This window comes from Anas acuta, unplaced genomic scaffold, assembly GCF_963932015.1.
Source record: "Anas acuta unplaced genomic scaffold, bAnaAcu1.1 SCAFFOLD_143, whole genome shotgun sequence".
In the NCBI taxonomy this organism is placed as follows: Eukaryota; Metazoa; Chordata; class Aves; order Anseriformes; family Anatidae; genus Anas; species Anas acuta.
The window spans coordinates 30,544-168,967 of record NW_027076160.1 but is presented as its reverse complement, the minus strand read 5'-3'; positions in this window follow the sequence as shown (position 1 = coordinate 168,967).

Sequence of the window (138,424 nt, the reverse complement as noted above, 5' to 3'; positions counted from 1 at the left end):
GAGGGTCCAGTTGCATGTGGGGCTGCGTTAAGGCTCCCCTGGGGAGTCCAGTTGTACCCAAAGCCTTCCTTTGGGAGCACTTTTGGATGGTCCAAGGGGAATCGCAATGCGTTTTCTGAGGCCCGCTTTTTCAGTCTTCTCCCATTGCGCCGAGGGCTATATTTAGGCTTGCGGTGAAAGAGTGAACCCGGAGGGTCCAGTTGCATGTGGGGCTGCATAAAGGCTCCCCTGGGGAGTTCAGTTGTACCCAAAGCCTTCCTTTGGGGGCACTTTTGGATGGGCGAATTAGGCTTTTAACGCTTTTTCTGGGGCCCGAGTTTTCAGTCTTCTGCCATGCTGGCTAGGGGTATATTTAGGGTTGCTGTGAAAGAGCGAACACGGAGGGTCCAGTTGCGTGTGGGGCTGCATAAAGGCTCCCCTGCGGAGTTCAGATGTACCCAAAGCCTTCCTCTGGAGGCACTTTTGGATGGGCGAAAGGGGCTCGTAACACATTTTCTGTGGCTCGAACTTTCAGTGGACTGCCAGGCGTGCTAGGGTTATATTTAGGGTTGCTGTGAAAGAGTGAACCCGGAGGGTCCAGTTGCATGTGGGGCTGCATAAAGGCTCCCTGGGGAGTTCACTTGTACCCAAAGCCTTCCTTTGGGGGCACTTCTGGATGGGCGAAAGGGGCTTGAAACGCTTTTTCTGTGGCCCGAGTTTTCAGTCTTCTGCCATGCTGGCTAGGGTTATATTTAGGGTTGCTGTAAAGAGCGAACACGGAGGGTCCAGTTGCATGTGGGGCTGCGTAAAGGCTCCCCTGGGGAGTTCAGATGTACCCAAAGCCTTCCTCTGGGGGCACTTTTGGATGGGCAAAAGGGCTCGTAACACATTTTCTGTGGCTCGAACTTTCAGTCGACTGCCAGGCGTGCTAGGGATATATTTAGGCTTGCGGTGAAAGAGTGAACCTGGAGGGTCCAGTTGCATGTGGGGCTGCATAAAGGCTCCCCTGGGGAGTTCAGTTGTACCCAAAGACTTCCTTTGGGGGCACTTTTGGATGGGCGAATTAGGCTTTTAATGCATTTTCTGTGGCCGGAGTTTTCAGTCGACTGCCAGGCGGGCCAGGGCTATATTTAGGGTTGCTGTGAAAGAGTGAACCCGGAGGGTCCAGTTGCATGTGGGGCTGCATAAAGGCTCCCCTGGGGAGTTCACTTGTACCCAAAGCCTTCCTTTGGGGGCACTTCCGGATGGGTGAATGGGGCTTGAAACGCATTTTCTGTGTCCCGAGTTTTCAGTCTTCTGCCATGGTGGCTAGGGGTATATTTAGGGTTGCTCGTAAACAGTGAACAAGGAGGGTGCAGTTGCATGTGGGGCTGCATAAAGGCTCCCCTGGGGAGTTCAGTTGTACCCAAAGCCTTCCTCTGGGGGCACTTTTGGATGGGCGAATTAGGCTTTTCATGCATTTTCTGGGGCCCGAATTTTCAGTCGACTGCCAGGCGGGCCAGGGCTATATTTAGGGATGCTGTGAAAGAGCGAACCCGGAGGGTCCAGTTGCATGTGGGGCTTCATAAAGGCTCCCCTGGGGAGTTCACTTGTACCCAAAGCCTTCCTTTGGGGGCACTTTTGGATGGGCGAAAGGGGCTTAAAACGCTTTTTCTGTGGCCCGAGTTTTCAGTCTTCTGCCATGCTGGCTAGGGGTATATTTAGGGTTGCTGTGAGAGAGCGAATACGGAGGGTCCAGTTGCATGTGGGGCTGCATAAAGGCTCCCCTGGGGAGTTCACTTGTACCCAAAGCCTTCCTTTGGGGGCACTTCTGGATGGGCGAAAGGGGCTTGAAACGCTTTTTCTGTGGCCCGAGTTTTCAGTCTTCTGCCATGGTGGCTAGGGGTATATTTAGGGTTGCTCGTAAACAGTGAACAAGGAGGGTCCAGTTGCATGTGGGGCTGCATAAAGGCTCCCCTGGGGAGTTCAGTTGTACCCAAAGCCTTCCTCTGGGGGCACTTTTGGATGGGCGAATTAGGCTTTTCATGCATTTTCTGGGGCCCGAGTTTTCAGTCGACTGCCAGGCGGGCCAGGGCTATATTTAGGGTTGCTGTGAAAGAGCGAATACGGAGGGTCCAGTTGCATGTGGGGCTGCGTTAAGGCTCCCCTGGGGAGTCCAGTTGTACCCAAAGCCTTCCTTTGGGAGCACTTTTGGATGGTCCAAGGGGAATCGCAATGCGTTTTATGAGGCCCGCTTTTTCAGTCTTCTCCCATTGCGCCGAGGGATATATTTAGGCTTGCGGTGAAAGAGTGAACCCGGAGGGTCCAGTTGCATGTGGGGCTGCATAAAGGCTCCCCTGGGGAGTTCAGTTGTACCCAAAGCCTTCCTTTGGGGGCACTTTTGGATGGGCGAATTAGGCTTTTAACTCTTTTTCTGGGGCCCGAGTTTTCAGTCTTCTGCCATGCTGGCTAGGGGTATATTTAGGGTTGCTGTGAAAGAGCGAACACGGAGGGTCCAGTTGCGTGTGGGGCTGCATAAAGGCTCCCCTGCGGAGTTCAGATGTACCCAAAGCCTTCCTCTGGGGGCACTTTTGGATGGGCGAAAGGGGCTCGTAACACATTTTCTGTGGCTCGAACTTTCAGTGGACTGCCAGGCGTGCTAGGGTTATATTTAGAGTTGCTGTGAAAGAGTGAACCCGGAGGGTCCAGTTGCATGTGGGGCTGCATAAAGGCTCCCCTGGGGAGTTCACTTGTACCCAAAGCCTTCCTTTGGGGGCACTTCTGGATGGGCGAAAGGGGCTTGAAACGCTTTTTCTGTGGCCCGAGTTTTCAGTCTTCTGCCATGCTGGCTAGGGTTATATTTAGGGTTGCTGTAAAGAGCGAACACGGAGGGTCCAGTTGCATGTGGGGCTGCGTAAAGGCTCCCCTGGGGAGTTCAGATGTACCCAAAGCCTTCCTCTGGGGGCACTTTTGGATGGGCAAAAGGGCTCGTAACACATTTTCTGTGGCTCGAACTTTCAGTCGACTGCCAGGCGTGCTAGGGATATATTTAGGCTTGCGGTGAAAGAGTGAACCTGGAGGGTCCAGTTGCATGTGGGGCTGCATAAAGGCTCCCCTGGGGAGTTCAGTTGTACCCAAAGACTTCCTTTGGGGGCACTTTTGGATGGGCGAATTAGGCTTTTAATGCATTTTCTGTGGCCGGAGTTTTCAGTCGACTGCCAGGCGGGCCAGGGCTATATTTAGGGTTGCTGTGAAAGAGTGAACCCGGAGGGTCCAGTTGCATGTGGGGCTGCATAAAGGCTCCCCTGGGGAGTTCACTTGTACCCAAAGCCTTCCTTTGGGGGCACTTCCGGATGGGTGAATGGGGCTTGAAACGCATTTTCTGTGTCCCGAGTTTTCAGTCTTCTGCCATGGTGGCTAGGGGTATATTTAGGGTTGCTCGTAAACAGTGAACAAGGAGGGTGCAGTTGCATGTGGGGCTGCATAAAGTCTCCCCTGGGGAGTTCACTTGTACCCAAAGCCTTCCTCTGGGGGCACTTTTGGATGGGCGAATTAGGCTTTTCATGCATTTTCTGGGGCCCGAATTTTCAGTCGACTGCCAGGCGGGCCAGGGCTATATTTAGGGTTGCTGTGAAAGAGCGAATACGGAGGGTCCAGTTGCATGTGGGGCTGCGTTAAGGCTCCCCTGGGGAGTTCAGTTGTACCCAAAGCCTTCCTTTGGGGGCACTTTTGGATGGTCCAAGGGGAATCGCAATGCGTTTTATGAGGCCCGCTTTTTCAGTCTTCTCCCATTGCGCCGAGGGATATATTTAGGCTTGCGGTGAAAGAGTGAACCCGGAGGGTCCAGTTGCATGTGGGGCTGCATAAAGGCTCCCCTGGGGAGTTCAGTTGTACCCAAAGCCTTCCTTTGGGGGCACTTCTGGATGGGCGAAAGGGGCTTGAAACGCATTTTCTGGAGCCCGAGTTTTCAGTCTTCTGCCATGCTGGCTAGGGGTATATTTAGGGTTGCTGTGAAAGAGCGAACACGGAGGGTCCAGTTGCGTGTGGGGCTGCATAAAGGCTCCCCTGCGGAGTTCAGATGTACCCAAAGCCTTCCTCTGGAGGCACTTTTGGATGGGCGAAAGGGGCTCGTAACACATTTTCTGTGGCTCGAACTTTCAGTGGACTGCCAGGCGTGCTAGGGTTATATTTAGGGTTGCTGTGAAAGAGTGAACCCGGAGGGTCCAGTTGCATGTGGGGCTGCATAAAGGCTCCCCTGGGGAGTTCACTTGTACCCAAAGCCTTCCTTTGGGGGCACTTCTGGATGGGCGAAAGGGGCTTGAAACGCTTTTTCTGTGGCCCGAGTTTTCAGTCTTCTGCCATGCTGGCTAGGGTTATATTTAGGGTTGCTGTAAAGAGCGAACACGGAGGGTCCAGTTGCATGTGGGGCTGCGTAAAGGCTCCCCTGGGGAGTTCAGATGTACCCAAAGCCTTCCTCTGGGGGCACTTTTGGATGGGCAAAAGGGCTCGTAACACATTTTCTGTGGCTCGAACTTTCAGTCGACTGCCAGGCGTGCTAGGGTTATATTTTGGCTTGCGGTGAAAGAGTGAACCCGGAGGGTCCAGTTGCATGTGGGGCTGCATAAAGGCTCCCCTGGGGAGTTCACTTGTACCCAAAGCCTTCCTTTGGGGGCACTTCTGGATGGGTGAATGGGGCTTGAAACGCATTTTCTAGAGCCCGAATTTTCAGTCTTCTGCCATGGTAGCTAGGGGTATATTTAAGGTTGCTCGTAAACAGTGAACAAGGAGGGTCCAGTTGCATGTGGGGCTGCGTAAAGGCTCCCCTGGGGAGTTCAGTTGTACCCAAAGACTTCCTTTGGGGGCACTTTTGGATGGGCGAATTAGGCTTTTAATGCATTTTCTGTGGCCGGAGTTTTCAGTCGACTGCCAGGCGGGCTAGGGCTATATTTAGGGTTGCTGTGAAAGAGTGAACCCGGAGGGTCCAGTTGCATGTGGGGCTGCATAAAGGCTCCCCTGGGGAGTTCAGTTGTACCCAAAGCCTTCCTTTGGGGGCACTTCTGGATGGGTGAATGGGGCTTGAAACGCATTTTCTGTGGCCCGAGTTTTCAGTCTTCTGCCATGGTGGCTAGGGTTATATTTAGGGTTGCTCGTAAACAGTGAACAAGGAGGGTCCAGTTGCATGTGGGGCTGCATAAAGGCTCCCCTGGGGAGTTCAGTTGTACCCAAAGCCTTCCTCTGGGGGCACTTTTGGATGGGCGAATTAGGCTTTTCATGCATTTTCTGGGGCCCGAATTTTCAGTCGACTGCCAGGCGGGCCAGGGCTATATTTAGGGTTGCTGTGAAAGAGCGAATACGGAGGGTCCAGTTGCATGTGGGGCTGCATAAAGGCTCCCCTGGGGAGTTCACTTGTACCCAAAGCCTTCCTTTGGGGGCACTTTTGGATGGTCCAAGGGGAATCGCAATGCGTTTTCTGAGGCCCGCTTTTTCAGTCTTCTCCCTTTGCGCCGAGGGATATATTTAGGCTTGCGGTGAAAGAGTGAACCCGGAGGGTCCAGTTGCATGTGGGGCTGCATAAAGGCTCCCCTGGGGAGTTCAGTTGTACCCAAAGCCTTCCTTTGGGGGCACTTTTGGGTGGGCGAATGGGGCTTGTAGCACGTTTTCTGGAGCCCGATTTTTCAGTCGTGTGCCATGCGGGCCAGGGGTATATTTAGGGTTGCTGTGAAAGAGCGAATACGGAGGGTCCAGTTGCATGTGGGGCTGCATAAAGGCTCCCCTGGGGAGTTCACTTGTACCCAAAGCCTTCCTTTGGGGGCACTTCTGGGTGGGCGAAAGGGGCTTGAAACGCTTTTTCTGTGGCCCGAGTTTTCAGTCTTCTGCCATGCTGGCTAGGGTTATATTTAGGGTTGCTGTAAAGAGCGAACACGGAGGGTCCAGTTGCATGTGGGGCTGCGTAAAGGCTCCCCTGGGGAGTTCACTTGTACCCAAAGCCTTCCTCTGGGGGCACTTTTGGATGGGCGAATTAGGCTTTTAATGCATTTTCTGGGGCCCGAGTTTTCAGTGGACTGCCAGGCGGGCCATGACTATATTTAGGGTTGCTGTGAAAGAGCGAATACGGAGGGTCCAGTTGCATGTGGGGCTGCGTTAAGGCTCCCCTGGGGAGTTCACATGTACCCAAAGCCTTCCTTTGGGGGCACTTTTGGATGGGCAAAAGGGCTCGTAACACATTTTCTGTGGCTCGAACTTTCAGTGGACTGCCAGGCGTGCTAGGGCTATATTTAGGCTTGCGGTGAAAGAGTGAACCTGGAGGGTCCAGTTGCATGTGGGGCTGCATAAAGGCTCCCCTGGGGAGTTCACTTGTACCCAAAGCCTTCCTTTCGGGGCACTTCTGGATGGGTGAATGGGGCTTGAAACGCATTTTCTGGAGCCGGAGTTTTCAGTCTTCTGCAATGATGGCTAGGGGAATATTTAGGGTTGCTCGTAAACAGTGAACAAGGAGGGTCCAGTTGCATGTGGGGCTGCGTAAAGGCTCCCCTGGGGAGTTCACTTGTACCCAAAGCCTTCCTCTGGGGGCACTTTTGGATGGGCAAATGGGGCTTGAAACTCTTTTTCTGTGGCCCGATCTTTCAGTCGACTGCCAGGCGTGCTAGGGCTATATTTAGGCTTGCGGTGAAAGAGTGAACCCGGAGGGTCCAGTTGCATGTGGGGCTGCGTAAAGGCTCCCCTGGGGAGTTCAGTTGTACCCAAAGCCTTCCTTTGGGGGCACTTCTGCATGGGTGAATGGGGCTTGAAACGCATTTTCTGGAGCCCGAGTTTTCAGTCTTCTGCCATGGTGGCTAGGGGTATATTTAGGGTTGCTCGTAAACAGTGAACAAGGAGGGTCCAGTTGCATGTGGGGCTGCGTAAAGGCTCCCCTGGGGAGTTCACTTGTACCCAAAGCCTTCCTCTGGGGGCACCTTTGGATGGGCGAATTAGGCTTTTAACGCATTTTCTGGGGCCCGAGTTTTCAGTCGACTGCCAAGCGGGCCAGGGCTATATTTAGGGTTGCTGTGAAAGAGCGAATACGGAGGGTCCAGTTGCATGTGGGGCTGCGTAAAGGCTCCCCTGGGGAGTTCAGTTGTACCCAAAGCCTTCCTTTGGGGGCACTTTTGGATGGGCGAAAGGGGCTTGAAACTCTGTTTCTGTGGCCCGAGTTTTCAGTCTTCTGCCATGGTGGCTAGGGGTATATTTAGGGTTGCTCGTAAACAGTGAACAAGGAGGGTCCAGTTGCATGTGGGGCTGCGTAAAGGCTCCCCTGGGGAGTTCAGCTGTACCCAAAGCCTTCCTCTGGGGGCACTTTTGGTTGGGCGAATTAGGCTTTTAACGCATTTTCTGGGGCCCGAGTTTTCAGTCGACTGCCAGGCGGGCCAGGGCTATATTTAGGGTTGCTGTGAAAGAGCGAATACGGAGGGTCCAGTTGCATGTGGGGCTGCGTTAAGGCTCCCCTGGGGAGTCCAGTTGTACCCAAAGCCTTCCTTTGGGAGCACTTTTGGATGGTCCAAGGGGAATCGAAATGCGTTTTCTGAGGCCCGCTTTTTCAGTCTTCTCCCATTGCGCCGAGGGCTATATTTAGGCTTGCGGTGAAAGAGCGAATACGGAGGGTCCAGTTGCATGTGGGGCTGCATAAAGGCTCCCCTGGGGAGTTCACTTGTACCCAAAGCCTTCCTCTGGAGGCACTTTTGGATGGGCGAATGGGGCTCGTAACACATTTTCTGTGGCCCGATCTTTCAGTCGACTGCCAGGCGTGCTAGGGCTATATTTAGGCTTGCGGTTAAAGAGTGAACCCGGAGGGTCCAGTTGCATGTGGGGCTGCATAAAGGCTCCCCTGGGGAGTTCAGTTGTACCCAAAGCCTTCCTTTGGGGGCACTTCTGGATGGGCGAAAGGGGCTTGAAACGCTTTTTCTGTGGCCCGAGTTTTCAGTCTTCTGCCATGGTGGCTAGGGGTATATTTAGGGTTGCTCGTAAACAGTGAACAAGGAGGGTCCAGTTGCATGTGGGGCTGCGTAAAGGCTCCCCTGGGGAGTTCAGTTGTACCCAAAGCCTTCCTCTGGGGGCACTTTTGGATGGGCGAATTAGGCTTTTAACGCATTTTCTGGGGCCCGAGTTTTCAGTCGACTGCCAGGCGGGCCAGGGATATATTTAGGGTTGCTGTGAAAGAGTGAACCCGGAGGGTTCAGTTGCATGTGGGGCTTCATAAAGGCTCCCCTGGGGAGTTCAGTTGTACCCAAAGCCTTCCTTTGGGGGCACTTTTGGATGGGCGAAAGGGGCTTGAAACTCTATTTCTGTGGCCCGAGTTTTCAGTCTTCTGCCATGGTGGCTAGGGGTATATTTAGGGTTGCTCGTAAACAGTGAACAAGGAGGGTCCAGTTGCATGTGGGGCTGCGTAAAGGCTCCCCTGGGGAATTCAGTTGTACCCAAAGCCTTCCTTTGGGGGCACTTTTGGATGGGCGAATTAGGCTTTTAACGCATTTTCTGGGGCCCGAGTTTTCAGTCGTCTGCCATGCTGGCCAGGGTTATATTTAGGGATGCTGTGAAAGAGCGAATACAAAGTGTCCAGTTTCATGTGGGGCTGCATAAAGGCTCCCCTGGGGAGTTCACTTGTACCCAAAGCCTTCCTTTGGGGGCACTTTTGGATGGGCGAATTAGGCTTTTAATGCATTTTCTGGGGCCCGAGTTTTCAGTCGACTGCCATGCGGGCCAGGGCTATATTTAGGGTTCCTGTGAAAGAGCGAATACGGAGGGTCCAGTTGCATGTGGGGCTGCATAAAGGCTCCCCTGGGGAGTTCACTTGTACCCAAAGCCTTTTTTTTTGGGGGCATTCTGGATGGGCGAAAGGGGCTTGAAACGCTTTTTCTGTGGCCCGAGTTTTCAGTCTTCTGCCATGGTGGCTAGGGGTATATTTAGGGTTGCTCGTAAACAGTGAACAAGGAGGGTCCAGTTGCATGTGGGGCTGCGTAAAGGCTCCCCTGGGGAGTGCAGCTGTACCCAAAGCCTTCCTCTGGGGGCACTTTTGGATGGGCGAATTAGGCTTTTAACGCATTTTCTGGGGCCCGAGTTTTCAGTCGACTGCCAGGCGGGCCAGGGCTATATTTAGGGTTGCTGTGAAAGAGCGAATACGGAGGGTCCAGTTGCATGTGGGGCTGCGTTAAGGCTCCCCTGGGGAGTCCAGTTGTACCCAAAGCCTTCCTTTGGGAGCACTTTTGGATGGTCCAAGGGGAATCGCAATGCGTTTTCTGAGGCCCGCTTTTTCAGTCTTCTCCCAATGCGCCGAGGGATACATTTAGGCTTGCGGTGAAAGAGTGAACCCGGAGGGTCCAGTTGCATGTGGGGCTGCGTAAAGGCTCCCCTGGGGAGTTCAGTTGTACCCAAAGCCTTCCTTTGGGGGCACTTCTGGATGGGCGAAAGGGGCTTGAAACGCTTTTTCTGTGGCCCGAGTTTTCAGTCTTCTGCAATGGTGGCTAGGGGAATATTTAGGGTTGCTCGTAAACAGTGAACAAGGAGGGTCCAGTTGCATGTGGGGCTGCGTTAAGGCTCCCCTGGGGAGTCCAGTTGTACCCAAAGCCTTCCTCTGGGGGCACTTTTGGATGGGCGAATGGGGCTCGTAACACATTTTCTGTGTCTCGAACTTTCAGTCGACTGCCATGCGTGCTAGGGATATATTTAGGCTTGCGGTGAAAGAGTGAACCCGGAGGGTCCAGTTGCATGTGGGGCTGCATAAAGGCTCCCCTGGGAAGTTCAGTTGTACCCAAAGCCTTCCTTTGGGGGCACTTTTGGATGGGCGAATGGGGCTTGTAGCACGTTTTCTGGGGCCCGATTTTTCAGTCGTGTGCCATGCGGGCCAGGGTTATATTTAGGGTTGCTGTGAAAGAGCGAATACGGAGGGTCCAGTTGCATGTGGGGCTGCATAAAGGCTCCCCTGGGGAGTTCACTTGTACCCAAAGCCTTCCTTTGGGGGCACTTCTGGATGGGCGAAAGGGGCTTGAAACGCATTTTCTGTGGCCCGAGTTTTCAGTCTTCTGCCATGCTGGCTAGGGTTATATTTAGGGTTGCTGTAAAGAGCGAACACGGAGGGTCCAGTTGCATGTGGGGCTGCGTAAAGGCTCCCCTGGGGAGTTCACTTGTACCCAAAGCCTTCCTCTGGGGGCACTTTTGGATGGGCGAATTAGGCTTTTCATGCATTTTCTGGGGCCCGAGTTTTCAGTCGACTGCCAGGCCGGCCATGGCTATATTTAGCGTTGCTGTGAAAGAGCGAATACGGAGGGTCCAGTTGCATGTGGGGCTGCGTTAAGGCTCCCCTGGGGAGTTCACATGTACCCAAAGCCTTCCTCTGGGGGCACTTTTGGATGGGCAAAAGGGCTCGTAACACATTTTCTGTGGCTCGAACTTTCAGTCGACTGCCAGGCGTGCTAGGGCTATATTTAGGCTTGCGGTGAAAGAGTGAACCCGGAGGGTCCAGTTGCATATGGGGCTGCATAAAGGCTCCCCTGGGGAGTTCACTTGTACCCAAAGCCTTCCTCTGGGGGCACTTTTGGATGGTCCAAGGGGAATCGCAATGCGTTTTCTGAGGCCCGCTTTTTCAGTCTTCTCCCATTGCGCCCAGGGCTATATTTAGGCTTGCGGTGAAAGAGTGAACCCGGAGGGTCCAGTTGCATGTGGGGCTGCGTAAAGGCTCCCCTGGGGAGTTCAGTTGTACCCAAAGCCTTCCTCTGGGGGCACTTTTGGATGGGCGAAAGGGGCTTGAAACGCTTTTTCTGTGGCCTGAGTTTTCAGTCTTCTGCAATGGTGGCTAGGGGAATATTTAGGGTTGCTCGTAAACAGTGAACAAGGAGGGTCCAGTTGCATGTGGGGCTGCGTTAAGGCTCCCCTGGGGAGTCCAGTTGTACCCAAAGCCTTCCTCTGGGGGCACTTTTGGATGGTCCAACGGGAATCGCAATGCGTTTTCTGAGGCCCGCTTTTTCAGTCTTCTCCCATTGCGCCGAGGGCTATATTTAGGCTTGCGGTGAAAGAGTGAACCCGGAGGGTCCAGTTGCATGTGGGGCTTCCTAAAGGCTCCCCTGGGGAGTTCAGTTGTACCCAAAGCCTTCCTTTGGGGGCACTTTTGGATGGGCGAATGGGGCTTGTAGCACGTTTTCTGGGGCCCGAGTTTTCAGTCTTCTGCCATGCTGGCTAGGGGTATATTTAGGGTTGCTCGTAAACAGTGAACAAGGAGGGCCCAGTTGCATGTGGGGCTGCGTAAAGGCTCCCCTGGGGAATTCAGTTGTACCCAAAGCCTTCCTTTGGGGGCACTTTTGGATGGGCGAATTAGGCTTTTAACGCATTTTCTGGGGCCCGAGTTTTCAGTCGTCTGCCATGCTGGCCAGGGTTATATTTAGGGATGCTGTGAAAGAGCGAATACAAAGTGTCCAGTTGCATGTGGGGCTGCGTAAAGGCTCCCCTGGGGAGTTCACTTGTACCCAAAGCCTTCCTCTGGGGGCACTTTTGGATGGGCGAATTAGGCTTTTCATGCATTTTCTGGGGCCCGAGTTTTCAGTCGACTGCCAGGCCGGCCATGGCTATATTTAGCGTTGCTGTGAAAGAGCGAATACGGAGGGTCCAGTTGCATGTGGGGCTGCGTTAAGGCTCCCCTGGGGAGTTCACATGTACCCAAAGCCTTCCTCTGGGGGCACTTTTGGATGGGCAAAAGGGCTCGTAACACATTTTCTGTGGCTCGAACTTTCAGTCGACTGCCAGGCGTGCTAGGGCTATATTTAGGCTTGCGGTGAAAGAGTGAACCCGGAGGGTCCAGTTGCATATGGGGCTGCATAAAGGCTCCCCTGGGGAGTTCACTTGTACCCAAAGCCTTCCTCTGGGGGCACTTTTGGATGGTCCAAGGGGAATCGCAATGCGTTTTCTGAGGCCCGCTTTTTCAGTCTTCTCCCATTGCGCCCAGGGCTATATTTAGGCTTGCGGTGAAAGAGTGAACCCGGACGGTCCAGTTGCATGTGGGGCTGCATAAAGGCTCCCCTGGGGAGTTCAGTTGTACCCAAAGCCTTCCTCTGGGGGCACTTTTGGATGGGCGAATGAGGCTTTTAACGCATTTTCTGGGGCCCGAGTTTTCAGTCTTCTGCCATGCTGGCTAGGGGTATATTTAGGGTTGCTCGTAAACAGTGAACAAGGAGGGTCCAGTTGCATGTGGGGCTGCATAAAGGCTCCCCTGGGGAGTTCACTTGTACCCAAAGCCTTCCTCTGGAGGCACTTTTGGATGGGCGAATTGGGCTCGTAACACATTTTCTGTGGCCCGATCTTTCAGTCGACTGCCAGGCGTGCTAGGGCTATATTTAGGCTTGCGGTTAAAGAGTGAACCCGGAGGGTCCAGTTGCATGTGGGGCTGCATAAAGGCTCCCCTGGGGAGTTCACTTGTACCCAAAGCCTTCCTTTGGGGGCACTTCTGAATGGGCGAAAGGGGCTTGAAACGCTTTTTCTGTGGCCCGAGTTTTCAGTCTTCTGCCATGGTGGCTAGGGGTATATTTAGGGTTGCTCGTAAACAGTGAACAAGGAGGGTCCAGTTGCATGTGGGGCTGCGTAAAGGCTCCCCTGGGGAGTTCAGTTGTACCCAAAGCCTTCCTCTGGGGGCACTTTTGGATGGGCGAATTAGGCTTTTAACGCATTTTCTGGGGCCCGAGTTTTCAGTCGACTGCCAGGCGGGCCAGGGATATATTTAGGGTTGCTGTGAAAGAGTGAACCCGGAGGGTTCAGTTGCATGTGGGGCTTCATAAAGGCTCCCCTGGGGAGTTCAGTTGTACCCAAAGCCTTCCTTTGGGGGCACTTTTGGATGGGCGAAAGGGGCTTGAAACTCTGTTTCTGTGGCCCGAGTTTTCAGTCTTCTGCCATGGTGGCTAGGGGTATATTTAGGGTTGCTCGTAAACAGTGAACAAGGAGGGTCCAGTTGCATGTGGGGCTGCGTAAAGGCTCCCCTGGGGAATTCAGTTGTACCCAAAGCCTTCCTCTGGGGGCACTTCTGGATGGGCGAATTAGGCTTTTAACGCATTTTCTGGGGCCCGAGTTTTCAGTCGACTGCCAGGCGGGCCAGGGCTATATTTAGGGTTGCTGTGAAAGAGCGAATACGGAAGGTCCAGTTGCATGTGGGGCTGCGTTAAGGCTCCCCTGGGGAGTCCAGTTGTACCCAAAGCCTTACTTTGGGAGCACTTTTGGATGGTCCAAGGGGAATCGCAATGCGTTTTCTTAGGCCCGCTTTTTCAGTCTTCTCCCAATGCGCCGAGGGATACGGTTAGGCTTGCGGTGAAAGAGTGAACCCGGAGGGTCCAGTTGCATGTGGGGCTGCGTAAAGGCTCCCCTGGGGAGTTCAGTTGTACCCAAAGCCTTCCTCTGGGGGCACTTTTGGATGGGCGAAAGGGGCTTGAAACGCTTTTTCTGTGGCCTGAGTTTTCAGTCTTCTGCAATGGTGGCTAGGGGAATATTTAGGGTTGCTCGTAAACAGTGAACAAGGAGGGTCCAGTTGCATGTGGGGCTGCGTTAAGGCTCCCCTGGGGAGTCCAGTTGTACCCAAAGCCTTCCTCTGGGGGCACTTTTGGATGGTCCAACGGGAATCGCAATGCGTTTTCTGAGGCCCGCTTTTTCAGTCTTCTCCCATTGCGCCGAGGGCTATATTTAGGCTTACGGTGAAAGAGTGAACCCGGAGGGTCCAGTTGCATGTGGGGCTTCATAAAGGCTCCCCTGGGGAGTTCAGTTGTACCCAAAGCCTTCCTTTGGGGGCACTTTTGGATGGGCGAATGGGGCTTGTAGCACGTTTTCTGGGGCCCGAGTTTTCAGTCTTCTGCCATGCTGGCTAGGGGTATATTTAGGGTTGCTCGTAAACAGTGAACAAGGAGGGCCCAGTTGCATGTGGGGCTGCGTAAAGGCTCCCCTGGGGAATTCAGTTGTACCCAAAGCCTTCCTTTGGGGGCACTTTTGGATGGGCGAATTAGGCTTTTAACGCATTTTCTGGGGCCCGAGTTTTCAGTCGTCTGCCATGCTGGCCAGGGTTATATTTAGGGATGCTGTGAAAGAGCGAATACAAAGTGTCCAGTTTCATGTGGGGCTGCATAAAGGCTCCCCTGGGGAGTTCACTTGTACCCAAAGCCTTCCTTTGGGGGCACTTTTGGATGGGCGAATTAGGCTTTTAATGCATTTTCTGGGGCCCGAGTTTTCAGTCGACTGCCATGCGGGCCAGGGCTATATTTAGGGTTCCTGTGAAAGAGCGAATACGGAGGGTCCAGTTGCATGTGGGGCTGCATAAAGGCTCCCCTGGGGAGTTCACTTGTACCCAAAGCCTTTTTTTTTGGGGGCATTCTGGATGGGCGAAAGGGGCTTGAAACGCTTTTTCTGTGGCCCGAGTTTTCAGTCTTCTGCCATGGTGGCTAGGGGTATATTTAGGGTTGCTCGTAAACAGTGAACAAGGAGGGTCCAGTTGCATGTGGGGCTGCGTAAAGGCTCCCCTGGGGAGTGCAGCTGTACCCAAAGCCTTCCTCTGGGGGCACTTTTGGATGGGCGAATTAGGCTTTTAACGCATTTTCTGGGGCCCGAGTTTTCAGTCGACTGCCAGGCGGGCCAGGGCTATATTTAGGGTTGCTGTGAAAGAGCGAATACGGAGGGTCCAGTTGCATGTGGGGCTGCGTTAAGGCTCCCCTGGGGAGTCCAGTTGTACCCAAAGCCTTCCTTTGGGAGCACTTTTGGATGGTCCAAGGGGAATCGCAATGCGTTTTCTGAGGCCCGCTTTTTCAGTCTTCTCCCAATGCGCCGAGGGATACATTTAGGCTTGCGGTGAAAGAGTGAACCCGGAGGGTCCAGTTGCATGTGGGGCTGCGTAAAGGCTCCCCTGGGGAGTTCAGTTGTACCCAAAGCCTTCCTTTGGGGGCACTTCTGGATGGGCGAAAGGGGCTTGAAACGCTTTTTCTGTGGCCCGAGTTTTCAGTCTTCTGCAATGGTGGCTAGGGGAATATTTAGGGTTGCTCGTAAACAGTGAACAAGGAGGGTCCAGTTGCATGTGGGGCTGCGTTAAGGCTCCCCTGGGGAGTCCAGTTGTACCCAAAGCCTTCCTCTGGGGGCACTTTTGGATGGGCGAATGGGGCTCGTAACACATTTTCTGTGTCTCGAACTTTCAGTCGACTGCCATGCGTGCTAGGGATATATTTAGGCTTGCGGTGAAAGAGTGAACCCGGAGGGTCCAGTTGCATGTGGGGCTGCATAAAGGCTCCCCTGGGAAGTTCAGTTGTACCCAAAGCCTTCCTTTGGGGGCACTTTTGGATGGGCGAATGGGGCTTGTAGCACGTTTTCTGGGGCCCGATTTTTCAGTCGTGTGCCATGCGGGCCAGGGTTATATTTAGGGTTGCTGTGAAAGAGCGAATACGGAGGGTCCAGTTGCATGTGGGGCTGCATAAAGGCTCCCCTGGGGAGTTCACTTGTACCCAAAGCCTTCCTTTGGGGGCACTTCTGGATGGGCGAAAGGGGCTTGAAACGCATTTTCTGTGGCCCGAGTTTTCAGTCTTCTGCCATGCTGGCTAGGGTTATATTTAGGGTTGCTGTAAAGAGCGAACACGGAGGGTCCAGTTGCATGTGGGGCTGCGTAAAGGCTCCCCTGGGGAGTTCACTTGTACCCAAAGCCTTCCTCTGGGGGCACTTTTGGATGGGCGAATTAGGCTTTTCATGCATTTTCTGGGGCCCGAGTTTTCAGTCGACTGCCAGGCCGGCCATGGCTATATTTAGCGTTGCTGTGAAAGAGCGAATACGGAGGGTCCAGTTGCATGTGGGGCTGCGTTAAGGCTCCCCTGGGGAGTTCACATGTACCCAAAGCCTTCCTCTGGGGGCACTTTTGGATGGGCAAAAGGGCTCGTAACACATTTTCTGTGGCTCGAACTTTCAGTCGACTGCCAGGCGTGCTAGGGCTATATTTAGGCTTGCGGTGAAAGAGTGAACCCGGAGGGTCCAGTTGCATATGGGGCTGCATAAAGGCTCCCCTGGGGAGTTCACTTGTACCCAAAGCCTTCCTCTGGGGGCACTTTTGGATGGTCCAAGGGGAATCGCAATGCGTTTTCTGAGGCCCGCTTTTTCAGTCTTCTCCCATTGCGCCCAGGGCTATATTTAGGCTTGCGGTGAAAGAGTGAACCCGGACGGTCCAGTTGCATGTGGGGCTGCATAAAGGCTCCCCTGGGGAGTTCAGTTGTACCCAAAGCCTTCCTCTGGGGGCACTTTTGGATGGGCGAATGAGGCTTTTAACGCATTTTCTGGGGCCCGAGTTTTCAGTCTTCTGCCATGGTGGCTAGGGGTATATTTAGGGTTGCTCGTAAACAGTGAACAAGGAGGGTCCAGTTGCATGTGGGGCTGCATAAAGGCTCCCCTGGGGAGTTCACTTGTACCCAAAGCCTTCCTCTGGAGGCACTTTTGGATGGGCGAATTGGGCTCGTAACACATTTTCTGTGGCCCGATCTTTCAGTCGACTGCCAGGCGTGCTAGGGCTATATTTAGGCTTGCGGTTAAAGAGTGAACCCGGAGGGTCCAGTTGCATGTGGGGCTGCATAAAGGCTCCCCTGGGGAGTTCAGTTGTACCCAAAGCCTTCCTTTGGGGGCACTTCTGGATGGGCGAAAGGGGCTTGAAACGCTTTTTCTGTGGCCCGAGTTTTCAGTCTTCTGCCATGGTGGCTAGGGGTATATTTAGGGTTGCTCGTAAACAGTGAACAAGGAGGGTCCAGTTGCATGTGGGGCTGCGTAAAGGCTCCCCTGGGGAGTTCAGTTGTACCCAAAGCCTTCCTCTGGGGGCACTTTTGGATGGGCGAATTAGGCTTTTAACGCATTTTCTGGGGCCCGAGTTTTCAGTCGACTGCCAGGCGGGCCAGGGATATATTTAGGGTTGCTGTGAAAGAGTGAACCCGGAGGGTTCAGTTGCATGTGGGGCTTCATAAAGGCTCCCCTGGGGAGTTCAGTTGTACCCAAAGCCTTCCTTTGGGGGCACTTTTGGATGGGCGAAAGGGGCTTGAAACTCTGTTTCTGTGGCCCGAGTTTTCAGTCTTCTGCCATGGTGGCTAGGGGTATATTTAGGGTTGCTCGTAAACAGTGAACAAGGAGGGTCCAGTTGCATGTGGGGCTGCGTAAAGGCTCCCCTGGGGAATTCAGTTGTACCCAAAGCCTTCCTCTGGGGGCACTTCTGGATGGGCGAATTAGGCTTTTAACGCATTTTCTGGGGCCCGAGTTTTCAGTCGACTGCCAGGCGGGCCAGGGCTATATTTAGGGTTGCTGTGAAAGAGCGAATACGGAGGGTCCAGTTGCATGTGGGGCTGCGTTAAGGCTCCCCTGGGGAGTCCAGTTGTACCCAAAGCCTTACTTTGGGAGCACTTTTGGATGGTCCAAGGGGAATCGCAATGCGTTTTCTTAGGCCCGCTTTTTCAGTCTTCTCCCAATGCGCCGAGGGATACGGTTAGGCTTGCGGTGAAAGAGTGAACCCGGAGGGTCCAGTTGCATGTGGGGCTGCGTAAAGGCTCCCCTGGGGAGTTCAGTTGTACCCAAAGCCTTCCTCTGGGGGCACTTTTGGATGGGCGAAAGGGGCTTGAAACGCTTTTTCTGTGGCCTGAGTTTTCAGTCTTCTGCAATGGTGGCTAGGGGAATATTTAGGGTTGCTCGTAAACAGTGAACAAGGAGGGTCCAGTTGCATGTGGGGCTGCGTTAAGGCTCCCCTGGGGAGTCCAGTTGTACCCAAAGCCTTCCTCTGGGGGCACTTTTGGATGGTCCAACGGGAATCGCAATGCGTTTTCTGAGGCCCGCTTTTTCAGTCTTCTCCCATTGCGCCGAGGGCTATATTTAGGCTTACGGTGAAAGAGTGAACCCGGAGGGTCCAGTTGCATGTGGGGCTTCATAAAGGCTCCCCTGGGGAGTTCAGTTGTACCCAAAGCCTTCCTTTGGGGGCACTTTTGGATGGGCGAATGGGGCTTGTAGCACGTTTTCTGGGGCCCGAGTTTTCAGTCTTCTGCCATGCTGGCTAGGGGTATATTTAGGGTTGCTCGTAAACAGTGAACAAGGAGGGCCCAGTTGCATGTGGGGCTGCGTAAAGGCTCCCCTGGGGAATTCAGTTGTACCCAAAGCCTTCCTTTGGGGGCACTTTTGGATGGGCGAATTAGGCTTTTAACGCATTTTCTGGGGCCCGAGTTTTCAGTCGTCTGCCATGCTGGCCAGGGTTATATTTAGGGATGCTGTGAAAGAGCGAATACAAAGTGTCCAGTTTCATGTGGGGCTGCATAAAGGCTCCCCTGGGGAGTTCACTTGTACCCAAAGCCTTCCTTTGGGGGCACTTTTGGATGGGCGAATTAGGCTTTTAATGCATTTTCTGGGGCCCGAGTTTTCAGTCGACTGCCAGGCGGGCCAGGGCTATATTTAGGGTTCCTGTGAAAGAGCGAATACGGAGGGTCCAGTTGCATGTGGGGCTGCATAAAGGCTCCCCTGGGGAGTTCACTTGTACCCAAAGCCTTTTTTTTTGGGGGCATTCTGGATGGGCGAAAGGGGCTTGAAACGCTTTTTCTGTGGCCCGAGTTTTCAGTCTTCTGCCATGGTGGCTAGGGGTATATTTAGGGTTGCTCGTAAACAGTGAACAAGGAGGGTCCAGTTGCATGTGGGGCTGCGTAAAGGCTCCCCTGGGGAGTGCAGCTGTACCCAAAGCCTTCCTCTGGGGGCACTTTTGGATGGGCGAATTAGGCTTTTAACGCATTTTCTGGGGCCCGAGTTTTCAGTCGACTGCCAGGCGGGCCAGGGCTATATTTAGGGTTGCTGTGAAAGAGCGAATACGGAGGGTCCAGTTGCATGTGGGGCTGCGTTAAGGCTCCCCTGGGGAGTCCAGTTGTACCCAAAGCCTTCCTTTGGGAGCACTTTTGGATGGTCCAAGGGGAATCGCAATGCGTTTTCTGAGGCCCGCTTTTTCAGTCTTCTCCCAATGCGCCGAGGGATACATTTAGGCTTGCGGTGAAAGAGTGAACCCGGAGGGTCCAGTTGCATGTGGGGCTGCGTAAAGGCTCCCCTGGGGAGTTCAGTTGTACCCAAAGCCTTCCTTTGGGGGCACTTCTGGATGGGCGAAAGGGGCTTGAAACGCTTTTTCTGTGGCCCGAGTTTTCAGTCTTCTGCAATGGTGGCTAGGGGAATATTTAGGGTTGCTCGTAAACAGTGAACAAGGAGGGTCCAGTTGCATGTGGGGCTGCGTTAAGGCTCCCCTGGGGAGTCCAGTTGTACCCAAAGCCTTCCTCTGGGGGCACTTTTGGATGGGCGAATGGGGCTCGTAACACATTTTCTGTGTCTCGAACTTTCAGTCGACTGCCATGCGTGCTAGGGATATATTTAGGCTTGCGGTGAAAGAGTGAACCCGGAGGGTCCAGTTGCATGTGGGGCTGCATAAAGGCTCCCCTGGGAAGTTCAGTTGTACCCAAAGCCTTCCTTTGGGGGCACTTTTGGATGGGCGAATGGGGCTTGTAGCACGTTTTCTGGGGCCCGATTTTTCAGTCGTGTGCCATGCGGGCCAGGGTTATATTTAGGGTTGCTGTGAAAGAGCGAATACGGAGGGTCCAGTTGCATGTGGGGCTGCATAAAGGCTCCCCTGGGGAGTTCACTTGTACCCAAAGCCTTCCTTTGGGGGCACTTCTGGATGGGCGAAAGGGGCTTGAAACGCATTTTCTGTGGCCCGAGTTTTCAGTCTTCTGCCATGCTGGCTAGGGTTATATTTAGGGTTGCTGTAAAGAGCGAACACGGAGGGTCCAGTTGCATGTGGGGCTGCGTAAAGGCTCCCCTGGGGAGTTCACTTGTACCCAAAGCCTTCCTCTGGGGGCACTTTTGGATGGGCGAATTAGGCTTTTCATGCATTTTCTGGGGCCCGAGTTTTCAGTCGACTGCCAGGCCGGCCATGGCTATATTTAGCGTTGCTGTGAAAGAGCGAATACGGAGGGTCCAGTTGCATGTGGGGCTGCGTTAAGGCTCCCCTGGGGAGTTCACATGTACCCAAAGCCTTCCTCTGGGGGCACTTTTGGATGGGCAAAAGGGCTCGTAACACATTTTCTGTGGCTCGAACTTTCAGTCGACTGCCAGGCGTGCTAGGGCTATATTTAGGCTTGCGGTGAAAGAGTGAACCCGGAGGGTCCAGTTGCATATGGGGCTGCATAAAGGCTCCCCTGGGGAGTTCACTTGTACCCAAAGCCTTCCTCTGGGGGCACTTTTGGATGGTCCAAGGGGAATCGCAATGCGTTTTCTGAGGCCCGCTTTTTCAGTCTTCTCCCATTGCGCCCAGGGCTATATTTAGGCTTGCGGTGAAAGAGTGAACCCGGAAGGTCCAGTTGCATGTGGGGCTGCATAAAGGCTCCCCTGGGGAGTTCAGTTGTACCCAAAGCCTTCCTCTGGGGGCACTTTTGGATGGGCGAATTAGGCTTTTAACGCATTTTCTGGGGCCCGAGTTTTCAGTCTTCTGCCATGGTGGCTAGGGGTATATTTAGGGTTGCTCGTAAACAGTGAACAAGGAGGGTCCAGTTGCATGTGGGGCTGCGTAAAGGCTCCCCTGGGGAGTTCAGCTGTACCCAAAGCCTTCCTCTGCGGGCACTTTTGGATGGGCGAATTAGGCTTTTAACGCATTTTCTGGGGCCCGAGTTTTCAGTCGACTGCCAGGCGGGCCAGGGCTATATTTAGGGTTGCTGTGAAAGAGCGAATACGGAGGGTCCAGTTGCATGTGGGGCTGCGTTAAGGCTCCCCTGGGGAGTTCAGTTGTACCCAAAGCCTTCCTTTGGAAGCACTTTTGGATGGTCCAAGGGGAATCGCAATGCGTTTTCTTAGGCCCGCTTTTTCAGTCTTCTCCCAGTGCGCCCAGGGATACATTTAGGCTTGCGGTGAAAGAGTGAACCCGGAGGGTCCAGTTGCATGTGGGGCTGCGTAAAGGCTCCCCTGGGGAGTTCACTTGTACCCAAAGCCTTCCTTTGGGGGCACTTCTGGATGGGCGAAAGGGGCTTGAAACGCTTTTTCTGTGGCCCGAGTTTTCAGTCTTCTGCAATGGTGGCTAGGGGAATATTTAGGGTTGCTCGTAAACAGTGAACAAGGAGGGTCCAGTTGCATGTGGGGCTGCGTTAAGGCTCCCCTGGGGAGTCCAGTTGTACCCAAAGCCTACCTTTGGGGGCACTTTTGGATGGTCCAACGGGAATCGCAATGCGTTTTCTGAGGCCCGCTTTTTCAGTCTTCTCCCATTGCGCCGAGGGCTATATTTAGGCTTGCGGTGAAAGAGTGAACCCGGACGGTCCAGTTGCATGTGGGGCTGCATAAAGGCTCCCCTGGAGAGTTCACTTGTACCCAAAGCCTTCCTTTGGGGGCACTTCTGGATGGGCGAAAGGGGCTTGAAACGCTTTTTCTGTGGCCCGAGTTTTCAGTCTTCTGCCATGCTGGCTAGGGTTATATTTAGGCTTGCTGTAAAGAATGAACACGGAGGGTCCAGTTGCATGTGGGGCTGCGTAAAGGCTCCCCTGGGGAGTTCAGATGTACCCAAAGCCTTCCTTTGGGGGCACTTTTGGATGGGCGAATGGGGCTCGTAACACATTTTCTGTGGCCCGAGCTTTCAGTTGACTGCCAGGCGTGCTAGGGCTATATTTAGGCTTGCGGTGAAAGAGTGAACCCGGAGGGTCCAGTTGCATGTGGGGCTGCGTTAAGGCTCCCCTGGGGAGTTCACTTGTACCCAAAGCCTTCCTTTGGGGGCACTTCTGGATGGGCGAAAGGGGCTTGAAACTCTTTTTCTGTGGCCCGAGGTTTCAGTCTTCTGCCATGGTGGCTAGGGGTATATTTAGGGTTGCTCGTAAACAGTGAACAAGGAGGGTCCAGTTGCATGTGGGGCTGCGTAAAGGCTCCCCTGGGGAATTCAGTTGTACCCAAAGCCTTCCTCTGGGGGCACTTTTGGATGGGCGAATTAGGCTTTTAACGCATTTTCTGGGGCCCGAGTTTTCAGTCGTCTGCCATGCGGGCCAGGGTTATATTTAGGGATGCTGTGAAAGAGCGAATACGGAGGGTCCAGTTGCATGTGGGGCTGCGTAAAGGCTCCCCTGGGGAGTTCAGATGTACCCAAAGCCTTCCTCTGGGGGCACTTTTGGATGGGCGAATTAGGCTTTTAATGCATTTTCTGGGACCCGAGTTTTCAGTCGACTGCCAGGCGGGCCATGGCTATATTTAGGGTTGCTGTGAAAGAGTGAACCCGGAGGGTCCAGTTGCATGTGGGGCTGCGTTAAGGCTCCCCTGGGGAGTTCAGATGTACCCAAAGCCTTTCTTTGGGGGCACTTTTGGATGGGCAAAAGGGCTCGTAACACATTTTCTGTGGCTCGAACTTTCAGTCGACTGCCAGGCGTGCTAGGGCTATATTTAGGCTTGCGGTGAAAGAGTGAACCCGGAGGGTCCAGTTGCATGTGGGGCTGCGTTAAGGCTCCCCTGGGGAGTTCACTTGTACCCAAAGCCTTCCTTTGGGGGCACTTCTGGATGGGTGAATGGGGCTTGAAACGCATTTTTTGGAGCCGGAGTTTTCAGTCTTCTGCAATGGTGGCTAGGGGAATATTTAGGGTTGCTCGTAAACAGTCAACAAGGAGGGTCCAGTTGCATGTGGCGCTGTGTTAAGGCTCCCCTGGGGAGTCCAGTTGTACCCAAAGCCTTCCTTTGGGGGCACTTTTGGATGGTCCAAGGGGAATCGAAATGCATTTTCTGAGGCCCGCTTTTTCAGTCTTCTCCCATTGCGCCCAGGGCTATATTTAGCCTTGCGGTGAAAGAGCGAATACGGAGGGTCCAGTTGCATGTGGGGCTGCATAAAGGCTCCCCTGGGGAGTTCACTTGTACCCAAAGCCTTCCTTTGGGGGCACTTCTGGATGGGTGAATGGGGCATGAAACGCATTTTCTGGAGCCCGAGTTTTCAGTCTTCTGCCATGGTGGCTAGGGGTATATTTAGGGTTGCTCGTAAACAGTGAACAAGGAGGGTCCAGTTGCATGTGGGGCTGCGTAAAGGCTCCCCTGGGGAGTTCAGATGTACCCAAAGCCTTCCTCTGGGGGCACTTTTGGATGGGCGAATTAGGCTTTTAATGCATTTTCTGGGGCCCGAGTTTTCAGTCGACTGCCAGGCGGGCCATGGCTATATTTAGGGTTGCTGTGAAAGAGTGAACCCGGAGGGTCCAGTTGCATGTGGGGCTGCGTTAAGGCTCCCCTGGGGAGTTCAGATGTACCCAAAGCCTTTCTTTGGGGGCACTTTTGGATGGGCAAAAGGGCTCGTAACACATTTTCTGTGGCTCGAACTTTCAGTCGACTGCCAGGCGTGCTAGGGCTATATTTAGGCTTGCGGTGAAAGAGTGAACCCGGAGGGTCCAGTTGCATGTGGGGCTGCGTTAAGGCTCCCCTGGGGAGTTCACTTGTACCCAAAGCCTTCCTTTGGGGGCACTTCTGGATGGGTGAATGGGGCATGAAACGCATTTTCTGGAGCCCGAGTTTTCAGTCTTCTGCCATGGTGGCTAGGGGTATATTTAGGGTTGCTCGTAAACAGTGAACAAGGAGGGTCCAGTTGCATGTGGGGCTGCGTTAAGGCTCCCCTGGGGAGTCCAGTTGTACCCAAAGCCTTCCTCTGGGAGCACTTTTGGATGGTCCAAGGGGAATCGCAATGCGTTTTCTGAGGCCCGCTTTTTCAGTCTTCTCCCATTGCGCCCAGGGCTATATTTAGGCTTGCGGTGAAAGAGTGAACCCGGAAGGTCCAGTTGCATGTGGGGCTGCATAAAGGCTCCCCTGGGGAGTTCAGTTGTACCCAAAGCCTTCCTCTGGGGGCACTTTTGGATGGGCGAATTAGGCTTTTAACGCATTTTCTGGGGCCCGAGTTTTCAGTCTTCTGCCATGGTGGCTAGGGGTATATTTAGGGTTGCTCGTAAACAGTGAACAAGGAGGGTCCAGTTGCATGTGGGGCTGCGTAAAGGCTCCCCTGGGGAGTTCAGCTGTACCCAAAGCCTTCCTCTGCGGGCACTTTTGGATGGGCGAATTAGGCTTTTAACGCATTTTCTGGGGCCCGAGTTTTCAGTCGACTGCCAGGCGGGCCAGGGCTATATTTAGGGTTGCTGTGAAAGAGCGAATACGGAGGGTCCAGTTGCATGTGGGGCTGCGTTAAGGCTCCCCTGGGGAGTTCAGTTGTACCCAAAGCCTTCCTTTGGAAGCACTTTTGGATGGTCCAAGGGGAATCGCAATGCGTTTTCTTAGGCCCGCTTTTTCAGTCTTCTCCCAGTGCGCCCAGGGATACATTTAGGCTTGCGGTGAAAGAGTGAACCCGGAGGGTCCAGTTGCATGTGGGGCTGCGTAAAGGCTCCCCTGGGGAGTTCACTTGTACCCAAAGCCTTCCTTTGGGGGCACTTCTGGATGGGCGAAAGGGGCTTGAAACGCTTTTTCTGTGGCCCGAGTTTTCAGTCTTCTGCAATGGTGGCTAGGGGAATATTTAGGGTTGCTCGTAAACAGTGAACAAGGAGGGTCCAGTTGCATGTGGGGCTGCGTTAAGGCTCCCCTGGGGAGTCCAGTTGTACCCAAAGCCTACCTTTGGGGGCACTTTTGGATGGTCCAACGGGAATCGCAATGCGTTTTCTGAGGCCCGCTTTTTCAGTCTTCTCCCATTGCGCCGAGGGCTATATTTAGGCTTGCGGTGAAAGAGTGAACCCGGACGGTCCAGTTGCATGTGGGGCTGCATAAAGGCTCCCCTGGAGAGTTCACTTGTACCCAAAGCCTTCCTTTGGGGGCACTTCTGGATGGGCGAAAGGGGCTTGAAACGCTTTTTCTGTGGCCCGAGTTTTCAGTCTTCTGCCATGCTGGCTAGGGTTATATTTAGGCTTGCTGTAAAGAATGAACACGGAGGGTCCAGTTGCATGTGGGGCTGCGTAAAGGCTCCCCTGGGGAGTTCAGATGTACCCAAAGCCTTCCTTTGGGGGCACTTTTGGATGGGCGAATGGGGCTCGTAACACATTTTCTGTGGCCCGAGCTTTCAGTTGACTGCCAGGCGTGCTAGGGCTATATTTAGGCTTGCGGTGAAAGAGTGAACCCGGAGGGTCCAGTTGCATGTGGGGCTGCGTTAAGGCTCCCCTGGGGAGTTCACTTGTACCCAAAGCCTTCCTTTGGGGGCACTTCTGGATGGGCGAAAGGGGCTTGAAACTCTTTTTCTGTGGCCCGAGGTTTCAGTCTTCTGCCATGGTGGCTAGGGGTATATTTAGGGTTGCTCGTAAACAGTGAACAAGGAGGGTCCAGTTGCATGTGGGGCTGCGTAAAGGCTCCCCTGGGGAATTCAGTTGTACCCAAAGCCTTCCTCTGGGGGCACTTTTGGATGGGCGAATTAGGCTTTTAACGCATTTTCTGGGGCCCGAGTTTTCAGTCGTCTGCCATGCGGGCCAGGGTTATATTTAGGGATGCTGTGAAAGAGCGAATACGGAGGGTCCAGTTGCATGTGGGGCTGCGTAAAGGCTCCCCTGGGGAGTTCAGATGTACCCAAAGCCTTCCTCTGGGGGCACTTTTGGATGGGCGAATTAGGCTTTTAATGCATTTTCTGGGGCCCGAGTTTTCAGTCGACTGCCAGGCGGGCCATGGCTATATTTAGGGTTGCTGTGAAAGAGTGAACCCGGAGGGTCCAGTTGCATGTGGGGCTGCGTTAAGGCTCCCCTGGGGAGTTCAGATGTACCCAAAGCCTTTCTTTGGGGGCACTTTTGGATGGGCAAAAGGGCTCGTAACACATTTTCTGTGGCTCGAACTTTCAGTCGACTGCCAGGCGTGCTAGGGCTATATTTAGGCTTGCGGTGAAAGAGTGAACCCGGAGGGTCCAGTTGCATGTGGGGCTGCGTTAAGGCTCCCCTGGGGAGTTCACTTGTACCCAAAGCCTTCCTTTGGGGGCACTTCTGGATGGGTGAATGGGGCTTGAAACGCATTTTTTGGAGCCGGAGTTTTCAGTCTTCTGCAATGGTGGCTAGGGGAATATTTAGGGTTGCTCGTAAACAGTCAACAAGGAGGGTCCAGTTGCATGTGGCGCTGTGTTAAGGCTCCCCTGGGGAGTCCAGTTGTACCCAAAGCCTTCCTTTGGGGGCACTTTTGGATGGTCCAAGGGGAATCGAAATGCATTTTCTGAGGCCCGCTTTTTCAGTCTTCTCCCATTGCGCCCAGGGCTATATTTAGCCTTGCGGTGAAAGAGCGAATACGGAGGGTCCAGTTGCATGTGGGGCTGCATAAAGGCTCCCCTGGGGAGTTCACTTGTACCCAAAGCCTTCCTTTGGGGGCACTTCTGGATGGGTGAATGGGGCATGAAACGCATTTTCTGGAGCCCGAGTTTTCAGTCTTCTGCCATGGTGGCTAGGGGTATATTTAGGGTTGCTCGTAAACAGTGAACAAGGAGGGTCCAGTTGCATGTGGGGCTGCGTAAAGGCTCCCCTGGGGAGTTCAGATGTACCCAAAGCCTTCCTCTGGGGGCACTTTTGGATGGGCGAATTAGGCTTTTAATGCATTTTCTGGGGCCCGAGTTTTCAGTCGACTGCCAGGCGGGCCATGGCTATATTTAGGGTTGCTGTGAAAGAGTGAACCCGGAGGGTCCAGTTGCATGTGGGGCTGCGTTAAGGCTCCCCTGGGGAGTTCAGATGTACCCAAAGCCTTTCTTTGGGGGCACTTTTGGATGGGCAAAAGGGCTCGTAACACATTTTCTGTGGCTCGAACTTTCAGTCGACTGCCAGGCGTGCTAGGGCTATATTTAGGCTTGCGGTGAAAGAGTGAACCCGGAGGGTCCAGTTGCATGTGGGGCTGCGTTAAGGCTCCCCTGGGGAGTTCACTTGTACCCAAAGCCTTCCTTTGGGGGCACTTCTGGATGGGCGAAAGGGGCTTGAAACGCTTTTTCTGTGGCCCGAGTTTTCAGTCTTCTGCAATGGTGGCTAGGGGAATATTTAGGGTTGCTCGTAAACAGTGAACAAGGAGGGTCCAGTTGCATGTGGGGCTGCGTTAAGGCTCCCCTGGGGAGTCCAGTTGTACCCAAAGCCTACCTTTGGGGGCACTTTTGGATGGTCCAACGGGAATCGCAATGCGTTTTCTGAGGCCCGCTTTTTCAGTCTTCTCCCATTTCGCCGAGAGATATATTTAGGCTTGCGGTGAAAGAGTGAACCCGGACGGTCCAGTTGCATGTGGGGCTGCATAAAGGCTCCCCTGGGGAGTTCAGTTGTACCCAAAGCCTTCCTCTGGGGGCACTTTTGGATGGGCGAATTAGGCTTTTAACGCATTTTCTGGGGCCCGAGTTTTCAGTCGTCTGCCATGCTGGCCAGGGTTATATTTAGGGATGCTGTGAAAGAGCGAATACGGAGTGTCCAGTTGCATGTGGGGCTGCGTAAAGGCTCCCCTGGGGAGTTCACTTGTACCCAAAGCCTTCCTTTGGGGGCACTTTTGGATGGGCGAATTAGGCTTTTAATGCATTTTCTGGGGCCCGAGTTTTCAGTCGACTGCCAAGCGGGCAAGGGCAATATTTAGGGTTGCTGTGAAAGAGCGAATACGGAGTGTCCAGTTTCATTTGGGGCTGCATAAAGGCTCCCCTGGGGAGTTCACTTGTACCCAAAGCCTTCCTTTGGGGGCACTTCTGGATGGGCGAAAGGGGCTTGAAACGCTTTTTCTGTGGCCCGAGTTTTCAGTCTTCTGCCATGCTGGCTAGGGGTATATTTAGGGTTGCTCGTAAACAGAGAACAAGGAGGGTCCAGTTGCATGTGGGGCTGCATAAAGGCTCCCCTGGGGAGTTCACTTGTACCCAAAGACTTCCTTTCGGGGCACTTTTGGATGGGCGAATTACGCTTTTAACGCATTTTCTGGGGCCCGAGTTTTCAGTCGACTGCCAGGCGGGCCAGGGCTATATTTAGGGTTGCTGTGAAAGAGCGAATACGGAGGGTCCAGTTGCATGTGGGGCTGCGTTAAGGCTCCCCTGGGGAGTCCAGTTGTACCCAAAGCATTCCTTTGGGAGCACTTTTGGATGGTCCAAGGGGAATCGCATTGCGTTTTCTGAGGCCCGCTTTTTCAGTCTTCTCCCATTGCGCCGAGGGATATATTTAGGCTTGCGGTGAAAGAGTGAACCCGGAGGGTCCAGTTGCATGTGGGGCTGCATAAAGGCTCCCCTGGGGAGTTCACTTGTACCCAAAGCCTTCCTTTGGGGGCACTTCTGGATGGGCGAAAGGGGCTTGAAACGCTTTTTCTGTGGCCCGAGTTTTCAGTCTTCTGCCATGCTGCCTAGGGGTATATATAGGGTTGCTGTGAAAGAGAGAACACGGAGGGTCCAGTTGCGTGTGGGGCTGCATAAAGGCTCCCCTGCGGAGTTCAGATGTACCCAAATCCTTCCTCTGGGGGCACTTTTGGATGGGCGAAAGGGGCTCGTAACACATTTTCTGTGGCTCGAACTTTCAGTCGACTGCCAGGCGTGCTAGGGCTATATTTAGTGTTGCTGTGAAAGAGTGAACCCGGAGGGTCCAGTTGCATGTGGGGCTGCATAAAGGCTCCCCTGGGGAGTTCAGTTGTACCCAAAGCCTTCCTTTGGGGGCACTTCTGGATGGGCGAAAGGGGCTTGAAACGCTTTTTCTGTGGCCCGAGTTTTCAGTCTTCTGCAATGGTGGCTAGGGGAATATTTAGGGTTGCTCGTAAACAGTGAACAAGGAGGGTCCAGTTGCATGTGGGGCTGCGTTAAGGCTCCCCTGGGGAGTCCAGTTGTACCCAAAGCCTTCCTCTGGGGGCACTTTTGGATGGGCGAATGGGGCTCGTAACACATTTTCTGTGTCTCGAACTTTCAGTCGACTGCCATGCGTGCTAGGGATATATTTAGGCTTGCGGTGAAAGAGTGAACCCGGAGGGTCCAGTTGCATGTGGGGCTGCATAAAGGCTCCCCTGGGAAGTTCAGTTGTACCCAAAGCCTTCCTTTGGGGGCACTTTTGGATGGGCGAATGGGGCTTGTAGCACGTTTTCTGGGGCCCGATTTTTCAGTCGTGTGCCATGCGGGCCAGGGTTATATTTAGGGTTGCTGTGAAAGAGCGAATACGGAGGGTCCAGTTGCATGTGGGGCTGCATAAAGGCTCCCCTGGGGAGTTCACTTGTACCCAAAGCCTTCCTTTGGGGGCACTTCTGGATGGGCGAAAGGGGCTTGAAACGCATTTTCTGTGGCCCGAGTTTTCAGTCTTCTGCCATGCTGGCTAGGGTTATATTTAGGGTTGCTGTAAAGAGCGAACACGGAGGGTCCAGTTGCATGTGGGGCTGCGTAAAGGCTCCCCTGGGGAGTTCACTTGTACCCAAAGCCTTCCTCTGGGGGCACTTTTGGATGGGCGAATTAGGCTTTTCATGCATTTTCTGGGGCCCGAGTTTTCAGTCGACTGCCAGGCCGGCCATGGCTATATTTAGCGTTGCTGTGAAAGAGCGAATACGGAGGGTCCAGTTGCATGTGGGGCTGCGTTAAGGCTCCCCTGGGGAGTTCACATGTACCCAAAGCCTTCCTCTGGGGGCACTTTTGGATGGGCAAAAGGGCTCGTAACACATTTTCTGTGGCTCGAACTTTCAGTCGACTGCCAGGCGTGCTAGGGCTATATTTAGGCTTGCGGTGAAAGAGTGAACCCGGAGGGTCCAGTTGCATATGGGGCTGCATAAAGGCTCCCCTGGGGAGTTCACTTGTACCCAAAGCCTTCCTCTGGGGGCACTTTTGGATGGTCCAAGGGGAATCGCAATGCGTTTTCTGAGGCCCGCTTTTTCAGTCTTCTCCCATTGCGCCCAGGGCTATATTTAGGCTTGCGGTGAAAGAGTGAACCCGGACGGTCCAGTTGCATGTGGGGCTGCATAAAGGCTCCCCTGGGGAGTTCAGTTGTACCCAAAGCCTTCCTCTGGGGGCACTTTTGGATGGGCGAATGAGGCTTTTAACGCATTTTCTGGGGCCCGAGTTTTCAGTCTTCTGCCATGGTGGCTAGGGGTATATTTAGGGTTGCTCGTAAACAGTGAACAAGGAGGGTCCAGTTGCATGTGGGGCTGCATAAAGGCTCCCCTGGGGAGTTCACTTGTACCCAAAGCCTTCCTCTGGAGGCACTTTTGGATGGGCGAATTGGGCTCGTAACACATTTTCTGTGGCCCGATCTTTCAGTCGACTGCCAGGCGTGCTAGGGCTATATTTAGGCTTGCGGTTAAAGAGTGAACCCGGAGGGTCCAGTTGCATGTGGGGCTGCATAAAGGCTCCCCTGGGGAGTTCAGTTGTACCCAAAGCCTTCCTTTGGGGGCACTTCTGAATGGGCGAAAGGGGCTTGAAACGCTTTTTCTGTGGCCCGAGTTTTCAGTCTTCTGCCATGGTGGCTAGGGGTATATTTAGGGTTGCTCGTAAACAGTGAACAAGGAGGGTCCAGTTGCATGTGGGGCTGCGTAAAGGCTCCCCTGGGGAGTTCAGTTGTACCCAAAGCCTTCCTCTGGGGGCACTTTTGGATGGGCGAATTAGGCTTTTAACGCATTTTCTGGGGCCCGAGTTTTCAGTCGACTGCCAGGCGGGCCAGGGATATATTTAGGGTTGCTGTGAAAGAGTGAACCCGGAGGGTTCAGTTGCATGTGGGGCTTCATAAAGGCTCCCCTGGGGAGTTCAGTTGTACCCAAAGCCTTCCTTTGGGGGCACTTTTGGATGGGCGAAAGGGGCTTGAAACTCTGTTTCTGTGGCCCGAGTTTTCAGTCTTCTGCCATGGTGGCTAGGGGTATATTTAGGGTTGCTCGTAAACAGTGAACAAGGAGGGTCCAGTTGCATGTGGGGCTGCGTAAAGGCTCCCCTGGGGAATTCAGTTGTACCCAAAGCCTTCCTCTGGGGGCACTTCTGGATGGGCGAATTAGGCTTTTAACGCATTTTCTGGGGCCCGAGTTTTCAGTCGACTGCCAGGCGGGCCAGGGCTATATTTAGGGTTGCTGTGAAAGAGCGAATACGGAAGGTCCAGTTGCATGTGGGGCTGCGTTAAGGCTCCCCTGGGGAGTCCAGTTGTACCCAAAGCCTTACTTTGGGAGCACTTTTGGATGGTCCAAGGGGAATCGCAATGCGTTTTCTTAGGCCCGCTTTTTCAGTCTTCTCCCAATGCGCCGAGGGATACGGTTAGGCTTGCGGTGAAAGAGTGAACCCGGAGGGTCCAGTTGCATGTGGGGCTGCGTAAAGGCTCCCCTGGGGAGTTCAGTTGTACCCAAAGCCTTCCTCTGGGGGCACTTTTGGATGGGCGAAAGGGGCTTGAAACGCTTTTTCTGTGGCCTGAGTTTTCAGTCTTCTGCAATGGTGGCTAGGGGAATATTTAGGGTTGCTCGTAAACAGTGAACAAGGAGGGTCCAGTTGCATGTGGGGCTGCGTTAAGGCTCCCCTGGGGAGTCCAGTTGTACCCAAAGCCTTCCTCTGGGGGCACTTTTGGATGGTCCAACGGGAATCGCAATGCGTTTTCTGAGGCCCGCTTTTTCAGTCTTCTCCCATTGCGCCGAGGGCTATATTTAGGCTTACGGTGAAAGAGTGAACCCGGAGGGTCCAGTTGCATGTGGGGCTTCATAAAGGCTCCCCTGGGGAGTTCAGTTGTACCCAAAGCCTTCCTTTGGGGGCACTTTTGGATGGGCGAATGGGGCTTGTAGCACGTTTTCTGGGGCCCGAGTTTTCAGTCTTCTGCCATGCTGGCTAGGGGTATATTTAGGGTTGCTCGTAAACAGTGAACAAGGAGGGCCCAGTTGCATGTGGGGCTGCGTAAAGGCTCCCCTGGGGAATTCAGTTGTACCCAAAGCCTTCCTTTGGGGGCACTTTTGGATGGGCGAATTAGGCTTTTAACGCATTTTCTGGGGCCCGAGTTTTCAGTCGTCTGCCATGCTGGCCAGGGTTATATTTAGGGATGCTGTGAAAGAGCGAATACAAAGTGTCCAGTTTCATGTGGGGCTGCATAAAGGCTCCCCTGGGGAGTTCACTTGTACCCAAAGCCTTCCTTTGGGGGCACTTTTGGATGGGCGAATTAGGCTTTTAATGCATTTTCTGGGGCCCGAGTTTTCAGTCGACTGCCATGCGGGCCAGGGCTATATTTAGGGTTCCTGTGAAAGAGCGAATACGGAGGGTCCAGTTGCATGTGGGGCTGCATAAAGGCTCCCCTGGGGAGTTCACTTGTACCCAAAGCCTTTTTTTTTGGGGGCATTCTGGATGGGCGAAAGGGGCTTGAAACGCTTTTTCTGTGGCCCGAGTTTTCAGTCTTCTGCCATGGTGGCTAGGGGTATATTTAGGGTTGCTCGTAAACAGTGAACAAGGAGGGTCCAGTTGCATGTGGGGCTGCGTAAAGGCTCCCCTGGGGAGTGCAGCTGTACCCAAAGCCTTCCTCTGGGGGCACTTTTGGATGGGCGAATTAGGCTTTTAACGCATTTTCTGGGGCCCGAGTTTTCAGTCGACTGCCAGGCGGGCCAGGGCTATATTTAGGGTTGCTGTGAAAGAGCGAATACGGAGGGTCCAGTTGCATGTGGGGCTGCGTTAAGGCTCCCCTGGGGAGTCCAGTTGTACCCAAAGCCTTCCTTTGGGAGCACTTTTGGATGGTCCAAGGGGAATCGCAATGCGTTTTCTGAGGCCCGCTTTTTCAGTCTTCTCCCAATGCGCCGAGGGATACATTTAGGCTTGCGGTGAAAGAGTGAACCCGGAGGGTCCAGTTGCATGTGGGGCTGCGTAAAGGCTCCCCTGGGGAGTTCAGTTGTACCCAAAGCCTTCCTTTGGGGGCACTTCTGGATGGGCGAAAGGGGCTTGAAACGCTTTTTCTGTGGCCCGAGTTTTCAGTCTTCTGCAATGGTGGCTAGGGGAATATTTAGGGTTGCTCGTAAACAGTGAACAAGGAGGGTCCAGTTGCATGTGGGGCTGCGTTAAGGCTCCCCTGGGGAGTCCAGTTGTACCCAAAGCCTTCCTCTGGGGGCACTTTTGGATGGGCGAATGGGGCTCGTAACACATTTTCTGTGTCTCGAACTTTCAGTCGACTGCCATGCGTGCTAGGGATATATTTAGGCTTGCGGTGAAAGACTGAACCCGGAGGGTCCAGTTGCATGTGGGGCTGCATAAAGGCTCCCCTGGGAAGTTCAGTTGTACCCAAAGCCTTCCTTTGGGGGCACTTTTGGATGGGCGAATGGGGCTTGTAGCACGTTTTCTGGGGCCCGATTTTTCAGTCGTGTGCCATGCGGGCCAGGGTTATATTTAGGGTTGCTGTGAAAGAGCGAATACGGAGGGTCCAGTTGCATGTGGGGCTGCATAAAGGCTCCCCTGGGGAGTTCACTTGTACCCAAAGCCTTCCTTTGGGGGCACTTCTGGATGGGCGAAAGGGGCTTGAAACGCATTTTCTGTGGCCCGAGTTTTCAGTCTTCTGCCATGCTGGCTAGGGTTATATTTAGGGTTGCTGTAAAGAGCGAACACGGAGGGTCCAGTTGCATGTGGGGCTGCGTAAAGGCTCCCCTGGGGAGTTCACTTGTACCCAAAGCCTTCCTCTGGGGGCACTTTTGGATGGGCGAATTAGGCTTTTCATGCATTTTCTGGGGCCCGAGTTTTCAGTCGACTGCCAGGCCGGCCATGGCTATATTTAGCGTTGCTGTGAAAGAGCGAATACGGAGGGTCCAGTTGCATGTGGGGCTGCGTTAAGGCTCCCCTGGGGAGTTCACATGTACCCAAAGCCTTCCTCTGGGGGCACTTTTGGATGGGCAAAAGGGCTCGTAACACATTTTCTGTGGCTCGAACTTTCAGTCGACTGCCAGGCGTGCTAGGGCTATATTTAGGCTTGCGGTGAAAGAGTGAACCCGGAGGGTCCAGTTGCATATGGGGCTGCATAAAGGCTCCCCTGGGGAGTTCACTTGTACCCAAAGCCTTCCTCTGGGGGCACTTTTGGATGGTCCAAGGGGAATCGCAATGCGTTTTCTGAGGCCCGCTTTTTCAGTCTTCTCCCATTGCGCCCAGGGCTATATTTAGGCTTGCGGTGAAAGAGTGAACCCGGACGGTCCAGTTGCATGTGGGGCTGCATAAAGGCTCCCCTGGGGAGTTCAGTTGTACCCAAAGCCTTCCTCTGGGGGCACTTTTGGATGGGCGAATGAGGCTTTTAACGCATTTTCTGGGGCCCGAGTTTTCAGTCTTCTGCCATGGTGGCTAGGGGTATATTTAGGGTTGCTCGTAAACAGTGAACAAGGAGGGTCCAGTTGCATGTGGGGCTGCATAAAGGCTCCCCTGGGGAGTTCACTTGTACCCAAAGCCTTCCTCTGGAGGCACTTTTGGATGGGCGAATTGGGCTCGTAACACATTTTCTGTGGCCCGATCTTTCAGTCGACTGCCAGGCGTGCTAGGGCTATATTTAGGCTTGCGGTTAAAGAGTGAACCCGGAGGGTCCAGTTGCATGTGGGGCTGCATAAAGGCTCCCCTGGGGAGTTCAGTTGTACCCAAAGCCTTCCTTTGGGGGCACTTCTGGATGGGCGAAAGGGGCTTGAAACGCTTTTTCTGTGGCCCGAGTTTTCAGTCTTCTGCCATGGTGGCTAGGGGTATATTTAGGGTTGCTCGTAAACAGTGAACAAGGAGGGTCCAGTTGCATGTGGGGCTGCGTAAAGGCTCCCCTGGGGAGTTCAGTTGTACCCAAAGCCTTCCTCTGGGGGCACTTTTGGATGGGCGAATTAGGCTTTTAACGCATTTTCTGGGGCCCGAGTTTTCAGTCGACTGCCAGGCGGGCCAGGGATATATTTAGGGTTGCTGTGAAAGAGTGAACCCGGAGGGTTCAGTTGCATGTGGGGCTTCATAAAGGCTCCCCTGGGGAGTTCAGTTGTACCCAAAGCCTTCCTTTGGGGGCACTTTTGGATGGGCGAAAGGGGCTTGAAACTCTGTTTCTGTGGCCCGAGTTTTCAGTCTTCTGCCATGGTGGCTAGGGGTATATTTAGGGTTGCTCGTAAACAGTGAACAAGGAGGGTCCAGTTGCATGTGGGGCTGCGTAAAGGCTCCCCTGGGGAATTCAGTTGTACCCAAAGCCTTCCTCTGGGGGCACTTCTGGATGGGCGAATTAGGCTTTTAACGCATTTTCTGGGGCCCGAGTTTTCAGTCGACTGCCAGGCGGGCCAGGGCTATATTTAGGGTTGCTGTGAAAGAGCGAATACGGAGGGTCCAGTTGCATGTGGGGCTGCGTTAAGGCTCCCCTGGGGAGTCCAGTTGTACCCAAAGCCTTACTTTGGGAGCACTTTTGGATGGTCCAAGGGGAATCGCAATGCGTTTTCTTAGGCCCGCTTTTTCAGTCTTCTCCCAATGCGCCGAGGGATACGGTTAGGCTTGCGGTGAAAGAGTGAACCCGGAGGGTCCAGTTGCATGTGGGGCTGCGTAAAGGCTCCCCTGGGGAGTTCAGTTGTACCCAAAGCCTTCCTCTGGGGGCACTTTTGGATGGGCGAAAGGGGCTTGAAACGCTTTTTCTGTGGCCTGAGTTTTCAGTCTTCTGCAATGGTGGCTAGGGGAATATTTAGGGTTGCTCGTAAACAGTGAACAAGGAGGGTCCAGTTGCATGTGGGGCTGCGTTAAGGCTCCCCTGGGGAGTCCAGTTGTACCCAAAGCCTTCCTCTGGGGGCACTTTTGGATGGTCCAACGGGAATCGCAATGCGTTTTCTGAGGCCCGCTTTTTCAGTCTTCTCCCATTGCGCCAAGGGCTATATTTAGGCTTACGGTGAAAGAGTGAACCCGGAGGGTCCAGTTGCATGTGGGGCTTCATAAAGGCTCCCCTGGGGAGTTCAGTTGTACCCAAAGCCTTCCTTTGGGGGCACTTTTGGATGGGCGAATGGGGCTTGTAGCACGTTTTCTGGGGCCCGAGTTTTCAGTCTTCTGCCATGCTGGCTAGGGGTATATTTAGGGTTGCTCGTAAACAGTGAACAAGGAGGGCCCAGTTGCATGTGGGGCTGCGTAAAGGCTCCCCTGGGGAATTCAGTTGTACCCAAAGCCTTCCTTTGGGGGCACTTTTGGATGGGCGAATTAGGCTTTTAACGCATTTTCTGGGGCCCGAGTTTTCAGTCGTCTGCCATGCTGGCCAGGGTTATATTTAGGGATGCTGTGAAAGAGCGAATACAAAGTGTCCAGTTTCATGTGGGGCTGCATAAAGGCTCCCCTGGGGAGTTCACTTGTACCCAAAGCCTTCCTTTGGGGGCACTTTTGGATGGGCGAATTAGGCTTTTAATGCATTTTCTGGGGCCCGAGTTTTCAGTCGACTGCCATGCGGGCCAGGGCTATATTTAGGGTTCCTGTGAAAGAGCGAATACGGAGGGTCCAGTTGCATGTGGGGCTGCATAAAGGCTCCCCTGGGGAGTTCACTTGTACCCAAAGCCTTTTTTTTTGGGGGCATTCTGGATGGGCGAAAGGGGCTTGAAACGCTTTTTCTGTGGCCCGAGTTTTCAGTCTTCTGCCATGGTGGCTAGGGGTATATTTAGGGTTGCTCGTAAACAGTGAACAAGGAGGGTCCAGTTGCATGTGGGGCTGCGTAAAGGCTCCCCTGGGGAGTGCAGCTGTACCCAAAGCCTTCCTCTGGGGGCACTTTTGGATGGGCGAATTAGGCTTTTAACGCATTTTCTGGGGCCCGAGTTTTCAGTCGACTGCCAGGCGGGCCAGGGCTATATTTAGGGTTGCTGTGAAAGAGCGAATACGGAGGGTCCAGTTGCATGTGGGGCTGCGTTAAGGCTCCCCTGGGGAGTCCAGTTGTACCCAAAGCCTTCCTTTGGGAGCACTTTTGGATGGTCCAAGGGGAATCGCAATGCGTTTTCTGAGGCCCGCTTTTTCAGTCTTCTCCCAATGCGCCGAGGGATACATTTAGGCTTGCGGTGAAAGAGTGAACCCGGAGGGTCCAGTTGCATGTGGGGCTGCGTAAAGGCTCCCCTGGGGAGTTCAGTTGTACCCAAAGCCTTCCTTTGGGGGCACTTCTGGATGGGCGAAAGGGGCTTGAAACGCTTTTTCTGTGGCCCGAGTTTTCAGTCTTCTGCAATGGTGGCTAGGGGAATATTTAGGGTTGCTCGTAAACAGTGAACAAGGAGGGTCCAGTTGCATGTGGGGCTGCGTTAAGGCTCCCCTGGGGAGTCCAGTTGTACCCAAAGCCTTCCTCTGGGGGCACTTTTGGATGGGCGAATGGGGCTCGTAACACATTTTCTGTGTCTCGAACTTTCAGTCGACTGCCATGCGTGCTAGGGATATATTTAGGCTTGCGGTGAAAGACTGAACCCGGAGGGTCCAGTTGCATGTGGGGCTGCATAAAGGCTCCCCTGGGAAGTTCAGTTGTACCCAAAGCCTTCCTTTGGGGGCACTTTTGGATGGGCGAATGGGGCTTGTAGCACGTTTTCTGGGGCCCGATTTTTCAGTCGTGTGCCATGCGGGCCAGGGTTATATTTAGGGTTGCTGTGAAAGAGCGAATACGGAGGGTCCAGTTGCATGTGGGGCTGCATAAAGGCTCCCCTGGGGAGTTCACTTGTACCCAAAGCCTTCCTTTGGGGGCACTTCTGGATGGGCGAAAGGGGCTTGAAACGCATTTTCTGTGGCCCGAGTTTTCAGTCTTCTGCCATGCTGGCTAGGGTTATATTTAGGGTTGCTGTAAAGAGCGAACACGGAGGGTCCAGTTGCATGTGGGGCTGCGTAAAGGCTCCCCTGGGGAGTTCACTTGTACCCAAAGCCTTCCTCTGGGGGCACTTTTGGATGGGCGAATTAGGCTTTTCATGCATTTTCTGGGGCCCGAGTTTTCAGTCGACTGCCAGGCCGGCCATGGCTATATTTAGCGTTGCTGTGAAAGAGCGAATACGGAGGGTCCAGTTGCATGTGGGGCTGCGTTAAGGCTCCCCTGGGGAGTTCACATGTACCCAAAGCCTTCCTCTGGGGGCACTTTTGGATGGGCAAAAGGGCTCGTAACACATTTTCTGTGGCTCGAACTTTCAGTCGACTGCCAGGCGTGCTAGGGCTATATTTAGGCTTGCGGTGAAAGAGTGAACCCGGAGGGTCCAGTTGCATATGGGGCTGCATAAAGGCTCCCCTGGGGAGTTCACTTGTACCCAAAGCCTTCCTCTGGGGGCACTTTTGGATGGTCCAAGGGGAATCGCAATGCGTTTTCTGAGGCCCGCTTTTTCAGTCTTCTCCCATTGCGCCCAGGGCTATATTTAGGCTTGCGGTGAAAGAGTGAACCCGGAAGGTCCAGTTGCATGTGGGGCTGCATAAAGGCTCCCCTGGGGAGTTCAGTTGTACCCAAAGCCTTCCTCTGGGGGCACTTTTGGATGGGCGAATTAGGCTTTTAACGCATTTTCTGGGGCCCGAGTTTTCAGTCTTCTGCCATGGTGGCTAGGGGTATATTTAGGGTTGCTCGTAAACAGTGAACAAGGAGGGTCCAGTTGCATGTGGGGCTGCGTAAAGGCTCCCCTGGGGAGTTCAGCTGTACCCAAAGCCTTCCTCTGCGGGCACTTTTGGATGGGCGAATTAGGCTTTTAACGCATTTTCTGGGGCCCGAGTTTTCAGTCGACTGCCAGGCGGGCCAGGGCTATATTTAGGGTTGCTGTGAAAGAGCGAATACGGAGGGTCCAGTTGCATGTGGGGCTGCGTTAAGGCTCCCCTGGGGAGTTCAGTTGTACCCAAAGCCTTCCTTTGGAAGCACTTTTGGATGGTCCAAGGGGAATCGCAATGCGTTTTCTTAGGCCCGCTTTTTCAGTCTTCTCCCAGTGCGCCCAGGGATACATTTAGGCTTGCGGTGAAAGAGTGAACCCGGAGGGTCCAGTTGCATGTGGGGCTGCGTAAAGGCTCCCCTGGGGAGTTCACTTGTACCCAAAGCCTTCCTTTGGGGGCACTTCTGGATGGGCGAAAGGGGCTTGAAACGCTTTTTCTGTGGCCCGAGTTTTCAGTCTTCTGCAATGGTGGCTAGGGGAATATTTAGGGTTGCTCGTAAACAGTGAACAAGGAGGGTCCAGTTGCATGTGGGGCTGCGTTAAGGCTCCCCTGGGGAGTCCAGTTGTACCCAAAGCCTACCTTTGGGGGCACTTTTGGATGGTCCAACGGGAATCGCAATGCGTTTTCTGAGGCCCGCTTTTTCAGTCTTCTCCCATTGCGCCGAGGGCTATATTTAGGCTTGCGGTGAAAGAGTGAACCCGGACGGTCCAGTTGCATGTGGGGCTGCATAAAGGCTCCCCTGGAGAGTTCACTTGTACCCAAAGCCTTCCTTTGGGGGCACTTCTGGATGGGCGAAAGGGGCTTGAAACGCTTTTTCTGTGGCCCGAGTTTTCAGTCTTCTGCCATGCTGGCTAGGGTTATATTTAGGCTTGCTGTAAAGAATGAACACGGAGGGTCCAGTTGCATGTGGGGCTGCGTAAAGGCTCCCCTGGGGAGTTCAGATGTACCCAAAGCCTTCCTTTGGGGGCACTTTTGGATGGGCGAATGGGGCTCGTAACACATTTTCTGTGGCCCGAGCTTTCAGTTGACTGCCAGGCGTGCTAGGGCTATATTTAGGCTTGCGGTGAAAGAGTGAACCCGGAGGGTCCAGTTGCATGTGGGGCTGCGTTAAGGCTCCCCTGGGGAGTTCACTTGTACCCAAAGCCTTCCTTTGGGGGCACTTCTGGATGGGCGAAAGGGGCTTGAAACTCTTTTTCTGTGGCCCGAGGTTTCAGTCTTCTGCCATGGTGGCTAGGGGTATATTTAGGGTTGCTCGTAAACAGTGAACAAGGAGGGTCCAGTTGCATGTGGGGCTGCGTAAAGGCTCCCCTGGGGAATTCAGTTGTACCCAAAGCCTTCCTCTGGGGGCACTTTTGGATGGGCGAATTAGGCTTTTAACGCATTTTCTGGGGCCCGAGTTTTCAGTCGTCTGCCATGCGGGCCAGGGTTATATTTAGGGATGCTGTGAAAGAGCGAATACGGAGGGTCCAGTTGCATGTGGGGCTGCGTAAAGGCTCCCCTGGGGAGTTCAGATGTACCCAAAGCCTTCCTCTGGGGGCACTTTTGGATGGGCGAATTAGGCTTTTAATGCATTTTCTGGGGCCCGAGTTTTCAGTCGACTGCCAGGCGGGCCATGGCTATATTTAGGGTTGCTGTGAAAGAGTGAACCCGGAGGGTCCAGTTGCATGTGGGGCTGCGTTAAGGCTCCCCTGGGGAGTTCAGATGTACCCAAAGCCTTTCTTTGGGGGCACTTTTGGATGGGCAAAAGGGCTCGTAACACATTTTCTGTGGCTCGAACTTTCAGTCGACTGCCAGGCGTGCTAGGGCTATATTTAGGCTTGCGGTGAAAGAGTGAACCCGGAGGGTCCAGTTGCATGTGGGGCTGCGTTAAGGCTCCCCTGGGGAGTTCACTTGTACCCAAAGCCTTCCTTTGGGGGCACTTCTGGATGGGTGAATGGGGCTTGAAACGCATTTTTTGGAGCCGGAGTTTTCAGTCTTCTGCAATGGTGGCTAGGGGAATATTTAGGGTTGCTCGTAAACAGTCAACAAGGAGGGTCCAGTTGCATGTGGCGCTGTGTTAAGGCTCCCCTGGGGAGTCCAGTTGTACCCAAAGCCTTCCTTTGGGGGCACTTTTGGATGGTCCAAGGGGAATCGAAATGCATTTTCTGAGGCCCGCTTTTTCAGTCTTCTCCCATTGCGCCCAGGGCTATATTTAGCCTTGCGGTGAAAGAGCGAATACGGAGGGTCCAGTTGCATGTGGGGCTGCATAAAGGCTCCCCTGGGGAGTTCACTTGTACCCAAAGCCTTCCTTTGGGGGCACTTCTGGATGGGCGAAAGGGGCTTGAAACGCTTTTTCTGTGGCCCGAGTTTTCAGTCTTCTGCAATGGTGGCTAGGGGAATATTTAGGGTTGCTCGTAAACAGTGAACAAGGAGGGTCCAGTTGCATGTGGGGCTGCGTTAAGGCTCCCCTGGGGAGTCCAGTTGTACCCAAAGCCTACCTTTGGGGGCACTTTTGGATGGTCCAACGGGAATCGCAATGCGTTTTCTGAGGCCCGCTTTTTCAGTCTTCTCCCATTTCGCCGAGAGATATATTTAGGCTTGCGGTGAAAGAGTGAACCCGGACGGTCCAGTTGCATGTGGGGCTGCATAAAGGCTCCCCTGGGGAGTTCAGTTGTACCCAAAGCCTTCCTCTGGGGGCACTTTTGGATGGGCGAATTAGGCTTTTAACGCATTTTCTGGGGCCCGAGTTTTCAGTCGTCTGCCATGCTGGCCAGGGTTATATTTAGGGATGCTGTGAAAGAGCGAATACGGAGTGTCCAGTTGCATGTGGGGCTGCGTAAAGGCTCCCCTGGGGAGTTCACTTGTACCCAAAGCCTTCCTTTGGGGGCACTTTTGGATGGGCGAATTAGGCTTTTAATGCATTTTCTGGGGCCCGAGTTTTCAGTCGACTGCCAAGCGGGCAAGGGCAATATTTAGGGTTGCTGTGAAAGAGCGAATACGGAGTGTCCAGTTTCATTTGGGGCTGCATAAAGGCTCCCCTGGGGAGTTCACTTGTACCCAAAGCCTTCCTTTGGGGGCACTTCTGGATGGGCGAAAGGGGCTTGAAACGCTTTTTCTGTGGCCCGAGTTTTCAGTCTTCTGCCATGCTGGCTAGGGGTATATTTAGGGTTGCTCGTAAACAGAGAACAAGGAGGGTCCAGTTGCATGTGGGGCTGCATAAAGGCTCCCCTGGGGAGTTCACTTGTACCCAAAGACTTCCTTTCGGGGCACTTTTGGATGGGCGAATTACGCTTTTAACGCATTTTCTGGGGCCCGAGTTTTCAGTCGACTGCCAGGCGGGCCAGGGCTATATTTAGGGTTGCTGTGAAAGAGCGAATACGGAGGGTCCAGTTGCATGTGGGGCTGCGTTAAGGCTCCCCTGGGGAGTCCAGTTGTACCCAAAGCCTTCCTTTGGGAGCACTTTTGGATGGTCCAAGGGGAATCGCATTGCGTTTTCTGAGGCCCGCTTTTTCAGTCTTCTCCCATTGCGCCGAGGGATATATTTAGGCTTGCGGTGAAAGAGTGAACCCGGAGGGTCCAGTTGCATGTGGGGCTGCATAAAGGCTCCCCTGGGGAGTTCACTTGTACCCAAAGCCTTCCTTTGGGGGCACTTCTGGATGGGCGAAAGGGGCTTGAAACGCTTTTTCTGTGGCCCGAGTTTTCAGTCTTCTGCCATGCTGCCTAGGGGTATATATAGGGTTGCTGTGAAAGAGAGAACACGGAGGGTCCAGTTGCGTGTGGGGCTGCATAAAGGCTCCCCTGCGGAGTTCAGATGTACCCAAATCCTTCCTCTGGGGGCACTTTTGGATGGGCGAAAGGGGCTCGTAACACATTTTCTGTGGCTCGAACTTTCAGTCGACTGCCAGGCGTGCTAGGGCTATATTTAGTGTTGCTGTGAAAGAGTGAACCCGGAGGGTCCAGTTGCATGTGGGGCTGCATAAAGGCTCCCCTGGGGAGTTCACTTGTACCCAAAGCCTTCCTTTGGGGGCACTTCTGGATGGGCGAAAGGGGCTTGAAACGCTTTTTCTGTGGCCCGAGTTTTCAGTCTTCTGCCATGCTGGCTAGGGTTATATTTAGGGTTGCTGTAAAGAGCGAACACGGAGGGTCCAGTTGCATGTGGGGCTGCGTAAAGGCTCCCCTGGGGAGTTCAGATGTACCCAAAGCCTTCCTCTGGGGGCACTTTTGGATGGGCGAATTAGGCTTTTAATGCATTTTCTGTGGCCGGAGTTTTCAGTCGACTGCCAGGCGGGCCAGGGCTATATTTAGGGTTGCTGTGAAAGAGTGAACCCGGAGGGTCCAGTTGCATGTGGGGCTGCATAAAGGCTCCCCTGGGGAGTTCACTTGTACCCAAAGCCTTCCTTTGGGGGCACTTTTGGATGGTCCAAGGGGAATCGCAATGCGTTTTCTGAGGCCCGCTTTTTCAGTCTTCTCCCTTTGCGCCGAGGGCTATATTTAGGCTTGCGGTGAAAGAGTGAACCCGGAGGGTCCAGTTGCATGTGGGGCTGCATAAAGGCTCCCCTGGGGAGTTCAGTTGTACCCAAAGCCATCCTTTGGGGGCACTTTTGGATGGGCGAATGGGGCTTGTAGCACGTTTTCTGGGGCCCGATTTTTCAGTCGTGTGCCATGCGGGCCAGGGTTATATTTAGGGTTGCTGTGAAAGAGCGAATACGGAGGGTCCAGTTGCATGTGGGGCTGCATAAAGGCTCCCCTGGGGAGTTCACTTGTACCCAAAGCCTTCCTTTGGGGGCACTTCTGGATGGGCGAAAGGGGCTTGAAACGCTTTTTCTGTGGCCCGAGTTTTCAGTCTTCTGCCATGGTGGCTAGGGTTATATTTAGGGTTGCTGTAAAGAGCGAACACGGAGGGTCCAGTTGCATGTGGGGCTGCGTAAAGGCTCCCCTGGGGAGTTCAGTTGTACCCAAAGCCTTCCTCTGGGGGCACTTTTGGATGGGCGAATTAGGCTTTTAATGCATTTTCTGGGGCCCGAGTTTTCAGTCGACTGCCAGGCGGTCCAGGGCTATATCTAGGGTTGCTGTGAAAGAGCGAATACGGAGGGTCCAGTTGCATGTGGGGCTGCGTTAAGGCTCCCCTGGGGAGTTCAGATGTACCCAAAGCCTTCCTTTGGGGGCACTTCTGGATGGGCAAAAGGGCTCGTAACACATTTTCTGTGGCTCGAACTATCAGTCGACTGCCAGGCGTGCTAGGGCTATATTTAGGCTTGCGGTGAAAGAGTGAACCCGGAGGGTCCAGTTGCATGTGGGGCTGCGTTAAGGCTCCCCTGGGGAGTTCAGATGTACCCAAAGCCTTCCTTTCGGGGCACTTCTGGATGGGTGAATGGGGCTTGAAACGCATTTTCTGGAGCCGGACTTTTCAGTCTTCTGCAATGGTGGCTAGGGGAATATTTAGGGTTGCTCGTAAACAGTGAACAAGGAGGGTCCAGTTGCATGTGGGGCTGCGTTAAGGCTCCCCTGGGGAGTCCAGTTGTACCCAAATCCTTCCTTTGGGGGTACTTTTGGATGGTCCAAGGGGAATCGCAATGTGTTTTCTGAGGCCCGCTTTTTCAGTCTTCTCCCATTGCGCCCAGGGCTATATTTAGGCTTGCGGTGAAAGAGTGAACCCGGACGGTCCAGTTGCATGTGGGGCTGCATAAAGGCTCCCCTGGGGAGTTCACTTGTACCCAAAGCCTTCCTTTGGGGGCACTTCTGGATGGGCGAAAGGGGCTTGAAACGCTTTTTCTGTGGCCCGAGTTTTCAGTCTTCTGCCATTGTGGCTTGGGTTATATTTAGGGTTGCTCGTAAACATTGAACAAGGAGGGTTCAGTTGCATGTGGGGCTGCGTAAAGGCTCCCCTGGGGAATTCAGTTGTACCCAAAGCCTTCCTCTGGGGGCACTTCTGGATGGGTGAATGGGGCTTGAAACGCTTTTTCTGTGGCCCGAGTTTTCAGTCTTCTGCCATGCTGGCTAGGGTTATATTTAGGGTTGCTGTAAAGAGTGAAAACGGAGGGTCCACTTGCATGTGGGGCTGCGTAAAGGCTCCCCTGGGGAGTTCAGATGTACCCAAAGCCTTCCTTTGGGGGCACTTTTGGATGGGCGAATGGGGCTTGTAGCACGTTTTCTGGGGCCCGATTTTTCAGTCGTGTGCCATGCGGGCCAGGGTTATATTTAGGGTTGCTGTGAAAGAGCGAATACGGAGGGTCCAGTTGCATGTGGGGCTGCATAAAGGCTCCCCTGGGGAGTTCACTTGTACCCAAAGCCTTCCTTTGGGGGCACTTCTGGATGGGCGAAAGGGGCTTGAAACGCTTTTTCTGGAGCCCGAGTTTTCAGTCTTCTGCCATGCTGGCTAGGGTTATATTTAGGGTTGCTATAAAGAGCGAACACGGAGAGTCCAGTTGCATGTGGGGCTGCGTAAAGGCTCCCCTGGGGAGTTCACTTGTACCCAAAGCCTTCCTCTGGGGGCACTTTTGGATGGGCGAATTAGGCTTTTAATGCATTTTCTGGGGCCCGAGTTTTCAGTCGACTGCCAGGCGGGCCAGGGTTATATTTAGGGTTGCTGTGAAAGAGCGAACACGGAGAGTCCAGTTGCATGTGGGGCTGCGTTAAGGCTCCCCTGGGGAGTTCACTTGTACCCAAAGCCTTCCTTTGGGAGCACTTCTGGATGGGCGAAAGGGGCTTGAAACGCTTTTTCTGTGGCCCGAGTTTTCAGTCTTCTGCCATGGTGGCTAGGGGTATATTTAGGGTTGCTGTGAAAGAGCGAACACGGAGGGTCCAGTTGCATGTGGGGCTGCGTAGAGGCTCCCCTGGGGAGTTCACTTGTACCCAAAGCCTTCCTTTGGGGGCACTTCTGGATGGGCGAAAGGGGCTTGAAACGCTTTTTCTGTGGTCCGAGTTTTCAGTCTTCTGCCATGCTGGCTAGGGGTATATTTAGGGTTACTGTAAAGAGCGAACACGGAGGGTCCAGTTGCATGTGGGCCTGCGTAAAGGCTCCTCTGGGGAGTTCAGTTGTACCCAAAGCCTTCCTTTGGGGGCACTTCTGGATGAGTGAATGGGGCTTGAAACGCATTTTCTGGAGCCCGAGTTTTCAGTCTTCTGCCATGGTGGCTAGGGGAATATTTGGGGTTGCTCGTAAACAGTGAACAAGGAGGGTCCAGTTGCATGTGGGGCTGCGTTAAGGCTCCCCTGGGGAGTCGAGTTGTACCCAAAGCCTTCCTTTGGGGGCACTTTTGGATGGTCCAACTGGAATCGCAATGCGTTTTCTGAGGCCCGCTTTTTCAGTCTTCTCCCAGTGCGCCGAGGGCTATATTTAGGCTTGCGGTGAAAGAGTGAACCCGGAGGGTCCAGTTGCATGTGGGGCTGCATAAAGGCTCCCCTGGGGAGTTCACTTGTACCCAAAGCCTTCCTTTGGGGGCACTTTTGGATGGGCGAAAGTGGCTTGAAACGCTTTTTCTGTGGCCCGAGTTTTCAGTATTCTGCCATGCTGGCTTGGGTTATATTTAGGGTTGCTCGTAAACAGTGAACAAGGAGGGTTCATTTGCATGTGGGGCTGCGTAAAGGCTCCCCTGGGGAATTCAGTTGTACCCAAAGCCTTCCTCTGGGGGCACTTTTGGATGGGCGAATTAGGCTTTTAACGCATTTTCTGGGGCCCGAGTTTTCAGTCGGCTGCCAGGCGGGCCAGGGCTATATTTAGGGTTGCGGTGAAAGAGTGAACCCGGAGGGTCCAGTTGCATGTGGGGCTGCATAAATGCTCCCCTGGGGAGTTCACTTGTACCCAAAGCCTTCCTTTGGGGGCACTTCTGGATGGGTGAATGGGGCTTGAAACGCATTTTCTGGAGCCCGAGTTTTCAGTCTTCTGCCATGCTGGCTAGGGTTATATTTAGGGTTGCTGTAAAGAGTGACAACGGAGGGTCCAGTTGCATGTGGGGCTGCATAAAGGCTCCACTGGGGAGTTCACTTGTACCCAAAGCCTTCCTCTGGGGGCACTTTTGGATGGGCGAATTAGGCTTTTAATGCATTTTCTGGGGCCCGAGTTTTCAGTCGACTGCCAGGCGGGCCAGGGCTATATTTAGGGTTGCTGTGAAAGAGCGAATACGGAGGGTCCAGTTGCATGTGGGGCTGCATAAAGGCTCCCCTGGGGAGTTCACTTGTACCCAAAGCCTTCCTTTGGGGGCACTTCTGGATGGGCGAAAGGGGCTTGAAACGCTTTTTCTGTGGCCCGAGTTTTCAGTCTTCTGCCATGCTGGCTAGGGGTATATTTAGGGTTGCTCGTAAACTGTGAACAAGGAGGGTCCAGTTGCATGTGGGGCTGCGTAAAGGCTCCCCTGGGGAGTTCACTTGTACCCAAAGCCTTCCTCTGGGGGTACTTTTGGATGGGCGAATTAGGCTTTTAACGCATTTTCTGTTGCCAGAGTTTTCAGTCGACTGCCAGGCGGGCCAGGGCTATATTTAAGGTTGCTGTGAAAGAGTGAACCCGGAGGGTCCAGTTGCATGTGGGGCTGCGTAAAGGCTCCCCTGGGGAGTTCACTTGTACCCAAAGCCTTCCTCTAGGGGCACTTTTGGATGGGCGAATTAGGCTTTTAATGCATTTTCTGGGGCCCGAGTTTTCAGTCGACTGCCAGGCGGGCCAGGGCTATATTTAGGGTTGCTGTGAAAGAGCGAATACGGAGGGTCCAGTTGCATGTGGGGCTGCGTTAAGGCTCCCCTGAGGAGTCCAGTTGTACCCAAGGCCTTCCTTTGGGGGCACTTTTGGATGGTCCAAGGGGAATCGCAATGGGTTTTCTGAGGCCCGCTTTTTCAGTCTTCTCCCATTGCGCCGAGGGCTATATTTAGGCTTGCGGTGAAAGAGTGAACCCGGAGGGTCCAGTTGCATGTGGGGCTGCATAAAGGCTCCCCTGGGGAGTTCACTTGTACCCAAAGCCTTCCTTTGGGGGCACTTCTGGATGGGCGAAAGGGGCTTGAAACGCTTTTTCTATGGCTCGAGTTTTCAGTCTTCTGCCATGCTGGCTAGGGTTATATTTAGGGTTGCTGTAAAGAGCGAACATGGAGGGTCCAGTTGCATGTGGGGCTGCATAAAGGCTCCCCTGGGGAGTTCACTTGTACCCAAAGCCTTCCTCTGGGGGCACTTTTGGATGGGCGAATTAGGATTTAATGCATTTTCTGAGGCCCGAGTTTTCAGTCGACTGCCAGGCGGGCCAGGGCTATATTTAGGGTTGCTGTGAAAGAGCGAATACGGAGGGTCCAGTTGCATGTGGGGCTGCGTTAAGGCTCCCCTGGGGAGTTCAGATGTACCCAAAGCCTTCCTTTGGGGGCACTTCTGGATGGGCAAAAGGGCTCGTAACACATTTTCTGTGGCTCGAACTTTCAGTCGACAGCCAGGCGTGCTAGGGCTATATTTAGGCTTGCGGTGAAAGAGTGAACCCGGAGGGTCCAGTTGCATGTGGGGCTGCATAAAGGCTCCCCTGGGGAGTTCACTTGTACCCAAAGCCTTCCTTTGGGGGCACTTTTGGATGGGTGAATGGGGCTTGAAACGCATTTTCTGGAGCCCGAGTTTTCAGTCTTCTGCCATGGTGGCTAGGGGAATATTTAGGGTTGCTCGTAAACAGTGAACAAGGAGGGTCCAGTTGCATGTGGGGCTGCGTTAAGGCTCCCCTGGGGAGTTCAGTTGTACCCAAAGCCTTCCTTTGGGGGCACTTCTGGATGGGCAAAAGGGGCTTGAAACGCTTTTTCTGTGGCCCGAGTTTTCAGTCTTCTGCCATGCTGTCTAGGGTTATATTTAGGGTTGCTGTAAAGAGCGAACACGGAGGGTCCAGTTGCATGTGAGGCTGCGTTAAGGCTACGCTGGGGAGTCCAGTTGTACCCAAAGCCTTCCATTAGGAGCACTTTTGGATGGTCCAAGGGGAATCGCAATGCGTTTTCTGAGGCCCACTTTTTCAGTCTTCTCCCATTGCGCCGAGGGCTATATTTAGGCTTGCAGTGAAAGAGTGAACCCGGACGGTCCAGTTGCATGTGGGGCTGCATAAAGGCTCCCCTGGGGAGTTCACTTGTACCCAAAGCCTTCCTTTGGGGGCACTTCTGGATGGGTGAATGGGGCTTGAAACGCTTTTTCTATGGCCCGAGTTTTCAGTATTCTTCCATGCACGCTTGGGTTATATTTAGGGTTGCTCGTAAACAGTGAACAAGGAGGGTCCAGTTGCATGTGGGGCTGCGTAAAGGCTCCCCTGGGGAGTTCAGTTGTACCCAAAGCCTTCCTCTGGGGGCACTTTTGGATGGGCGAATTAGGCTTTTAACGCATTTTCTGTGGCCCGAGTTTTCAGTCGACTGCCAGGCGGGCCAGGGCTATATTTAGGGTTGCTGTGAAAGAGCGAATACGGAGGGTCCAGTTGCATGTGGGGCTGCGTTAAGGCTACGCTGGGGAGTCCAGTTCTACCCAAAGCCTTCCTTTGGGAGCACTTTTGCATGGTCCAAGTGGAATCGCAATGCGTTTTCTGAGGCCCACTTTTTCAATCTTCTCCCATTGCGCCGAGTGCTATATTTAGGCTTGCGGTGAAAGAGTGAACCCGGAGGGTCCAGTTGCATGTGGGGCTGCGTTAAGGCTCCCCTGGGGAGTTCACTTGTACCCAAAGCCTTCCTTTGGGGGCACTTCTGGATGGGCAAAAGGGGCTTGAAACGCTTTTTCTGGAGGCCGAGTTTTCAGTCTTCTGCCATGGTGGCTAGGGGTATATTTAGGGTTGCTCGTAAACAGTGAACACGGAGGGTCCAGTTGCATGTGGGGCTGCGTAAAGGCTCCCCTGGGGAGTTCAGTTGTACCCAAAGCCTTCCTCTGGGGGCACTTTTGGATGGGCGAATTAGGCTTTTAATGCATTTTCTGGGGCCCGAGGTTTACGTCGACTGCCAGGCGGGCCAGGGCTATATTTAGGGTTGCTGTGAAAGAGCGAATACGGAGGGTCCAGTTGCATGTGGGGCTGCGTTAAGGCTACGCTGGGGAGTCCAGTTGTACCCAAAGCCTTCCTTTGGGAGCACTGTTGGATGGTCCAAGGGGAATCGCAATGCGTTTTCTGAGGCCCGCTTTTTCAGTCTTCTCCCTTTGCGCCGAGGGCTATATTTAGGCTTGCGGTGAAAGAGTGAACCCGGAGGGTCCAGTTGCATGTGGGGCTGCATAAAAGCTCCCCTGGGGAGTTCACTTGTACGCAAAGCCTTCCTTTGGGGGCACTTTTGGATGGTCGAATGGGGCTCGTAACACATTTTCTGTGGCTCGAACTTTCAGTGGACTGCCAGGCGTGCTAGGGCTATATTAAGGCTTGCGGTGAAAGAGTGAACCCGGAGGGTCCAGTTGCATGTGGGGCTGCGTAAAGGCTCCCCTGGGGAGTTCAGTTGTACCCAAAGCCTTCCTTTGGGGGCACTTCTGGATGGGCGAAAGGGGCTTGAAACGCTTTTTCTGTGGCCCGAGTTTTCAGTCTTCTGCCATGCTGGCTAGGGGTATATTTAGGGTTGCTCGTAAACAGTGAACAAGGAGGGTCCAGTTGCATGTGGGGCTGCGTAAAGGCTCCCCTGGGGAGCTCAGTTGTACCCAAAGCCTTCCTCTGGGGGCACTTTTGGATGGGCGAATTAGGCTTTTCATGCATTTTCTGGGGCCCGAGTTTTCAGTCGACTGCCAGGCGGGCCAGGGCTATATTTAGGGTTGCTGTGAAAGAGCGAATACGGAGGGTCCAGTTGCATGTGGGGCTGCGTTAAGGCTCCCCTGGGGAGTCCAGTTGTACCCAAAGCCTTCCTTTGGGAGCACTTTTGGATGGTCCAAGGGGAATCGCAATGCGTTTTCTGAGGCCCGCTTTTTCAGTCTTCTCCCATTGCGCCGAGGGCTATATTTAGGCTTGCGGTGAAAGAGTGAACCCGGAGGGTCCAGTTGCATGTGGGGCTGCATAAAGGCTCCCCTGGGGAGTTCAGATGTACCCAAAGCCTTCCTTTGGGGGCACTTTTGGATGGTCGAATGGGGCTCGTCACACATTTTCTGTGGCTCGAACTTTCAGTCGACTGCCAGGCGGGCCAGGGCTATATTTAGGGTTGCTGTGAAAGAGCGAATACGGAGGGTCCAGTTGCATGTGAGGCTGCGTTAAGGCTACGCTGGGGAGTCCAGTTGTACCCAAAGCCTTCCATTAGGAGCACTTTTGGATGGTCCAAGGGGAATCGCAATGCGTTTTCTGAGGCCCACTCTTTCAGTCTTCTCCCATTGCGCCGAGGGCTATATTTAGGCTTGCGGTGAAAGAGTGAACCCGGAGGGTCCAGTTGCATGTGGGGCTGCGTAAAGGCTCCCCTGGGGAATTCAGTTGTACCCAAAGCCTTCCTCTGGGGGCACTTTTGGATGGGCGAATTAGGCTTTTAACGCATTTTCTGGGGCCCGAGTTTTCAGTCGGCTGCCAGGCGGGCCAGGGCTATATTTAGGGTTGCGGTGAAAGAGTGAACCCGGAGGGTCCAGTTGCATGTGGGGCTGCATAAATGCTCCCCTGGGGAGTTCACTTGTACCCAAAGCCTTCCTTTGGGGGCACTTCTGGATGGGTGAATGGGGCTTGAAACGCATTTTCTGGAGCCCGAGTTTTCAGTCTTCTGCCATGCTGGCTAGGGTTATATTTAGGGTTGCTGTAAAGAGTGACAACGGAGGGTCCAGTTGCATGTGGGGCTGCATAAAGGCTCCACTGGGGAGTTCACTTGTACCCAAAGCCTTCCTCTGGGGGCACTTTTGGATGGGCGAATTAGGCTTTTAATGCATTTTCTGGGGCCCGAGTTTTCAGTCGACTGCCAGGCGGGCCAGGGCTATATTTAGGGTTGCTATGAAAGAGCGAATACGGAGGGTCCAGTTGCATGTGGGGCTGCATAAAGGCTCCCCTGGGGAGTTCACTTGTACCCAAAGCCTTCCTTTGGGGGCACTTCTGGATGGGCGAAAGGGGCTTGAAACGCTTTTTCTGTGGCCCGAGTTTTCAGTCTTCTGCCATGCTGGCTAGGGGTATATTTAGGGTTGCTCGTAAACTGTGAACAAGGAGGGTCCAGTTGCATGTGGGGCTGCGTAAAGGCTCCCCTGGGGAGTTCACTTGTACCCAAAGCCTTCCTCTGGGGGTACTTTTGGATGGGCGAATTAGGCTTTTAACGCATTTTCTGTTGCCAGAGTTTTCAGTCGACTGCCAGGCGGGCCAGGGCTATATTTAAGGTTGCTGTGAAAGAGTGAACCCGGAGGGTCCAGTTGCATGTGGGGCTGCGTAAAGGCTCCCCTGGGGAGTTCACTTGTACCCAAAGCCTTCCTCTAGGGGCACTTTTGGATGGGCGAATTAGGCTTTTAATGCATTTTCTGGGGCCCGAGTTTTCAGTCGACTGCCAGGCGGGCCAGGGCTATATTTAGGGTTGCTGTGAAAGAGCGAATACGGAGGGTCCAGTTGCATGTGGGGCTGCGTTAAGGCTCCCCTGAGGAGTCCAGTTGTACCCAAGGCCTTCCTTTGGGGGCACTTTTGGATGGTCCAAGGGGAATCGCAATGGGTTTTCTGAGGCCCGCTTTTTCAGTCTTCTCCCATTGCGCCGAGGGCTATATTTAGGCTTGCGGTGAAAGAGTGAACCCGGAGGGTCCAGTTGCATGTGGGGCTGCATAAAGGCTCCCCTGGGGAGTTCACTTGTACCCAAAGCCTTCCTTTGGGGGCACTTCTGGATGGGCGAAAGGGGCTTGAAACGCTTTTTCTATGGCTCGAGTTTTCAGTCTTCTGCCATGCTGGCTAGGGTTATATTTAGGGTTGCTGTAAAGAGCGAACACGGAGGGTCCAGTTGCATGTGGGGCTGCATAAAGGCTCCCCTGGGGAGTTCACTTGTACCCAAAGCCTTCCTCTGGGGGCACTTTTGGATGGGCGAATTAGGATTTAATGCATTTTCTGAGGCCCGAGTTTTCAGTCGACTGCCAGGCGGGCCAGGGCTATATTTAGGGTTGCTGTGAAAGAGCGAATACGGAGGGTCCAGTTGCATGTGGGGCTGCGTTAAGGCTCCCCTGGGGAGTTCAGATGTACCCAAAGCCTTCCTTTGGGGGCACTTCTGGATGGGCAAAAGGGCTCGTAACACATTTTCTGTGGCTCGAACTTTCAGTCGACAGCCAGGCGTGCTAGGGCTATATTTAGGCTTGCGGTGAAAGAGTGAACCCGGAGGGTCCAGTTGCATGTGGGGCTGCATAAAGGCTCCCCTGGGGAGTTCACTTGTACCCAAAGCCTTCCTTTGGGGGCACTTTTGGATGGGTGAATGGGGCTTGAAACGCATTTTCTGGAGCCCGAGTTTTCAGTCTTCTGCCATGGTGGCTAGGGGAATATTTAGGGTTGCTCGTAAACAGTGAACAAGGAGGGTCCAGTTGCATGTGGGGCTGCGTTAAGGCTCCCCTGGGGAGTTCAGTTGTACCCAAAGCCTTCCTTTGGGGGCACTTCTGGATGGGCAAAAGGGGCTTGAAACGCTTTTTCTGTGGCCCGAGTTTTCAGTCTTCTGCCATGCTGTCTAGGGTTATATTTAGGGTTGCTGTAAAGAGCGAACACGGAGGGTCCAGTTGCATGTGAGGCTGCGTTAAGGCTACGCTGGGGAGTCCAGTTGTACCCAAAGCCTTCCATTAGGAGCACTTTTGGATGGTCCAAGGGGAATCGCAATGCGTTTTCTGAGGCCCACTTTTTCAGTCTTCTCCCATTGCGCCGAGGGCTATATTTAGGCTTGCAGTGAAAGAGTGAACCCGGACGGTCCAGTTGCATGTGGGGCTGCATAAAGGCTCCCCTGGGGAGTTCACTTGTACCCAAAGCCTTCCTTTGGGGGCACTTCTGGATGGGTGAATGGGGCTTGAAACGCTTTTTCTATGGCCCGAGTTTTCAGTATTCTTCCATGCACGCTTGGGTTATATTTAGGGTTGCTCGTAAACAGTGAACAAGGAGGGTCCAGTTGCATGTGGGGCTGCGTAAAGGCTCCCCTGGGGAGTTCAGTTGTACCCAAAGCCTTCCTCTGGGGGCACTTTTGGATGGGCGAATTAGGCTTTTAACGCATTTTCTGTGGCCCGAGTTTTCAGTCGACTGCCAGGCGGGCCAGGGCTATATTTAGGGTTGCTGTGAAAGAGCGAATACGGAGGGTCCAGTTGCATGTGGGGCTGCGTTAAGGCTACGCTGGGGAGTCCAGTTCTACCCAAAGCCTTCCTTTGGGAGCACTTTTGCATGGTCCAAGTGGAATCGCAATGCGTTTTCTGAGGCCCACTTTTTCAATCTTCTCCCATTGCGCCGAGTGCTATATTTAGGCTTGCGGTGAAAGAGTGAACCCGGAGGGTCCAGTTGCATGTGGGGCTGCGTTAAGGCTCCCCTGGGGAGTTCACTTGTACCCAAAGCCTTCCTTTGGGGGCACTTCTGGATGGGCAAAAGGGGCTTGAAACGCTTTTTCTGGAGGCCGAGTTTTCAGTCTTCTGCCATGGTGGCTAGGGGTATATTTAGGGTTGCTCGTAAACAGTGAACACGGAGGGTCCAGTTGCATGTGGGGCTGCGTAAAGGCTCCCCTGGGGAGTTCAGTTGTACCCAAAGCCTTCCTCTGGGGGCACTTTTGGATGGGCGAATTAGGCTTTTAATGCATTTTCTGGGGCCCGAGGTTTACGTCGACTGCCAGGCGGGCCAGGGCTATATTTAGGGTTGCTGTGAAAGAGCGAATACGGAGGGTCCAGTTGCATGTGGGGCTGCGTTAAGGCTACGCTGGGGAGTCCAGTTGTACCCAAAGCCTTCCTTTGGGAGCACTGTTGGATGGTCCAAGGGGAATCGCAATGCGTTTTCTGAGGCCCGCTTTTTCAGTCTTCTCCCTTTGCGCCGAGGGCTATATTTAGGCTTGCGGTGAAAGAGTGAACCCGGAGGGTCCAGTTGCATGTGGGGCTGCATAAAAGCTCCCCTGGGGAGTTCACTTGTACGCAAAGCCTTCCTTTGGGGGCACTTTTGGATGGTCGAATGGGGCTCGTAACACATTTTCTGTGGCTCGAACTTTCAGTGGACTGCCAGGCGTGCTAGGGCTATATTAAGGCTTGCGGTGAAAGAGTGAACCCGGAGGGTCCAGTTGCATGTGGGGCTGCGTAAAGGCTCCCCTGGGGAGTTCAGTTGTACCCAAAGCCTTCCTTTGGGGGCACTTCTGGATGGGCGAAAGGGGCTTGAAACGCTTTTTCTGTGGCCCGAGTTTTCAGTCTTCTGCCATGCTGGCTAGGGGTATATTTAGGGTTGCTCGTAAACAGTGAACAAGGAGGGTCCAGTTGCATGTGGGGCTGCGTAAAGGCTCCCCTGGGGAGCTCAGTTGTACCCAAAGCCTTCCTCTGGGGGCACTTTTGGATGGGCGAATTAGGCTTTTCATGCATTTTCTGGGGCCCGAGTTTTCAGTCGACTGCCAGGCGGGCCAGGGCTATATTTAGGGTTGCTGTGAAAGAGCGAATACGGAGGGTCCAGTTGCATGTGGGGCTGCGTTAAGGCTCCCCTGGGGAGTCCAGTTGTACCCAAAGCCTTCCTTTGGGAGCACTTTTGGATGGTCCAAGGGGAATCGCAATGCGTTTTCTGAGGCCCGCTTTTTCAGTCTTCTCCCATTGCGCCGAGGGCTATATTTAGGCTTGCGGTGAAAGAGTGAACCCGGAGGGTCCAGTTGCATGTGGGGCTGCATAAAGGCTCCCCTGGGGAGTTCAGATGTACCCAAAGCCTTCCTTTGGGGGCACTTTTGGATGGTCGAATGGGGCTCGTCACACATTTTCTGTGGCTCGAACTTTCAGTCGACTGCCAGGCGGGCCAGGGCTATATTTAGGGTTGCTGTGAAAGAGCGAATACGGAGGGTCCAGTTGCATGTGAGGCTGCGTTAAGGCTACGCTGGGGAGTCCAGTTGTACCCAAAGCCTTCCATTAGGAGCACTTTTGGATGGTCCAAGGGGAATCGCAATGCGTTTTCTGAGGCCCACTCTTTCAGTCTTCTCCCATTGCGCCGAGGGCTATATTTAGGCTTGCGGTGAAAGAGTGAACCCGGAGGGTCCAGTTGCATGTGGGGCTGCATAAAGGCTCCCCTGGGGAGTTCACTTGTACCCAAAGCCTTCCTTTGGGGGCACTTTTGGATGGGCGAAAGGGGCTTGAAACGCTTTTTCTGTGGCCCGAGTTTTCAGTCTTCTGCCATGCTGGCTAGGGGTATATTTAGGGTTGCTCGTAAACTGTGAACAAGGAGGGTCCAGTTGCATGTGGGGCTGCATAAAGGCTCCCCTGGGGAGTTCACTTGTACCCAAAGCCTTCCTTTGGGGGCACTTCTGGATGGGCAAAAGGGGCTTGAAACGCTTTTTCTGTGGCCCGATTTTTCAGTCTTCTGCCATGCTGTCTAGGGTTATATTTAGGGTTGCTGTAAAGAGCGAACACGGAGGGTCCAGTTGCATGTGAGGCTGCGTAAAGGCTCCCCTGGGGAGTTCAGATGTACCCAAAGCCTTCCTTTGGGGGCACTTTTGGATGGTCGAATGGGGCTCGTCACACATTTTCTGTGGCTCGAACTTTCAGTCGACTGCCAGGCGGGCCAGGGCTATATTTAGGGTTGCTGTGAAAGAGCGAATACGGAGGGTCCAGTTGCATGTGAGGCTGCGTTAAGGCTACGCTGGGGAGTCCAGTTGTACCCAAAGCCTTCCATTAGGAGCACTTTTGGATGGTCCAAGGGGAATCGCAATGCGTTTTCTGAGGCCCACTCTTTCAGTCTTCTAACATTGCGCCGAGGGCTATATTTAGGCTTGCGGTGAAAGAGTGAACCCGGAGGGTCCAGTTGCATGTGGGGCTGCATAAAGGCTCCCCTGGGGAGTTCACTTGTACCCAAAGCCTTCCTTTGGGGGCACTTCTGGATGGGTGAATGGGGCTTGAAACGCATTTTCTGGAGCCCTAGTTTTCAGTCTTCTTCCATTGTGGCTAGGGGTATATTTAGGGTTGCTCGTAAACAGTGAACAAGGAGGGTCCAGTTGCATGTGGGGCTGCGTAAAGGCTCCCCTGGGGAGTTCACTTGTACCCAAAGCCTTCCTCTAGGGGCACTTTTGGATGGGCGAATTAGGCTTTTAATGCATTTTCTGGGGCCCGAGTTTTCAGTCGACTGCCAGGCGGGCCAGGGCTATATTTAGGGTTGCTGTGAAAGAGCGAATACGGAGGGTCCAGTTGCATGTGGGGCTGCGTTAAGGCTCCCCTGAGGAGTCCAGTTGTACCCAAAGCCTTCCTTTGGGGGCACTTTTGGATGGTCCAAGGGGAATCGCAATGGGTTTTCTGAGGCCCACTTTTTCAGTCTTCTCCCATTGCGCCGAGGGCTATATTTAGGCTTGCGGTGAAAGAGTGAACCCGGAGGGTCCAGTTGCATGTGGGGCTGCATAAAGGCTCCCCTGGGGAGTTCACTTGTACCCAAAGCCTTCCTTTGGGGGCACTTCTGGATGGGCGAAAGGGGCTTGAAACGCTTTTTCTATGGCTCGAGTTTTCAGTCTTCTGCCATGCTGGCTAGGGTTATATTTAGGGTTGCTGTAAAGAGCGAACACGGAGGGTCCAGTTGCATGTGGGGCTGCATAAAGGCTCCCCTGGGGAGTTCACTTGTACCCAAAGCCTTCCTCTGGGGGCACTTTTGGATGGGCGAATTAGGATTTAATGCATTTTCTGGGGCCCGAGTTTTCAGTCGACTGCCAGGCGGGCCAGGGCTATATTTAGGGTTGCTGTGAAAGAGCGAATACGGAGGGTCCAGTTGCATGTGGGGCTGCGTTAAGGCTCCCCTGGGGAGTTCAGATGTACCCAAAGCCTTCCTTTGGGGGCACTTCTGGATGGGCAAAAGGGCTCGTAACACATTTTCTGTGGCTCGAACTTTCAGTCGACAGCCAGGCGTGCTAGGGCTATATTTAGGCTTGCGGTGAAAGAGTGAACCCGGAGGGTCCAGTTGCATGTGGGGCTGCATAAAGGCTCCCCTGGGGAGTTCAGTTGTACCCAAAGCCTTCCTTTGGGGGCACTTTTGGATGGGTGAATGGGGCTTGAAACGCATTTTCTGGAGCCCGAGTTTTCAGTCTTCTGCCATGGTGGCTAGGGGAATATTTAGGGTTGCTCGTAAACAGTGAACAAGGAGGGTCCAGTTGCATGTGGGGCTGCGTTAAGGCTCCCCTGGGGAGTTCAGTTGTACCCAAAGCCTTCCTTTGGGAGCACTTTTGGATGGTCCAAGGGGAATCGCAATGCGTTTTCTGAGGCCCGCTTTTTCAGTCTTCTCCCATTGCGCCGAGGGCTATATTTAGGCTTGCGGTGAAAGAGTGAACCCGGAGGGTCCAGTTGCATGTGGGGCTGCGTAAAGGCTCCCCTGGGGAGTTCAGTTGTACCCAAAGCCTTCCTCTGGGGGCACTTTTGGATGGGCGAATTAGGCTTTTAACGCATTTTCTGTGGCCCGAGTTTTCAGTCGACTGCCAGGCGGGCCAGGGCTATATTTAGGGTTGCTGTGAAAGAGCGAATACGGAGGGTCCAGTTGCATGTGGGGCTGCGTTAAGGCTACGCTGGGGAGTCCAGTTCTACCCAAAGCCTTCCTTTGGGAGCACTTTTGCATGGTCCAAGTGGAATCGCAATGCGTTTTCTGAGGCCCACTTTTTCAATCTTCTCCCATTGCGCCGAGTGCTATATTTAGGCTTGCGGTGAAAGAGTGAACCCGGAGGGTCCAGTTGCATGTGGGGCTGCGTTAAGGCTCCCCTGGGGAGTTCACTTGTACCCAAAGCCTTCCTTTGGGGGCACTTCTGGATGGGCAAAAGGGGCTTGAAACGCTTTTTCTGTGGCCCGAGTTTTCAGTCTTCTGCCATGGTGGCTAGGGTTATATTTAGGGTTGCTCGTAAACAGTGAACACGGAGGGTCCAGTTGCATGTGGGGCTGCGTAAAGGCTCCCCTGGGGAGTTCAGTTGTACCCAAAGCCTTCCTCTGGGGGCACTTTTGGATGGGCGAATTAGGCTTTTAATGCATTTTCTGGGGCCCGAGGTTTACGTCGACTGCCAGGCGGGCCAGGGCTATATTTAGGGTTGCTGTGAAAGAGCGAATACGGAGGGTCCAGTTGCATGTGGGGCTGCGTTAAGGCTACGCTGGGGAGTCCAGTTGTACCCAAAGCCTTCCTTTGGGAGCACTGTTGGATGGTCCAAGGGGAATCGCAATGCGTTTTCTGAGGCCCGCTTTTTCAGTCTTCTCCCTTTGCGCCGAGGGCTATATTTAGGCTTGCGGTGAAAGAGTGAACCCGGAGGGTCCAGTTGCATGTGGGGCTGCATAAAAGCTCCCCTGGGGAGTTCACTTGTACGCAAAGCCTTCCTTTGGGGGCACTTTTGGATGGTCGAATGGGGCTCGTAACACATTTTCTGTGGCTCGAACTTTCAGTGGACTGCCAGGCGTGCTAGGGCTATATTAAGGCTTGCGGTGAAAGAGTGAACCCGGAGGGTCCAGTTGCATGTGGGGCTGCGTAAAGGCTCCCCTGGGGAGTTCACTTGTACCCAAAGCCTTCCTTTGGGGGCACTTCTGGATGGGCAAAAGGGGCTTGAAACGCTTTTTCTGTGGCCCGAGTTTTCAGTCTTCTGCCATGCTGGCTAGGGTTATATTTAGGGTTGCTGTAAAGAGCGAACACGGAGGGTCCAGTTGCATGTGGGGCTGCGTAAAGGCTCCCCTGGGGAGTTCAGATGTACCCAAAGCCTTCCTTTGGGGGCACTTTTGTATGGGCGAATGGGGCTCGTAACACATTTTCTGTGGCTCGAGCTTTCAGTTGACTGCCAGGCGTGCTAGGGCTATATTTAGGCTTGCGGTGAAAGAGTGAACCCGGAGGGTCCAGTTGCATGTGGGGCTGCATAAAGGCTCCCCTGGGGAGTTCACTTGTACCCAAAGCCTTCCTTTGGGGGCACTTCTGGATGGGCGAAAGGGGCTTGAAACGCTTTTTCTGTGGCCCGAGTTTTCAGTCTTCTGCCATGGTGGCTAGGGGTATATTTAGGGTTGCTCGTAAACAGTGAACACGGAGGGTCCAGTTGCATGTGGGGCTGCGTAAAGGCTCCCCTGGGGAGTTCAGTTGTACCCAAAGCCTTCCTCTGGGGGCACTTTTGGATGGGCGAATTAGGCTTTTAATGCATTTTCTGGGGCCCGAGTTTTACGTCGACTGCCAGGCGGGCCAGGGCTATATTTAGGGTTGCTGTGAAAGAGCGAATACGGAGGGTCCAGTTGCATGTGGGGCTGCGTTAAGGCTACGCTGGGGAGTCCAGTTGTACCCAAAGCCTTCCTTTGGGAGCACTGTTGGATGGTCCAAGGGGAATCGCAATGCGTTTTCTGAGGCCCGCTTTTTCAGTCTTCTCCCATTGCGCCGAGGGCTATATTTAGGCTTGCGGTGAAAGAGTGAACCCGGAGGGTCCAGTTGCATGTGGGGCTGCATAAAAGCTCCCCTGGGGAGTTCACTTGTACGCAAAGCCTTCCTTTGGGGGCACTTTTGGATGGTCGAATGGGGCTCGTAACACATTTTCTGTGGCTCGAACTTTCAGTGGACTGCCAGGCGTGCTAGGGCTATATTAAGGCTTGCGGTGAAAGAGTGAACCCGGAGGGTCCAGTTGCATGTGGGGCTGCGTAAAGGCTCCCCTGGGGAGTTCAGTTGTACCCAAAGCCTTCCTTTGGGGGCACTTCTGGATGGGCGAAAGGGGCTTGAAACGCTTTTTCTGTGGCCCGAGTTTTCAGTCTTCTGCCATGCTGGCTAGGGGTATATTTAGGGTTGCTCGTAAACAGTGAACAAGGAGGGTCCAGTTGCATGTGGGGCTGCGTAAAGGCTCCCCTGGGGAGCTCAGTTGTACCCAAAGCCTTCCTCTGGGGGCACTTTTGGATGGGCGAATTAGGCTTTTCATGCATTTTCTGGGGCCCGAGTTTTCAGTCGACTGCCAGGCGGGCCAGGGCTATATTTAGGGTTGCTGTGAAAGAGCGAATACGGAGGGTCCAGTTGCATGTGGGGCTGCGTTAAGGCTCCCCTGGGGAGTCCAGTTGTACCCAAAGCCTTCCTTTGGGAGCACTTTTGGATGGTCCAAGGGGAATCGCAATGCGTTTTCTGAGGCCCGCTTTTTCAGTCTTCTCCCATTGCGCCGAGGGCTATATTTAGGCTTGCGGTGAAAGAGTGAACCCGGAGGGTCCAGTTGCATGTGGGGCTGCATAAAGGCTCCCCTGGGGAGTTCAGATGTACCCAAAGCCTTCCTTTGGGGGCACTTTTGGATGGTCGAATGGGGCTCGTCACACATTTTCTGTGGCTCGAACTTTCAGTCGACTGCCAGGCGGGCCAGGGCTATATTTAGGGTTGCTGTGAAAGAGCGAATACGGAGGGTCCAGTTGCATGTGAGGCTGCGTTAAGGCTACGCTGGGGAGTCCAGTTGTACCCAAAGCCTTCCATTAGGAGCACTTTTGGATGGTCCAAGGGGAATCGCAATGCGTTTTCTGAGGCCCACTCTTTCAGTCTTCTCCCATTGCGCCGAGGGCTATATTTAGGCTTGCGGTGAAAGAGTGAACCCGGAGGGTCCAGTTGCATGTGAGGCTGCGTAAAGGCTCCCCTGGGGAGTTCAGATGTACCCAAAGCCTTCCTTTGGGGGCACTTTTGGATGGTCGAATGGGGCTCGTCACACATTTTCTGTGGCTCGAACTTTCAGTCGACTGCCAGGCGGGCCAGGGCTATATTTAGGGTTGCTGTGAAAGAGCGAATACGGAGGGTCCAGTTGCATGTGAGGCTGCGTTAAGGCTACGCTGGGGAGTCCAGTTGTACCCAAAGCCTTCCATTAGGAGCACTTTTGGATGGTCCAAGGGGAATCGCAATGCGTTTTCTGAGGCCCACTCTTTCAGTCTTCTCCCATTGCGCCGAGGGCTATATTTAGGCTTGCGGTGAAAGAGTGAACCCGGAGGGTCCAGTTACATGTGGGGCTGCATAAAGGCTCCCCTGGGGAGTTCACTTGTACCCAAAGCCTTCCTTTGGGGGCACTTTTGGATGGGCGAAAGGGGCTTGAAACGCTTTTTCTGTGGCCCGAGTTTTCAGTCTTCTGCCATGCTGGCTAGGGGTATATTTAGGGTTGCTCGTAAACTGTGAACAAGGAGGGTCCAGTTGCATGTGGGGCTGCATAAAGGCTCCCCTGGGGAGTTCACTTGTACCCAAAGCCTTCCTTTGGGGGCACTTCTGGATGGGCAAAAGGGGCTTGAAACGCTTTTTCTGTGGCCCGATTTTTCAGTCTTCTGCCATGCTGTCTAGGGTTATATTTAGGGTTGCTGTAAAGAGCGAACACGGAGGGTCCAGTTGCATGTGAGGCTGCGTAAAGGCTCCCCTGGGGAGTTCAGATGTACCCAAAGCCTTCCTTTGGGGGCACTTTTGGATGGTCGAATGGGGCTCGTCACACATTTTCTGTGGCTCGAACTTTCAGTCGACTGCCAGGCGGGCCAGGGCTATATTTAGGGTTGATGTGAAAGAGCGAATACGGAGGGTCCAGTTGCATGTGAGGCTGCGTTAAGGCTACGCTGGGGAGTCCAGTTGTACCCAAAGCCTTCCATTAGGAGCACTTTTGGATGGTCCAAGGGGAATCGCAATGCGTTTTCTGAGGCCCACTCTTTCAGTCTTCTAACATTGCGCCGAGGGCTATATTTAGGCTTGCGGTGAAAGAGTGAACCCGGAGGGTCCAGTTGCATGTGGGGCTGCATAAAGGCTCCCCTGGGGAGTTCACTTGTACCCAAAGCCTTCCTTTGGGGGCACTTCTGGATGGGTGAATGGGGCTTGAAACGCATTTTCTGGAGCCCTAGTTTTCAGTCTTCTTCCATTGTGGCTAGGGGTATATTTAGGGTTGCTCGTAAACAGTGAACAAGGAGGGTCCAGTTGCATGTGGGGCTGCGTAAAGGCTCCCCTGGGGAGTTCACTTGTACCCAAAGCCTTCCTCTAGGGGCACTTTTGGATGGGCGAATTAGGCTTTTAATGCATTTTCTGGGGCCCGAGTTTTCAGTCGACTGCCAGGCGGGCCAGGGCTATATTTAGGGTTGCTGTGAAAGAGCGAATACGGAGGGTCCAGTTGCATGTGGGGCTGCGTTAAGGCTCCCCTGAGGAGTCCAGTTGTACCCAAAGCCTTCCTTTGGGGGCACTTTTGGATGGTCCAAGGGGAATCGCAATGGGTTTTCTGAGGCCCGCTTTTTCAGTCTTCTCCCATTGCGCCGAGGGCTATATTTAGGCTTGCGGTGAAAGAGTGAACCCGGAGGGTCCAGTTGCATGTGGGGCTGCATAAAGGCTCCCCTGGGGAGTTCACTTGTACCCAAAGCCTTCCTTTGGGGGCACTTCTGGATGGGCGAAAGGGGCTTGAAACGCTTTTTCTATGGCTCGAGTTTTCAGTCTTCTGCCATGCTGGCTAGGGTTATATTTAGGGTTGCTGTAAAGAGCGAACACGGAGGGTCCAGTTGCATGTGGGGCTGCATAAAGGCTCCCCTGGGGAGTTCACTTGTACCCAAAGCCTTCCTCTGGGGGCACTTTTGGATGGGCGAATTAGGATTTAATGCATTTTCTGGGGCCCGAGTTTTCAGTCGACTGCCAGGCGGGCCAGGGCTATATTTAGGGTTGCTGTGAAAGAGCGAATACGGAGGGTCCAGTTGCATGTGGGGCTGCGTTAAGGCTCCCCTGGGGAGTTCAGATGTACCCAAAGCCTTCCTTTGGGGGCACTTCTGGATGGGCAAAAGGGCTCGTAACACATTTTCTGTGGCTCGAACTTTCAGTCGACAGCCAGGCGTGCTAGGGCTATATTTAGGCTTGCGGTGAAAGAGTGAACCCGGAGGGTCCAGTTGCATGTGGGGCTGCATAAAGGCTCCCCTGGGGAGTTCAGTTGTACCCAAAGCCTTCCTTTGGGGGCACTTTTGGATGGGTGAATGGGGCTTGAAACGCATTTTCTGGAGCCCGAGTTTTCAGTCTTCTGCCATGGTGGCTAGGGGAATATTTAGGGTTGCTCGTAAACAGTGAACAAGGAGGGTCCAGTTGCATGTGGGGCCGCGTTAAGGCTCCCCTGGGGAGTTCAGTTGTACCCAAAGCCTTCCTTTGGGGGCACTTCTGGATGGGCAAAAGGGGCTTGAAACGCTTTTTCTGTGGCCCGAGTTTTCAGTCTTCTGCCATGCTGTCTAGGGTTATATTTAGGGTTGCTGTAAAGAGCGAACACGGAGGGTCCAGTTGCATGTGAGGCTGCGTTAAGGCTACGCTGGGGAGTCCAGTTGTACCCAAAGCCTTCCATTAGGAGCACTTTTGGATGGTCCAAGGGGAATCGCAATGCGTTTTCTGAGGCCCACTTTTTCAGTCTTCTCCCATTGCGCCGAGGGCTATATTTAGGCTTGCAGTGAAAGAGTGAACCCGGACGGTCCAGTTGCATGTGGGGCTGCATAAAGGCTCCCCTGGGGAGTTCACTTGTACCCAAAGCCTTCCTTTGGGGGCACTTCTGGATGGGTGAATGGGGCTTGAAACGCTTTTTCTATGGCCCGAGTTTTCAGTATTCTTCCATGCACGCTTGGGTTATATTTAGGGTTGCTCGTAAACAGTGAACAAGGAGGGTCCAGTTGCATGTGGGGCTGCGTAAAGGCTCCCCTGGGGAGTTCAGTTGTACCCAAAGCCTTCCTCTGGGGGCACTTTTGGATGGGCGAATTAGGCTTTTAACGCATTTTCTGTGGCCCGAGTTTTCAGTCGACTGCCAGGCAGGCCAGGGCTATATTTAGGGTTGCTGTGAAAGAGCGAATACGGAGGGTCCAGTTGCATGTGGGGCTGCGTTAAGGCTACGCTGGGGAGTCCAGTTCTACCCAAAGCCTTCCTTTGGGAGCACTTTTGCATGGTCCAAGTGGAATCGCAATGCGTTTTCTGAGGCCCACTTTTTCAATCTTCTCCCATTGCGCCGAGTGCTATATTTAGGCTTGCGGTGAAAGAGTGAACCCGGAGGGTCCAGTTGCATGTGGGGCTGCGTTAAGGCTCCCCTGGGGAGTTCACTTGTACCCAAAGCCTTCCTTTGGGGGCACTTCTGGATGGGCAAAAGGGGCTTGAAACGCTTTTTCTGTGGCCCGAGTTTTCAGTCTTCTGCCATGGTGGCTAGGGTTATATTTAGGGTTGCTCGTAAACAGTGAACACGGAGGGTCCAGTTGCATGTGGGGCTGCGTAAAGGCTCCCCTGGGGAGTTCAGTTGTACCCAAAGCCTTCCTCTGGGGGCACTTTTGGATGGGCGAATTAGGCTTTTAATGCATTTTCTGGGGCCCGAGGTTTACGTCGACTGCCAGGCGGGCCAGGGCTATATTTAGGGTTGCTGTGAAAGAGCGAATACGGAGGGTCCAGTTGCATGTGGGGCTGCGTTAAGGCTACGCTGGGGAGTCCAGTTGTACCCAAAGCCTTCCTTTGGGAGCACTGTTGGATGGTCCAAGGGGAATCGCAATGCGTTTTCTGAGGCCCGCTTTTTCAGTCTTCTCCCTTTGCGCCGAGGGCTATATTTAGGCTTGCGGTGAAAGAGTGAACCCGGAGGGTCCAGTTGCATGTGGGGCTGCATAAAAGCTCCCCTGGGGAGTTCACTTGTACGCAAAGCCTTCCTTTGGGGGCACTTTTGGATGGTCGAATGGGGCTCGTAACACATTTTCTGTGGCTCGAACTTTCAGTGGACTGCCAGGCGTGCTAGGGCTATATTAAGGCTTGCGGTGAAAGAGTGAACCCGGAGGGTCCAGTTGCATGTGGGGCTGCGTAAAGGCTCCCCTGGGGAGTTCACTTGTACCCAAAGCCTTCCTTTGGGGGCACTTCTGGATGGGCAAAAGGGGCTTGAAACGCTTTTTCTGTGGCCCGAGTTTTCAGTCTTCTGCCATGCTGGCTAGGGTTATATTTAGGGTTGCTGTAAAGAGCGAACACGGAGGGTCCAGTTGCATGTGGGGCTGCGTAAAGGCTCCCCTGGGGAGTTCAGATGTACCCAAAGCCTTCCTTTGGGGGCACTTTTGTATGGGCGAATGGGGCTCGTAACACATTTTCTGTGGCCCGAGCTTTCAGTTGACTGCCAGGCGTGCTAGGGCTATATTTAGGCTTGCAGTGAAAGAGTGAACCCGGAGGGTCCAGTTGCATGTGGGGCTGCATAAAGGCTCCCCTGGGGAGTTCACTTGTACCCAAAGCCTTCCTTTGGGGGCACTTCTGGATGGGCGAAAGGGGCTTGAAACGCTTTTTCTGTGGCCCGAGTTTTCAGTCTTCTGCCATGGTGGCTAGGGGTATATTTAGGGTTGCTCGTAAACAGTGAACACGGAGGGTCCAGTTGCATGTGGGGCTGCGTAAAGGCTCCCCTGGGGAGTTCAGTTGTACCCAAAGCCTTCCTCTGGGGGCACTTTTGGATGGGCGAATTAGGCTTTTAATGCATTTTCTGGGGCCCGAGGTTTACGTCGACTGCCAGGCGGGCCAGGGCTATATTTAGGGTTGCTGTGAAAGAGCGAATACGGAGGGTCCAGTTGCATGTGGGGCTGCGTTAAGGCTACGCTGGGGAGTCCAGTTGTACCCAAAGCCTTCCTTTGGGAGCACTGTTGGATGGTCCAAGGGGAATCGCAATGCGTTTTCTGAGGCCCGCTTTTTCAGTCTTCTCCCTTTGCGCCGAGGGCTATATTTAGGCTTGCGGTGAAAGAGTGAACCCGGAGGGTCCAGTTGCATGTGGGGCTGCATAAAAGCTCCCCTGGGGAGTTCACTTGTACGCAAAGCCTTCCTTTGGGGGCACTTTTGGATGGTCGAATGGGGCTCGTAACACATTTTCTGTGGCTCGAACTTTCAGTGGACTGCCAGGCGTGCTAGGGCTATATTAAGGCTTGCGGTGAAAGAGTGAACCCGGAGGGTCCAGTTGCATGTGGGGCTGCGTAAAGGCTCCCCTGGGGAGTTCAGTTGTACCCAAAGCCTTCCTTTGGGGGCACTTCTGGATGGGCAAAAGGGGCTTGAAACGCTTTTTCTGTGGCCCGAGTTTTCAGTCTTCTGCCATGCTGGCTAGGGGTATATTTAGGGTTGCTCGTAAACAGTGAACAAGGAGGGTCCAGTTGCATGTGGGGCTGCGTAAAGGCTCCCCTGGGGAGCTCAGTTGTACCCAAAGCCTTCCTCTGGGGGCACTTTGGATGGGCGAATTAGGCTTTTCATGCATTTTCTGGGGCCCGAGTTTTCAGTCGACTGCCAGGCGGGCCAGGGCTATATTTAGGGTTGCTGTGAAAGAGCGAATACGGAGGGTCCAGTTGCATGTGGGGCTGCGTTAAGGCTCCCCTGGGGAGTCCAGTTGTACCCAAAGCCTTCCTTTGGGAGCACTTTTGGATGGTCCAAGGGGAATCGCAATGCGTTTTCTGAGGCCCGCTTTTTCAGTCTTCTCCCATTGCGCCGAGGGCTATATTTAGGCTTGCGGTGAAAGAGTGAACCCGGACGGTCCAGTTGCATGTGGGGCTGCATAAAGGCTCCCCTGGGGAGTTCAGATGTACCCAAAGCCTTCCTTTGGGGGCACTTTTGGATGGTCGAATGGGGCTCGTCACACATTTTCTGTGGCTCGAACTTTCAGTCGACTGCCAGGCGGGCCAGGGCTATATTTAGGGTTGCTGTGAAAGAGCGAATACGGAGGGTCCAGTTGCATGTGAGGCTGCGTTAAGGCTACGCTGGGGAGTCCAGTTGTACCCAAAGCCTTCCATTAGGAGCACTTTTGGATGGTCCAAGGGGAATCGCAATGCGTTTTCTGAGGCCCACTCTTTCAGTCTTCTCCCATTGCGCCGAGGGCTATATTTAGGCTTGCGGTGAAAGAGTGAACCCGGAGGGTCCAGTTGCATGTGAGGCTGCGTAAAGGCTCCCCTGGGGAGTTCAGATGTACCCAAAGCCTTCCTTTGGGGGCACTTTTGGATGGTCGAATGGGGCTCGTCACACATTTTCTGTGGCTCGAACTTTCAGTCGACTGCCAGGCGGGCCAGGGCTATATTTAGGGTTGCTGTGAAAGAGCGAATACGGAGGGTCCAGTTGCATGTGAGGCTGCGTTAAGGCTACGCTGGGGAGTCCAGTTGTACCCAAAGCCTTCCATTAGGAGCACTTTTGGATGGTCCAAGGGGAATCGCAATGCGTTTTCTGAGGCCCACTCTTTCAGTCTTCTCCCATTGCGCCGAGGGCTATATTTAGGCTTGCGGTGAAAGAGTGAACCCGGAGGGTCCAGTTGCATGTGGGGCTGCATAAAGGCTCCCCTGGGGAGTTCACTTGTACCCAAAGCCTTCCTTTGGGGGCACTTTTGGATGGGCGAAAGGGGCTTGAAACGCTTTTTCTGTGGCCCGAGTTTTCAGTCTTCTGCCATGCTGGCTAGGGGTATATTTAGGGTTGCTCGTAAACTGTGAACAAGGAGGGTCCAGTTGCATGTGGGGCTGCATAAAGGCTCCCCTGGGGAGTTCACTTGTACCCAAAGCCTTCCTTTGGGGGCACTTCTGGATGGGCAAAAGGGGCTTGAAACGCTTTTTCTGTGGCCCGATTTTTCAGTCTTCTGCCATGCTGTCTAGGGTTATATTTAGGGTTGCTGTAAAGAGCGAACACGGAGGGTCCAGTTGCATGTGAGGCTGCGTAAAGGCTCCCCTGGGGAGTTCAGATGTACCCAAAGCCTTCCTTTGGGGGCACTTTTGGATGGTCGAATGGGGCTCGTCACACATTTTCTGTGGCTCGAACTTTCAGTCGACTGCCAGGCGGGCCAGGGCTATATTTAGGGTTGCTGTGAAAGAGCGAATACGGAGGGTCCAGTTGCATGTGAGGCTGCGTTAAGGCTACGCTGGGGAGTCCAGTTGTACCCAAAGCCTTCCATTAGGAGCACTTTTGGATGGTCCAAGGGGAATCGCAATGCGTTTTCTGAGGCCCACTCTTTCAGTCTTCTAACATTGCGCCGAGGGCTATATTTAGGCTTGCGGTGAAAGAGTGAACCCGGAGGGTCCAGTTGCATGTGGGGCTGCATAAAGGCTCCCCTGGGGAGTTCACTTGTACCCAAAGCCTTCCTTTGGGGGCACTTCTGGATGGGTGAATGGGGCTTGAAACGCATTTTCTGGAGCCCTAGTTTTCAGTCTTCTTCCATTGTGGCTAGGGGTATATTTAGGGTTGCTCGTAAACAGTGAACAAGGAGGGTCCAGTTGCATGTGGGGCTGCGTAAAGGCTCCCCTGGGGAGTTCACTTGTACCCAAAGCCTTCCTTTGGGGGCACTTTTGGATGGGCGAATGGGGCTCGTAACACATTTTCTGTGGCCCGAGCTTTCAGTTGACTGCCAGGCGTGCTAGGGCTATATTTAGGCTTGCGGTGAAAGAGTGAACCCGGAGGGTCCAGTTGCATGTGGGGCTGCGTTAAGGCTCCCCTGGGGAGTTCACTTGTACCCAAAGCCTTCCTTTGGGGGCACTTCTGGATGGGCGAAAGGGGCTTGAAACGCTTTTTCTGTGGCCCGAGTTTTCAGTCTTCTGCCATTGTGGCTAGGGGTATATTTAGGGTTGCTCGTAAACAGTGAACAAGGAGGGTCCAGTTGCATGTGGGGCTGCGTAAAGGCTCCCCTGGGGAATTCAGTTGTACCCAAAGCCTTCCTCTGGGGGCACTTTTGGATGGGCGAATTAGGCTTTTAATGCATTTTCTGGGGCCCGAGTTTTACGTCGACTGCCAGGCGGGCCAGGGCTATATTTAGGGTTGCTGTGAAAGAGCGAATACGGAGGGTCCAGTTGCATGTGGGGCTGCGTTAAGGCTACGCTGGGGAGTCCAGTTGTACCCAAAGCCTTCCTTTGGGAGCACTGTTGGATGGTCCAAGGGGAATCGCAATGCGTTTTCTGAGGCCCGCTTTTTCAGTCTTCTCCCATTGCGCCGAGGGATATATTTAGGGTTGCTGTGAAAGAGTGAACCCGGAGGGTCCAGTTGCATGTGGGGCTGCATAAAGGCTCCCCTGGGGAGTTCACTTGTACGCAAAGCCTTCCTTTGGGGGCACTTTTCGATGGGCGAATGGGGCTCGTAACACATTTTCTGTGGCTCGAACTTTCAGTCGACTGCCAGGCGTGCTAGGGCTATATTAAGGCTTGCGGTGAAAGAGTGAACCCGGAGGGTCCAGTTGCATGTGGGGCTGCATAAAGGCTCCCCTGGGGAGTTCACTTGTACCCAAAGCCTTCCTTTGGGGGCACTTTTGGATGGGCGAAAGGGGCTTGAAACGCTTTTTCTGTGGCCCGAGTTTTCAGTCTTCTGCCATGCTGGCTAGGGGTATATTTAGGGTTGCTCGTAAACTGTGAACAAGGAGGGTCCAGTTGCATGTGGGGCTGCGTAAAGGCTCCCCTGGGGAGTTCACTTGTACCCAAAGCCTTCCTTTGGGGGCACTTTTGGATGGGCGAAAGGGGCTTGAAACGCTTTTTCTGTGGCCCGAGTTTTCAGTCTTCTGCCATGCTGGCTAGGGTTATATTTAGGGTTGCTATAAAGAGCGAACACGAAGGGTCCAGTTGCATGTGGGGCTGCGTTAAGGCTCCCCTGGGGAGTTCAGATGTACCCAAAGCCTTCCTTTGGGGGCACTTTTGGATGGGCGAATGGGGCTCGTAACACATTTTCTGTGGCTCGAACTTTCAGTCGACTGCCAGGCGTGCTAGGGCTATATTTAGGCTTGCGGTGAAAGAGTGAACCCGGAGGGTCCAGTTGCATGTGGGGCTGCATAAAGGCTCCCCTGGGGAGTTCACTTGTACCCAAAGCCTTCCTTTGGGGGCACTTTTGGATGGGCGAAAGGGGCTTGAAACGCTTTTTCTGTGGCCCGAGTTTTCAGTCTTCTGCCATGCTGGCTAGGGGTATATTTAGGGTTGCTCGTAAACTGTGAACAAGGAGGGTCCAGTTGCATGTGGGGCTGCATAAAGGCTCCCCTGGGGAGTTCACTTGTACCCAAAGCCTTCCTTTGGGGGCACTTCTGGATGGGCAAAAGGGGCTTGAAACGCTTTTTCTGTGGCCCGATTTTTCAGTCTTCTGCCATGCTGTCTAGGGTTATATTTAGGGTTGCTGTAAAGAGCGAACACGGAGGGTCCAGTTGCATGTGAGGCTGCGTAAAGGCTCCCCTGGGGAGTTCAGATGTACCCAAAGCCTTCCTTTGGGGGCACTTTTGGATGGTCGAATGGGGCTCGTCACACATTTTCTGTGGCTCGAACTTTCAGTCGACTGCCAGGCGGGCCAGGGCTATATTTAGGGTTGCTGTGAAAGAGCGAATACGGAGGGTCCAGTTGCATGTGAGGCTGCGTTAAGGCTACGCTGGGGAGTCCAGTTGTACCCAAAGCCTTCCATTAGGAGCACTTTTGGATGGTCCAAGGGGAATCGCAATGCGTTTTCTGAGGCCCACTCTTTCAGTCTTCTAACATTGCGCCGAGGGCTATATTTAGGCTTGCGGTGAAAGAGTGAACCCGGAGGGTCCAGTTGCATGTGGGGCTGCATAAAGGCTCCCCTGGGGAGTTCACTTGTACCCAAAGCCTTCCTTTGGGGGCACTTCTGGATGGGTGAATGGGGCTTGAAACGCATTTTCTGGAGCCCTAGTTTTCAGTCTTCTTCCATTGTGGCTAGGGGTATATTTAGGGTTGCTCGTAAACAGTGAACAAGGAGGGTCCAGTTGCATGTGGGGCTGCGTAAAGGCTCCCCTGGGGAGTTCACTTGTACCCAAAGCCTTCCTTTGGGGGCACTTTTGGATGGGCGAATGGGGCTCGTAACACATTTTCTGTGGCCCGAGCTTTCAGTTGACTGCCAGGCGTGCTAGGGCTATATTTAGGCTTGCGGTGAAAGAGTGAACCCGGAGGGTCCAGTTGCATGTGGGGCTGCGTTAAGGCTCCCCTGGGGAGTTCACTTGTACCCAAAGCCTTCCTTTGGGGGCACTTCTGGATGGGCGAAAGGGGCTTGAAACGCTTTTTCTGTGGCCCGAGTTTTCAGTCTTCTGCCATTGTGGCTAGGGGTATATTTAGGGTTGCTCGTAAACAGTGAACAAGGAGGGTCCAGTTGCATGTGGGGCTGCGTAAAGGCTCCCCTGGGGAATTCAGTTGTACCCAAAGCCTTCCTCTGGGGGCACTTTTGGATGGGCGAATTAGGCTTTTAATGCATTTTCTGGGGCCCGAGTTTTACGTCGACTGCCAGGCGGGCCAGGGCTATATTTAGGGTTGCTGTGAAAGAGCGAATACGGAGGGTCCAGTTGCATGTGGGGCTGCGTTAAGGCTACGCTGGGGAGTCCAGTTGTACCCAAAGCCTTCCTTTGGGAGCACTGTTGGATGGTCCAAGGGGAATCGCAATGCGTTTTCTGAGGCCCGCTTTTTCAGTCTTCTCCCATTGCGCCGAGGGCTATATTTAGGGTTGCTGTGAAAGAGTGAACCCGGAGGGTCCAGTTGCATGTGGGGCTGCATAAAGGCTCCCCTGGGGAGTTCACTTGTACGCAAAGCCTTCCTTTGGGGGCACTTTTCGATGGGCGAATGGGGCTCGTAACACATTTTCTGTGGCTCGAACTTTCAGTCGACTGCCAGGCGTGCTAGGGCTATATTAAGGCTTGCGGTGAAAGAGTGAACCCGGAGGGTCCAGTTGCATGTGGGGCTGCATAAAGGCTCCCCTGGGGAGTTCACTTGTACCCAAAGCCTTCCTTTGGGGGCACTTTTGGATGGGCGAAAGGGGCTTGAAACGCTTTTTCTGTGGCCCGAGTTTTCAGTCTTCTGCCATGCTGGCTAGGGGTATATTTAGGGTTGCTCGTAAACTGTGAACAAGGAGGGTCCAGTTGCATGTGGGGCTGCGTAAAGGCTCCCCTGGGGAGTTCACTTGTACCCAAAGCCTTCCTTTGGGGGCACTTTTGGATGGGCGAAAGGGGCTTGAAACGCTTTTTCTGTGGCCCGAGTTTTCAGTCTTCTGCCATGCTGGCTAGGGTTATATTTAGGGTTGCTATAAAGAGCGAACACGAAGGGTCCAGTTGCATGTGGGGCTGCGTTAAGGCTCCCCTGGGGAGTTCAGATGTACCCAAAGCCTTCCTTTGGGGGCACTTTTGGATGGGCGAATGGGGCTCGTAACACATTTTCTGTGGCTCGAACTTTCAGTCGACTGCCAGGCGTGCTAGGGCTATATTTAGGCTTGCGGTGAAAGAGTGAACCCGGAGGGTCCAGTTGCATGTGGGGCTGCATAAAGGCTCCCCTGGGGAGTTCACTTGTACCCAAAGCCTTCCTTTCGGGGCACTTCTGGATGGGCGAAAGGGGCTTGAAACGCTTTTTCTGTGGCCCGAGTTTTCAGTCTTCTGCCATGCTGGCTAGGGGTATATTTAGGGTTGCTCGTAAACAGTGAACAAGGAGGGTCCAGTTGCATGTGGGGCTGCGTAAAGGCTCCCCTGGGGAGTTCACTTGTACCCAAAGCCTTCCTTTGGGGGCACTTTTGGATGGGCGAAAGGGGCTTGAAACGCTTTTTCTGTGGCCCGAGTTTTCAGTCTTCTGCCATGCTGGCTAGGGTTATATTTAGGGTTGCTATAAAGAGCGAACACGAAGGGTCCAGTTGCATGTGGGGCTGCGTTAAGGCTCCCTTGGGGAGTTCAGATGTACCCAAAGCCTTCCTTTGGGGGCACTTTTGGATGGGCGAATGGGGCTCGTAACACATTTTCTGTGGCTCGAACTTTCAGTCGACTGCCAGGCGTGCTAGGGCTATATTTAGGCTTGCGGTGAAAGAGTGAACCCGGAGGGTCCAGTTGCATGTGGGGCTGCATAAAGGCTCCCCTGGGGAGTTCACTTGTACCCAAAGCCTTCCTTTGGGGGCACTTCTGGATGGGCAAAAGGGGCTTGAAACGCTTTTTCTGTGGCCCGATTTTTCAGTCTTCTGCCATGCTGTCTAGGGTTATATTTAGGGTTGCTGTAAAGAGCGAACACGGAGGGTCCAGTTGCATGTGAGGCTGCGTAAAGGCTCCCCTGGGGAGTTCAGATGTACCCAAAGCCTTCCTTTGGGGGCACTTCTGGATGGTCGAATGGGGCTCGTCACACATTTTCTGTGGCTCGAACTTTCAGTCGACTGCCAGGCGGGCCAGGGCTATATTTAGGGTTGCTGTGAAAGAGCGAATACGGAGGGTCCAGTTGCATGTGAGGCTGCGTTAAGGCTACGCTGGGGAGTCCAGTTGTACCCAAAGCCTTCCATTAGGAGCACTTTTGGATGGTCCAAGGGGAATCGCAATGCGTTTTCTGAGGCCCACTCTTTCAGTCTTCTAACATTGCGCCGAGGGCTATATTTAGGCTTGCAGTGAAAGAGTGAACCCGGACGGTCCAGTTGCATGTGGGGCTGCATAAAGGCTCCCCTGGGGAGTTCACTTGTACCCAAAGCCTTCCTTTGGGGGCACTTCTGGATGGGTGAATGGGGCTTGAAACGCATTTTCTGGAGCCCTAGTTTTCAGTCTTCTTCCATTGTGGCTAGGGGTATATTTAGGGTTGCTCGTAAACAGTGAACAAGGAGGGTCCAGTTGCATGTGGGGCTGCGTAAAGGCTCCCCTGGGGAGTTCACTTGTACCCAAAGCCTTCCTTTGGGGGCACTTTTGGATGGGCGAATGGGGCTCGTAACACATTTTCTGTGGCCCGAGCTTTCAGTTGACTGCCAGGCGTGCTAGGGCTATATTTAGGCTTGCGGTGAAAGAGTGAACCCGGAGGGTCCAGTTGCATGTGGGGCTGCGTTAAGGCTCCCCTGGGGAGTTCACTTGTACCCAAAGCCTTCCTTTGGGGGCACTTCTGGATGGGCGAAAGGGGCTTGAAACGCTTTTTCTGTGGCCCGAGTTTTCAGTCTTCTGCCATTGTGGCTAGGGGTATATTTAGGGTTGCTCGTAAACAGTGAACAAGGAGGGTCCAGTTGCATGTGGGGCTGCGTAAAGGCTCCCCTGGGGAATTCAGTTGTACCCAAAGCCTTCCTCTGGGGGCACTTTTGGATGGGCGAATTAGGCTTTTAATGCATTTTCTGGGGCCCGAGTTTTACGTCGACTGCCAGGCGGGCCAGGGCTATATTTAGGGTTGCTGTGAAAGAGCGAATACGGAGGGTCCAGTTGCATGTGGGGCTGCGTTAAGGCTACGCTGGGGAGTCCAGTTGTACCCAAAGCCTTCCTTTGGGAGCACTGTTGGATGGTCCAAGGGGAATCGCAATGCGTTTTCTGAGGCCCGCTTTTTCAGTCTTCTCCCATTGCGCCGAGGGCTATATTTAGGGTTGCTGTGAAAGAGTGAACCCGGAGGGTCCAGTTGCATGTGGGGCTGCATAAAGGCTCCCCTGGGGAGTTCACTTGTACGCAAAGCCTTCCTTTGGGGGCACTTTTCGATGGGCGAATGGGGCTCGTAACACATTTTCTGTGGCTCGAACTTTCAGTCGACTGCCAGGCGTGCTAGGGCTATATTAAGGCTTGCGGTGAAAGAGTGAACCCGGAGGGTCCAGTTGCATGTGGGGCTGCATAAAGGCTCCCCTGGGGAGTTCACTTGTACCCAAAGCCTTCCTTTGGGGGCACTTTTGGATGGGCGAAAGGGGCTTGAAACGCTTTTTCTGTGGCCCGAGTTTTCAGTCTTCTGCCATGCTGGCTAGGGGTATATTTAGGGTTGCTCGTAAACTGTGAACAAGGAGGGTCCAGTTGCATGTGGGGCTGCGTAAAGGCTCCCCTGGGGAGTTCACTTGTACCCAAAGCCTTCCTTTGGGGGCACTTTTGAATGGGCGCAAGGGGCTTGAAACGCTTTTTCTGTGGCCCGAGTTTTCAGTCTTCTGCCATGCTGGCTAGGGTTATATTTAGGGTTGCTATAAAGAGCGAACACGAAGGGTCCAGTTGCATGTGGGGCTGCGTTAAGGCTCCCCTGGGGAGTTCAGATGTACCCAAAGCCTTCCTTTGGGGGCACTTTTGGATGGGCGAATGGGGCTCGTAACACATTTTCTGTGGCTCGAACTTTCAGTCGACTGCCAGGCGTGCTAGGGCTATATTTAGGCTTGCGGTGAAAGAGTGAACCCGGAGGGTCCAGTTGCATGTGGGGCTGCATAAAGGCTCCCCTGGGGAGTTCACTTGTACCCAAAGCCTTCCTTTCGGGGCACTTCTGGATGGGCGAAAGGGGCTTGAAACGCTTTTTCTGTGGCCCGAGTTTTCAGTCTTCTGCCATGCTGGCTAGGGGTATATTTAGGGTTGCTCGTAAACAGTGAACAAGGAGGGTCCAGTTGCATGTGGGGCTGCGTAAAGGCTCCCCTGGGGAGTTCAGTTGTACCCAAAGCCTTCCTCTGGGGGCACTTTTGGATGGGCGAATTAGGCTTTTCATGCATTTTCTGGGGTCCGAGTTTTCAGTCGACTGCCAGGCGGGCCAGGGCTATATTTAGGGTTGCTGTGAAAGAGCGAATACGGAGGGTCCAGTTGCATGTGGGGCTGCATAAAGGCTACGCTGGGGAGTCCAGTTGTACCCAAAGCCTTCCATTAGGAGCACTGTTGGATGGTCCAAGGGGAATCGCAATGCGTTTTCTGAGGCCCGCTTTTTCAGTCTTCTCCCATTGCGCCGAGGGCTATATTTAGGCTTGCGGTGAAAGAGTGAACCCGGAGGGTCCAGTTGCATGTGGGGCTGCATAAAGGCTCCCCTGGGGAGTTCAGTTGTACCCAAAGCCTTCCTTTGGGGGCACTTCTGGATGGGTGAATGGGGCTTGAAACGCATTTTCTGGAGCCCGAGTTTTCAGTCTTCTGCCATGCTGGCTAGGGTTATATTTAGGCTTGCTCGTAAACAGTGAAAAAGGAGGGTCCAGTTGCATGTGGGGCTGCATAAAGGCTCCCCTGGGGAGTTCACTTGTACCCAAAGCCTTCCTTTGGGGGCACTTTTGGATGGGCAAAAGGGGCTTGAAACGCTTTTTCTGTGGCCCGAGTTTTCAGTCTTCTGCCATGCTGGCTAGGGTTATATTTAGGGTTGCTGTAAAGAGCGAACACGGAGGGTCCAGTTGCATGTGGGGCTGCGTAAAGGCTCCCCTGGGGAGTTCAGATGTACCCAAAGCCTTCCTTTGGGGGCACTTTTGGATGGGCGAATGGGGCTCGTAACACATTTTCTGTGGCTCGAACTTTCAGTCGACTGCCAGGCGTGCTAGGGCTATATTAAGGCTTGCGGTGAAAGAGTGAACCCGGAGCGTCCAGTTGCATGTGGGGCTGCATAAAGGCTCCCCTGGGGAGTTCACTTGTACCCAAAGCCTTCCTTTGGGGGCACTTCTGGATGGGTGAATGGGGCTTGAAATGCATTTTCTGGAGCCCGAGTTTTCAGTCTTCTGCCATGGTGGCTAGGGGTATATTTAGGGTTGCTCGTAAACAGTGAACAAGGAGGGTCCAGTTGCATGTGGGGCTGCGTAAAGGCTCCCCTGGGGAGTTCACTTGTACCCAAAGCCTTCCTCTGGGGGCACTTTTGGATGGGCGAATTAGGCTTTTATTGCATTTTCTGGGGCCCGAGTTTTCAGTCGACTGCCAGGCGGGCCAGGGCTATATTTAGGGTTGCTGTGAAAGAGCGAATACGGAGGGTCCAGTTGCATGTGGGGCTGCGTTAAGGCTCCCCTGGGGAGTTCAGTTGTACCCAAAGCCTTCCATTAGGAGCACTTTTGGATGGTCCAAGGGGAATCGCAATGCGTTTTCTGAGGCCCACTTTTTCAGTCTTCTCCCATTGCGCCGAGGGCTATATTTAGGCTTGCGGTGAAAGAGTGAACCCGGAGCGTCCAGTTGCATGTGGGGCTGCATAAAGGCTCCCCTGGGGAGTTCACTTGTACCCAAAGCCTTCCTTTGGGGGCACTTCTGGATGGGTGAATGGGGCTTGAAACGCATTTTCTGGAGCCCGAGTTTTCAGTCTTCTGCCATTGTGGCTAGGGGTATATTTAGGGTTGCTCGTAAACAGTGAACAAGGAGGGTCCAGTTGCATGTGGGGCTGCGTAAAGGCTCCCCTGGGGAGTTCACTTGTACCCAAAGCCTTCCTTTGGGGGCACTTCTGGATGGGTGAATGGGGCTTGAAACGCATTTTCTGGAGCCCGAGTTTTCAGTCTTCTGCCATGCTGGCTAGGGGTATATTTAGGGTTGCTCGTAAACAGTGAACAAGGAGGGTCCAGTTGCATGTGGGGCTGCGTTAAGGCTCCCCTGGGGAGTTCAGTTGTACCCAAAGCCTTCCTCTGGGGGCACTTTTGGATGGGCGAATTAGGCTTTTCATGCATTTTCTGGGGCCCGAGTTTTCAGTCGACTGCCAGGCGGGCCAGGGCTATATTTAGGGTTGCTGTGAAAGAGCGAATACGGAGGGTCCAGTTGCATGTGGGGCTGCGTTAAGGCTACGCTGGGGAGTCCAGTTGTACCCAAAGCCTTCCATTAGGAGCACTTTTGGATGGTCCAAGGGGAATCGCATTGCGTTTTCTGAGGCCCACTTTTTCAGTCTTCTCCCATTGCGCCGAGGGCTATATTTAGGGTTGCGGTGAAAGAGTGAACCCGGAGGGTCCAGTTGCATGTGGGGCTGCATAAAGGCTCCCCTGGGGAGTTCACTTGTACCCAAAGCCTTCCTTTGGGGGCACTTCTGGATGGGCGAAAGGGGCTTGAAACGCTTTTTCTGTGGCCCGAGTTTTCAGTCTTCTGCCATGCTGGCTAGGGTTATATTTAGGGTTGCTGTAAAGAGCGAACACGGAGGGTCCAGTTGCATGTGGGGCTGCGTAAAGGCTCCCCTGGGGAGTTCAGATGTACCCAAAGCCTTCCTTTGGGGGCACTTTTGGATGGGCGAATGGGGCTCGTAACACATTTTCTGTGGCCCGAGCTTTCAGTTGACTACCAGGCGTGCTAGGGCTATATTTAGGCTTGCGGTGAAAGAGTGAACCCGGAGGGTCCAGTTGCATGTGGGGCTGCATAAAGGCTCCCCTGGGGAGTTCAGTTGTACCCAAAGCCTTCCTTTGGGGGCACTTCTGGATGGGCGAAAGGGGCTTGAAACGCTTTTTCTGTGGCCCGAATTTTCAGTCTTCTGCCATGCTGGCTAGGGGTATATTTAGGGTTGCTCGTAAACAGTGAACAAGGAGGGTCCAGTTGCATGTGGGGCTGCATAAATGCTCCCCTGGGGAGTTCACTTGTACCCAAAGCCTTCCTTTCGGGGCACTTCTGGATGGGCGAAAGGGGCTTGAAACGCTTTTTCTGTGGCCCGAGTTTTCAGTCTTCTGCCATGCTGGCTAGGGTTATATTTAGGGTTGCTGTAAAGAGCGAAAACGGAGGTTCCAGTTGCATGTGGGGCTGCGTAAAGCGTCCCCTGGGGAGTTCAGATGTACCCAAAGCCTTCCTTTGGGGGCACTTTTGGATGGGCGAATGGGGCTCGTAACACATTTTCTGTGGCTCGAACTTTCAGTCGACTGCCAGGCGTGCTAGGGCTATATTAAGGCTTACGGTGAAAGAGTGAACCCGGAGCGTCCAGTTGCATGTGGGGCTGCATAAAGGCTCCCCTGGGGAGTTCACTTGTACCCAAAGCCTTCCTTTGGGGGCACTTCTGGATGGGTGAATGGGGCTTGAAACGCATTTTCTGGAGCCCGAGTTTTCAGTCTTCTGCCATTGTGGCTAGGGGTATATTTAGGATTGCTCGTAAACAGTGAACAAGGAGGGTCCAGTTGCATGTGGGGCTGCATAAAGGCTCTCCTGGGGAGTTCAGTTGTACCCAAAGCCTTCCTGTGGGGGCACTTTTGGATGGGCGAATTAGGCTTTTAACGCATTTTCTGGGGCCCGAGTTTTCAGTCGACTGCCAGGCGGGCCAGGGCTATATTTAGGGTTGCTGTGAAAGAGCGAATACGGAGGGTCCAGTTGCATGTGGGGCTGCATTAAGGCTCCCCTGGGGAGTTCAGTTGTACCCAAAGCCTTCCTTTGGGGGCACTTTTGGATGGTCCAAGGGGAATTGCAATGCGTTTTCTGAGGCCCGCTTTTTCAGTCTTCTCCCATTGCGCCGAGGGATATATTTAGGGTTGCTGTGAAAGAGCGAATACGGAGGGTCCAGTTGCATGTGGGGCTGCATAAAGGCTCCCCTGGGGAGTTCACTTGTACCCAAAGCCTTCCTTTGGGGGCACATTTGGATGGGTGAATGGGGCTTGAAACGCTTTTTCTGTGGCCCGAATTTTCAGTTTTCTGCCATGCTGGCTAGGGGTATATTTAGGGTATCTATAAAAGCGAACACGGAGGGTCCAGTTGCATGTGGGGCTGCGTTAAGGCTCCCCTGGGGAGTTCACTTGTACCCAAAGCCTTCCTTTGGGGGCACTTTTGGATGCTCAAATGGGGCTCGTAACACATTTTCTGTGGCTCGAACTTTCAGTCGACTGCCAGGCGTGCTAGGGTTATATTTAGGGTTGCTGTGAAAGAGTGAACCCGGAGGGTCCAGTTGCAAGTGGGGCTGCGTTAAGGCTCCCCTGGGGAGTTCAGTTGTACCCAAAGCCTTCCTCTGGGGGCACTTTTGGATGGGCGAATTAGGCTTGTAACGCATTTTCTGGGGCCCGAGTTTTCAGTCGACTGCCAGGCGGGCCAGGGCTATATTTAGGGTTGCTGTGAAAGAGCGAATACGGAGGGTCCAGTTGCATGTGGGGCTGCGTTAAGGCTCCCCTGGGGAGTTCAGTTGTACCCAAAGCCTTCCTCTGGGGGCACTTTTGGATGGGCGAATTAGGCTTTTAACGCATTTTCTGGGGCCCGAGTTTTCAGTCGACTGCCAGGCGGGCCAGGGCTCTATTTAGCGTTGCTGTGAAAGAGTGAACCCGGAGGGTCCAGTTGCGTGTGGGGCTGCATAAAGGCTCCCCTGGGGAGTTCAGTTGTACCCAAAGCCTTCCTTTGGGGGCACTTCTGGATGGTCGAATGGGGCTTGTAGCACGTTTTCTGGGGCCCGATTTTTCAGTCGTCTGCCATGCGGGCCAGGGTTATATTTAGGCTTGCTGTGAAAGAGCGAATACGGAGGGTCCAGTTGCATGTGGGGCTGCATAAATGCTCCCCTGGGGAGTTCAGTTGTACCCAAAGCCTTCCTTTGGGGGCACTTTTGGATGGGCGAATGGGGCTCGTAACACATTTTCTGTGGCTCGAACTTTCAGTGGACTGCCAGGCGTACTAGGGCTATATTTAGGGTTGCAGTGAAAGAGTGAACCCGGAGGGTCCAGTTGCATGTGGGGCTGCATAAAGGCTCCCCTGGGGAGTTCACTTGTACCCAAAGCCTTCCTTTGGGGGCACTTCTGGATGGTCGAAAGGGGCTTGAAACGCTTTTTCTGTGGCCCGAGTTTTCAGTCTTCTGCCATGCTGGCTAGGGTTATATTTAGGGTTGCTGTAAAGAGCGAACACGGAGGGTCCAGTTGCATGTGGGGCTGCGTTAAGGCTCCCCTGGGGAGTTCAGATGTACCCAAAGCCTTCCTTTGGGGGCACTTTTGGATGGGCGAATGGGGCTCGTAACACATTTTCTGTGGCTCGAACTTTCAGTCGACTGCCAGGCGTGCTAGGGCTATATTAAGGCTTGCGGTGAAAGAGTGAACCCGGAGCGTCCAGTTGCATGTGGGGCTGCATAAAGGCTCCCCTGGGGAGTTCACTTGTACCCAAAGCCTTCCTTTGGGGGCACTTCTGGATGGGCGAAAGGGGCTTGAAACGCATTTTCTGGAGCCCGAATTTTCAGTCTTCTGCCATTGTGGCTAGGGGTATATTTAGGGTTGCTCGTAAACAGTGAACAAGGAGGGTCCAGTTGCATGTGGGGCTGCATAAAGGCTCCCCTGGGGAGTTCACTTGTACCCAAAGCCTTCCTTTGGGGGCACTTCTGGATGGGTGAATGGGGCTTGAAATGCATTTTCTGGAGCCCGAGTTTTCAGTCTTCTGCCATGGTGGCTAGGGGTATATTTAGGGTTGCTCGTAAACAGTGAACAAGGAGGGTCCAGTTGCATGTGGGGCTGTGTAAAGGCTCCCCTGGGGAGTTCAGTTGTACCCAAAGCCTTCCTCTGGGGGCACTTTTGGATGGGCGAATTAGGCTTTTATTGCATTTTCTGGCGCCCGAGTTTTCAGTCGACTGCCAGGCGGGCCAGGGCTATATTTAGGGTTGCTGTGAAAGAGCGAATACGGAGGGTCCAGTTGCATGTGGGGCTGCGTTAAGGCTACGCTGGGGAGTCCAGTTGTACCCAAAGCCTTCCATTAGGAGCACTTTTGGATGGTCCAAGGGGAATCGCAATGCGTTTTCTGAGGCCCACTTTTTCAGTCTTCTCCCATTGCGCCGAGGGCTATATTTAGGCTTGCGGTGAAAGAGTGAACCCGGACGGTCCAGTTGCATGTGGGGCTGCATAAAGGCTCCCCTGGGGAGTTCACTTGTACCCAAAGCCTTCCTTTGGGGGCACTTCTGGATGGGCGAAAGGGGCTTGAAACGCTTTTTCTATGGCCCGAGTTTTCAGTCTTCTGCCATGCTGGCTAGGGTTATATTTAGGGTTGCTGTAAAGAGCGAACACGGAGGGTCCAGTTGCATGTGGGACTGCGTAAAGGCTCCCCTCGGGAGTTCAGATGTACCCAAAGCCTTCCTTTGGGGGCACTTTTGGATGGGCGAATGGGGCTCGTAACACATTTTCTGTGGCCCGAGCTTTCAGTTGACTGCCAGTCGTGCTAGGGCTATATTTAGGCTTGTGGTGAAAGAGTGAACCCGGAGCGTCCAGTTGCATGTGGGGCTGCGTTAAGGCTCCCCTGGGGAGTTCACTTGTACCCAAAGCCTTCCTTTGGGGGCACTTCTGGATGGGTGAATGGGGCTTGAAACGCATTTTCTGGAGCCCGAGTTTTCAGTCTTCTGCCATGCTGGCTAGGGTTATATTTAGGGTTGCTGTGAAAGAGCGAATACGGAGGGTCCAGTTGCATGTGGGGCTGCGTTAAGGCTACGCTGGGGAGTCCAGTTGTACCCAAAGCCTTCCTGTGGGGGCACTTTTGGATGGGCGAATTAGGCTTTTAACGCATTTTCTGGGGCCCGAGTTTTCAGTCGACTGCCAGGCGGGCCAGGGCTATATTTAGGCTTGCTGTGAAAGAGCGAATACGGAGGGTCCAGTTGCATGTGGGGCTGCATTAAGGCTCCCCTGGGGAGTTCAATTGTACCCAAAGCCTTCCTTTGGGTACACTTTTGGATGGTCCAAGGGGAATTGCAATGCGTTTCCTGAGGCCCGCTTTTTCAGTCTTCTCCCATTGCGCCGAGGGATATATTTAGGGTTCCTGTGAAAGAGCGAATACGGAGGGTCCAGTTGCATGTGGGGCTGCATAAAGGCTCCCCTGGGGAGTTCACTTGTACCCAAAGCCTTCCTTTGGGGGCACATTTGGATGGGTGAATGGGGCTTGAAACGCTTTTTCTGTGGCCCGAATTTTCAGTTTTCTGCCATGCTGGCTAGGGGTATATTTAGGGTATCTATAAAAGCGAACACGGAGGGTCCAGTTGCATGTGGGGCTGCGTTAAGGCTCCCCTGGGGAGTTCACTTGTACCCAAAGCCTTCCTTTGGGGGCACTTTTGGATGCTCAAATGGGGCTCGTAACACATTTTCTGTGGCTCGAACTTTCAGTCGACTGCTAGGCGTGCTAGGGTTATATTTAGGGTTGCTGTGAAAGAGTGAACCCGGAGGGTCCAGTTGCAAGTGGGGCTGCGTTAAGGCTCCCCTGGGGAGTTCAGTTGTACCCAAAGCCTTCCTCTGGGGGCACTTTTGGATGGGCGAATTAGGCTTGTAACGCATTTTCTGGGGCCCGAGTTTTCAGTCGACTGCCAGGCGGGCCAGGGCTATATTTAGGGTTGCTGTGAAAGAGCGAATACGGAGGGTCCAGTTGCATGTGGGGCTGCGTTAAGGCTCCCCTGGGGAGTTCAGTTGTACCCAAAGCCTTCCTCTGGGGGCACTTTTGGATGGGCGAATTAGGCTTTTAACGCATTTTCTGGGGCCCGAGTTTTCAGTCGACTGCCAGGCGGGCCAGGGCTCTATTTAGCGTTGCTGTGAAAGAGTGAACCCGGAGGGTCCAGTTGCGTGTGGGGCTGCATAAAGGCTCCCCTGGGGAGTTCAGTTGTACCCAAAGCCTTCCTTTGGGGGCACTTCTGGATGGTCGAATGGGGCTTGTAGCACGTTTTCTGGGGCCCGATTTTTCAGTCGTCTGCCATGCGGGCCAGGGTTTTATTTAGGCTTGCTGTGAAAGAGCGAATACGGAGGGTCCAGTTGCATGTGGGGCTGCATAAATGCTCCCCTGGGGAGTTCAGTTGTACCCAAAGCCTTCCTTTGGGGGCACTTTTGGATGGTCGAATGGGGCTCGTAACACATTTTCTGTGGCTCGAACTTTCAGTGGACTGCCAGGCGTACTAGGGCTATATTTAGGGTTGCAGTGAAAGAGTGAACCCGGAGGGTCCAGTTGCATGTGGGGCTGCATAAAGGCTCCCCTGGGGAGTTCACTTGTACCCAAAGCCTTCCTTTGGGGGCACTTCTGGATGGTCGAAAGGGGCTTGAAACGCTTTTTCTGTGGCCCGAGTTTTCAGTCTTCTGCCATGCTGGCTAGGGTTATATTTAGGGTTGCTGTAAAGAGCGAACACGGAGGGTCCAGTTGCATGTGGGGCTGCGTTAAGGCTCCCCTGGGGAGTTCAGATGTACCCAAAGCCTTCCTCTGGGGGCACTTTTGGATGGGCGAATGGGGCTCGTAACACATTTTCTGTGGCTCGAACTTTCAGTCGACTGCCAGGCGTGCTAGGGCTATATTAAGGCTTGCGGTGAAAGAGTGAACCCGGAGCGTCCAGTTGCATGTGGGGCTGCATAAAGGCTCCCCTGGGGAGTTCACTTGTACCCAAAGCCTTCCTTTGGGGGCACTTCTGGATGGGTGAATGGGGCTTGAAACGCATTTTCTGGAGCCCGAATTTTCAGTCTTCTGCCATTGTGGCTAGGGGTATATTTAGGGTTGCTCGTAAACAGTGAACAAGGAGGGTCCAGTTGCATGTGGGGCTGCATAAAGGCTCCCCTGGGGAGTTCACTTGTACCCAAAGCCTTCCTTTGGGGGCACTTCTGGATGGGTGAATGGGGCTTGAAATGCATTTTCTGGAGCCCGAGTTTTCAGTCTTCTGCCATGGTGGCTAGGGGTATATTTAGGGTTGCTCGTAAACAGTGAACAAGGAGGGTCCAGTTGCATGTGGGGCTGTGTAAAGGCTCCCCTGGGGAGTTCAGTTGTACCCAAAGCCTTCCTCTGGGGGCACTTTTGGATGGGCGAATTAGGCTTTTATTGCATTTTCTGGCGCCCGAGTTTTCAGTCGACTGCCAGGCGGGCCAGGGCTATATTTAGGGTTGCTGTGAAAGAGCGAATACGAAGGGTCCAGTTGCATGTGGGGCTGCATAAAGGCTCCCCTGGGGAGTTCAGTTGTACCCAAAGCCTTCCTTTGGGGGCACTTTTGGATGGTCCAAGGGGAATCGCAATGCGTTTTCTGAGGCCCGCTTTTTCAGTCTTCTCCCATTGCGCCGAGGGATATATTTAGGGTTGCTGTGAAAGAGCGAATACGGAGGGTCCAGTTGCATGTGGGGCTGCATAAAGGCTCCCCTGGGGAGTTCACTTGTACCCAAAGCCTTCCTTTGGGGGCACATTTGGATGGGTGAATGGGGCTTGAAACGCTTTTTCTGTGGCCCGAATTTTCAGTTTTCTGCCATGCTGGCTAGGGGTTTATTTAGGGTTGCTATAAAGAGCGAACACGGAGGGTCCAGTTGCATGTGGGGCTGCGTTAAGGCTCCCCTGGGGAGTTCAGATGTACCCAAAGCCTTCCTTTGGGGGCACTTTTGGATGGGCGAATGGGGCTCGTAACACATTTTCTGTGGCTCGAACTTTCAGTCGACTGCCAGGCGTGCTAGGGCTATATTTAGGGTTGCTGTGAAAGAGTGAACCTGGAGGGTCCAGTTGCATGTGGGGCTGCGTTAAGGCTCCCCTGGGGAGTTCAGTTGTACCCAAAGCCTTCCTCTGGGGGCACTTTTGGATGGGCGAATTAGGCTTGTAACGCATTTTCTGGGGCCCGAGTTTTCAGTCGACTGCCAGGCGGGCCAGGGCTATATTTAGGGTTGCTGTGAAAGAGCGAATACGGAGGGTCCAGTTGCATGTGGGGCTGCGTTAAGGCTCCCCTGGGGAGTTCAGTTGTACCCAAAGCCTTCCTCTGGGGGCACTTTTGGATGGGCGAATTAGGCTTTTAACGCATTTTCTGGGGCCCGAGTTTTCAGTCGATTGCCAGGCGGGCCAGGGCTCTATTTAGCGTTGCTGTGAAAGAGTGAACCCGGGGGGTCCAGTTGCATGTGGGGCTGCATAAAGGCTCCCCTGGGGAGTTCACTTGTACCCAAAGCCTTCCTTTGGGGGCACTTCTGGATGGTCGAATGGGGCTTGTAGCACGTTTTCTGGGGCCCGATTTTTCAGTCGTCTGCCATGCGGGCCAGGGTTATATTTAGGCTTGCTGTGAAAGAGCGAATACGGAGGGTCCAGTTGCATGTGGGGCTGCATAAAGGCTCCCCTGGGGAGTTCACTTGTACCCAAAGCCTTCCTTTGGGGGCACTTCTTGATGGGAGAAAGGGGTTTGAAACGCTTTTTCTGTGGCCCGAGTTTTCAGTCTTCTGCCATGCTGGCTAGGGTTATATTTAGGGTTGCTGTGAAAAAGCGAACACGGAGGGTCCAGTTGCATGTGGGGCTGCATAAAGGCTCCCCTGGGGAGTTCACTTGTACCCAAAGCTTTCCTTTGGGGGCACTTCTGGATGGTCGAATGGGGCTTGAAACGCATTTTCTGGAGCCCGAATTTTCAGTCGACTGCCAGGCGGGCCAGCACTATATTTAGGGTTGCTGTAAAAGAGCGAATACGGAGGGTCCAGTTGCATGTGGGGCTGCATAAAGGCTCCCCTGGGGAGTTCAGTTGTACCCAGAGCCTTCCTCTGAGGGCACTTTTGGATGGGCGAATTAGGCTTTTAACGCATTTTCTGAGGCCCGAGTTTTCACTCGATTGCCTGGCGTGCTAGGGCTATATTTAGGCTTGCGGTGAAAGAGTGAACCCGGAGGGTCCAGTTGCATGTGGGGCTGCGTAAAGGCTCCCCTGGGGAGTTCAGTTGTACCCAAAGCCTTCCTTTGGGGGCACTTTTGGATGGTCCAAGGGGAATCGCAATGCGTTTTCTGAGGCCCGCTTTTTCAGTCTTCTCCCATTGCGCCGAGGGCTATATTTAGGCTTGCGGTGAAAGAGTGAACCCGGAGGGTCCAGTTGCATGTGGGGCTGCATAAAGGCTCCCCTGGGGAGTACAGATGTACCCAAAGCCTTCCTCTGGGGGCACTTTTGGAAGGTCGAATGGGGCTTGTAGCACGTTTTCTGGGGCCCGATTTTTCAGTCGTCTGCCAGGTGGGCCAGGGCTATATTTAGGGTTGCTGTGAAAGAGCGAATACGGAGGGTCCAGTTGCATGTGGGGCTGCATAAAGGCTCCCCTGGGGAGTTCACTTGTACCCAAAGCCTTCCTTTGGGGGCACTTCTTGATGGGCGAAAGGGGCTTGAAACGCTTTTTCTGTGGCCCGAGTTTTCAGTCTTCTGCCATGTTGGCTAGGGTTATATTTAGGGTTGCTGTGAAAGAGCGAACACGGAGGGTCCAGTTGCATGTGGGGCTGCGTAAAGACTCCCCTGGGGAGTTCAGATGTACCCAAAGCCTTCCTCTGGGGGCACTTTTGGATGGGCGAATGGGGCTCGTGACACATTTTCTGTGGCTCGAACTTTCAGTGGACTGCCAGGCGTGCTAGGGCTATATTTAGGCTTGCAGTGAAAGAGTGAACCCGGAGGGTCCAGTTGCATGTGGGGCTGCGTAAAGGCTCCCCTGGGGAGTTCAGTTGTACCCAAAGCCTTCCTCTGGGGGCACTTTTGGATGGGCGAATTAGGCTTTTAACGCATTTTCTGGGGCCATAGTTTTCAGTCGACTGCCAGGCGGGCCAGGGCTATATTTAGCGTTGCTGTGAAAGAGTGAACCCGGAGGGTCCAGTTGCATGTGGGGCTGCATAAAGGCTCCCCTGGGGAGTTCAGTTGTACCCAAAGCCTTCCTTTGGGGGCACTTTTGGATGGTCGACTGGGGCTTGTAGCACGTTTTCTGGGGCCCGATTTTTCAGTCGTCTGCCATGCGGGCCAGGGTTATATTTAGGGTTGCTGTGAAAGAGCGAATACGGAGGGTCCAGTTGCATGTGGGGCTGCATAAAGGCTCCCCTGGGAGTTCAGTTGTACCCAAAGCCTTCCTTTGGGGGCACTTCTGGATGGTCGAATGGGGCTTGAAACGCATTTTCTGGAGACCGAGTTTTCAGTCTTCTGCCATGGTGGCTAGGGGTATATTTAGGGTTGCTCGTAAACAGTGAACAAGGAGGGTCCAGTTGCATGTGGGGCTGCATAAAGGCTCCCCTGGGGAGTTCAGTTGTACCCAAAGCCTTCCTTTGGGGGCACTTTTGGATGGGCGAATGGGGCTCGTAACACATTTTCTGGGGCCCGAGTTTTCAGTCGACTGCCAGGCGGGCCAGGGCTATATTTAGGGTTGCTGTGAAAGAGCGAATACGGAGGGTCCAGTTGCATGTGGGGCTGCGTTAAGGCTCCCCTGTGGAGTTCAGTTGTACCCAAAGCCTTCCTCTGGGGGCACTTTTGGATGGTCCAAGGGGAATCGCAATGCGTTTTCTGAGGCCCGCTTTTTCAGTCTTCTCCCACTGCGCCGAGGGCTATATTTAGGCTTGCGTTGAAAGAGTGAACGCGGAGGGTCCAGTTGCATGTGGGGCTGCATAAAGGCTCCCCTGGGGAGTTCACTTGTACGCAAAGCCTTCCTTTGGGGGCACTTTTGGATGGGCGAATGGGGCTCGTAACACATTTTCTGTGGCTCGAACTTTCAGTGGACTGCCAAGCGTGCCATGGCTATATTTAGGCTTGCGGTGAAAGAGTGAATCCGGAGGGTCCAGTTGCATGTGGGGCTGCATAAAGGCTCCCCTGGGGAGTTCAGTTGTACCCAAAGCCTTCCTTTGGGGGCACTTCTGGATGGTCGAATGGGGCTTGAAACACATTTTCTGGAGCCCGAGTTTTCAGTCTTCTGCCATGGTGGCTAGGGGTATATTTAGGGTTGCTCGTAAACAGTGAACAAGGAGGGTCCAGTTGCATGTGGGGCTGCATAAAGGCTCCCCTGGGGAGTTCACTTGTACCCAAAGCCTTCCTTTGGGGGCACTTCTGGATGGGCGAAAGGGGCTTGAAACGCTTTTACTGTGGCCCGAGTTTTCAGTCTTCTGCCATGCTGGCTAGAGTTATATTTAGAGTTGCTGTGAAAGAGCGAACACGGAGGGTCCAGTTGCATGTGGGGCTGCGTTAAGGCTCCCCTGGGGAGTTCAGATGTACCCAAAGCCTTCCTTTGGGGGCACTTTTGGATGGTCGAATGGGGCTCGTAACACATTTTCTGTGGCTCGAACTTTCAGTCGACTGCCAGGCGTGCTAGGGCTATATTTAGGGTTGCTGTGAAAGAGTGAACCCGGAGGGTCCAGTTGCATGTGGGGCTGCGTAAAGACTCCCCTGGGGAGTTCACTTGTACCCAAAGCCTTCCTTTGGGGGCACTTCTGTATGGGTGAATGGGGCGTGAAACGCATTTTCTGGAGCCCGAGTTTTCAGTCTTCTGCCATGGTTGCTAGGGGTATATTTAGGGTTGCTCGTAAACAGTGAACAAGGAGGGTCCAGTTGCATGTGGGGCTGCATAAAGGCTCCCCTGGGGAGTTCAGTTGTACCCAAAGCCTTCCTTTGGGGGCACTTCTGGATGGGCGAAAGGGGCTTGAAACCCTTTTTCTGTGGCCCGAGTTTTCAGTATTCTGCCATGCTGGCTAGGGTTATATTTAGGGTTGCTGTGAAAGAGCGAACACGGAGGGTCCAGTTGCATGTGGGGCTGCGTAAAGACTCCCCTGGGGAGTTCAGATGTACCCAAAGCCTTCCTCTGGGGGCACTTTTGGATGGGCGAATGGGGCTCGTAACACATTTTCTGTGGCTCGAACTTTCAGTGGACTGCCAGGCGTGCTAGGGCTATATTTAGGCTTGCGGTGAAAGAGTGAACCCGGAGGGTCCAGTTGCATGTGGGGCTGCATAAAGGCTCCCCTGGGGAGTTCAGTTGTACCCAAAGCCTTCCTTTGGGGGCACTTCTGGATGGTCGAATGGGGCTTGAAACGCATTTTCTGGAGGCCGAGTTTTCAGTCTTCTGCCATGGTGGCTAGGGGTATATTTAGGGTTGCTCGTAAACAGTGAACAAGGAGGGTCCAGTTGCATGTGGGGCTGCATAAAGGCTCCCCTGGGGAGTTCAGTTGTACCCAAAGCCTTCCTCTGGGGGCACTTTTGGATGGGCGAATTAGGCTTGTAACGCATTTTCTGGGGCCCAAGTTTTCAGTCGACTGCCAGGCGGGCCAGGGCTATAATTAGGGTTGCTGTGAAAGAGCGAATACGGAGGGTCCAGTTGCATGTGGGGCTGCGTTAAGGCTCCCCTGGGGAGTTCAGTTGTACCCAAACCCTTCCTCTGGGGGCACTTTTGGATGGGCGAATTAGGCTTTTAACGCTTTTTCTGTGGCCCGAGTTTTCAGTCGAATGCCTGGCGTGCTAGGGCTATATTTAGGCTTGCGGTGAAAGAGTGAACCCGGAGGGTCCAGTTGCATGTGGGGCTGCATAAAGGCTCCCCTGGGGAGTTCACTTGTACCCAAAGCCTTCCTTTGGCGGCACTTTTGGATGGGCGAATGGGGCTCGTAACACATTTTCTGTGGCTAGAACTTTCATTGGACTGCCAGGCGTGCTAGGGCTATATTTAGGCTTGCGGTGAAAGAGTGAATCCGGAGGGTCCAGTTGCATGTGGGGCTGCATAAAGGCTCCCCTGGGGAGTTCACTTGTACCCAAAGCCTTCCTTTGGGGGCACTTCTGGATGGGCGAAAGGGGCTTGAAACGCTTTTTCTGTGGCCCGAGTTTTCAGTCTTCTGCCATGCTGGCTAGGGTTATATTTAGGGTTGCTATAAAGAGCGAACACGGAGGGTCCAGTTGCATGTGGGGCTGCGTTAAGGCTCCCCTGGGGAGTTCACTTGTACCCAAAGCCTTCCTTTGGGGGCACTTTTGGATGGGCGAATGGGGCTCGTAACACATTTTCTGTGGCTCGAACTTTCAGTCGACTGCCAGGCGTGCTAGGGCTATATTTCGGGTTGCTGTGAAAGAGTGAACCCGGAGGGTCCAGTTGCATGTGGGGCTGCGTAAAGGCTCCCCTGGGGAGTTCACTTGTACCCAAAGCCTTCCTTTGGGGGCACTTCTGGATGGGTGAATGGGGCGTGAAACGCATTTTCTGGAGCCCGAGTTTTCAGTCTTCTGCCATGGTGGCAAGGGCTATATTTAGGGTTGCTGTGAAAGAGTGAACCCGGAGGGTCCAGTTGCATGTGGGGCTGCGTTAAGGCTCCCCTGGGGAGTTCAGTTGTACCCAAAGCCTTCCTCTGGGGGCACTTTTGGATGGGCGAATTAGGCTTGTAACGCATTTTCTGGGGCCCGAGTTTTCAGTCGACTGCCAGGCGGGCCAGGGCTATATTTAGGGTTGCTGTGAAAGAGCGAATACGGAGGGTCCAGTTGCATGTGGGGCTGCATAAAGGCTCCCCTGGGGAGTTCAGTTGTACCCAAAGCCTTCCTTTGGGGGCACTTTTGGATGGGCGAATGGGGCTCGTAACACATTTTCTGTGGCTTGAACTTTCAGTGGACTGCCAGGCGTGCTAGGGCTATATTTAGGCTTGCGGTGAAAGAGTGAACCCGGAGGGTCCAGTTGCATGTGGGGCTGCATAAAGGCTCCCCTGGGGAGTTCAGTTGTACCCAAAGCCTTCCTTTGGGGGCACTTCTGGATGGGCGAAAGGGGCTTGAAACCCTTTTTCTGTGGCCCGAGTTTTCAGTATTCTGCCATGCTGGCTAGGGTTATATTTAGGGTTGCTGTGAAAGAGCGAACACGGAGGGTCCAGTTGCATGTGGGGCTGCGTAAAGACTCCCCTGGGGAGTTCAGATGTACCCAAAGCCTTCCTCTGGGGGCACTTTTGGATGGGCGAATGGGGCTCGTAACACATTTTCTGTGGCTCGAACTTTCAGTGGACTGCCAGGCGTGCTAGGGCTATATTTAGGCTTGCGGTGAAAGAGTGAACCCGGAGGGTCCAGTTGCATGTGGGGCTGCATAAAGGCTCCCCTGGGGAGTTCACTTGTACCCAAAGCCTTCCTTTGGGGGCACTTCTGGATGGTCGAAAGGGGCTTGAAACGCATTTTCTGGAGGCCGAGTTTTCAGTCTTCTGCCATGGTGGCTAGGGGTATATTTAGCGTTGCTGTGAAAGAGCGAATACGGAGGGTCCAGTTGCATGTGGGGCTGCATAAAGGCTCCCCTGGGGAGTTCAGTTGTACCCAAAGCCTTCCTCTGGGGGCACTTTTGGATGGACGAATTAGGCTTGAAACGCATTTTCTGGGGCCCGAGTTTTCAGTCGACTGCCAGGCGGGCCAGGGCTATATTTAGGGTTGCTGTGAAAGAGCGAATACGGAGGGTCCAGTTGCATGTGGGGCTGCGTTAAGGCTCCCCTGGGGAGTTCAGTTGTACCCAAAGCCTTCCTTTGGGGGCACTTTTGGATGGTCCAAGGGGAATCGCAATGCGTTTTCTGAGGCGCGCTTTTTCAGTCTTCTCCCATTGCGCCGAGGGCTATATTTCGGCTTGCGGTGAAAGAGTGAACCCGGAGGGTCCAGTTGCATGTGGGGCTGCGTTAAGGCTCCCCTGGGGAGTTCACTTGTACCCAAAGCCTTCCTTTGGGGGCACTTTTGGATGGGCGAATGGGGCTCGTAACACATTTTCTGTGGCTCGAAATTTCAGTGGACTGCCAGGCGTGCTAGGGCTATATTTAGGCTTGCGGTGAAAGAGTGAATCCGGAGGGTCCAGTTGCATGTGGGGCTGCATAAAGGCTCCCCTGGGGAGTTCAGTTGTACCCAAAGCCTTCCTTTGGGGGCACTTCTGGATGGTCGAATGGGGCTTGAAACACATTTTCTGGAGACCGAGTTTTCAGTCTTCTGCCATGGTGGCTAGGGGTATATTTAGGGTTGCTCGTAAACAGTGAACAAGGAGGGTCCAGTTGCATGTGGGGCTGCATAAAGGCTCCCCTGGGGAGTTCACTTGTACCCAAAGCCTTCCTTTGGGGGCACTTCTGGATGGGCGAAAGGGGCGTGAAACGCTTTTTCTGTGGCCCGAGTTTTCAGTCTTCTGCCATGCTGGCTAGGGGTATATTTAGGGTTGCTCGTAAACAGTGAACAAGGAGGGTCCAGTTGCATGTGGGGCTGCGTTAAGGCTCCCCTGGGGAGTTCACTTGTACCCAAAGCCTTCCTTTGGGGGCACTTTTGGATGGTCGAATGGGGCTCGTAACACATTTTCTGTGGCTCGAACTTTCAGTCGACTGCCAGGCGTGCTAGGGCTATATTTAGGGTTGCTGTGAAAGAGTGAACCCGGAGGGTCCAGTTGCATGTGGGGCTGCGTAAAGACTCCCCTGGGGAGTTCACTTGTACCCAAAGCCTTCCTTTGGGGGCACTTCTGTATGGGTGAATGGGGCGTGAAACGCATTTTATGGAGCCCGAGTTTTCAGTCTTCTGCCATGGTGGCCAGGGCTATATTTAGGGTTGCTGTGAAAGAGTGAACCCGGAGGGTCCAGTTGCATGTGGGGCTGCGTTAAGGCTCCCCTGGGGAGTTCAGTTGTACCCAAAGCCTTCCTCTGGGGGCACTTTTGGATGGGCGAATTAGGCTTGTAACGCATTTTCTGGGGCCCGAGTTTTCAGTCGACTGCCAGGCGGGCCAGGGCAATATTTAGGGTTGCTGTGAAAAAGCGAATACGGAGGGTCCAGTTGCATGTGGGGCTGCGTTAAGGCTCCCCTGTGGAGTTCAGTTGTACCCAAAGCCTTCCTTTGGGGGCACTTTTGGATGGGCGAATGGGGCTCGTAACACATTTTCTGTGGCTTGAACTTTCAGTGGACTGCCAGGCGTGCTAGGGCTATATTTAGGCTTGCGGTGAAAGAGTGAACCCGGAGGGTCCAGTTGCATGTGGGGCTGCGTAAAGGCTCCCCTGGGGAGTTCAGTTGTACCCAAAGCCTTCCTTTGGGGGCACTTCTGGATGGGCGAAAGCGGCTTGAAACGCTTTTTCTGTGGCCCGAGTTTTCAGTCTTCTGCCATGCTGGCTAGGGTTATATTTAGGCTTGCTATAAAGAGCGAACACGGAGGGTCCAGTTGCATGTGGGGCTGCGTAAAGGCTCCCCTGGGGAGTTCAGTTGTACCCAAAGCCTTCCTCTGGGGGCACTTTTGGATGGGCGAATTAGGCTTTTAACGCATTTTCTTGGGCCCGAGTTTTCAGACGACTGCCAGGCGGGCCAGGGCTCTATTTAGCGTTGCTGTGAAAGAGTGAACCCGGAGGGTCCAGTTGCATGTGGGGCTGCATAAAGGCTCCCCTGGGGAGTTCACTTGTACCCAAAGCCTTCCTCTGGGGGCACTTCTGGATGGTCGAATGGGGCTTGTAGCACGTTTTCTGGGGCCCGATTTTTCAGTCGTCTGCCATGCGGGCCAGGGCTATATTTAGGGTTGCTGTGAAAGAGCGAATACGGAGGGTCCAGTTGCATGTGGGGCTGCATAAAGGCTCCCCTGGGGAGTTCAGTTGTACCCAAAGCCTTCCTTTGGGGGCTCTTTTGGATGGGCGAATGGGGCTCGTAACACATTTTCTGTGGCTCGAACTTTCAGTGGACTGCCAGGCGTGCTAGGGCTATATTTAGGCTTGCGGTGAAAGAGTGAACCCGGAGGGTCCAGTTGCATGTGGGACTGCATAAAGGCTCCCCTGGGGAGTTCACTTGTACCCAAAGCCTTCCTTTGGGGGCACTTCTGGATGGGCGAAAGGGGCTTGAAACGCTTTTTCTGTGGCCCGAGTTTTCAGTCTTCTGCCATGCTGGCTAGGGTTATATTTAGGGTTGCTGTAAAGAGCGAACATGGAGGGTCCAGTTGCATGTGGGGCTGCGTAAAGGCTCCCCTGGGGAGTTCAGATGTACCCAAAGCCTTCCTTTGGGGGCACTTTTAGATGGTCGAATGGGGCTCGTCACACATTTTATGTGGCTCGAACTTTCAGTCGACTGCCAGGCGTGCTAGGGCTATATTAAGGCTTGCGGTGAAAGAGTGAACCCGGAGGGTCCAGTTGCATGTGGGGCTGCATAAAGGCTCCCCTGGGGAGTTCACTTGTACCCAAAGCCTTCCTTTGGGGGCACTTCTTGATGGGCGAAAGGGGCTTGAAACTCTTTTTCTGTGGCCCGAGTTTTCAGTCTTCTGCCATGCTGGCTAGGGTTATATTTAGGGTTGCTGTGAAAGAGCGAACACGGAGGGTCCAGTTGCATGTGGGGCTGCGTAAAGACTCCCCTGGGGAGTTCAGATGTACCCAAAGCCTTCCTCTGGGGGCACTTTTGGATGGGCGAATGGGGCTCGTGACACATTTTCTGTGGCTCGAACTTTCAGTGGACTGCCAGGCGTGCTAGGGCTATATTTAGGCTTGCAGTGAAAGAGTGAACCCGGAGGGTCCAGTTGCATGTGGGGCTGCATAAAGGCTCCCCTGGGGAGTTCAGTTGTACCCAAAGCCTTCCTCTGGGGGCACTTTTGGATGGGCGAATTAGGCTTTTAACGCATTTTCTGGGGCCATAGTTTTCAGTCGACTGCCAGGCGGGCCAGGGCTATATTTAGCGTTGCTGTGAAAGAGTGAACCCGGAGGGTCCAGTTGCATGTGGGGCTGCATAAAGGCTCCCCTGGGGAGTTCAGTTGTACCCAAAGCCTTCCTTTGGGGGCACTTTTGGATGGTCGACTGGGGCTTGTAGCACGTTTTCTGGGGCCCGATTTTTCAGTCGTCTGCCATGCGGGCCAGGGTTATATTTAGGGTTGCTGTGAAAGAGCGAATACGGAGGGTCCAGTTGCATGTGGGGCTGCATAAAGGCTCCCCTGGGAGTTCAGTTGTACCCAAAGCCTTCCTTTGGGGGCACTTCTGGATGGTCGAATGGGGCTTGAAACGCATTTTCTGGAGACCGAGTTTTCAGTCTTCTGCCATGGTGGCTAGGGGTATATTTAGGGTTGCTCGTAAACAGTGAACAAGGAGGGTCCAGTTGCATGTGGGGCTGCATAAAGGCTCCCCTGGGGAGTTCAGATGTACCCAAAGCCTTCCTCTGGGAGCACTTTAGGATGGGCGAATTAGGCTTGTAACGCATTTTCTGGGGCCCGAGTTTTCAGTCGACTGCCAGGCGGGCCAGGGCTATATTTAGGGTTGCTGTGAAAGAGCGAATACGGAGGGTCCAGTTGCATGTGGGGCTGCGTTAAGGCTCCCCTGTGGAGTTCAGTTGTACCCAAAGCCTTCCTCTGGGGGCACTTTTGGATGGTCCAAGGGGAATCGCAATGCGTTTTCTGAGGCCCGCTTTTTCAGTCTTCTCCCACTGCGCCGAGGGTTATATTTAGGCTTGCGTTGAAAGAGTGAACCCGGAGGGTCCAGTTGCATGTGGGGCTGCATAAAGGCTCCCCTGGGGAGTTCACTTGTACCCAAAGCCTTCCTTTGGGGGCACTTTTAGATGGGCGAATGGGGCTCGTAACACATTTTCTGTGGCTCGAACTTTCAGTGGACTGCCAAGCGTGCCATGGCTATATTTAGGCTTGCGGTGAAAGAGTGAATCCGGAGGGTCCAGTTGCATGTGGGGCTGCATAAAGGCTCCCCTGGGGAGTTCAGTTGTACCCAAAGCCTTCCTTTGGGGGCACTTCTGCATGGTCCAAGGGGAATCGCAATGCGTTTTCTGAGGCCCGCTTTTTCAGTCTTCTCCCATTGCGCCGAGGGCTATATTTAGGCTTGCGGTGAAAGAGTGAACCCGGAGGGTCCAGTTGCATGTGGGGCTGCATAAAGGCTCCCCTGGGGAGTACAGATGTACCCAAAGCCTTCCTCTGGGGGCACTTTTGGAAGGTCGAATGGGGCTTGTAGCACGTTTTCTGGAGCCCGAGTTTTCAGTCTTCTGCCATGGTGGCTAGGGGTATATTTAGGGTTGCTCGTAAACAGTGAACAAGGAGGGTCCAGTTGCATGTGGGGCTGCATAAAGGCTCCCCTGGGGAGTTCACTTGTACCCAAAGCCTTCCTTTGGGGGCACTTCTGGATGGGCGAAAGGGGCGTGAAACGCTTTTTCTGTGGCCCGAGTTTTCAGGCTTCTGCCATGCTGGCTAGGGGTATATTTAGGGTTGCTCGTAAACAGTGAACAAGGAGGGTCCAGTTGCATGTGGGGCTGCGTTAAGGCTCCCCTGGGGAGTTCACTTGTACCCAAAGCCTTCCTTTGGGGGCACTTTTGGATGGGCGAATGGGGCTCGTAACACATTTTCTGTGGCTCGAACTTTCAGTCGACTGCCAGGCGTGCTAGGGCTATATTTAGGGTTGCTGTGAAAGAGTGAACCCGGAGGGTCCAGTTGCATGTGGGGCTGCGTAAAGACTCCCCTGGGGAGTTCACTTGTACCCAAAGCCTTCCTTTGGGGGCACTTCTGTATGGGTGAATGGGGCGTGAAACGCATTTTCTGGAGCCCGAGTTTTCAGTCTTCTGCCATGGTGGCCAGGGCTATATTTAGGGTTGCTGTGAAAGAGTGAACCCGGAGGGTCCAGTTGCATGTGGGCCTGCGTTAAGGCTCCCCTGGGGAGTTCAGTTGTACCCAAAGCCTTCCTCTGGGGGCACTTTTGGATGGGCGAATTAGGCTTGTATCGCATTTTCTGGGGCCCGAGTTTTCAGTCGACTGCCAGGCGGGCCAGGGCAATATTTAGGGTTGCTGTGAAAGAGCGAATACGGAGGGTCCAGTTGCATGTGGGGCTGCGTTAAGGCTCCCCTGTGGAGTTCAGTTGTACCCAAAGCCTTCCTTTGGGGGCACTTTTGGATGGGCTAATGGGGCTCGTAACACATTTTCTGTGGCTTGAACTTTCAGTGGACTGCCAGGCGTGCTAGGGCTATATTTAGGCTTGCGGTGAAAGAGTGAACAAGGAGGGTCCAGTTGCATGTGGGGCTGCGTAAAGGCTCCCCTGGGGAGTTCAGTTGTACCCAAAGCCTTCCTTTGGGGGCACTTCTGGATGGGCGAAAGCGGCTTGAAACGCTTTTTCTGTGGCCCGAGTTTTCAGTCTTCTGCCATGCTGGCTAGGGTTATATTTAGGCTTGCTATAAAGAGCGAACACGGAGGGTCCAGTTGCATGTGGGGCTGCGTAAAGGCTCCCCTGGGGAGTTCAGTTGTACCCAAAGCCTTCCTCTGGGGGCACTTTTGGATGGGCGAATTAGGCTTTTAACGCATTTTCTTGGGCCCGAGTTTTCAGACGACTGCCAGGCGGGCCAGGGCTCTATTTAGCGTTGCTGTGAAAGAGTGAACCCGGAGGGTCCAGTTGCATGTGGGGCTGCATAAAGGCTCCCCTGGGGAGTTCACTTGTACCCAAAGCCTTCCTCTGGGGGCACTTCTGGATGGTCGAATGGGGCTTGTAGCACGTTTTCTGGGGCCCGATTTTTCAGTCGTCTGCCATGCGGGCCAGGGCTATATTTAGTGTTGCTGTGAAAGAGCGAATACGGAGGGTCCAGTTGCATGTGGGGCTGCGTAAAGACTCCCCTGGGGAGTTCAGATGTACCCAAAGCCTTCCTCTGGGGGCACTTTTGGATGGGCGAATGGGGCTCGTAACACATTTTCTGTGGCTCGAACTTTCAGTGGACTGCCAGGCGTGCTAGGGCTATATTTAGGCTTGCGGTGAAAGAGTGAACCCGGAGGGTCCAGTTACATGTGGGACTGCATAAAGGCTCCCCTGGGGAGTTCACTTGTACCCAAAGCCTTCCTTTGGGGGCACTTCTGGATGGGCGAAAGGGGCTTGAAACGCTTTTTCTGTGGCCCAAGTTTTCAGTCTTCTGCCATGCTGGCTAGGGTTATATTTAGGGTTGCTGTAAAGAGCGAACATGGAGGGTCCAGTTGCATGTGGGGCTGCGTAAAGGCTCCCCTGGGGAGTTCAGATGTACCCAAAGCCTTCCTTTGGGGGCACTTTTGGATGGTCGAATGGGGCTCGTCACACATTTTCTGTGGCTCGAACTTTAAGTCGACTGCCAGGCGTGCTAGGGCTATATTAAGGCTTGCGGTGAAAGAGTGAACCCGGAGGGTCCAGTTGCATGTGGGGCTGCATAAAGGCTCCCCTGGGGAGTTCACTTGTACCGAAAGCCTTCCTTTGGGGGCACTTCTGGATGGGTGAATGGGGCGTGAAACGCATTTTCTGGAGCCCGAGTTTTCAGTCTTCTGCCTTGGTGGCCAGGGCTATATTTAGGGTTGCTGTGAAAGAGTGAACCCAGAGGGTCCAGTTGCATGTGGGGCTGCGTTAAGGCTCCCCTGGGGAGTTCAGTTGTACCCAAAGCCTTCCTCTGGGGGCACTTTTGGATGGGCGAATTAGGCTTGTAACGCATTTTCTGGGGCCCGAGTTTTCAGTCGACTGCCAGGCGGGCCAGGGCAATATTTAGGGTTGCTGTGAAAGAGCGAATACGGAGGGTCCAGTTGCATGTGGGGCTGCATAAAGGCTCCCCTGGGGAGTTCAGTTGTACCCAAAGCCTTCCTCTGAGGGCACTTTTGGATGGGCGAATTAGGCTTTTAACGCATTTTCTGAGGCCAGAGTTCTCACTCGATTGCCTGGCGTGCTAGGGCTATAGTTAGGCTTGCGGTGAAAGAGTGAACCCGGAGGGTCCAGTTGTATGTGGGGCTGCGTAAAGGCTCCCCTGGGGAGTTCAGTTGTACCCAAAGCCTTCCTCTGGGGGCACTTTTGGATGGGCGAATTAGGCTTTTAATGCATTTTCTGGGGCCGAGTTTTCAGTCGACTGCCAGGCGTGCTAGGGCTATATTTAGGGTTGCTGTGAAAGAGCGAACACGGAGGGTCCAGTTGCATGTGGGGCTGCATAAAGGCTCCCCTGGGGAGTTCAGTTGTACCCAAAGCCTTCCTTTGGGGGCACTTTTGGATGGTCCAAGGGGAATCGCAATGCGTTTTCTGAGGCCCGCTTTTTCAGTCTTCTCCCATTGCGCCGAGGGCTATATTTAGGCTTGCGGTGAAAGAGTGAACCCGGAGGGTCCAGTTGCATGTGGGGCTGCATAAAGGCTCCCCTGGGGAGTACAGATGTACCCAAAGCCTTCCTCTGGGGGCACTTTTGGAAGGTCGAATGGGGCTTGTAGCACGTTTTCTGTGGCCCGATTTTTCAGTCGTCTGCCAGGCGGGCCAGGGATATATATAGGGTTGCTGTGAAAGAGCGAATACGGAGGGTCCAGTTGCATGTGGGGCTGCATAAAGGCTCCCCTGGGGAGTTCACTTGTACCCAAAGCCTTCCTTTGGGGGCACTTCTGGATGGGCGAAAGGGGCTTGAAACTCTTTTTCTGTGGCCCGAGTTTTCAGTCTTCTGCCATGCTGGCTAGGGTTATATTTAGGGTTGCTGTGAAAGAGCGAACACGGAGGGTCCAGTTGCATGTGGGGCTGCGTAAAGACTCCCCTGGGGAGTTCAGATGTACCCAAAGCCTTCCTCTGGGGGCACTTTTGGATGGGCGAATGGGGCTCGTGACACATTTTCTGTGGCTCGAACTTTCAGTGGACTGCCAGGCGTGCTAGGGCTATATTTAGGCTTGCAGTGAAAGAGTGAACCCGGAGGGTCCAGTTGCATGTGGGGCTGCATAAAGGCTCCCCTGTGGAGTTCAGTTGTACCCAAAGCCTTCCTCTGGGGGCACTTTTGGATGGGCGAATTAGGCTTTTAACGCATTTTCTGGGGCCATAGTTTTCAGTCGACTGCCAGGCGGGCCAGGGCTATATTTAGCGTTGCTGTGAAAGAGTGAACCCGGAGGGTCCAGTTGCATGTGGGGCTGCATAAAGGCTCCCCTGGGGAGTTCACTTGTACCCAAAGCCTTCCTTTGGGGGCACTTTTGGATGGTCGACTGGGGCTTGTAACACGTTTTCTGGGGCCCGATTTTTCAGTCGTCTGCCATGCGGGCCAGGGTTATATTTAGGGTTGCTGTGAAAGAGCGAATACGGAGGGTCCAGTTGCATGTGGGGCTGCATAAAGGCTCCCCTGGGAGTTCAGTTGTACCCAAAGCCTTCCTTTGGGGGCACTTCTGGATGGTCGAATGGGGCTTGAAACGCATTTTCTGGAGACCGAGTTTTCAGTCTTCTGCCATGGTGGCTAGCGGTATATTTAGGGTTGCTCGTAAACAGTGAACAAGGAGGGTCCAGTTGCATGTGGGGCTGCATAAAGGCTCCCCTGGGGAGTTCAGATGTACCCAAAGCCTTCCTCTGGGAGCACTTTAGGATGGGCGAATTAGGCTTGTAACGCATTTTCTGGGGCCCGAGTTTTCAGTCGACTGCCAGGCGGGCCAGGGCTATATTTAGGGTTGCTGTGAAAGAGCGAATACGGAGGGTCCAGTTGCATGTGGGGCTGCGTTAAGGCTCCCCTGTGGAGTTCAGTTGTACCCAAAGCCTTCCTCTGGGGGCACTTTTGGATGGTCCAAGGGGAATCGCAATGCGTTTTCTGAGGCCCGCTTTTTCAGTCTTCTCCCACTGCGCCGAGGGTTATATTTAGGCTTGCGTTGAAAGAGTGAACCCGGAGGGTCCAGTTGCATGTGGGGCTGCATAAAGGCTCCCCTGGGGAGTTCACTTGTACCCAAAGCCTTCCTTTGGGGGCACTTTTGGATGGGCGAATGGGGCTCGTAACACATTTTCTGTGGCTCGAACTTTCAGTGGACTGCCAAGCGTGCCATGGCTATATTTAGGCTTGCGGTGAAAGAGTGAATCCGGAGGGTCCAGTTGCATGTGGGGCTGCATAAAGGCTCCCCTGGGGAGTTCAGTTGTACCCAAAGCCTTCCTTTGGGGGCACTTCTGCATGGTCCAAGGGGAATCGCAATGCGTTTTCTGAGGCCCGCTTTTTCAGTCTTCTCCCATTGCGCCGAGGGCTATATTTAGGCTTGCGGTGAAAGAGTGAACCCGGAGGGTCCAGTTGCATGTGGGGCTGCATAAAGGCTCCCCTGGGGAGTACAGATGTACCCAAAGCCTTCCTCTGGGGGCACTTTTGGAAGGTCGAATGGGGCTTGTAGCACGTTTTCTGTGGCCCGATTTTTCAGTCGTCTGCCAGGCGGGCCAGGGCTATATTTAGGGTTGCTGTGAAAGAGCGAATACGGAGGGTCCAGTTGCATGTGGGGCTGCATAAAGGCTCCCCTGGGGAGTTCACTTGTACCCAAAGCCTTCCTTTGGGGGCACTTCTTGATGGGCGAAAGGGGCTTGAAACGCTTTTTCTGTGGCCCGAGTTTTCAGTCTTCTGCCATGCTGGCTAGGGTTATATTTAGGGTTGCTGTGAAAGAGCGAACACGGAGGGTCCAGTTGCATGTGGGGCTGCGTAAAGACTCCCCTGGGGAGTTCAGATGTACCCAAAGCCTTCCTCTGGGGGCACTTTTGGATGGGCGAATGGGGCTCGTGACACATTTTCTGTGGCTCGAACTTTCAGTGGACTGCCAGGCGTGCTAGGGCTATATTTAGGCTTGCAGTGAAAGAGTGAACCCGGAGGGTCCAGTTGCATGTGGGGCTGCATAAAGGCTCCCCTGGGGAGTTCAGTTGTACCCAAAGCCTTCCTCTGGGGGCACTTTTGGATGGGCGAATTAGGCTTTTAACGCATTTTCTGGGGCCATAGTTTTCAGTCGACTGCCAGGCGGGCCAGGGCTATATTTAGCGTTGCTGTGAAAGAGTGAACCCGGACGGTCCAGTTGCATGTGGGGCTGCATAAAGGCTCCCCTGGGGAGTTCACTTGTACCCAAAGCCTTCCTTTGGGGGCACTTTTGGATGGTCGACTGGGGCTTGTAGCACGTTTTCTGGGGCCCGATTTTTCAGTCGTCTGCCATGCGGGCCAGGGTTATATTTAGGGTTGCTGTGAAAGAGCGAATACGGAGGGTCCAGTTGCATGTGGGGCTGCATAAAGGCTCCCCTGGGAGTTCAGTTGTACCCAAAGCCTTCCTTTGGGGGCACTTCTGGATGGTCGAATGGGGCTTGAAACGCATTTTCTGGAGACCGAGTTTTCAGTCTTCTGCCATGGTGGCTAGGGGTATATTTAGGGTTGCTCGTAAACAGTGAACAAGGAGGGTCCAGTTGCATGTGGGGCTGCATAAAGGCTCCCCTGGGGAGTTCAGATGTACCCAAAGCCTTCCTCTGGGAGCACTTTAGGATGGGCGAATTAGGCTTGTAACGCATTTTCTGGGGCCCGAGTTTTCAGTCGACTGCCAGGCGGGCCAGGGCTATATTTAGGGTTGCTGTGAAAGAGCGAATACGGAGGGTCCAGTTGCATGTGGGGCTGCGTTAAGGCTCCCCTGTGGAGTTCAGTTGTACCCAAAGCCTTCCTCTGGGGGCACTTTTGGATGGTCCAAGGGGAATCGCAATGCGTTTTCTGAGGCCCGCTTTTTCAGTCTTCTCCCACTGCGCCGAGGGCTATATTTAGGCTTGCGTTGAAAGAGTGAACCCGGAGGGTCCAGTTGCATGTGGGGCTGCATAAAGGCTCCCCTGGGGAGTTCACTTGTACCCAAAGCCTTCCTTTGGGGGCACTTCTGGATGGGCGAATGGGGCTTGAAACACATTTTCTGGAGCCCGAGTTTTCAGTCTTCTGCCATGGTGGCTAGGGGTATATTTAGGGTTGCTCGTAAACAGTGAACAAGGAGGGTCCAGTTGCATGTGGGGCTGCATAAAGGCTCCCCTGGGGAGTTCACTTGTACCCAAAGCCTTCCTTTGGGGGCACTTCTGGATGGGCGAAAGGGGCTTGAAACGCTTTTTCTGTGGCCCGAGTTTTCAGTCTTCTGACATGCTGGCTAGAGTTATATTTAGAGTTGCTATAAAGAGCGAACACGGAGGGTCCAGTTGCATGTGGGGCTGCGTTAAGGCTCCCCTGGGGAGTTCAGATGTACCCAAAGCCTTCCTTTGGGGGCACTTTTGGATGGTCGAATGGGGCTCGTAACACATTTTCTGTGGCTCGAACTTTCAGTCGACTGCCAGGCGTGCTAGGGCTATATTTAGGGTTGCTGTGAAAGAGTGAACCCGGAGGGTCCAGTTGCATGTGGGGCTGCGTAAAGGCTCCCCTGGGGAGTTCACTTGTACCCAAAGCCTTCCTTTGGGGGCACTTCTGGATGGGTGAATGGGGCGTGAAACGCATTTTCTGGAGCCCAAGTTTTCAGTCTTCTGCCATGGTGGCCAGGGCTATATTTAGGGTTGCTGTGAAAGAGTGAACCCGGAGGGTCCAGTTGCATGTGGGGCCGCGTTAAGGCTCCCCTGGGGAGTTCAGTTGTACCCAAAGCCTTCCTCTGGGGGCACTTTAGGATGGGCGAATTAGGCTTGTAACGCATTTTCTGGGGCCCGAGTTTTCAGTCGACTGCCAGGCGGGCCAGGGCTATATTTAGGGTTGCTGTGAAAGAGCGAATACGGAGGGTCCAGTTGCATGTGGGGCTGCGTTAAGGCTCCCCTGTGGAGTTCAGTTGTACCCAAAGCCTTCCTTTGGGGGCACTTTTGGATGGGCGAATGGGGCTCGTAACACATTTTCTGTGGCTTGAACTTTCAGTGGACTGCCAGGCGTGCTAGGGCTATATTTAGGCTTGCGGTGAAAGAGTGAACCCGGAGGGTCCAGTTGCATGTGGGGCTGCGTAAAGGCTCCCCTGGGGAGTTCAGTTCTACCCAAAGCCTTCCTTTGGGGGCACTTCTGGATGGGCGAAAGCGGCTTGAAACGCTTTTTCTGTGGCCCGAGTTTTCAGTCTTCTGCCATGATGGCCAGGGTTATATTTAGGGTTGCTATAAAGAGCGAACACGGAGGGTCCAGTTGCATGTGGGGCTGCGTAAAGGCTCCCCTGGGGAGTTCAGTTGTACCCAAAGCCTTCCTTTGGGGGCACTTCTGGATGGGTGAATGGGGCGTGAAACGCATTTTCTGGGGCCTGAGTTTTCAGTCGACTGCCAGGCGGGCCAGGGCTATATTTAGGGTTGCTGTGAAAGAGCGAATACGGAGGGTCCAGTTGCATGTGGGGCTGCGTTAAGGCTCCCCTGTGGAGTTCAGTTGTACCCAAAGCCTTCCTTTGGGGGCACTTTTGGATGGGCGAATGGGGCCCGTAACACATTTTCTGTGGCTTGAACTTTCAGTGGACTGCCAGGCGTGCTAGGGCTATATTTAGGCTTGCGGTGAAAGAGTGAACCCGGAGGGTCCAGTTGCATGTGGGGCTGCGTAAAGGCTCCCCTGGGGAGTTCACTTGTACCCAAAGCCTTCCTTTGGGGGCACTTCTGGATGGGCGAAAGGGGCTTGAAACCCTTTTTCTGTGGCCCGAGTTTTCAGTATTCTGCCATGCTGGCTAGGGTTATATTTAGGGTTGCTGTGAAAGAGCGAACACGGAGGGTCCAGTTGCATGTGGGGCTGCGTAAAGGCTCCCCTCGGGAGTTCAGATGTACCCAAAGCCTTCCTCTGGGGGCACTTTTGGATGGGCGAATGGGGCTTGTAACACATTTTCTGTGGCTCGAACTTTCAGTGGACTGCCAGGCGTGCTAGGGCTATATTTAGGCTTGCGGTGAAAGAGTGAACCCGGAGGGTCCAGTTGCATGTGGGGCTGCATAAAGGCTCCCCTGGGGAGTTCAGTTGTACCCAAAGCCTTCCTTTGGGGGCACTTCTGGATGGTCGAATGGGGCTTGAAACGCATTTTCTGGAGCCCGAGTTTTCAGTCTTCTGCCATGGTGGCTAGGGGTATATTTAGGGTTGCTCGTAAACAGTGAACAAGGAGGGTCCAGTTGCATGTGGGGCTGCGTAAAGGCTCCCCTGGGGAGTTCAGTTGTACCCAAAGCCTTCCTTTGGGGGCACTTCTGGATGGGCGAAAGCGGCTTGAAACGCTTTTTCTGTGGCCCGAGTTTTCAGTCTTCTGCCATGCTGGCTAGGGTTATATTTAGGGTTGCTATAAAGAGCGAACACGGAGGGTCCAGTTCCATGTGGGGCTGCGTAAAGGCTCCCCTGGGGAGTTCAGTTGTACCCAAAGCCTTCCTCTGGGGGCACTTTTGGATGGGCGAATTAGGCTTTTAACGCATTTTCTTGGGCCCGAGTTTTCAGTCGACTGCCAGGCGGGCCAGGGCTATATTTAGGGTTGCTGTGAAAGAGCGAATACGGAGGGTCCAGTTGCATGTGGGGCTGCGTTAAGGCTCCCCTGTGGAGTTCAGTTGTACCCAAAGCCTTCCTCTGGGGGCACTTTTGGATGGGCGAATTAGGCTTTTAACGCATTTTCTGGGTCCCGAGTTTTCAGTCGACTGCCAGGCGGGCCAAGGCTATATTTAGGGTTGCTGTGAAAGAGTGAACCCGGAGGGTCCAGTTGCATGTGGGGCTGCATAAAGGCTCCCCTGGGGAGTTCACTTGTACCCAAAGCCTTCCTCTGGGGGCACTTTTGGATGGTCGAATGGGGCTTGTAGCACGTTTTCTGGGGCCCGATATTTCAGTCGTCTGCCATGCGGGCCAGGGTTATATTTAGGGTTGCTGTGAAAGAGCGAATACGGAGGGTCCAGTTGCATGTGGGGCTGCATAAATGCTCCCCTGGGGAGTTCAGTTGTACCCAAAGCCTTCCTCTGGGGGCACTTTTGGATGGTCCAAGGGGAATCGCAATGCGTTTTCTGAGGCCCGCTTTTTCAGTCTTCTCCCACTGCGCCGAGGGCTATATTTAGGCTTGCGTTGAAAGAGTGAACCCGGAGGGTCCAGTTGCATGTGGGGCTGCGTAAAGGCTCCCCTGGGGAGTTCACTTGTACCCAAAGCCTTCCTTTGGGGGCACTTTTGGATGGGCGAATGGGGCTCGTAACACATTTTCTGTGGCTCGAACTTTCAGTGGACTGCCAAGCGTGCCATGGCTATATTTAGGCTTGCGGTGAAAGAGTGAATCCGGAGGGTCCAGTTGCATGTGGGGCTGCATAAAGGCTCCCCTGGGGAGTTCACTTGTACCCAAAGCCTTCCTTTGGGGGCACTTCTGGATGGGCGAATGGGGCTTGAAACACATTTTCTGGAGCCCGAGTTTTCAGTCTTCTGCCATGGTGGCTAGGGGTATATTTAGGGTTGCTCGTAAACAGTGAACAAGGAGGGTCCAGTTGCATGTGGGGCTGCATAAAGGCTCCCCTGGGGAGTTCACTTGTACCCAAAGCCTTCCTTTGGGGGCACTTCTGGATGGGCGAAAGGGGCTTGAAACGCTTTTTCTGGAGACCGAGTTTTCAGTCTTCTGACATGCTGGCTAGAGTTATATTTAGAGTTGCTATAAAGAGCGAACACGGAGGGTCCAGTTGCATGTGGGGCTGCGTTAAGGCTCCCCTGGGGAGTTCAGTTGTACCCAAAGCCTTCCTCTGGGGGCACTTTTGGATGGGCGAATTAGGCTTTTAACGCATTTTCTGGGTCCCGAGTTTTCAGTCGACTGCCAGGCGGGCCAAGGCTATATTTAGGGTTGCTGTGAAAGAGTGAACCCGGAGGGTCCAGTTGCATGTGGGGCTGCATAAAGGCTCCCCTGGGGAGTTCACTTGTACCCAAAGCCTTCCTCTGGGGGCACTTTTGGATGGTCGAATGGGGCTTGTAGCACGTTTTCTGGGGCCCGATATTTCAGTCGTCTGCCATGCGGGCCAGGGTTATATTTAGGGTTGCTGTGAAAGAGCGAATACGGAGGGTCCAGTTGCATGTGGGGCTGCATAAATGCTCCCCTGGGGAGTTCACTTGTATCCAAAGCCTTCCTTTGGGGGCACTTTTGGATGGTCCAAGGGGAATCGCAATGCGTTTTCTGAGGCCCGCTTTTTCAGTCTTCTCCCACTGCGCCGAGGGCTATATTTAGGCTTGCGTTGAAAGAGTGAACCCGGAGGGTCCAGTTGCATGTGGGGCTGCGTAAAGGCTCCCCTGGGGAGTTCACTTGTACCCAAAGCCTTCCTTTGGGGGCACTTTTGGATGGGCGAATGGGGCTCGTAACACATTTTCTGTGGCTCGAACTTTCAGTGGACTGCCAAGCGTGCCATGGCTATATTTAGGCTTGCGGTGAAAGAGTGAATCCGGAGGGTCCAGTTGCATGTGGGGCTGCATAAAGGCTCCCCTGGGGAGTTCACTTGTACCCAAAGCCTTCCTTTGGGGGCACTTCTGGATGGGCGAATGGGGCTTGAAACACATTTTCTGGAGCCCGAGTTTTCAGTCTTCTGCCATGGTGGCTAGGGGTATATTTAGGGTTGCTCGTAAACAGTGAACAAGGAGGGTCCAGTTGCATGTGGGGCTGCATAAAGGCTCCCCTGGGGAGTTCACTTGTACCCAAAGCCTTCCTTTGGGGGCACTTCTGGATGGGCGAAAGGGGCTTGAAACGCTTTTTCTGTGGCCCGAGTTTTCAGTCTTCTGACATGCTGGCTAGAGTTATATTTAGAGTTGCTATAAAGAGCGAACACGGAGGGTCCAGTTGCATGTGGGGCTGCGTTAAGGCTCCCCTGGGGAGTTCAGATGTACCCAAAGCCTTCCTTTGGGGGCACTTTTGGATTGTCGAATGGGGCTCGTAACACATTTTCTGTGGCTCGAACTTTCAGTCGACTGCCAGGCGTGCTAGGGCTATATTTAGGGTTGCTGTGAAAGAGTGAACCTGGAGGGTCCAGTTGCATGTGGGGCTGCGTAAAGGCTCCCCTGGGGAGTTCACTTGTACCCAAAGCCTTCCTTTGGGGGCACTTCTGGATGGGTGAATGGGGCGTGAAACGCATTTTCTGGAGCCCAAGTTTTCAGTCTTCTGCCATGGTGGCCAGGGCTATATTTAGGGTTGCTGTGAAAGAGTGAACCCGGAGGGTCCAGTTGCATGTGGGGCCGCGTTAAGGCTCCCCTGGGGAGTTCAGTTGTACCCAAAGCCTTCCTCTGGGGGCACTTTAGGATGGGCGAATTAGGCTTGTAACGCATTTTCTGGGGCCCGAGTTTTCAGTCGACTGCCAGGCGGGCCAGGGCTATATTTAGGGTTGCTGTGAAAGAGCGAATACGGAGGGTCCAGTTGCATGTGGGGCTGCGTTAAGGCTCCCCTGTGGAGTTCAGTTGTACCCAAAGCCTTCCTTTGGGGGCACTTTTGGATGGGCGAATGGGGCTCGTAACACATTTTCTGTGGCTTGAACTTTCAGTGGACTGCCAGGCGTGCTAGGGCTATATTTAGGCTTGCGGTGAAAGAGTGAACCCGGAGGGTCCAGTTGCATGTGGGGCTGCGTAAAGGCTCCCCTGGGGAGTTCAGTTGTACCCAAAGCCTTCCTTTGGGGGCACTTCTGGATGGGCGAAAGCGGCTTGAAACGCTTTTTCTGTGGCCCGAGTTTTCAGTCTTCTGCCATGCTGGCCAGGGTTATATTTAGGGTTGCTATAAAGAGCGAACACGGAGGGTCCAGTTGCATGTGGGGCTGCGTAAAGGCTCCCCTGGGGAGTTCAGTTGTACCCAAAGCCTTCCTTTGGGGGCACTTCTGGATGGGTGAATGGGGCGTGAAACGCATTTTCTGGGGCCTGAGTTTTCAGTCGACTGCCAGGCGGGCCAGGGCTATATTTAGGGTTGCTGTGAAAGAGCGAATACGGAGGGTCCAGTTGCATGTGGGGCTGCGTTAAGGCTCCCCTGTGGAGTTCAGTTGTACCCAAAGCCTTCCTTTGGGGGCACTTTTGGATGGGCGAATGGGGCCCGTAACACATTTTCTGTGGCTTGAACTTTCAGTGGACTGCCAGGCGTGCTAGGGCTATATTTAGGCTTGCGGTGAAAGAGTGAACCCGGAGGGTCCAGTTGCATGTGGGGCTGCGTAAAGGCTCCCCTGGGGAGTTCACTTGTACCCAAAGCCTTCCTTTGGGGGCACTTCTGGATGGGCGAAAGGGGCTTGAAACCCTTTTTCTGTGGCCCGAGTTTTCAGTCTTCTGCCATGCTGGCTAGGGTTATATTTAGGGTTGCTGTGAAAGAGCGAACACGGAGGGTCCAGTTGCATGTGGGGCTGCGTAAAGACTCCCCTGGGGAGTTCAGATGTACCCAAAGCCTTCCTCTGGGGGCACTTTTGGATGGGCGAATGGGGCTTGTAACACATTTTCTGTGGCTCGAACTTTCAGTGGACTGCCAGGCGTGCTAGGGCTATATTTAGGCTTGCGGTGAAAGAGTGAACCCGGAGGGTCCAGTTGCATGTGGGGCTGCATAAAGGCTCCCCTGGGGAGTTCAGTTGTACCCAAAGCCTTCCTTTGGGGGCACTTCTGGATGGTCGAATGGGGATTGAAACGCATTTTCTGGAGCCCGAGTTTTCAGTCTTCTGCCATGGTGGCTAGGGGTATATTTAGGGTTGCTCGTAAACAGTGAACAAGGAGGGTCCAGTTGCATGTGGGGCTGCGTAAAGGCTCCCCTGGGGAGTTCACTTGTACCCAAAGCCTTCCTTTGGGGGCACTTCTGGATGGGCGAAAGCGGCTTGAAACGCTTTTTCTGTGGCCCGAGTTTTCAGTCTTCTGCCATGCTGGCTAGGGTTATATTTAGGGTTGCTATAAAGAGCGAACACGGAGGGTCCAGTTGCATGTGGGGCTGCGTAAAGGCTCCCCTGGGGAGTTCAGTTGTACCCAAAGCCTTCCTTTGGGGGCACTTTTGGATGGGCGAATTAGGCTTTTAACGCATTTTCTTGGGCCCGAGTTTTCAGTCGACTGCCAGGCGGGCCAGGGCTATATTTAGGGTTGCTGTGAAAGAGCGAATACGGAGGGTCCAGTTGCATGTGGGGCTGCGTTAAGGCTCCCCTGGGGAGTTCAGTTGTACCCAAAGCCTTCCTCTGGGGGCACTTTTGGATGGGCGAATTAGGCTTTTAACGCATTTTCTGGGTCCCGAGTTTTCAGTCGACTGCCAGGCGGGCCAAGGCTATATTTAGGGTTGCTGTGAAAGAGTGAACCCGGAGGGTCCAGTTGCATGTGGGGCTGCATAAAGGCTCCCCTGGGGAGTTCACTTGTACCCAAAGCCTTCCTCTGGGGGCACTTTTGGATGGTCGAATGGGGCTTGTAGCACGTTTTCTGGGGCCCGATATTTCAGTCGTCTGCCATGCGGGCCAGGGTTATATTTAGGGTTGCTGTGAAAGAGCGAATACGGAGGGTCCAGTTGCATGTGGGGCTGCATAAATGCTCCCCTGGGGAGTTCAGTTGTACCCAAAGCCTTCCTTTGGGGGCACTTTTGGATGGGCGAATGGGGCTCGTAACACATTTTCTGTGGCTCGAACTTTCAGTGGACTGCCAGGCGTGCTAGGGCTATATTTAGGCTTGCGGTGAAAGAGTGAACCCGGAGGGTCCAGTTGCATGTGGGGCTGCATAAAGGCTCCCCTGGGGAGTTCACTTGTACCCAAAGCCTTCCTTTGGGGGCACTTCTGGATGGGCGAAAGGGGCTTGAAACGCTTTTTCTGTGGCCCGAGTTTTCAGTCTTCTGCCATGCTGGCTAGGGTTATATTTAGGGTTGCTATAAAGAGCGAACACGGAGGGTCCAGTTGCATGTGGGGCTGCGTTAAGGCTCCCCTGGGGAGTTCAGTTGTACCCAAAGCCTTCCTCTGGGGGCACTTTTGGATGGGCGAATTAGGCTTGTAACGCATTTTCTGGGGCCCGAGTTTTCAGTCGACTGCCAGGCGGGCCAGGGCAATATTTAGGGTTGCTGTGAAAGAGCGAATACGGAGGGTCCAGTTGCATGTGGGGCTGCGTAAAGGCTCCCCTGGGGAGTTCAGTTGTACCCAAAGCCTTCCTCTGAGGGCACTTTTGGATGGGCGAATTAGGCTTTTAACGCATTTTCTGAGGCCCGAGTTTTCACTCGATTGCCTGGCGTGCTAGGGCTATATTTAGGCTTGCGGTGAAAGAGTGAACCCGGAGGGTCCAGTTGTATGTGGGGCTGCGTAAAGGCTCCCCTGGGGAGTTCAGTTGTACCCAAAGCCTTCCTCTGGGGGCACTTTTGGATGGGCGAATTAGGCTTTTAATGCATTTTCTGGGGCCGAGTTTTCAGTCGACTGCCAGGCGTGCTAGGGCTATATTTAGGGTTGCTGTGAAAGAGCGAACACGGAGGGTCCAGTTGCATGTGGGGCTGCATAAAGGCTCCCCTGGGGAGTTCAGTTGTACCCAAAGCCTTCCTTTGGGGGCACTTTTGGATGGTCCAAGGGGAATCGCAATGCGTTTTCTGAGGCCCGCTTTTTCAGTCTTCTCCCATTGCGCCGAGGGCTATATTTAGGCTTGCGGTGAAAGAGTGAACCCGGAGGGTCCAGTTGCATGTGGGGCTGCATAAAGGCTCCCCTGGGGAGTACAGATGTACCCAAAGCCTTCCTCTGGGGGCACTTTTGGAAGGTCGAATGGGGCTTGTAGCACGTTTTCTGTTGCCCGATTTTTCAGTCGTCTGCCAGGCGGGCCAGGGCTATATTTAGGGTTGCTGTGAAAGAGCGAATACGGAGGGTCCAGTTGCATGTGGGGCTGCGTAAAGGCTCCCCTGGGGAGTTCATTTGTACCCAAAGCCTTCCTTTGGGGGCACTTCTGGATGGGCGAAAGGGGCTTGAAACGCTTTTTCTGTGGCCCGAGTTTTCAGTCTTCTGCCATGCTGGCTAGGGTTATATTTAGGGTTGCTATAAAGAGCGAACACGGAGGGTCCAGTTGCATGTAGGGCTGCGTAAAGACTCCCCTGGGGAGTTCAGTTGTACCCAAAGCCTTCCTCTGGGGGCACTTTTGGATGGTCAAATGGGGCTTGTAGCACGTTTTCTGGGGCCCGATTTTTCAGTCGTCTGCCATGCGGACCAGGGTTATATTTAGGGTTGCTGTGAAAGAGCGAATACGGAGGGTCCAGTTGCATGTGGGGCTGCATAAATGCTCCCCTGGGGAGTTCAGTTGTACCCAAAGCCTTCCTTTGGGGGCACTTTTGGATGGGCGAATGGGGCTCGTAACACATTTTCTGTGGCTAGAACTTTCAGTGGACTGCCAGGCGTGCTAGGGCTATATTTAGGCTTGCGGTGAAAGAGTGAACCCGGAGGGTCCAGTTGCATGTGGGGCTGCGTAAAGGCTCCCCTGGGGAGTTCAGTTGTACCGAAAGCCTTCCTTTGGGGGCACTTTTGGATGGTCGACTGGGGCTTGTAGCACCTTTTCTGGGGCCCAATTTTTCAGTCGTCTGCCATGCGGGCCAGGGTTATATTTAGGGTTGCTGTGAAAGAGCGAATACGGAGGGTCCAGTTGCATGTGGGGCTGCGTAAAGGCTCCCCTGGGGAGTTCAGTTGTACCCAAAGCCTTCCTCTGAGGGCACTTTTGGATGGGCGAATTAGGCTTTTAACGCATTTTCTGAGGCCCGAGTTTTCACTCGATTGCCTGGCGTGCTAGGGCTATATTTAGGCTTGCGGTGAAAGAGTGAACCCGGAGGGTCCAGTTGTATGTGGGGCTGCGTAAAGGCTCCCCTGGGGAGTTCAGTTGTACCCAAAGCCTTCCTCTGGGGGCACTTTTGGATGGGCGAATTAGGCTTTTAATGCATTTTCTGGGGCCGAGTTTTCAGTCGACTGCCAGGCGTGCTAGGGCTATATTTAGGGTTGCTGTGAAAGAGCGAATACGGAAGGTCCAGTTGCATGTGGGGCTGCATAAAGGCTCCCCTGGGGAGTTCAGTTGTACCCAAAGCCTTCCTTTGGGGGCACTTTTGGATGGTCCAAGGGGAATCGCAATGCGTTTTCTGAGGCCCGCTTTTTCAGTCTTCTCCCATTGCGCCGAGGGCTATATTTAGGCTTGCGGTGAAAGAGTGAACCCGGAGGGTCCAGTTGCATGTGGGGCTGCATAAAGGCTCCCCTGGGGAGTACAGATGTACCCAAAGCCTTCCTCTGGGGGCACTTTTGGAAGGTCGAATGGGGCTTGTAGCACGTTTTCTGGGGCCCGATATTGCAGTCGTCTGCCATGCGGGCCAGGGTTATATTTAGGGTTGCTGTGAAAGAGCGAATACGGAGGGTCCAGTTGCATGTGGGGCTGCATAAAGGCTCCCCTGGGGAGTTCACTTGTACCCAAAGCCTTCCTTTGGGGGCACTTCTTGATGGGCGAAAGGGGCTTGAAACGCTTTTTCTGTGGCCCGAGTTTTCAGTCTTCTGCCATGCTGGCTAGGGTTATATTTAGGGTTGCTGTGAAAGAGCGAACACTGAGGGTCCAGTTGCATGTGGGGCTGCGTTAAGGCTCCCCTGGGGAGTTCAGTTGTACCCAAAGCCTTCCTTTGGGGGCACTTTTGGATGGGCGAATTAGGCTTTTAACGCATTTTCTTGGGCCCGAGTTTTCAGTCGACTGCCAGGCGGGCCAGGACTATATTTAGGGTTGCTGTGAAAGAGCGAATACGGAGGGTCCAGTTGCATGTGGGGCTGCGTTAAGGCTCCCCTGGGGAGTTCAGTTGTACCCAAAGCCTTCCTCTGGGGGCACTTTTGGATGGGCGAATTAGGCTTTTAACGCATTTTCTGGGTCCCGAGTTTTCAGTCGACTGCCAGGCGGGCCAAGGCTATATTTAGGGTTGCTGTGAAAGAGTGAACCCGGAGGGTCCAGTTGCATGTGGGGCTGCATAAAGGCTCCCCTGGGGAGTTCACTTGTACCCAAAGCCTTCCTCTGGGGGCACTTTTGGATGGTCGAATGGGGCTTGTAGCACGTTTTCTGGGGCCCGATATTTCAGTCGTCTGCCATGCGGGCCAGGGTTATATTTAGGGTTGCTGTGAAAGAGCGAATACGGAGGGTCCAGTTGCATGTGGGGCTGCATAAATGCTCCCCTGGGGAGTTCAGTTGTACCCAAAGCCTTCCTTTGGGGGCACTTTTGGATGGGCGAATGGGGCTCGTAACACATTTTCTGTGGCTCGAACTTTCAGTGGACTGCCAGGCGTGCTAGGGCTATATTTAGGCTTGCGGTGAAAGAGTGAACCCGGAGGGTCCAGTTGCATGTGGGGCTGCATAAAGGCTCCCCTGGGGAGTTCACTTGTACCCAAAGCCTTCCTTTGGGGGCACTTCTGGATGGGCGAAAGGGGCTTGAAACGCTTTTTCTGTGGCCCGAGTTTTCAGTCTTCTGCCATGCTGGCTAGGGTTATATTTAGGGTTGCTATAAAGAGCGAACACGGAGGGTCCAGTTGCATGTGGGGCTGCGTTAAGGCTCCCCTGGGGAGTTCAGTTGTACCCAAAGCCTTCCTCTGGGGGCACTTTTGGATGGGCGAATTAGGCTTGTAACGCATTTTCTGGGGCCCGAGTTTTCAGTCGACTGCCAGGCGGGCCAGGGCAATATTTAGGGTTGCTGTGAAAGAGCGAATACGGAGGGTCCAGTTGCATGTGGGGCTGCGTAAAGGCTCCCCTGGGGAGTTCAGTTGTACCCAAAGCCTTCCTCTGGGGGCACTTTTGGATGGGCGAATTAGGCTTTTAATGCATTTTCTGGGGCCGAGTTTTCAGTCGACTGCCAGGCGTGCTAGGGCTATATTTAGGGTTGCTGTGAAAGAGCGAACACGGAGGGTCCAGTTGCATGTGGGGCTGCATAAAGGCTCCCCTGGGGAGTTCAGTTGTACCCAAAGCCTTCCTTTGGGGGCACTTTTGGATGGTCCAAGGGGAATCGCAATGCGTTTTCTGAGGCCCGCTTTTTCAGTCTTCTCCCATTGCGCCGAGGGCTATATTTAGGCTTGCGGTGAAAGAGTGAACCCGGAGGGTCCAGTTGCATGTGGGGCTGCATAAAGGCTCCCCTGGGGAGTACAGATGTACCCAAAGCCTTCCTCTGGGGGCACTTTTGGAAGGTCGAATGGGGCTTGTAGCACGTTTTCTGTTGCCCGATTTTTCAGTCGTCTGCCAGGCGGGCCAGGGCTATATTTAGGGTTGCTGTGAAAGAGCGAATACGGAGGGTCCAGTTGCATGTGGGGCTGCGTAAAGGCTCCCCTGGGGAGTTCATTTGTACCCAAAGCCTTCCTTTGGGGGCACTTCTGGATGGGCGAAAGGGGCTTGAAACGCTTTTTCTGTGGCCCGAGTTTTCAGTCTTCTGCCATGCTGGCTAGGGTTATATTTAGGGTTGCTATAAAGAGCGAACACGGAGGGTCCAGTTGCATGTAGGGCTGCGTAAAGACTCCCCTGGGGAGTTCAGTTGTACCCAAAGCCTTCCTCTGGGGGCACTTTTGGATGGTCGAATGGGGCTTGTAGCACGTTTTCTGGGGCCCGATTTTTCAGTCGTCTGCCATGCGGACCAGGGTTATATTTAGGGTTGCTGTGAAAGAGCGAATACGGAGGGTCCAGTTGCATGTGGGGCTGCATAAATGCTCCCCTGGGGAGTTCAGTTGTACCCAAAGCCTTCCTTTGGGGGCACTTTTGGATGGGCGAATGGGGCTCGTAACACATTTTCTGTGGCTAGAACTTTCAGTGGACTGCCAGGCGTGCTAGGGCTATATTTAGGCTTGCGGTGAAAGAGTGAACCCGGAGGGTCCAGTTGCATGTGGGGCTGCGTAAAGGCTCCCCTGGGGAGTTCAGTTGTACCGAAAGCCTTCCTTTGGGGGCACTTTTGGATGGTCGACTGGGGCTTGTAGCACCTTTTCTGGGGCCCAATTTTTCAGTCGTCTGCCATGCGGGCCAGGGTTATATTTAGGGTTGCTGTGAAAGAGCGAATACGGAGGGTCCAGTTGCATGTGGGGCTGCGTAAAGGCTCCCCTGGGGAGTTCAGTTGTACCCAAAGCCTTCCTCTGAGGGCACTTTTGGATGGGCGAATTAGGCTTTTAACGCATTTTCTGAGGCCCGAGTTTTCACTCGATTGCCTGGCGTGCTAGGGCTATATTTAGGCTTGCGGTGAAAGAGTGAACCCGGAGGGTCCAGTTGTATGTGGGGCTGCGTAAAGGCTCCCCTGGGGAGTTCAGTTGTACCCAAAGCCTTCCTCTGGGGGCACTTTTGGATGGGCGAATTAGGCTTTTAATGCATTTTCTGGGGCCGAGTTTTCAGTCGACTGCCAGGCGTGCTAGGGCTATATTTAGGGTTGCTGTGAAAGAGCGAATACGGAGGGTCCAGTTGCATGTGGGGCTGCATAAAGGCTCCCCTGGGGAGTTCAGTTGTACCCAAAGCCTTCCTTTGGGGGCACTTTTGGATGGTCCAAGGGGAATCGCAATGCGTTTTCTGAGGCCCGCTTTTTCAGTCTTCTCCCATTGCGCCGAGGGCTATATTTAGGCTTGCGGTGAAAGAGTGAACCCGGAGGGTCCAGTTGCATGTGGGGCTGCATAAAGGCTCCCCTGGGGAGTACAGATGTACCCAAAGCCTTCCTCTGGGGGCACTTTTGGAAGGTCGAATGGGGCTTGTAGCACGTTTTCTGTGGCCCGATTTTTCAGTCGTCTGCCAGGCGGGCCAGGGCTATATTTAGGGTTGCTGTGAAAGAGCGAATACGGAGGGTCCAGTTGCATGTGGGGCTGCATAAAGGCTCCCCTGGGGAGTTCACTTGTACCCAAAGCCTTCCTTTGGGGGCACTTCTTGATGGGCGAAAGGGGCTTGAAACGCTTTTTCTGTGGCCCGAGTTTTCAGTCTTCTGCCATGGTGGCTAGGGTTATATTTAGGGTTGCTGTGAAAGAGCGAACACGGAGGGTCCAGTTGCATGTGGGGCTGCGTTAAGGCTCCCCTGTGGAGTTCAGTTGTACCCAAAGCCTTCCTCTGGGGGCACTTTTGGATGGTCCAAGGGGAATCGCAATGCGTTTTCTGAGGCCCGCTTTTTCAGTCTTCTCCCACTGCGCCAAGGGTTATATTTAGGCTTGCGTTGAAAGAGTGAACCCGGAGGGTCCAGTTGCATGTGGGGCTGCATAAAGGCTCCCCTGGGGAGTTCACTTGTACCCAAAGCCTTCCTTTGGGAGCACTTTTGGATGGGCGAATGGGGCTCGTAACACATTTTCTGTGGCTCGAACTTTCAGTGGACTGCCAAGCGTGCCATGGCTATATTTAGGCTTGCGGTGAAAGAGTGAATCCGGAGGGTCCAGTTGCATGTGGGGCTGCATAAAGGCTCCCCTGGGGAGTTCAGTTGTACCCAAAGCCTTCCTTTGGGGGCACTTCTGCATGGTCCAAGGGGAATCGCAATGCGTTTTCTGAGGCCCGCTTTTTCAGTCTTCTCCCATTGCGCCGAGGGCTATATTTAGGCTTGCGGTGAAAGAGTGAACCCGGAGGGTCCAGTTGCATGTGGGGCTGCATAAAGGCTCCCCTGGGGAGTACAGATGTACCCAAAGCCTTCCTCTGGGGGCACTTTTGGAAGGTCGAATGGTGCTTGTAGCACGTTTTCTGGAGCCCGAGTTTTCAGTCTTCTGCCATGGTGGCTAGGGGTATATTTAGGGTTGCTCGTAAACAGTGAACAAGGAGGGTCCAGTTGCATGTGGGGCTGCATAAAGGCTCCCCTGGGGAGTTCACTTGTACCCAAAGCCTTCCTTTGGGGGCACTTCTGGATGGGCGAAAGGGGCGTGAAACGCTTTTTCTGTGGCCCGAGTTTTCAGTCTTCTGCCATGCTGGCTAGGGGTATATTTAGGGTTGCTCGTAAACAGTGAACAAGGAGGGTCCAGTTGCATGTGGGGCTGCGTTAAGGCTCCCCTGGGGAGTTCACTTGTACCCAAAGCCTTCCTTTGGGGGCACTTTTGGATGGTCGAATGGGGCTCGAAACACATTTTCTGTGGCTCGAACTTTCAGTCGACTGCCAGGCGTGCTAGGGCTATATTTAGGGTTGCTGTGAAAGAGTGAACCCGGAGGGTCCAGTTGCATGTGGGGCTGCATAAAGGCTCCCCTGGGGAGTTCACTTGTACCCAAAGCCTTCCTTTGGGGGCACTTCTGTATGGGTGAATGGGGCGTGAAACGCATTTTCTGGCGCCCGAGTTTTCAGTCTTCTGCCATGGTGGCCAGGGCTATATTTAGGGTTGCTGTGAAAGAGTGAACCCGGAGGGTCCAGTTGCATGTGGGGCTGCGTTAAGGCTCCCCTGGGGAGTTCAGTTGTACCCAAAGCCTTCCTCTGGGGGCACTTTTGGATGGGCGAATTAGGCTTGTATCGCATTTTCTGGGGCCCGAGTTTTCAGTCGACTGCCAGGCGGGCCAGGGCAATATTTAGGGTTGCTGTGAAAGAGCGAATACGGAGGGTCCAGTTGCATGTGGGGCTGCGTAAAGGCTCCCCTGGGGAGTTCACTTGTACCCAAAGCCTTCCTTTGGGGGCACTTTTGGATGGGCGAATGGGGCTCGTAACACATTTTCTGTGGCTTGAACTTTCAGTGGACTGCCAGGCGTGCTAGGGCTATATTTAGGCTTGCGGTGAAAGAGTGAACCCGGAGGGTCCAGTTGCATGTGGGGCTGCGTAAAGGCTCCCCTGGGGAGTTCAGTTGTACCCAAAGCCTTCCTTTGGGGGCACTTCTGGATGGGCGAAAGCGGCTTGAAACGCTTTTTCTGTGGCCCGAGTTTTCAGTCTTCTGCCATGCTGGCTAGGGTTATATTTAGTCTTGCTATAAAGAGCGAACACGGAGGGTCCAGTTGCATGTGGGGCTGCGTAAAGGCTCCCCTGGGGAGTTCAGTTGTACCCAAAGCCTTCCTCTGGGGGCACTTTTGGATGGGCGAATTAGGCTTTTAACGCATTTTCTTGGGCCCGAGTTTTCAGACGACTGCCAGGCGGGCCAGGGCTCTATTTAGCGTTGCTGTGAAAGAGTGAACCCGGAGGGTCCAGTTGCATGTGGGGCTGCATAAAGGCTCCCCTGGGGAGTTCACTTGTACCCAAAGCCTTCCTCTGGGGGCACTTCTGGATGGTCGAATGGGGCTTGTAGCACGTTTTCTGGGGCCCGATTTTTCAGTCGTCTGCCATGCGGGCCAGGGCTATATTTAGTGTTGCTGTGAAAGAGCGAATACGGAGGGTCCAGTTGCATGTGGGGCTGCATAAAGGCTCCCCTGGGGAGTTCAGTTGTACCCAAAGCCTTCCTTTGGGGGCACTTTTGGATGGGCGAATGGGGCTCGTAACACATTTTCTGTGGCTCGAACTTTCAGTGGACTGCCAGGCGTGCTAGGGCTATATTTAGGCTTGCGGTGAAAGAGTGAACCCGGAGGGTCCAGTTGCATGTGGGACTGCATAAAGGCTCCCCTGGGGAGTTCACTTGTACCCAAAGCCTTCCTTTGGGGGCACTTCTGGATGGGCGAAAGGGGCTTGAAACGCTTTTTCTGTGGCCCGAGTTTTCAGTCTTCTGCCATGCTGGCTAGGGTTATATTTAGGGTTGCTGTAAAGAGCGAACATGGAGGGTCCAGTTGCATGTGGGGCTGCGTAAAGGCTCCCCTGGGGAGTTCAGATGTACCCAAAGCCTTCCTTTGGGGGCACTTTTGGATGGTCGAATGGGGCTCGTCACACATTTTCTGTGGCTCGAACTTTCAGTCGACTGCCAGGCGTGCTAGGGCTATATTAAGGCTTGCGGTGAAAGAGTGAACCCGGAGGGTCCAGTTCCATGTGGGGCTGCATAAAGGCTCCCCTGGGGAGTTCACTTGTACCGAAAGCCTTCCTTTGGGGGCACTTCTGGATGGGTGAATGGGGCGTGAAACGCATTTTCTGGAGCCCGAGTTTTCAGTCTTCTGCCTTGGTGGCCAGGGCTATATTTAGGGTTGCTGTGAAAGAGTGAACCCAGAGGGTCCAGTTGCATGTGGGGCTGCGTTAAGGCTCCCCTGGGGAGTTCAGTTGTACCCAAAGCCTTCCTCTGGGGGCACTTTTGGATGGGCGAATTAGGCTTGTAACGCATTTTCTGGGGCCCGAGTTTTCAGTCGACTGCCAGGCGGGCCAGGGCAATATTTAGGGTTGCTGTGAAAGAGCGAATACGGAGGGTCCAGTTGCATGTGGGGCTGCATAAAGGCTCCCCTGGGGAGTTCAGTTGTACCCAAAGCCTTCCTCTGAGGGCACTTTTGGATGGGCGAATTAGGCTTTTAACGCATTTTCTGAGGCCAGAGTTTTCACTCGATTGCCTGGCGTGCTAGGGCTATATTTAGGCTTGCGGTGAAAGAGTGAACCCGGAGGGTCCAGTTGTATGTGGGGCTGCGTAAAGGCTCCCCTGGGGAGTTCAGTTGTACCCAAAGCCTTCCTCTGGGGGCACTTTTGGATGGGCGAATTAGGCTTTTAATGCATTTTCTGGGGCCGAGTTTTCAGTCGACTGCCAGGCGTGCTAGGGCTATATTTAGGGTTGCTGTGAAAGAGCGAATACGGAGGGTCCAGTTGCATGTGGGGCTGCATAAAGGCTCCCCTGGGGAGTTCAGTTGTACCCAAAGCCTTCCTTTGGGGGCACTTTTGGATGGTCCAAGGGGAATCGCAATGCGTTTTCTGAGGCCCGCTTTTTCAGTCTTCTCCCATTGCGCCGAGGGCTATATTTAGGCTTGCGGTGAAAGAGTGAACCCGGAGGGTCCAGTTGCATGTGGGGCTGCATAAAGGCTCCCCTGGGGAGTACAGATGTACCCAAAGCCTTCCTCTGGGGGCACTTTTGGAAGGTCGAATGGGGCTTGTAGCACGTTTTCTGTGGCCCGATTTTTCAGTCGTCTGCCAGGCGGGCCAGGGCTATATTTAGGGTTGCTGTGAAAGAGCGAATACGGAGGGTCCAGTTGCATGTGGGGCTGCATAAAGGCTCCCCTGGGGAGTTCACTTGTACCCAAAGCCTTCCTTTGGGGGCACTTCTTGATGGGCGAAAGGGGCTTGAAACGCTTTTTCTGTGGCCCGAGTTTTCAGTCTTCTGCCATGGTGGCTAGGGTTATATTTAGGGTTGCTGTGAAAGAGCGAACACGGAGGGTCCAGTTGCATGTGGGGCTGCGTTAAGGCTCCCCTGTGGAGTTCAGTTGTACCCAAAGCCTTCCTCTGGGGGCACTTTTGGATGGTCCAAGGGGAATCGCAATGCGTTTTCTGAGGCCCGCTTTTTCAGTCTTCTCCCACTGCGCCAAGGGTTATATTTAGGCTTGCGTTGAAAGAGTGAACCCGGAGGGTCCAGTTGCATGTGGGGCTGCATAAAGGCTCCCCTGGGGAGTTCACTTGTACCCAAAGCCTTCCTTTGGGAGCACTTTTGGATGGGCGAATGGGGCTCGTAACACATTTTCTGTGGCTCGAACTTTCAGTGGACTGCCAAGCGTGCCATGGCTATATTTAGGCTTGCGGTGAAAGAGTGAATCCGGAGGGTCCAGTTGCATGTGGGGCTGCATAAAGGCTCCCCTGGGGAGTTCAGTTGTACCCAAAGCCTTCCTTTGGGGGCACTTCTGCATGGTCCAAGGGGAATCGCAATGCGTTTTCTGAGGCCCGCTTTTTCAGTCTTCTCCCATTGCGCCGAGGGCTATATTTAGGCTTGCGGTGAAAGAGTGAACCCGGAGGGTCCAGTTGCATGTGGGGCTGCGTTAAGGCTCCCCTGGGGAGTACAGATGTACCCAAAGCCTTCCTCTGGGGGCACTTTTGGAAGGTCGAATGGTGCTTGTAGCACGTTTTCTGGAGCCCGAGTTTTCAGTCTTCTGCCATGGTGGCTAGGGGTATATTTAGGGTTGCTCGTAAACAGTGAACAAGGAGGGTCCAGTTGCATGTGGGGCTGCATAAAGGCTCCCCTGGGGAGTTCACTTGTACCCAAAGCCTTCCTTTGGGGGCACTTCTGGATGGGCGAAAGGGGCGTGAAACGCTTTTTCTGTGGCCCGAGTTTTCAGTCTTCTGCCATGCTGGCTAGGGGTATATTTAGGGTTGCTCGTAAACAGTGAACAAGGAGGGTCCAGTTGCATGTGGGGCTGCGTTAAGGCTCCCCTGGGGAGTTCACTTGTACCCAAAGCCTTCCTTTGGGGGCACTTTTGGATGGTCGAATGGGGCTCGAAACACATTTTCTGTGGCTCGAACTTTCAGTCGACTGCCAGGCGTGCTAGGGCTATATTTAGGGTTGCTGTGAAAGAGTGAACCCGGAGGGTCCAGTTGCATGTGGGGCTGCATAAAGGCTCCCCTGGGGAGTTCACTTGTACCCAAAGCCTTCCTTTGGGGGCACTTCTGTATGGGTGAATGGGGCGTGAAACGCATTTTCTGGCGCCCGAGTTTTCAGTCTTCTGCCATGGTGGCCAGGGCTATATTTAGGGTTGCTGTGAAAGAGTGAACCCGGAGGGTCCAGTTGCATGTGGGGCTGCGTTAAGGCTCCCCTGGGGAGTTCAGTTGTACCCAAAGCCTTCCTCTGGGGGCACTTTTGGATGGGCGAATTAGGCTTGTATCGCATTTTCTGGGGCCCGAGTTTTCAGTCGACTGCCAGGCGGGCCAGGGCAATATTTAGGGTTGCTGTGAAAGAGCGAATACGGAGGGTCCAGTTGCATGTGGGGCTGCGTAAAGGCTCCCCTGGGGAGTTCACTTGTACCCAAAGCCTTCCTTTGGGGGCACTTTTGGATGGGCGAATGGGGCTCGTAACACATTTTCTGTGGCTTGAACTTTCAGTGGACTGCCAGGCGTGCTAGGGCTATATTTAGGCTTGCGGTGAAAGAGTGAACCCGGAGGGTCCAGTTGCATGTGGGGCTGCGTAAAGGCTCCCCTGGGGAGTTCAGTTGTACCCAAAGCCTTCCTTTGGGGGCACTTCTGGATGGGCGAAAGCGGCTTGAAACGCTTTTTCTGTGGCCCGAGTTTTCAGTCTTCTGCCATGCTGGCTAGGGTTATATTTAGTCTTGCTATAAAGAGCGAACACGGAGGGTCCAGTTGCATGTGGGGCTGCGTAAAGGCTCCCCTGGGGAGTTCAGTTGTACCCAAAGCCTTCCTCTGGGGGCACTTTTGGATGGGCGAATTAGGCTTTTAACGCATTTTCTTGGGCCCGAGTTTTCAGACGACTGCCAGGCGGGCCAGGGCTCTATTTAGCGTTGCTGTGAAAGAGTGAACCCGGAGGGTCCAGTTGCATGTGGGGCTGCATAAAGGCTCCCCTGGGGAGTTCACTTGTACCCAAAGCCTTCCTCTGGGGGCACTTCTGGATGGTCGAATGGGGCTTGTAGCACGTTTTCTGGGGCCCGATTTTTCAGTCGTCTGCCATGCGGGCCAGGGCTATATTTAGTGTTGCTGTGAAAGAGCGAATACGGAGGGTCCAGTTGCATGTGGGGCTGCATAAAGGCTCCCCTGGGGAGTTCAGTTGTACCCAAAGCCTTCCTTTGGGGGCACTTTTGGATGGGCGAATGGGGCTCGTAACACATTTTCTGTGGCTCGAACTTTCAGTGGACTGCCAGGCGTGCTAGGGCTATATTTAGGCTTGCGGTGAAAGAGTGAACCCGGAGGGTCCAGTTGCATGTGGGACTGCATAAAGGCTCCCCTGGGGAGTTCACTTGTACCCAAAGCCTTCCTTTGGGGGCACTTCTGGATGGGCGAAAGGGGCTTGAAACGCTTTTTCTGTGGCCCGAGTTTTCAGTCTTCTGCCATGCTGGCTAGGGTTATATTTAGGGTTGCTGTAAAGAGCGAACATGGAGGGTCCAGTTGCATGTGGGGCTGCGTTAAGGCTCCCCTGTGGAGTTCAGTTGTACCCAAAGCCTTCCTCTGGGGGCACTTTTGGATGGTCCAAGGGGAATCGCAATGCGTTTTCTGAGGCCCGCTTTTTCAGTCTTCTCCCACTGCGCCAAGGGTTATATTTAGGCTTGCGTTGAAAGAGTGAACCCGGAGGGTCCAGTTGCATGTGGGGCTGCATAAAGGCTCCCCTGGGGAGTTCACTTGTACCCAAAGCCTTCCTTTGGGAGCACTTTTGGATGGGCGAATGGGGCTCGTAACACATTTTCTGTGGCTCGAACTTTCAGTGGACTGCCAAGCGTGCCATGGCTATATTTAGGCTTGCGGTGAAAGAGTGAATCCGGAGGGTCCAGTTGCATGTGGGGCTGCATAAAGGCTCCCCTGGGGAGTTCAGTTGTACCCAAAGCCTTCCTTTGGGGGCACTTCTGCATGGTCCAAGGGGAATCGCAATGCGTTTTCTGAGGCCCGCTTTTTCAGTCTTCTCCCATTGCGCCGAGGGCTATATTTAGGCTTGCGGTGAAAGAGTGAACCCGGAGGGTCCAGTTGCATGTGGGGCTGCGTTAAGGCTCCCCTGGGGAGTACAGATGTACCCAAAGCCTTCCTCTGGGGGCACTTTTGGAAGGTCGAATGGTGCTTGTAGCACGTTTTCTGGAGCCCGAGTTTTCAGTCTTCTGCCATGGTGGCTAGGGGTATATTTAGGGTTGCTCGTAAACAGTGAACAAGGAGGGTCCAGTTGCATGTGGGGCTGCATAAAGGCTCCCCTGGGGAGTTCACTTGTACCCAAAGCCTTCCTTTGGGGGCACTTCTGGATGGGCGAAAGGGGCGTGAAACGCTTTTTCTGTGGCCCGAGTTTTCAGTCTTCTGCCATGCTGGCTAGGGGTATATTTAGGGTTGCTCGTAAACAGTGAACAAGGAGGGTCCAGTTGCATGTGGGGCTGCGTTAAGGCTCCCCTGGGGAGTTCACTTGTACCCAAAGCCTTCCTTTGGGGGCACTTTTGGATGGTCGAATGGGGCTCGAAACACATTTTCTGTGGCTCGAACTTTCAGTCGACTGCCAGGCGTGCTAGGGCTATATTTAGGGTTGCTGTGAAAGAGTGAACCCGGAGGGTCCAGTTGCATGTGGGGCTGCATAAAGGCTCCCCTGGGGAGTTCACTTGTACCCAAAGCCTTCCTTTGGGGGCACTTCTGTATGGGTGAATGGGGCGTGAAACGCATTTTCTGGCGCCCGAGTTTTCAGTCTTCTGCCATGGTGGCCAGGGCTATATTTAGGGTTGCTGTGAAAGAGTGAACCCGGAGGGTCCAGTTGCATGTGGGGCTGCGTTAAGGCTCCCCTGGGGAGTTCAGTTGTACCCAAAGCCTTCCTCTGGGGGCACTTTTGGATGGGCGAATTAGGCTTGTATCGCATTTTCTGGGGCCCGAGTTTTCAGTCGACTGCCAGGCGGGCCAGGGCAATATTTAGGGTTGCTGTGAAAGAGCGAATACGGAGGGTCCAGTTGCATGTGGGGCTGCGTAAAGGCTCCCCTGGGGAGTTCACTTGTACCCAAAGCCTTCCTTTGGGGGCACTTTTGGATGGGCGAATGGGGCTCGTAACACATTTTCTGTGGCTTGAACTTTCAGTGGACTGCCAGGCGTGCTAGGGCTATATTTAGGCTTGCGGTGAAAGAGTGAACCCGGAGGGTCCAGTTGCATGTGGGGCTGCGTAAAGGCTCCCCTGGGGAGTTCAGTTGTACCCAAAGCCTTCCTTTGGGGGCACTTCTGGATGGGCGAAAGCGGCTTGAAACGCTTTTTCTGTGGCCCGAGTTTTCAGTCTTCTGCCATGCTGGCTAGGGTTATATTTAGTCTTGCTATAAAGAGCGAACACGGAGGGTCCAGTTGCATGTGGGGCTGCGTAAAGGCTCCCCTGGGGAGTTCAGTTGTACCCAAAGCCTTCCTCTGGGGGCACTTTTGGATGGGCGAATTAGGCTTTTAACGCATTTTCTTGGGCCCGAGTTTTCAGACGACTGCCAGGCGGGCCAGGGCTCTATTTAGCGTTGCTGTGAAAGAGTGAACCCGGAGGGTCCAGTTGCATGTGGGGCTGCATAAAGGCTCCCCTGGGGAGTTCACTTGTACCCAAAGCCTTCCTCTGGGGGCACTTCTGGATGGTCGAATGGGGCTTGTAGCACGTTTTCTGGGGCCCGATTTTTCAGTCGTCTGCCATGCGGGCCAGGGCTATATTTAGTGTTGCTGTGAAAGAGCGAATACGGAGGGTCCAGTTGCATGTGGGGCTGCATAAAGGCTCCCCTGGGGAGTTCAGTTGTACCCAAAGCCTTCCTTTGGGGGCACTTTTGGATGGGCGAATGGGGCTCGTAACACATTTTCTGTGGCTCGAACTTTCAGTGGACTGCCAGGCGTGCTAGGGCTATATTTAGGCTTGCGGTGAAAGAGTGAACCCGGAGGGTCCAGTTGCATGTGGGACTGCATAAAGGCTCCCCTGGGGAGTTCACTTGTACCCAAAGCCTTCCTTTGGGGGCACTTCTGGATGGGCGAAAGGGGCTTGAAACGCTTTTTCTGTGGCCCGAGTTTTCAGTCTTCTGCCATGCTGGCTAGGGTTATATTTAGGGTTGCTGTAAAGAGCGAACATGGAGGGTCCAGTTGCATGTGGGGCTGCGTAAAGGCTCCCCTGGGGAGTTCAGATGTACCCAAAGCCTTCCTTTGGGGGCACTTTTGGATGGTCGAATGGGGCTCGTCACACATTTTCTGTGGCTCGAACTTTCAGTCGACTGCCAGGCGTGCTAGGGCTATATTAAGGCTTGCGGTGAAAGAGTGAACCCGGAGGGTCCAGTTCCATGTGGGGCTGCATAAAGGCTCCCCTGGGGAGTTCACTTGTACCGAAAGCCTTCCTTTGGGGGCACTTCTGGATGGGTGAATGGGGCGTGAAACGCATTTTCTGGAGCCCGAGTTTTCAGTCTTCTGCCTTGGTGGCCAGGGCTATATTTAGGGTTGCTGTGAAAGAGTGAACCCAGAGGGTCCAGTTGCATGTGGGGCTGCGTTAAGGCTCCCCTGGGGAGTTCAGTTGTACCCAAAGCCTTCCTCTGGGGGCACTTTTGGATGGGCGAATTAGGCTTGTAACGCATTTTCTGGGGCCCGAGTTTTCAGTCGACTGCCAGGCGGGCCAGGGCAATATTTAGGGTTGCTGTGAAAGAGCGAATACGGAGGGTCCAGTTGCATGTGGGGCTGCATAAAGGCTCCCCTGGGGAGTTCACTTGTACCCAAAGCCTTCCTTTGGGGGCACTTCTTGATGGGCGAAAGGGGCTTGAAACGCTTTTTCTGTGGCCCGAGTTTTCAGTCTTCTGCCATGGTGGCTAGGGTTATATTTAGGGTTGCTGTGAAAGAGCGAACACGGAGGGTCCAGTTGCATGTGGGGCTGCGTTAAGGCTCCCCTGTGGAGTTCAGTTGTACCCAAAGCCTTCCTCTGGGGGCACTTTTGGATGGTCCAAGGGGAATCGCAATGCGTTTTCTGAGGCCCGCTTTTTCAGTCTTCTCCCACTGCGCCAAGGGTTATATTTAGGCTTGCGTTGAAAGAGTGAACCCGGAGGGTCCAGTTGCATGTGGGGCTGCATAAAGGCTCCCCTGGGGAGTTCACTTGTACCCAAAGCCTTCCTTTGGGAGCACTTTTGGATGGGCGAATGGGGCTCGTAACACATTTTCTGTGGCTCGAACTTTCAGTGGACTGCCAAGCGTGCCATGGCTATATTTAGGCTTGCGGTGAAAGAGTGAATCCGGAGGGTCCAGTTGCATGTGGGGCTGCATAAAGGCTCCCCTGGGGAGTTCAGTTGTACCCAAAGCCTTCCTTTGGGGGCACTTCTGCATGGTCCAAGGGGAATCGCAATGCGTTTTCTGAGGCCCGCTTTTTCAGTCTTCTCCCATTGCGCCGAGGGCTATATTTAGGCTTGCGGTGAAAGAGTGAACCCGGAGGGTCCAGTTGCATGTGGGGCTGCATAAAGGCTCCCCTGGGGAGTACAGATGTACCCAAAGCCTTCCTCTGGGGGCACTTTTGGAAGGTCGAATGGTGCTTGTAGCACGTTTTCTGGAGCCCGAGTTTTCAGTCTTCTGCCATGGTGGCTAGGGGTATATTTAGGGTTGCTCGTAAACAGTGAACAAGGAGGGTCCAGTTGCATGTGGGGCTGCATAAAGGCTCCCCTGGGGAGTTCACTTGTACCCAAAGCCTTCCTTTGGGGGCACTTCTGGATGGGCGAAAGGGGCGTGAAACGCTTTTTCTGTGGCCCGAGTTTTCAGTCTTCTGCCATGCTGGCTAGGGGTATATTTAGGGTTGCTCGTAAACAGTGAACAAGGAGGGTCCAGTTGCATGTGGGGCTGCGTTAAGGCTCCCCTGGGGAGTTCACTTGTACCCAAAGCCTTCCTTTGGGGGCACTTTTGGATGGTCGAATGGGGCTCGAAACACATTTTCTGTGGCTCGAACTTTCAGTCGACTGCCAGGCGTGCTAGGGCTATATTTAGGGTTGCTGTGAAAGAGTGAACCCGGAGGGTCCAGTTGCATGTGGGGCTGCATAAAGGCTCCCCTGGGGAGTTCACTTGTACCCAAAGCCTTCCTTTGGGGGCACTTCTGTATGGGTGAATGGGGCGTGAAACGCATTTTCTGGCGCCCGAGTTTTCAGTCTTCTGCCATGGTGGCCAGGGCTATATTTAGGGTTGCTGTGAAAGAGTGAACCCGGAGGGTCCAGTTGCATGTGGGGCTGCGTTAAGGCTCCCCTGGGGAGTTCAGTTGTACCCAAAGCCTTCCTCTGGGGGCACTTTTGGATGGGCGAATTAGGCTTGTATCGCATTTTCTGGGGCCCGAGTTTTCAGTCGACTGCCAGGCGGGCCAGGGCAATATTTAGGGTTGCTGTGAAAGAGCGAATACGGAGGGTCCAGTTGCATGTGGGGCTGCGTAAAGGCTCCCCTGGGGAGTTCACTTGTACCCAAAGCCTTCCTTTGGGGGCACTTTTGGATGGGCGAATGGGGCTCGTAACACATTTTCTGTGGCTTGAACTTTCAGTGGACTGCCAGGCGTGCTAGGGCTATATTTAGGCTTGCGGTGAAAGAGTGAACCCGGAGGGTCCAGTTGCATGTGGGGCTGCGTAAAGGCTCCCCTGGGGAGTTCAGTTGTACCCAAAGCCTTCCTTTGGGGGCACTTCTGGATGGGCGAAAGCGGCTTGAAACGCTTTTTCTGTGGCCCGAGTTTTCAGTCTTCTGCCATGCTGGCTAGGGTTATATTTAGTCTTGCTATAAAGAGCGAACACGGAGGGTCCAGTTGCATGTGGGGCTGCGTAAAGGCTCCCCTGGGGAGTTCAGTTGTACCCAAAGCCTTCCTCTGGGGGCACTTTTGGATGGGCGAATTAGGCTTTTAACGCATTTTCTTGGGCCCGAGTTTTCAGACGACTGCCAGGCGGGCCAGGGCTCTATTTAGCGTTGCTGTGAAAGAGTGAACCCGGAGGGTCCAGTTGCATGTGGGGCTGCATAAAGGCTCCCCTGGGGAGTTCACTTGTACCCAAAGCCTTCCTCTGGGGGCACTTCTGGATGGTCGAATGGGGCTTGTAGCACGTTTTCTGGGGCCCGATTTTTCAGTCGTCTGCCATGCGGGCCAGGGCTATATTTAGTGTTGCTGTGAAAGAGCGAATACGGAGGGTCCAGTTGCATGTGGGGCTGCGTTAAGGCTCCCCTGGGGAGTTCACTTGTACCCAAAGCCTTCCTTTGGGGGCACTTTTGGATGGGCGAATGGGGCTCGTAACACATTTTCTGTGGCTCGAACTTTCAGTGGACTGCCAGGCGTGCTAGGGCTATATTTAGGCTTGCGGTGAAAGAGTGAACCCGGAGGGTCCAGTTGCATGTGGGACTGCATAAAGGCTCCCCTGGGGAGTTCACTTGTACCCAAAGCCTTCCTTTGGGGGCACTTCTGGATGGGCGAAAGGGGCTTGAAACGCTTTTTCTGTGGCCCGAGTTTTCAGTCTTCTGCCATGCTGGCTAGGGTTATATTTAGGGTTGCTGTAAAGAGCGAACATGGAGGGTCCAGTTGCATGTGGGGCTGCGTAAAGGCTCCCCTGGGGAGTTCAGATGTACCCAAAGCCTTCCTTTGGGGGCACTTTTGGATGGTCGAATGGGGCTCGTCACACATTTTCTGTGGCTCGAACTTTCAGTCGACTGCCAGGCGTGCTAGGGCTATATTAAGGCTTGCGGTGAAAGAGTGAACCCGGAGGGTCCAGTTCCATGTGGGGCTGCATAAAGGCTCCCCTGGGGAGTTCACTTGTACCGAAAGCCTTCCTTTGGGGGCACTTCTGGATGGGTGAATGGGGCTTGAAACGCATTTTCTGGAGCCCGAGTTTTCAGTCTTCTGCCTTGGTGGCCAGGGCTATATTTAGGGTTGCTGTGAAAGAGTGAACCCAGAGGGTCCAGTTGCATGTGGGGCTGCGTTAAGGCTCCCCTGGGGAGTTCAGTTGTACCCAAAGCCTTCCTCTGGGGGCACTTTTGGATGGGCGAATTAGGCTTGTAACGCATTTTCTGGGGCCCGAGTTTTCAGTCGACTGCCAGGCGGGCCAGGGCAATATTTAGGGTTGCTGTGAAAGAGCGAATACGGAGGGTCCAGTTGCATGTGGGGCTGCATAAAGGCTCCCCTGGGGAGTTCAGTTGTACCCAAAGCCTTCCTCTGAGGGCACTTTTGGATGGGCGAATTAGGCTTTTAACGCATTTTCTGAGGCCAGAGTTTTCACTCGATTGCCTGGCGTGCTAGGGCTATATTTAGGCTTGCGGTGAAAGAGTGAACCCGGAGGGTCCAGTTGTATGTGGGGCTGCGTAAAGGCTCCCCTGGGGAGTTCAGTTGTACCCAAAGCCTTCCTCTGGGGGCACTTTTGGATGGGCGAATTAGGCTTTTAACGCATTTTCTGGGGCCATAGTTTTCAGTCGACTGCCAGGCGGGCCAGGGCTATATTTAGCGTTGCTGTGAAAGAGTGAACCCGGACGGTCCAGTTGCATGTGGGGCTGCATAAAGGCTCCCCTGGGGAGTTCACTTGTACCCAAAGCCTTCCTTTGGGGGCACTTCTGGATGGTCGACTGGGGCTTGTAGCACGTTTTCTGGGGCCCGATTTTTCAGTCGTCTGCCATGCGGGCCAGGGTTATATTTAGGGTTGCTGTGAAAGAGCGAATACGGAGGGTCCAGTTGCATGTGGGGCTGCATAAAGGCTCCCCTGGGAGTTCAGTTGTACCCAAAGCCTTCCTTTGGGGGCACTTCTGGATGGTCGAATGGGGCTTGAAACGCATTTTCTGGAGCCCGAGTTTTCAGTCTTCTGCCATGGTGGCTAGGGGTATATTTAGGGTTGCTCGTAAACAGTGAACAAGGAGGGTCCAGTTGCATGTGGGGCTGCATAAAGGCTCCCCTGGGGAGTTCAGATGTACCCAAAGCCTTCCTCTGGGAGCACTTTAGGATGGGCGAATTAGGCTTGTAACGCATTTTCTGGGGCCCGAGTTTTCAGTCGACTGCCAGGCGGGCCAGGGCTATATTTAGGGTTGCTGTGAAAGAGCGAATACGGAGGGTCCAGTTGCATGTGGGGCTGCGTTAAGGCTCCCCTGTGGAGTTCAGTTGTACCCAAAGCCTTCCTCTGGGGGCACTTTTGGATGGTCCAAGGGGAATCGCAATGCGTTTTCTGAGGCCCGCTTTTTCAGTCTTCTCCCACTGCGCCGAGGGTTATATTTAGGCTTGCGTTGAAAGAGTGAACCCGGAGGGTCCAGTTGCATGTGGGGCTGCATAAAGGCTCCCCTGGGGAGTTCACTTGTACCCAAAGCCTTCCTTTGGGGGCACTTTTGGATGGGCGAATGGGGCTCGTAACACATTTTCTGTGGCTCGAACTTTCAGTGGACTGCCAAGCGTGCCATGGCTATATTTAGGCTTGCGGTGAAAGAGTGAATCCGGAGGGTCCAGTTGCATGTGGGGCTGCATAAAGGCTCCCCTGGGGAGTTCAGTTGTACCCAAAGCCTTCCTTTGGGGGCACTTCTGCATGGTCCAAGGGGAATCGCAATGCGTTTTCTGAGGCCCGCTTTTTCAGTCTTCTCCCATTGCGCCGAGGGCTATATTTAGGCTTGCGGTGAAAGAGTGAACCCGGAGGGTCCAGTTGCATGTGGGGCTGCATAAAGGCTCCCCTGGGGAGTACAGATGTACCCAAAGCCTTCCTCTGGGGGCACTTTTGGAAGGTCGAATGGGGCTTGTAGCACGTTTTCTGTGGCCCGATTTTTCAGTCGTCTGCCAGGCGGGCCAGGGCTATATTTAGGGTTGCTGTGAAAGAGCGAATACGGAGGGTCCAGTTGCATGTGGGGCTGCATAAAGGCTCCCCTGGGGAGTTCAGTTGTACCCAAAGCCTTCCTTTGGGGGCACTTCTTGATGGGCGAAAGGGGCTTGAAACGCTTTTTCTGTGGCCCGAGTTTTCAGTCTTCTGCCATGCTGGCTAGGGTTATATTTAGGGTTGCTGTGAAAGAGCGAACACGGAGGGTCCAGTTGCATGTGGGGCTGCGTAAAGACTCCCCTGGGGAGTTCAGATGTACCCAAAGCCTTCCTCTGGGGGCACTTTTGGATGGGCGAATGGGGCTCGTGACACATTTTCTGTGGCTCGAACTTTCAGTGGACTGCCAGGCGTGCTAGGGCTATATTTAGGCTTGCAGTGAAAGAGTGAACCCGGAGGGTCCAGTTGCATGTGGGGCTGCATAAAGGCTCCCCTGGGGAGTTCACTTGGACCCAAAGCCTTCCTCTGGGGGCACTTTTGGATGGTCCAAGGGGAATCGCAATGCGTTTTCTGAGGCCCGCTTTTTCAGTCTTCTCCCACTGCGCCGAGGGTTATATTTAGGCTTGCGTTGAAAGAGTGAACCCGGAGGGTCCAGTTGCATGTGGGGCTGCATAAAGGCTCCCCTGGGGAGTTCACTTGTACCCAAAGCCTTCCTTTGGGGGCACTTTTGGATGGGCGAATGGGGCTCGTAACACATTTTCTGTGGCTCGAACTTTCAGTGGACTGCCAAGCGTGCCATGGCTATATTTAGGCTTGCGGTGAAAGAGTGAATCCGGAGGGTCCAGTTGCATGTGGGGCTGCATAAAGGCTCCCCTGGGGAGTTCAGTTGTACCCAAAGCCTTCCTTTGGGGGCACTTCTGCATGGTCCAAGGGGAATCGCAATGCGTTTTCTGAGGCCCGCTTTTTCAGTCTTCTCCCATTGCGCCGAGGGCTATATTTAGGCTTGCGGTGAAAGAGTGAACCCGGAGGGTCCAGTTGCATGTGGGGCTGCATAAAGGCTCCCCTGGGGAGTACAGATGTACCCAAAGCCTTCCTCTGGGGGCACTTTTGGAAGGTCGAATGGGGCTTGTAGCACGTTTTCTGTGGCCCGATTTTTCAGTCGTCTGCCAGGCGGGCCAGGGCTATATTTAGGGTTGCTGTGAAAGAGCGAATACGGAGGGTCCAGTTGCATGTGGGGCTGCATAAAGGCTCCCCTGGGGAGTTCACTTGTACCCAAAGCCTTCCTTTGGGGGCACTTCTTGATGGGCGAAAGGGGCTTGAAATGCTTTTTCTGTGGCCCGAGTTTTCAGTCTTCTGCCATGCTGGCTAGGGTTATATTTAGGGTTGCTGTGAAAGAGCGAACACGGAGGGTCCAGTTGCATGTGGGGCTGCGTAAAGACTCCCCTGGGGAGTTCAGATGTACCCAAAGCCTTCCTCTGGGGGCACTTTTGGATGGGCGAATGGGGCTCGTGACACATTTTCTGTGGCTCGAACTTTCAGTGGACTGCCAGGCGTGCTAGGGCTATATTTAGGCTTGCAGTGAAAGAGTGAACCCGGAGGGTCCAGTTGCATGTGGGGCTGCATAAAGGCTCCCCTGGGGAGTTCAGTTGTACCCAAAGCCTTCCTCTGGGGGCACTTTTGGATGGGCGAATTAGGCTTTTAACGCATTTTCTGGGGCCATAGTTTTCAGTCGACTGCCAGGCGGGCCAGGGCTATATTTAGCGTTGCTGTGAAAGAGTGAACCCGGACGGTCCAGTTGCATGTGGGGCTGCATAAAGGCTCCCCTGGGGAGTTCACTTGTACCCAAAGCCTTCCTTTGGGGGCACTTTTGGATGGTCGACTGGGGCTTGTAGCACGTTTTCTGGGGCCCGATTTTTCAGTCGTCTGCCATGCGGGCCAGGGCTATATTTAGGCTTGCGGTGAAAGAGCGAATACGGAGGGTCCAGTTGCATGTGGGGCTGCATAAAGGCTCCCCTGGGGAGTTCAGATGTACCCAAAGCCTTCCTCTGGGAGCACTTTAGGATGGGCGAATTAGGCTTGTAACGCATTTTCTGGGGCCCGAGTTTTCAGTCGACTGCCAGGCGGGCCAGGGCTATATTTAGGGTTGCTGTGAAAGAGCGAATACGGAGGGTCCAGTTGCATGTGGGGCTGCGTTAAGGCTCCCCTGTGGAGTTCAGTTGTACCCAAAGCCTTCCTCTGGGGGCACTTTTGGATGGTCCAAGGGGAATCGCAATGCGTTTTCTGAGGCCCGCTTTTTCAGTCTTCTCCCACTGCGCCGAGGGCTATATTTAGGCTTGCGTTGAAAGAGTGAACCCGGAGGGTCCAGTTGCATGTGGGGCTGCGTAAAGGCTCCCCTGGGGAGTTCACTTGTACCCAAAGCCTTCCTTTGGGGGCACTTTTGGATGGGCGAATGGGGCTCGTAACACATTTTCTGTGGCTCGAACTTTCAGTGGACTGCCAAGCGTGCCATGGCTATATTTAGGCTTGCGGTGAAAGAGTGAATCCGGAGGGTCCAGTTGCATGTGGGGCTGCATAAAGGCTCCCCTGGGGAGTTCACTTGTACCCAAAGCCTTCCTTTGGGGGCACTTCTGGATGGGCGAATGGGGCTTGAAACGCTTTTTCTGTGGCCCGAGTTTTCAGTCTTCTGACATGCTGGCTAGAGTTATATTTAGAGTTGCTATAAAGAGCGAACACGGAGGGTCCAGTTGCATGTGGGGCTGCGTTAAGGCTCCCCTGGGGAGTTCAGATGTACCCAAAGCCTTCCTTTGGGGGCACTTTTGGATGGTCGAATGGGGCTCGTAACACATTTTCTGTGGCTCGAACTTTCAGTCGACTGCCAGGCGTGCTAGGGCTATATTTAGGGTTGCTGTGAAAGAGTGAACCCGGAGGGTCCAGCTGCATGTGGGGCTGCGTAAAGGCTCCCCTGGGGAGTTCACTTGTACCCAAAGCCTTCCTTTGGGGGCACTTTTGGATGGGTGAATGGGGCGTGAAACGCATTTTCTGGAGCCCAAGTTTTCAGTCTTCTGCCATGGTGGCCAGGGCTATATTTAGGGTTGCTGTGAAAGAGTGAACCCGGAGGGTCCAGTTGCATGTGGGGCCGCGTTAAGGCTCCCCTGGGGAGTTCAGTTGTACCCAAAGCCTTCCTCTGGGGGCACTTTAGGATGGGCGAATTAGGCTTGTAACGCATTTTCTGGGGCCCGAGTTTTCAGTCGACTGCCAGGCGGGCCAGGGCTATATTTAGGGTTGCTGTGAAAGAGCGAATACGGAGGGTCCAGTTGCATGTGGGGCTGCGTTAAGGCTCCCCTGTGGAGTTCAGTTGTACCCAAAGCCTTCCTTTGGGGGCACTTTTGGATGGGCGAATGGGGCTCGTAACACATTTTCTGTGGCTTGAACTTTCAGTGGACTGCCAGGCGTGCTAGGGCTATATTTAGGCTTGCGGTGAAAGAGTGAACCCGGAGGGTCCAGTTGCATGTGGGGCTGCGTAAAGGCTCCCCTGGGGAGTTCAGTTGTACCCAAAGCCTTCCTTTGGGGGCACTTCTGGATGGGCGAAAGCGGCTTGAAACGCTTTTTCTGTGGCCCGAGTTTTCAGTCTTCTGCCATGCTGGCCAGGGTTATATTTAGGGTTGCTATAAAGAGCGAACACGGAGGGTCCAGTTGCATGTGGGGCTGCGTAAAGACTCCCCTGGGGAGTTCAGATGTACCCAAAGCCTTCCTCTGGGGGCACTTTTGGATGGGCGAATGGGGCTTGTAACACATTTTCTGTGGCTCGAACTTTCAGTGGACTGCCAGGCGTGCTAGGGCTATATTTAGGCTTGCGGTGAAAGAGTGAACCCGGAGGGTCCAGTTGCATGTGGGGCTGCATAAAGGCTCCCCTGGGGAGTTCAGTTGTACCCAAAGCCTTCCTTTGGGGGCACTTCTGGATGGTCGAATGGGGCTTGAAACGCATTTTCTGGAGCCCGAGTTTTCAGTCTTCTGCCATGGTGGCTAGGGGTATATTTAGGGTTGCTCGTAAACAGTGAACAAGGAGGGTCCAGTTGCATGTGGGGCTGCGTAAAGGCTCCCCTGGGGAGTTCAGTTGTACCCAAAGCCTTCCTTTGGGGGCACTTCTGGATGGGCGAAAGCGGCTTGAAACGCTTTTTCTGTGGCCCGAGTTTTCAGTCTTCTGCCATGCTGGCTAGGGTTATATTTAGGGTTGCTGTAAAGAGCGAACACGGAGGGTCCAGTTGCATGTGGGGCTGCGTTAAGGCTCCCCTGGGGAGTTCAGTTGTACCCAAAGCCTTCCTCTGGGGGCACTTTTGGATGGGCGAATTAGGCTTTTAACGCATTTTCTGGGTCCCGAGTTTTCAGTCGACTGCCAGGCGGGCCAAGGCTATATTTAGGGTTGCTGTGAAAGAGTGAACCCGGAGGGTCCAGTTGCATGTGGGGCTGCATAAAGGCTCCCCTGGGGAGTTCACTTGTACCCAAAGCCTTCCTCTGGGGGCACTTTTGGATGGTCGAATGGGGCTTGTAGCACGTTTTCTGGGGCCCGATATTTCAGTCGTCTGCCATGCGGGCCAGGGTTATATTTAGGGTTGCTGTGAAAGAGCGAATACGGAGGGTCCAGTTGCATGTGGGGCTGCATAAATGCTCCCCTGGGGAGTTCAGTTGTACCCAAAGCCTTCCTTTGGGGGCACTTTTGGATGGGCGAATGGGGCTCGTAACACATTTTCTGTGGCTCGAACTTTCAGTCGACTGCCAGGCGTGCTAGGGCTATATTTAGGCTTGCGGTGAAAGAGTGAACCCGGAGGGTCCAGCTGCATGTGGGGCTGCATAAAGGCTCCCCTGGGGAGTTCACTTGTACCCAAAGCCTTCCTTTGGGGGCACTTCTGGATGGGCGAAAGGGGCTTGAAACGCTTTTTCTGTGGCCCGAGTTTTCAGTCTTCTGCCATGCTGGCTAGGGTTATATTTAGGGTTGCTATAAAGAGCGAACACGGAGGGTCCAGTTGCATGTGGGGCTGCGTTAAGGCTCCCCTGGGGAGTTCAGTTGTACCCAAAGCCTTCCTCTGGGGGCACTTTTGGATGGGCGAATTAGGCTTGTAACGCATTTTCTGGGGCCCGAGTTTTCAGTCAACTGCCAGGCGGGCCAGGGCAATATTTAGGGTTGCTGTGAAAGAGCGAATACGGAGGGTCCAGTTGCATGTGGGGCTGCGTAAAGGCTCCCCTGGGGAGTTCAGTTGTACCCAAAGCCTTCCTCTGAGGGCACTTTTGGATGGGCGAATTAGGCTTTTAACGCATTTTCTGAGGCCCGAGTTTTCACTCGATTGCCTGGCGTGCTAGGGCTATATTTAGGCTTGCGGTGAAAGAGTGAACCCGGAGGGTCCAGTTGTATGTGGGGCTGCGTAAAGGCTCCCCTGGGGAGTTCAGTTGTACCCAAAGCCTTCCTCTGGGGCACTTTTGGATGGGCGAATTAGGCTTTTAATGCATTTTCTGGGGCCGAGTTTTCAGTCGACTACCAGGCGTGCTAGGGCTATATTTAGGGTTGCTGTGAAAGAGCGAACACGGAGGGTCCAGTTGCATGTGGGGCTGCATAAAGGCTCCCCTGGGGAGTTCAGTTGTACCCAAAGCCTTCCTTTGGGGGCACTTTTGGATGGTCCAAGGGGAATCGCAATGCGTTTTCTGAGGCCCGCTTTTTCAGTCTTCTCCCATTGCGCCGAGGGCTATATTTAGGCTTGCGGTGAAAGAGTGAACCCGGAGGGTCCAGTTGCATGTGGGGCTGCATAAAGGCTCCCCTGGGGAGTACAGATGTACCCAAAGCCTTCCTCTGGGGGCACTTTTGGAAGGTCGAATGGGGCTTGTAGCACGTTTTCTGTTGCCCGATTTTTCAGTCGTCTGCCAGGCGGGCCAGGGCTATATTTAGGGTTGCTGTGAAAGAGCGAATACGGAGGGTCCAGTTGCATGTGGGGCTGCGTAAAGGCTCCCCTGGGGAGTTCATTTGTACCCAAAGCCTTCCTTTGGGGGCACTTCTGGATGGGCGAAAGGGGCTTGAAACGCTTTTTCTGTGGCCCGAGTTTTCAGTCTTCTGCCATGCTGGCTCGGGTTATATTTAGGGTTGCTATAAAGAGCGAACACGGAGGGTCCAGTTGCATGTAGGGCTGCGTAAAGACTCCCCTGGGGAGTTCAGTTGTACCCAAAGCCTTCCTCTGGGGGCACTTTTGGATGGTCGAATGGGGCTTGTAGCACGTTTTCTGGGGCCCGATTTTTCAGTCGTCTGCCATGCGGACCAGGGTTATATTTAGGGTTGCTGTGAAAGAGCGAATACGGAGGGTCCAGTTGCATGTGGGGCTGCA